Source organism: Hyperolius riggenbachi, chromosome 4 (assembly GCF_040937935.1).
Source record: "Hyperolius riggenbachi isolate aHypRig1 chromosome 4, aHypRig1.pri, whole genome shotgun sequence".
In the NCBI taxonomy this organism is placed as follows: Eukaryota; Metazoa; Chordata; class Amphibia; order Anura; family Hyperoliidae; genus Hyperolius; species Hyperolius riggenbachi.
The window spans coordinates 418,006,597-418,150,775 of NC_090649.1; the positions used below are offsets into that span (position 1 = coordinate 418,006,597).

The 144,179-nt window shown below is 45.2% G+C and overlaps 1 long non-coding RNA gene across 1 annotated transcript; it reads left to right on the forward strand.

Moving 5' to 3' along the window:
• Positions 1–32,292: 32,292 nt before the first annotated feature.
• Positions 32,293–79,091, forward strand: LOC137570904 (uncharacterized). Its single transcript, XR_011031228.1, has 3 exons — positions 32,293–33,110; positions 73,470–73,609; positions 78,995–79,091. It is a non-coding gene; the product is annotated as an uncharacterized lncRNA (long non-coding RNA).
• The last annotated feature ends 65,088 nt before the right edge of the window (positions 79,092–144,179 follow it).

Below are 144,179 nucleotides of genomic sequence, written 5' to 3' on the forward strand. Positions count from 1 at the left end.
TTCAGCCTTCTGTAGCTGAAAAAGTACCAAAAATTAGGTGGAAAAGTACTATCAAAATTATTCTTAGTATTTTCTTGCTTTTTGGCGGCTTAAAATGCATTTTTGCTATTATTTATTAGATTTATATAGCACCAACAAATTATGCAGCGATGTACAATAAATAAGATTACAGACAATGATAACAAGGGTTACAGACAACACAATAATATGCATTAGGATACACAATGCAAGATCATACACTGGAGTAGGTAGTCCTGAATAATACAAGTTCACATTATTCTACAGGTAGAGCGCACAATCATGTATGATACACAAGTAAAGAGAGAGGACCCTGCCAAAGACTTGCAATCTAGAGGGAGGGGGTGGTGAATGATAAAGTGTGAAAATATCACTTAGAGAAAACTTTGGAGAAAACTAAGGAGAAAACTTAGGAGTAAAAGTGCATTGAATAAAGGTCAATGGGCTTGATTCATTAAGCTGCACTGCTAAAGCTACTATGTTAATATATATATAGTAACTGTCGCAGTCGCGATACTTCAGTGGACCACCCGCATTTAAGGTAATGCACGTTAATATGTAAGCAACGCCGTAACTAAGGAAGGCACGCTCCTTACATAGCAATGCGCGCTGCTATGCAAGCTGTGCATAGCGGCCACCCCTTCTTTTTAACGAGTGCTCCCTCACATTAAGCTGCGCTGCTTTAGCAGTGCAGCTTAATGAATAAACCTCAATGACTACAAGACGAAGTAGGAAAAGGGAAAATACATTATGTGTGGAGTAGCTGTAGTTATAGTTAGTGATTACTATTTACATTTATGGGTTCTGGAGCGACTGGTGTTTGTGAAAGGAGTAATAGATTCCTCACAGTTGTTATACTCATTGCACTGGAATGAGAACAAAGCAACTCAAAACATGAAACAACCTTTTTTTTGTTACTCTTTCTTCTGTAGTTTCCTAAAAGGAAGGAGTTTATACTGAGTACTTATGTGTGGTAGGATGCGGTATTCCACAGACAGCAGTGTACTAGAGCACTAGATACAACAAAGTTATAATTCCATAACAGAAAAAGCCATTGTTTTGGAGTCACTAGGATCCCTTTCTCAGGTAGCAGGAAAAAAGGGTGCCGGCTGAGGGTGGACGAAAAGGGCGCCGCCATAGACTTTAATACAATTATCGTTAATACAGCGAAAAAAGCAGAAAAAAGGGCGCTGCGATAAATATCATTAAGAACAATAGTACATTAACCTCCCTGGCGTTCTATTAAGATCGCCAGGGAGGCTGCGGGAGGGTTTTTTTTTAACCTCCTTGCCGGTTATCCCGAACACAGTTCGGGGTAACCTGCGCAGGAGGATTTCTCAGGCCCCGCTGGGCCGATTTGCATAATTTTTTCCCCTACACGCAGCTAGCACTTTGCTAGCTGCGTGTAGTACGCGATCGCCGCCGCTCGCCGCTGATTCGCCGCTACCCGCCGCGCCGAGCCGCCCCCCCCCCGCCCCAGACCCCTGCGCAGCCTGGCCAATCAGTGCCAGGCAGCGCTAAGGGGCGGATCGGGATTTCCTCTGACGTCACGACGTCCATGACGTCGGTGACGTCATCCCGCCCGGTCGCCATGGCTACCGGGGAAGCCCTGCAGGAAATCCCGTTCTCAACGCGATTCCCTGCATACTCTGATCGCCAAAGGCGATCGGAGTGGGTGGGGGGATGCCGCCGCTCAGCGGCTATCATGTAGCGAGCCCTGGGCTCGCTACATGATTTAAAAAAAAAAATGAAAAAAAAGTGCAGCGCTGCCTCCTTGCCGGATTTTTTAGACCGGCAAGGAGGTTAATAAAAAAAAAAACTGTTTCATGCAGCCAACTGAAAGTTGGCTGCATGAAAGCCCACTAGAGGGCGCTCTGGAGGCGTTCTTCCGATCGCCTCCGGCGCCCAGAATAAACAAGGAAGGCCGCAATGAGCGGCCTTCCTTGTTTTGCTTACATCGTCGCCATAGCGACGAGCGGAGTGACGTCATGGACGTCAGCCGACGTCCTGACGTCAGCCGCCTCCGATCCAGCCCTTAGCGCTGGCTGGAACTTTTGTTCCGGCTGCGCAGGGTTTGGGCGGCTGGGGGGACCCTCTTTCGCCGCTGCTCGTGGCGGATCGGCAGCACATGCGGCTGGCAAAGTGCCGGCTGCGTGTGCTGCTTTTTAGTTTGTAAAAATCGGCCCAGCAGGGCCTGAGCGGCGACCTCCGGCGGTGATGGACGGATATATTCGCCCATACCGCTGAGGAGGTTAAAGTTTTTGAAGTATGTTATCATATTAGAAGCTTGCAGCGTTATAGTTTTTGTCATATTATTTTGTTTGTATGTGCAGATTTTACGTTATCAAAGATATTATCGTTTCTATGTGTAAAAGGGTGTTTCTGCAGAGGTAGTGGTTAGGGTTAGGCACTACCCGGGTGGCTGTTAGTTTTAGGCAGCACCGGGGTGGTGGTTATTGTTAGGCACCACTAGGCCACTAGGTGGGTGGTTAGGGTTAGGCACCACTGGGAGGGAATGGTTAGGCACCACCGGGGGGGGGGGGGGTGTTAGTGTTAGGCACCATGGGGGAGTGGTTAGGGTTAGGCGCCACCAAGGGAGTAGTTAGTTTTAGGCACCACCAGGGGAGGTCTCTGTGTAAGAGTAGGGTTGGGTTAAGCTGTATTGTTGAATTACATAACAGTGATTTTTAACATTAATATCATTTTGTTATTATTTCCCGTCTATTTTTACAACGGTATTTATCGCTAGCCAAGTTTTACAACAATGTTTATCGTTATCAGATTTCATTATCCACCGGCGCCATTTGGTTATCCAGCCAGGTGTAAGGCTTGGTGGTACAATTCTAGGAGTCAGTGTGTATGTCCCAGACTGTGGTTTCACTCTTCACCTTGCTATCCCTGCCTGACACACCACTAACTGACACCTACACTGTCCCTACCTGGCACACCACTAGCTGGCCCTAAATAGGACATAGGCGAGCAAGGCATACAAGCTGACGTAGAAGGCAGATATATCACCAGGAGCCACTACTGAGGCTAGTAACACAGTTCAGCAGTATTACATACACAGATCAGGTGAAGTAGTCCATGATGACAGTATGATAATCTTCATGCAAAACTATTCAACAGCAAGTGATTAGATCAGAGTTATGAAACAGTTCAAGCAGACTTGCATGCAGTATAGCAACAGGTGATAATTGATGCAAGTATAACACAGTTCATTTTAGTCTGCATGCAAAGTTATGCAACAGATAGCAGAAGTCACAGATTATATATGACAAGTTAAACGAGAGTGTATGCATACTGTTGGCTGACTGATAAGAAAGTAGACTTAATACTTATTGTCCAGTTCAAGTGGCATACAAGGAATATCCAGTAACAGCCCAAGATCGGTGCAGGTGGAAAGCAAGAGATGTCCAGTAATTTAGCAGAGGTCAGCCCAGGCAGCAAACAAGGGATGCCCAGTAACTTAGCAGAGGTCGGTCCAGGCGGCAAGCAAAGGGTTATCCAGAAATCAAGCAGAGGTTAAACACAACAGAGTAGTCAAATACAAGCCGAGGTCAAAGTCCAGAATATCAATAACGATCAGAGTGCACACCCAGCAACTAGCCAAAGCTATGCTTATCACAGGTGATGACTGGGAACACTCTGAGGGTTTAAATACAGACAACATCCAATCAGTGGCCGGCCACACTCCATCCAACCAATTACACTGCAATGCCCTGCCTAGGTGTCAGCTGCATGATCAGCTGACACAGCTCTGTCAGCTGACCGCTCTGTCAGCTGATCACTGATTACCTGTGCGGAGGGCGTACTGCGAACGCGCCCTTCGCCTATCAGGAAGTGCGGCCTGTGAGCCACTGGCAGCATCATCAGCGGGGAACAAGCACCGAGACCCGGAAGTGGCAGGCTCAGCCCGGGTCTCAGCGGAATCATGTACAGTACATTCCTTATACCGGGAAGTGATGGCGAGAGCGGTTTGAACGCGAACAATGCGAGTTCGCGTTGAATCCCAAAGTTTATGCAAGTTCAACCCGCCCCCTATACTACATCATTGGGCTAAACTTTGACCCTCTGCATCACAGTCAGTAGACACATGGCAGCCAATTCTGGACCACCCCTCCTTATAAAAGGAGCAGCGTCAGCCATTTTCTCACTCTCTGCTGCTGCTATTAGTGAGAGATTAGTGAGAGACAATAAAGACATAGGGAAAGAGATAGTTAGGAGGTCTGTTAGCTTGCTCCTTGCTGATATTTATTGCTGAAAAGCACTCCAAAACAGCTCTTTTGAGAGCTAATGTTCTTGTGATGTTTGTTTTGTGTGTGTGGCCCACTGGCACTGCATATACAGCCCTGTCTGTCACAGCTGGCCCTGCTAATTGCTATACTGTGCCAGGCCTAGTACATTCAGTGAGTGCATACCTTTTCACTGCACCTGTGTGACTGCTGCATATTGCATTATATTACCAGTCACTGCAAATCTTTTCACTGCATCTGTGTGACCACACGCTGTTTTATATACCAGTCAGTGTGCATACCTTTTCACTGCACCTGTGTGACTGCACATTGTTATACCAGCAGTCACTGCATACCTTTCACTACATCTGTGTGACTGCGCATTGTTATACTAGCAGTCACTGCATACCTTTCACTGCATCTGTGTGACAGCAGGCCGTTTTATATACCAGCAGTCACTGCATACCTTTTCACTGCACCTGTGTGACTGCACATTGTTATACTAGCAGTCTCTACATACAGTTCACTGCACCTGTGTGACTTCACATTGTTATACCAGCAGTCACTGCATACCTTTCCCTGCATCTGTGTGACAGCACGCCGTTTTATATACCAGCAGTCAGTGCATCTATTTTCACTGCTCCAGTGTGACTGCACATTGTTATACCAGCAGTCACTGCATACCTTTTCACTGCACCTGTGTGACGACTGCACATTGTTATACCAGCAGTCAGTGCATCCATTTTCACTGCACCTGTGTGACTGCACATTGTTATACCAGCAGTCACTGCATACCTTTTTACTGCACCTGTGTGACTGCACATTGTTATACCAGCTGTCTCTGCATACCTTCTGCACATTGTTTTATCAGCAGTCACTGCATACCTTTCATTGCACCTGTGTGACTGCACGTTGTATTATACCAGTAACTCACTGCATACCTTTCAATGCATCTGTGTGACTGCAAACTGTTTTATATACCAGTCAGTGCATACCTTTCACTGCATCTGTGACTGCACATTGTATTATACCAGCAGTCAGTGCATACCTTTTACTCCACCTTTGTGACTGCACATTGTATTAGTCAAGTCAGTGCATACCTTTCACTTCAACCCCCCCCCCAATATGGGCAAAACAACAGGCAGAGGCAGAGCCAGATGCAGGCCACCCCGACAGGTCTGTTCGAGGTCGTGCTGATGTGATTTCGTGCGGCTCTGGACCGAAGTACAGTGTTCAGAAGGCATGTGCCATCAACTTCCAAGATTGTCAGGACGTAGTTGACTATTTAACACAGAACACTTCATCTTCCTCAGCTTCCGCATGGAGTTGTGACATATCTTCCTCCTCCTGCTCTGATTCTGGCACCCCACTTAACACTCAATCGGCTGCCACCACCATGGTGCCCTCATCCCAGGGCTTAGCGGTTTGGAAAAAAATTTGTGTGTCTGCCTCAGATGAGAGTGATGCCATCTGTACTCTCTGCCACCGAAAATTGAGCCATGGAAAGACTAGGACCCACGTAGGGACAACTGCCTTATGAAGGCACATGATAAAAAAAGCACAAACTGCAATGGGATGACCACCTGAGGAAAAGCAGCACACAAAAGAAAAGACACACACCGCAGTGGAAGATACCAGGCTTCAATTATTTCTCAAAAAAGGCGATACCCAAACTGTACAGTGATGTTAAAAGGCAAGTGGTGTCATCTCTGACACACAGCGTTGGGTCAAGGGTCCATCTGACCATGGATGCCTGGTCTGCAAAAGCACGGTCAGGCCTGCCTGAAGACTAAGTCAGTCCCCACACACAGCATCTCTGCCTGCGCGGCGTGTGACTGCCTGCCCCAAGACTAAGTCGGTCCCCACACAGCATCTCTGCCTGCAGGCCACTTGACTGCCTTCTCCACCACCACCAACAGGGACCAGGACTCCAGGTGGATTCCTGAATTTTAACAAATGAACAAAAAGAATAATAATTTTTCTGGTGCATGTACATGCCTGCCTAATTTTTCTGGCTGCACTGCGGCTGCAACAACAAAACAAAAGGCATGTACATGTGTCAATTCCCCTTCGTGATCATTACTTTGCCGCGGTGAAGGGGCTTGCATATCACAATGAAGCAATAACCGGCTATATGAGTGTGTTGGGGGGCACACCTGACCCGAGGTAATAAGGTTGTTGCTTAATTGTGGACAGACCAAATTTGATCAGCTGGACAGTCACTATTGTTCTTGAATTGAGCTTCCTCAGCCCGACCATATGGGCTTGAAAACCACCATTGCCTGCACTCTCACCATGGTGCGAACCAGTCCAGTACAGCCATCACTACACAAACAGCTGTTTGCGGTGCGTTGCATAGTGTTGGGCGAACAGTGTTCGCCACTGTTCGGGTTCTGCAGAACATCACCCTGTTCGGGTGATGTTCGAGTTCGGCCGAACACCTGATGGTGTTCGGCCAAACCGTTCGGCCACATGGCCGAACTAAGAGCGCATGGCCGAACGTTCCCCGAACGTTCGGCTAGCACTGTGATTGGCCGAACGGGTCACGTGGTTCAGACCCGAACGCGCTCTGATTGGCCGAACTGTCACGTGGTTCGGGTAAATAAATACCCGAACCACGTCATATCTCCGCCATTTGTCTGTGGGTTTAGCTTTGGGTAGGCAGGCAGGGTAGTTCGCGCTCCAGCCACGCTAGCCAGGGTCCCCCCAGTCATTGTGTCGCTGCTGGGAATAGTAGTACACCGCTCGCTCAGCCACACTATATAGCATTGTGTTTACTGCCACTCTGAGTACCTCGCTCAGCCACACTATATAGCATTCTGTTTACTGCCACTCTGTGTCTGCTGGGAATAGTAGTACACCGCTCGCTCAGCCACACTATATAGCATTGTGTTTACTGCCACTCTGTGTACCTCGCTCAGCCACACTATATAGCATTCTGTTTACTGCCACTCTGTGTCTGCTGGGAATAGTAGTACACTGCTCGCTCAGCCACACTATATAGCATTCTGTTTACTGCCACTCTGTGTACCTCGCTCAGCCACACTATATAGCATTCTGTTTACTGCCACTCTGTGTCTGCTGGGAATAGTAGTACACCGCTCGCTCAGCCACACTATATAGCATTGTGTTTACTGCCACTCTGTGTATCTCGCTCAGCCACACTATATAGCATTCTGTTTACTGCCACTCTGTGTCTGCTGGGAATAGTAGTACACCGCTCGCTCAGCCACACTATATAGCATTGTGTTTACTGCCACTGTGTACCTCGCTCAGCCACACTATATAGCATTGTGTTTACTGCCACTCTGTGTCTGCTGGGAACAGTACTACACCGCTCGCTCAGCCACACTATATAGCATTCTGTTTACTGCCACTCTGTGTCTGCTGGGAATAGTAGTACATCGCTCGCTCAGCCACACTATATAGCATTGTGTTTACTGCCACTCTGTGTACCTCGCTCAGCCACACTATATAGCATTGTGTTTACTGCCACTCTGTGTCTGCTGGGACAGCGTGGCCTTCTCCTCCTGCGCCTCCTCCTGTTCCATCACGTCTGCTGCTGCTGGGTTAGCGTTGCCGGTCCCTGTTTATGGAACCTCTCATCTTTATTACATTTATGACTGCATGGCGGTAAAAAGCATGCTATCCGCACGCTTCTTGTCCTCATGCAAGGCCTGGGTTGTTGTGTCTCAAAGCGTGGCCTTCTCCTCCTGCGCCTCCTCCTGTTACATCACGTGTGCTGCTGCTGGGTTAGCGTTTCCGGTCCCTGTTTATGGAACCTCTTATCTTTATTACATTTATGACTGCATGGCGGTACAAAGCATGCTATCCGCACGCTTCTTGTCCTCATGCAAGGCCTGGGTTGTTGTGTCTCAAAAAGCATGGCCTTCTCCTCCTGCACCTCCTCCTGTTCCATCACGTGTGCTGCTGCTGGTGCTGGGTTAGCGTTACCGGTCCCTTTTCCTGGAACCTCTTCTCTGTATTACATTTATGACTGCATGGCGACAAAAAGCATGTTACCTGTGCAAAGAAACATGACATTTTCCACATTTAAAAGTTTTTCCTTCGAAACTTTACAATCAATTTTCTCAAAAACTATAAGCTCTTTTTCAAATATTTTTTTTCCTCTTGTACCCACTCCCAAGGTGCACATACCCTGAAAATTTGGGGTATGTAGCATGTAAGGAAGCTTTACAAAGCACGAAAGTTCGGGTCCCCATTGACTTCCATTATGTTCGGAGTTCGGCGCGAACACCCGAACATCGCGGCGATGTTCGGCGAACGTTCGCGAACCCGAACATCTAGGTGTTCGCCCAACACTAGCGTTGCACAGTGAGTTTGGTCTGTCAATGTGAAGCAGTACACTAATTACACTACCTGATTGATGTATACACACGCAAGATGTTTTAAAGCACTTTATGCCTCCAATTTAGCAATGCAATGTGATTTCTTACCTTAAAACCCTGCTCTGCGTCAAATTCGTAATTTTCCCCGGGACTTTTGGCGTGTATCCCACTCTGTTATGCCCCCCTCCAGGTGTTAGACCCCTTGAAACATCTTTTCCATCACTTTTGTGGCATAATTAGTGTTTGTAGTTTTGAAAGTTCGCCTGCCCATTGAAGTCTATTGCGGTTTGCATGGTTCGCGCAAACGCAAACTTTTGCGGAAGTTCGTGTTCGAGGCTCGCGAACCTAAAATCGGAGGTTTGAGCCATCTCTAATACCGGGCCCTTTTTTCACAGCGCCCTTTTTTTATGCACGCCTTTCTCAAGGCATGAAACCGACATACAGCCTGACAATAATGATACAATCAGAGCATTTACACCAGTGCAGAGACTGCATGTGACCAGAAAAGCCAATCAGATCCCACTACCAGTGAGGTTGTTAAAGAGACACTAAAACAAACAAAAAAATGATGATATAATGATTTGTATGTGTAGTACAGCTAAGGAAAAAAAGATAAGGAGCAGAGACATAAGTCTGATATTGTGTCCAGTACAGGAAGAGTTAAGAAACTCCAGTCTATGCAAAAGAGTCATTGAGCTCCATGACTTTCGCAGTCGCAGAGAGCTCTGTCTTCTGAAGCTCATCATCTCAAGTGCCTGGCACTGTATTGTTTTTTATTTTCTTCAGAGAGTAGTTCAAAAGTTCACTAGCCTGCTCTGTAAAATCTTTTAGAATGCCGAGTAGCAGTGGTGCTCAGCAGAGCTCGAATATTCGAGTAGCTCGAATATTCGAGCTCTTTTCCAGCTATTCGAGCTCGGTATTCGAGCTCCGAATAGCTGTAGCTATTCGAATGGGCTATTCGCGTACACTCGAATAGCCCATTCACTATTCGAGCTATTCGAGCAAACGGCGCTATTCGAGCTCGGTACCGAGCTCGAATAGCGTCATAGCCCAGATTGATGTCCTTAGAGCCAATCAGAGGGCTCCCAGGCCCTCTGACGGCAGCCAATCACAGAGGGGGACCCTGGCCAGCCCCTACCCTATAAATAGCGGCCGCCATGTTACGTTTCTCCGTCCTTGCCTGAGACTTGCATAGAGAGAGAGTTGCTCCTTTGTGCTTTGGCTTAGCAAGAGCTTTATTGTGGTCATTTACCTAGCGTTTTTGCTCACATACACCTCCTATACACACCTATATTGTTGTTAGTTAGTTAGACATTGTATTTTAGTTAGTAGCTTTTGTGTTACATAGAGACAGGCCAGCTGCTGCAGGCTTACAGCTTTAGGCCTCAGGGCCTTGCCTGTGTGGGCAGCTGTCCTCCTGTCCTCTGTTTATTTCTCTCTATTCTAAACCAGTATTTCTGCTGTCCTTTACTACTGATTGTATTAGTATTGTAGTTATATATATACTGTAACTGTACTAGGACACTCACTGTCACTGTTCATAGGCTACTAGCTGCTCCTGCGTGTGTGCACTCACTGTCTGTGTACACACTACACACACTCTATTTCCTTCTGATAACTGATTGATTATTGTAATTGAATATTGTAATTAGTTAGTTGTACTTACTGTTACTATTTACTGTACTAGGAGTCTAGGACACTCAGTCACTGTTCATAGGCTACTAGCTCCTGCGTGTGTGCACTCACTGTCTGTGTACACACTACACACACTCTATTTCCTTCTGATAACTGATTGATTATTGTAATTAGTTAGTTGTACTTACTGTTACTACTTACTGTACTAGGAGTCTAGGACACTCAGTCACTGTTCATAGGCTACTAGCTCCTGCGTGTGTGCACTCACTGTCTGTGTACACACACTACACACACTCTATTTCCTTCTGATAACTGATTGCTTATTGTAATTAGTTAGTTGTACTTACTGTTACTACTTACTCTTACTGTACTAGGAGTCTAGGACACTCAGTCACTGTTCATAGTCTACTAGCTCCTGCGTGTGTGCACTCACTGTCTGTGTACACACACTACACACACTCTATTTCCTTCTGATAACTGATTGCTTATTGTAATTAGTTAGTTGTACTTACTGTTACTACTTACTCTTACTGTACTAGGAGTCTCTAGGACACTCAGTCACTGTTCATAGGCTACTAGCTCCTGCGTGTGTGCACTCACTGTCTGTGTACACACACTACACACACTCTATTTCCTTCTGATAACTTATTGCTTATTGTAATTAGTTAGTTGTACTTGCTGTTACTACTTACTCTTACTGTACTAGGAGTCTCTAGGACACTCAGTCACTGTTCATAGGCTACTAGCTCCTGCGTGTGTGCACTCACTGTCTGTGTACACACACTACACACACTCTATTTCCTTCTGATAACTGATTGCTTATTGTAATTAGTTAGTTGTACTTACTGTTACTACTTACTCTTACTGTACTAGGAGTCTAGGACACTCAGTCACTGTTCATAGTCTACTAGCTCCTGCGTGTGTGCACTCACTGTCTGTGTACACACACTACACACACTCTATTTCCTTCTGATAACTGATTGCTTATTGTAATTAGTTAGTTGTACTTACTGTTACTACTTACTCTTACTGTACTAGGAGTCTAGGACACTCAGTCACTGTTCATAGTCTACTAGCTCCTGCGTGTGTGCACTCACTGTCTGTGTACACACACTACACACACTCTATTTCCTTCTGATAACTGATTGATTATTGTAATTAGTTAGTTGTACTTACTGTTACTACTTACTCTTACTGTACTAGGAGTCTAGGACACTCAGTCACTGTTCATAGTCTACTAGCTCCTGCGTGTGTGCACTCACTGTCTGTGTACACACACTACACACACTCTATTTCCTTCTGATAACTGATTGCTTATTGTAATTAGTTAGTTGTACACTTACTGTTACTACTTACTCTTACTGTACTATTAGTCTAGGACACTCAGTCACTGTTCATAGGCTACTAGCTCCTGCGTGTGTGCACTCACTGTCTGTGTACACACACTACACACACTCTATTTCCTTCTGATAACTGATTGCTTATTGTAATTAGTTAGTTGTACTTACTGTTACTACTTACTCTTACTGTACTAGGAGTCTAGGACACTCAGTCACTGTTCATAGGCTACTAGCTCCTGCGTGTGTGCACTCACTGTCTGTGTACACACACTACACACACTCTATTTCCTTCTGATAACTGATTGATTATTGTAATTAGTTAGTTGTACTTACTGTTACTACTTACTCTTACTGTACTAGGAGTCTAGGACACTCAGTCACTGTTCATAGTCTACTAGCTCCTGCGTGTGTGCACTCACTGTCTGTGTACACACACTACACACACTCTATTTCCTTCTGATAACTGATTGCTTATTGTAATTAGTTAGTTGTACTTACTGTTACTACTTACTCTTACTGTACTAGGAGTCTAGGACACTCAGTCACTGTTCATAGGCTACTAGCTCCTGCGTGTGTGCACTCACTGTCTGTGTACACACACTACACACACTCTATTTCCTTCTGATAACTGATTGATTATTGTAATTAGTTAGTTGTACTTACTGTTACTACTTACTCTTACTGTACTAGGAGTCTAGGACACTCAGTCACTGTTCATAGGCTACTAGCTCCTGCGTGTGTGCACTCACTGTCTGTGTACACACACTACACACACTCTATTTCCTTCTGATAACTGATTGATTATTGTAATTAGTTAGTTGTACTTACTGACTGTTACTACTTACTTACTTACTGTACTAGGGACACTCACTCAGTCACTGTTCATAGGCTAGCTCCTGCGCGTGTTTGCGCGTGCGTGCACTCACTGTCTGTAGTGTACACACACTAAATTTACTTGTGATTACTACTGATTATTGTAACTGCTAGTTGTACTTCCTGACTGTTACTACTTACTTACTTACTGTACTAGGGACACTCACTCAGTCACCTCACCCACCAACCCACTCCATTAAAGTACCCCACTTTTCACCCGCCCTTTTAAAAAACTTTTGTCTATACGCCCAAAACATCGAAGATGTCTGGAAGTGGCAGCCAGCGCGGTTTGGGCAAGGGGAAAGGCAGCAAGGGAATCAGGAGGAGAGGGAGCAGCATTGTGGCAGGCCGCGGCCACGCCACCATGCACAGTTCCGCAGCAGCAGCGTCAGTGGCTAACATTCCTCCCATAGCCACTGGCCGTGGACGCCTTGGGTGTCGCCCAGCAGGAGCATCTGCAACTCACGCTGCAGAGACACAGCAGCAGCAGCGTGTAGCACCTGCTCCGATTTTCCTCCAGCCGGGTCGGAAACGTCCCATTGAGGAAAAGCATGCAGACACTGTGGTGCAACTCATGACGGAGGATGAGCAGCCCGCCATCAGCTCTGCATCCGAGGCCTCCACCCTCACCACCACCCCTGTTCGCAGCAGCCGCCCAGCAGGGCCTGGGGAGGAGGCCAGTTCACCGTCAGTTGGCGACCTGTCATTCAGCAGTCTTTTGACCCCAGGCATCATGAGTCAATTGTCTGCTGTTGTTGGCGATTTTGAGGAGGAGATGCTGATGGGCACTTTGGGGGATGAGGGATTGGACAGCAAGACTGTGGCGACAGTCAAGCAGCCCATCCATGCATCAGGAGAGGAGTTTGGGGGGTCCTCATCCCAGCAGGACATGTTTCAGGAGGGGGAGGATGATGATGACCCGGTGACAGACAGAGACTGGGTGCCACCACCTCCAGGGGATGTCGTCCTCAGCAGCTCTGAGGAGGAGGAGGAGGATGCTCTTGTGGGCCTTGCAAGGAGGCGCATCATTGCAAGCATTGGCAGCAGCAGTAGGCAGGTCCCACAGCCTGCTGGTGTCTCAGGCTCAGCAGCAGCAGCAGCAGCATCTGCCAGTACCACCACCAGCCACACCCAAGCCCCCCAAGCCCCCCCCCAACCACCACAGGGAGACAGGCAGCAGCGCTTCCATGCCGTAGGGGGATGTTTCTGTCACCAATCTGGCGATATTTCACCATGCCCACTGTGTACAGCAAGTACGCCACTTGCAACCACTGTCAGCAGAAGTTGAGCAGAGGTGCAGACCCCTTAAAGTTCCGCACCAGCTCGCTCATCAACCACCTTGCTGCGAAACATTTCCACCAGCATGAGGAGTTCCAGAGGCTGAAGGCATCTGGTGCTTGCAGTGGCACCACACCCATCACTGCACAGCCTTCAGCAGCAGCAGCAACAGCAGCCACCCGCCCTCCTGCTCCTCCAGCAGCACCAGCAGGAGTGCGGAAACGCACTGCTCCTCCCCCCTCTGCAACTCCTGCCGCCGACACTGAGGCCTGTTCTGGCAGCCAGTCCTCAGTGGCCTCCTCCGCTGTGTCTGCTGATTCCCGTGCCAGCAAAAGGCCACGCCAGAGCCTTTTGAGCGAGTCCTTCCAGGGGGTGGTTAGGGCTCTGCCTCCCAGCAGCCGTCGCGTGCGGCAGCTGAACGGCTTGCTGGCACGGGCCATGTGCTCCCAACTCCTGCCGTACACGCTCGTGCAGGAGGGGAGCGACATTCGTGCGCTGCTTGCTTGCGCAGCCCCAGACTGGCAGCTCCCCAGCAGACACTTTTTCTCCCGCAAGGCCATTCCTGCACTGCACCGCTTTGTGATGGCCAATGTGGAGCGAGGGCTGGAGCACGCGGTTGGTGAAAGGGTCCACGTCACCATGGACTCCTGGAGCAGCCGCTTCGGGACAGGCCGCTACCTGTCCTTCACTGTCCACTGGGTCAGCTTGGTGGAAGGGGGTGAGGATGGGAGAGCAGCAGCGGGCACAGCAGCAGCAGCAACACAGTGGGTGGTGCCACCCCGCAGGGTCAGGGGAACTGCAGCAGGTTCCTCCGATCCTCTGCCATCCTCCGGCACACCTGGCCAAACCCCCCGCCTCAGCAGCAGCGTGAAGGCCCGCCACTGCCAAGCGCTGCTGCACTTGGTCAGCCTTGGGAAGACCAAGCTGACGGCAACCCATGTGTTGGCCAAACTCCAGGAGCAGGAGAGGATTTGGCTGACCCCCAGAGGCCTCAGAGTCGGAGAGGTGGTGGCCGACAATGGGGCCAATCTGGTTGCCGCAATAGACAGGGGAAACCTGACCCACATCCCCGGTCTTGCCCACGTGCTGAACCTGGTAGTGCAGAAGTTCTTGCGCACCTACCAGGGGATGGGCGAACTGCTGGAAACGGCAAGGAACGTTGTGCGTCACTTCCGGCGCTCGGCTGCAGCCTGTGCGAGCCTGGAAGACGTGCAAAAGGAGCTGGATCTGCCACGCCATCGGCTGATCCTTGACGTTCCAAATCGCTGGAACTCCACCCTGGCGATGTTGGAGCGTCTGGTTGAACAGAAGCACGCTGTCAACCAGTACCTTGCCCTGGCCACTGTTTCCGCCGCTCAGAGAAGGGACAAGACCAGCAACATCCCGTCCATCGTCCCCGATGATGACTGGAGGCACATGCAGCAGGTGTGCTTAGTGCTGGCTCCCTTTCTGCAGGCCACTAACATGGTGAGCAGGGACCATGCTATGGTCTGCGAGTGGGTGCCCCTGGTTTGTCTGCTGAACAGGGCCCTCGATGCTTTGCTGGAACAGGGAGCGGCAGCCTTGGACCAGCAGGAGCGGCAAGCAGCTGCACAGTCCACCTCTGAGGGGGAGGAGGACTTGGTGGAGGTCCCTGACCTTGCTGCTGATGAGGGGGAGCAGCACAGTGCAGCTGAGTTGGTGCGGGGGTGGAGAGAGGATGAGGCTGACGAGGCAGAGGAGGAGGATGAGGACAGCAGCACTGCCGTCGATGTGCCAGCAGACGTGGCCCGCCTCTTCCCAATGGCAGCGCACATGCTGACGTGCCTGCGCAGAGACCCCAGGGTGATCCAGATGAAGCAGAGGGAGGACATCTGGATCAGCATGATGTTGGACCCACGCCTCAAGGGGAAGTTGAGCCAGTTCCTGCCGCCTGCAGGAGGAGACCCAGCGCAACAAATAAGGAGCTTGCAGCAGGCCCTTGTTGAGCGCTTGGAGGAAGCCTTCCCCCAGCCTTCCACCCCCACTGTCCAGCAGCCAGCACAGAGGCAGCAGCAGGTGCCTGCATCCAGCAGCAAGCGCCCCACAGACCTGCTGTCTCTCAGCCACGAGCTCTACAGGACTGTAGAGGCTCCGGCAGCAGTGACTAGAGAGGAGGTGCATGCAGCAGCATCCTCCACCGGTCACAGCCAGCGCCTGACCCGCATGGTGGCTGACTATATGGGGTCCTACAGCGGGCTTGACAGCGATGCCCCTGTTGATCCCATGGAGTATTGGGTCAAGCGCCTGGAGATCTGGAGCGAGCTGGCGCAGTACGCCCTGGAAGTGCTGTCCTGCCCCCCCTTCCAGCGTGCTGTCCGAGCGCTGCTTCAGTGCAGCTGGTGGTGTGGTCACCGAGAAACGCTCACGTCTGTCTCACAAGTCTGTGGACAGACTGACGTTTCTCAAGATGAACCAGGCGTGGGTGGAAGGCGAGTTCCTGGCCCCTGTTGTCGGCGAGAGGGGGACATGAACTGGCTAAGAACCATCGTTAATGTGCCTTACCACCCTTTACCACCTCCTGGCTCCTGCTCACTAAGCCAGCCTGGTTCACTTTGACTATTACGTCGCCTGCAGCCACACATTTTACACCTACAGTGGGCTGCTGTGTACTGCCCTTCTGCTGTCTGTCTGTGTTTCCCACTGCCAGGGTACACAGATTTACCTTCTGCTGCCACTCTGCCACCAGCTATTACGTCAAACAATAGCTATATATCTGTGTAATTTGTTTTACAAACAAAACCAAAAAACCATAAAAAAAAAAAAAAAAAAGGTTTAATTTTTCTGAGGTGCCCGGGTTGAAAACTGTGTTGTCCCAGTTGTGTATTGGACACGATGTGGGCTGCACAACCGCTGTCTGTGACCTCCTGTTGTGTTCATTTACGGCCTGGTATCACCAGGGCTATTATGTCATGCTGCCTGCCTGCTGCCACACTCACACTACTCCTCCATTCCTCCTGCTGATGCTGCTGTCTGTCTGTGTTTCCCAATGCCAGGGTACACAGATTTACCTTCTGCTGCCACTCTGCCACCAGCTATTACGTCAAAAAATAGCTATATCTGTGTAATTGGTTGTAAAACCAAAACTACAAAACCATAAAAAAAAAAAAAGGTTTAATTTTTCTGAGGTGCCCGGGTTGAAAACTGTGTTGTCCCAGTTGTGTATTGGACACAATGTGGGCTACACGACCGCTGTCTGGGACCTCCTGCCTGCTGTGTTTATTTACAGCCCTGGTATCACCGCTAGGTACCAGGGCTATTATGTCACGCTGCCTGCCTGCTGCCACACTCACACTACTCCTCCATTCCTCCTGCTGATGCTGCTGTCTGTCTGTGTTTCCCAACGCCAGGGTACACAGATTTACCTTCTGCTGCCACTCTGCCACCAGCTATTACGTCAAAAAATAGCTATATCTGTGTAATTGGTTGTAAAACCAAAACTACAAAACCATAAAAAAAAAAAAAAGGTTTAATTTTTCTGAGGTGCCCGGGTTGAAAACTGTGTTGTCCCAGTTGTGTATTGGACACAATGTGGGCTACACGACCGCTGTCTGGGACCTCCTGCCTGCTGTGTTTATTTACAGCCCTGGTATCACCGCTAGGTACCAGGGCTATTATGTCACGCTGCCTGCCTGCTGCCACACTCACACTACTCCTCCATTCCTCCTGCTGATGCTGCTGTCTGTCTGTGTTTCCCAACGCCAGGGTACACAGATTTACCTTCTGCTGCCACTCTGCCACCAGCTATTACGTCAAAAAATAGCTATATCTGTGTAATTGGTTGTAAAACCAAAACTACAAAACCATAAAAAAAAAAAAGGTTTAATTTTTCTGAGGTGCCCGGGTTGAAAACTGTGTTGTCCCAGTTGTGTATTGGACACAATGTGGGCTACACGACCGCTGTCTGGGACCTCCTGTTGTGTTCATTTACGGCCTGGTATCACCGCTAGGTACCAGGGCTATTATGTCACGCTGCCTGCCTGCTGCCACACTCACACTACTCCTCCATTCTTCCTGCTGATGCTGCTGTCTGTCTGTGTTTCCCAACGCCAGGGTACACAGATTTACCTTCTGCTGCCACTCTGCCACCAGCTATTACGTCAAAAAATAGCTATATCTGTGTAATTGGTTGTAAAACCAAAACTACAAAACCATAAAAAAAAAAAAAAGGTTTAATTTTTCTAAGATGCCCGGGTTGAAAACTGTGTTGTCCCAGTTGTGTATTGGACACAATGTGGGCTACACGACCGCTGTCTGGGACCTCCTGCCTGCTGTGTTTATTTACAGCCCTGGTATCACCGCTAGGTACCAGGGCTATTATGTCACGCTGCCTGCCTGCTGCCACACTCACACTACTCCTCCATTCCTCCTGCTGATGCTGCTGTCTGTCTGTGTTTCCCAACGCCAGGGTACACAGATTTACCTTCTGCTGCCACTCTGCCACCAGCTATTACGTCAAAAAATAGCTATATCTGTGTAATTGGTTGTAAAACCAAAACTACAAAACCATAAAAAAAAAAAAAAGGTTTAATTTTTCTGAGGTGCCCGGGTTGAAAACTGTGTTGTCCCAGTTGTGTATTGGACACAATGTGGGCTACACGACCGCTGTCTGGGACCTCCTGCCTGCTGTGTTTATTTACAGCCCTGGTATCACCGCTAGGTACCAGGGCTATTATGTCACGCTGCCTGCCTGCTGCCACACTCACACTACTCCTCCATTCCTCCTGCTGATGCTGCTGTCTGTCTGTGTTTCCCAACGCCAGGGTACACAGATTTACCTTCTGCTGCCACTCTGCCACCAGCTATTACGTCAAAAAATAGCTATATCTGTGTAATTGGTTGTAAAACCCAAACTACAAAACCATAAAAAAAAAAAAGGTTTAATTTTTCTGAGGTGCCCGGGTTGAAAACTGTGTTGTCCCAGTTGTGTATTGGACACAATGTGGGCTACACGACTGCTGTCTGGGACCTCCTGCCTGCTGTGTTTATTTACAGCCCTGGTATCACCGCTAGGTACCAGGGCTATTATGTCACGCTGCCTGCCTGCTGCCACACTCACACTACTCCTCCATTCCTCCTGCTGATGCTGCTGTCTGTCTGTGTTTCCCACTGCCAGGGTACACAGAATTAGCTTCTGCTGCCACTCTGCCACCAGCTATTACGTCAAACAATAGCTGCTCACATTACTCCTCCATTCCTCCTGCTGCTGCTGCTGCTGTCTGTCTGTCTGTGTTTCCCAACGCCAGGGTACACAGATTTACCTTCTGCTGCCACTCTGCCACCAGCTATTACGTCAAAAAATAGCTATATCTGTCTGTGTAATTTGTTGTAAAAACAAAACTACAAAACCATAAAAAAAAAAAAAGGTTTAATTTTTCTGAGGTGCCCGGGTTGAAAACTGTGTTGTCCCAGTTGTGTATTGGACACAATGTGGGCTGCACGACCGCTGTCTGGGACCTCCTGCCGGCTGTGTTTATTTACAGCCCTGGTATCACCGCTAGGTACCAGGGCTATTATGTCACGCTGCCTGCCTCATTGACTGCCTGCTGCCACACACTCATCCTCCTCCTCCTGCTGCTGAATTTACCTCCTGCTGTCTGTGTGTTTCCACTGCCAGGGAGCACATACAATGGCGCTTCCAAGATGCGTGCGCCACCAGCTATTTGTTACGCTCAAAAATAGCTGCATTTCTTTAAAAAAAAAATTTGAAAAGAGAAATAAGTGAAGAAGAAGACGATATAGAAGAAGATGAAGAAGATGAAGAAGAAGAAGAAGAAGATGAAGAAGAAGAAGAAGAAGAAGAAGAAGGAGAAGAAGATGAAGATGAAGAAGAAGAAGATGAAGAAGAAGAAGATGAAGAAGATGAAGAAGATGAAGAAGATGAAGATGAAGAAGATGAAGAAGAAGAAGATGAAGAAGAAGAAGATGAAGAAGAAGAAGATGAAGATGATGAAGAAGAAGAAGATGAAGAAGAAGATGAAGATGATGAAGAAGAAGAAGATGAAGATGAAGAAGATGAAGAAGATGAAGAAGAAGAAGATGATGAAGAAGAAGAAGAAGATGAAGAAGAAGATGAAGAAGATGAAGAAGATGAAGAAGAAGAAGAAGATGAAGAAGATGAAGATGAAGAAGATGAAGAAGATAAAGAAGAAGAAGAAGATGAAGATGATGAAGAAGAAGAAGAAGATGAAGATGATGAAGAAGAAGAAGATGAAGAAGATGAAGAAGATGAAGATGAAGAAGATGAAGAAGATGAAGAAGAAGAAGATGATGAAGAAGAAGAAGAAGATGAAGAAGAAGATGAAGAAGATGAAGAAGATGAAGAAGAAGAGGAAGATGAAGAAGATGAAGATGAAGAAGATGAAGAAGAAGAAGAAGAAGATGAAGAAGATGAAGAAGATGAAGAAGAAGATGAAGAAGATGAAGAAGAAGATGAAGAAGAAGATGAAGAAGATGAAGAAGATGATGATGAAGAAGATGAAGAAGAAGAAGAAGAAGACAATATAAAAGAAGAAGAAGATATAGAAGAAGATATAGAAGAAGAAGATATAGAAGAAGAAGATATAGAAGAAGAAGAAGAAGAAGATATAGAAGATAAAGAAGAAGAAGAAGAAGTATATACAGTACTGAACAAATTTCTGGACACAACTTCTCTTTTCAACTTTTTTTTTTTAAAAGAACATCCCCACATAATCACTTGCTGTTGTTACTTGGAAAAAAAGAGGTTTCTTGCATCATTCACCCTCAAAACAAGTGTTGGAAGCTATTTAAGGCCATTTCGAATAGTCAGCTCGAATAATGAGCTCGAATACCGACTCGAATAGTGAGCTCGAATTCCGAGGTCGAATCGAATAGTAAAAATTATTCGACTCGAATATTCGACTGATCTCGAATAATTTACTATTCGAATTCGACCTAACTCGAATTTTGAAAAGGGGTATTTGAGCACCACTGCCGAGTAGTGTGTAAACTGCAAATATTTGAGAATGATGCAATGTTATAAAAAATAAAAATAAAAAAAAAACCTATATGACTGAAAATAAAAAGATGAGAATATTTACTTTGCTACTAATGTTCTAGTAATTATTCGTACTACACAACCAATGTATTATATCATATTTTTTTTTCTCGCTTCAGTGTCTCTTTAAAGAGGAACTGCAGTGAAAATTACATAATGAAAAATGCTTAATTTTTACAATAATTATTTATAAGTGATTTAGTCAATGTTTGTCCATTGTAAAAATGTTCCCCTCCGATTTACATTCTGACATTGATCACATGGCTACATCTTTACTGCTGGCAGGTGATGTATGTGGAAAGAGATGATGCATTTTTGGCAGTTGGAAACAGCTGTTATTTCCCACAATGCAACAAGGCTCTCACAGTCTGATGTCAGCACCCTGGTGCTGACATCACACTGTGGGAGGAGTTTCACCACAATATCATCCAATATCAGAGCCTCCTGATGATCCGTTTGAGAAAGGTTAAAGATTTTTCATGGGAAAGGGGGTATCAGCTACCGATTGGGATAAAGTTCAATCCGTGGTTACGGTTTCTCTTTAACCCTCCTGGCGGTCAATTGCTCTTTTTATCATGTAGCTAGCCTAGCGCTAGCTACATGATTCCCCCCTCCCTGTGGCCTCCCTCCCACCCCTCCGATCTCCGCCGGCGATCAAGCCCATCCGGAAATCCCCTTCAGGGCTTCCCCGTCGCCATGGCGACGAACAAAGTGACGTCATCGACAATGTGACGTCACAGGGAGTCCCGATCCACCCCATAGCGCAGCCTGATGGCGATTGGCCAGGCTGCGCAATTGGTATGCCGGGGGGGGGCCTGTAGCGTGGCAGGTAGCGGCGCATCGGCAGCGAGCGGCGGCGATCGACCCCAACACGCAGCAAGCAAAGTGCTTGCTGCGTGTTCTAAAAAAAAATAATGAAAATCGGCCAGGTAGGGCCAGAGAAATCCTCCGCGGCGGCTTACCCCAAGCTCAGCTCGGGGGTTACCGCCAAGAAGGTTAAAGGGGCACTACAGCGAAAAACTGTAAAATGTAAAATATGTGCAAACATATACAAATAAGAAGTACATTTTTCCAGAGTAAAATGAGCCATAAATTACTTTTCTCCTATGTTGCTGTCACTTACAGTAGGTTGTAGAAATGTAGACAGAAGTGACAGGTTTTGGACTAGTCCATCTCTTTTATAGGGGATCTTTTCGGAAACCAGGTAAGGTCCAATGAATCTAGGTCCCAATTTAGCAGATGGTTGGCGTAGAGAGATGTTCCGGGTGGAAACCCAAACCATATCCCCTGAAGAAAACTCGAATTCCGGCTCTTGACGAGCAGCGGCATGATGTTTTGTAGAGCCATGGCTTTTTTTTAAGTTTTCTTGAACTTTAGACCAGACAGACTGCATATGTGAAGCCCAGTCTTCTAATGCAGGATATGATGACTGAGGACCAGCCAAAGACGAGAACTTAGGTGATCTTCCGGTAACTACTTGAAAAGGTGAAATCCTGGTAGAAGAACTAGCAAGATTGTTGAATGCAAATTAAGCAAAAGGCAGGTACTGAATCCAATTCTCTTGACAATCTGAAACAAAACATCTGATGAACTGCTCAAGAGATTGGTTGGTCCTCTTTGTTTGTCCGTTAGTCTCGGGGTGAAAGCCAGATGAAAAAGACAAGGTTTACTCAACCGAGAACAGAATGCCCGCCAGAACCATGTTCTCAGGGATACCATGCAATCGGAAGACATGCTTTATGAAAAGATCAGCTAATTCCTTGGCAGAAGGTAATTTAGTCAAAGGTACGAAATGTGTCATCTTACTGAAGCGATCAACTATAACCCAGATAACAGTTTTCTCCTTAGAAGAAGGTAGATCCACCACGAAATCCATGGAAATATGAGACCAGGGAACCTGTGGGATAGGTAAAGGTCTGAGTCTACATCTAGGAGCTCTTCTAGACACTTTATTCCTGGCACAGACTTCACACGCTGCGACATAAGTACTGTAGTCCCTGCATAGAGTGGTCCACCAGACGTGATGCATCAAAAGTTCTAAGTTCTTTGTTTCTCCAGGATGACCTGCCATTTTAGTGTCATGGAACTGTCGAAAGCCTTGAAGACGAAGGTGAAGAGGAACAAGTAAGACTTCCGGTAGTTTCCCTGGCGGAATATCAGACTGGAAACTAGACAAAGAATCAGCAAGATCAACCATTTCCTGAGTGTCTGTAGAAGCGAGAACACAACTTCTGGTTAAAATAAAATCAGGAATGGTTGGTCGAGTAATCTTGGAATAAAAGCATCTAGATAAGGCGTCAGCCTTCACATTCTTACTTCCAGATTTATAAGTAATAGAGAAAAGTATAATGACCAATGTGCTTGTCTGGAGTTTAATCTCTTGCCTCCTTCAATATACTCTAGGTTTTTGTGGTCAGTAAAAACCATGACGGGATGTTCAGCCCCCTCCAGCCAATGCCTCCACTACTCAAAAGCCATCTTGACTGCCAACAATTCCTGATTACCTATATCGTATTTCCGCTCTGCGGATGAAAACTACCTGGAGAAGAAAACGCATTGGATGCAATCGCTCCGGATGACCTGAATATTGTGACAGTACTGCTCCAACAACCAACCTCAGAGGCATCACCCTCCACAAAGAAAGGTAAGGAGACGTCAGACTGGGTCAGAATGGGAGCAGAACAAAACGCTTTCTTAAAAGTTGCAAAAGCATCCTGAGTGGCGACCAGAGTAGAAAAGCCCCGGATGAATTTACGGTAATAGTTTGCAAAACCAAAGAATCGTTGCAGAGCTTTTAAACCCACAGGTTGAGGCCATTCTAACACCGCAGCAACCTTCTTCTCGTCCATAGAGAGACCGGAATCAGATATGATACATCCCAGAAAGGGCACTTTCTTCACTACGAACAAGCACTTCTCCAGTTTGGCATACAAGGAGTTTTCTCAAAACAAACTTCACATGTTCCCTGTGTTCAGGTAAGGAGTTAGAGAATATGAGAATGTCATCTAAATAGATCACTACGAACTTGCCCAACACATCTCTAAAGACGTCATTGACAAATCTTGGAACACTGCTGGAGCATTACAAAGGCCGAAAGGCATGACCAAGTACTCATAGTGACCGTCTTGTGTGTTGAACGCAGTTTTTCACTCATCTCCTTGTCTAATCCTAATAAGGTTATATGCCTCCCCTCAGATCTAATTTAGAAAAGATTTTGGCCGCTGACACCTGAGCACACAGGTCGTCAATAAAAGGTAGAGGGTATCTGTTCTTAACCGTTATTTTGTTAAGACCTCTGTAATCATTGCAAGGATGGAGTCCCCCATCCTTCCTCTCAACGAAGAAGAACCCCGCCCCAGCCGGAGAAGTGAAAGGACGTATGAAGCCCTTATTCAAATTTTCTTTAATGTACTTTCATGGCCAACTTCTCAGGCCCAGATCAATGGTATAAATGTCCCCGTGGCAGCATGGTTCCAGGCAGCATGGTTCCAGGCAATAAATCAACAGGACAATCATAGGGTCGTCTTCTAAGGGTCGTTTTCAAAGTGTGGAAATTAACCAGAATTTACCAGAATTCAACAGCAATTCAGCACAAATCAACTTTACACCAAGCTAACTTCCTCAATCTTTTAGCCTCACATGCATTCCTGATCACTATCCAAACCTTACACACATTTCTTCCTCTCTCCTACGTCCATGCATCTTCCACCGTTCTCTACACATCTACCTCTGTCCAAACCACTGCCAGCCTCCTCACCACACAACGTAATGTACCCCTTCCCCACTGTCTTTTCTCTGGTTTACCCACACTTCACCCACCATATTCCTACCAACCCTTTGCCACCCCTCCACCACTACCACATGCTATTCCTCCACCTGCTTCTCCAGCTGGTCCCAGTACTTTCTCCCTCCATCCTCAACCCACCCATCCCTAGACCCTCACTGGTCCCTAAACTCCCAGCCACCCCCCCTTCCAGCCCCTCCACACTCCTCTTGCATCCGCAGACCACACCATAATAATCTCATTCCCATCCATACAACGCCCAGGCACTCTCTCCCTCTGTTTTGTGGTCTATGGAATGCCAGATCTGTCCGCAACAAGCTCACATCCATCCATGAGCTCTTCCTCTCCAAATTCCTCACCTTCCTTGCCCTCACAGAGACATGGCTCACCCCCTCTGACTGTACCGCAGCCGCTGCTCTCTCCTATGGGGGACTGCATCTCAGTCACACCCCCAGACCTGACAACAGGTCTGGAGGAGGAGTGGGCCTGCTTCTTTCCGCATCCTGCACCTTCCGGGTCCTATTACCTCCCCCTTCCCTGCACTTCTCATCCTTTGAGGCCCATGTAATCCGCCTGTACCAACCTCTCCCAGCCATCATTGCGGTCCTATATCACCCCCCATTTGCTCCAACTTCACTCTTCCTGGACAACCTGGCCTCCTGGCTCCCCCACATCCTGTCATCTGACCTCCCCACCATCATACTCGGGGATTTCAACTTACCTATCAATGAGCCTATCTCCACTGCTGCCAACCAGCTACTCTCCCTCACCAAATCCCTTGGTCTCTCTCAGCACACAAATTCCGCCACCCACCGCGCTGGTCATACTCTTGACCTCATATTCTCAAAGTCCACCTCCCTCAGTAACCTGGACATCGCACCTTTCCCTATCTCTGACCATCACCTCCTCAACTTCACCATCTCCCCACCAACAACTTCTCTCCCCACCCCTCAGCCTGGTCGATGGCAGAGAGACCTACGTAATCTCAGCCCAAATGTCCTAGCAAGTCCCCTTCTCTCCCTCTCCTCCCACCTACCCACCCTAACATGCCCCAATGAAGCGGCTGCACAATATAACCTTGCCCTCTCATCTGCTTTAGATCAAGCTGCCCCCTCAATCTTCCGCCCTAACAAGCCCCCCAACCCTGGCACAACACCCACACACGTTAACCTCAGGAAAGAAACTCGAGCAGCCGAACGGAAATGGAAGAAATCACATCTCAATTCTGACTTCCTAGATTACAAGGCCAAACTGTTACTCTTCCACACTGCCCTCTCTGAGGCTAAACAAAGGTACTTTGCAGCACTGATTGGAACCCAAGCTTCCAACCCTCGACAGCTTTTTGCTACCTTCAATTCCCTCCTCAACCCCACTCCTCCCCCTCCCAGCCCCTCCCTCTCAGCCAACGACTTTGCCAACCACTTCACCACTAAAATTGCAACAATACGCAATGAAATTTCACTCCTCCATCCCTCCCTTCCCAATGCCTCTCAGGTTGTCCCCTTGTCTTCCTTCCCAGCTGCTCCCCTGTCTCATCCACCCCTCGCCTCTTTTGCTCCTGCCACCATTGATGAAATCAGCCTGCTGCTAGTGGCTCCCCCCCCCCCCCCCCACATCCTCTCCCTGTGATCCGGTACCTGCAAATACTCTTTGTCCCCACTTCCCTGACCTGGCCCCAGTCCTCACCTCCTTGTTCAATCTCTCCCTTTCCACAGGCATCTTCCCCAAAGCATTCAAACAGGCCACTGTACTTCCCCTGCTCAAAAAACCCTCACTCGACCCATCCCTACCCTCAAACTACCGCCCAATCTCCCTCCTTCACTATGCTTCTAAACTCCTCGAACGCCTAGTCCACCAACGCATTACCCAATACATCAACTTCAATACCCTACTTGACCCCCTACAGTCTGGATTCTGACCTGCACACTCAACTGAAACAGCCCTCGCCAAGGTGGTCAACGACCTCACCCTTGCCAGGGCCAAAGGCGGTTATTCCATCCTACTCCTCCTTGACCTCTCTGCAGCATTTGACACTGTTGACCACTCCCTCCTCCTCCAATCACTACAGTCCATGGGCATCCATGGTCTTGCCTTGGCCTGGATCTCCTCCTACCTATCCAATCGCTCCTTCATCACTTCCTTCAATGGCTCCTTCTCATCCCCTGCCCCTCTCGCAGTTGGGGTCCCCCAGGGCTCTGTTCTAGGCTCCCTTCTTTTCTCCATATACACTTCCTCAATTGGCAAGCTTATCTCCTCCCTGGGCTTCAATTACCACCTTTATGCAGATGACACTCAGATTTACCTCCATACCCCCGATCTCTCATCCACCACCATAAACAAGGTCTCCTCGTGTCTCTCAGCAATTTCCTCCTGGATGTCAGCTAGATTCCTAAAGCTTAACCTAGACAAAACTGAGCTCCTGATCTTTCCACCCCATGCTGCTGCACCCCTCCCAGATTTCCACCTCACAATCGACAACACAACTATTCTCCCTACCTCCCAGGCCCGCTGTCTGGGTGTCACCTTGGACTCTGACCTCTCCTTCATCCCACACATCCAAAACATCACCAGAGCCTGCAATTTCCACCTCCGTAATATCTCCAAGATCCGCCCCTTCTTAACCCCGGACACGACCAAACTGCTCATCCATGCCCTCATCATCTCCCGCCTTGATTACTGTAACTCCCTCCTTTCTGGCCTCCCCCTGAAACGCACTGCCCCCCTTCAATCAGTGATGAACTCGGCTGCAAGACTCATCCATTCTTCGCACCGCTCTGCATCCACATCTCCCCTTTGTGAATCCCTGCACTGGCTCCCTATCCATTTCAGGATAAGTTTCAAGATTCTATGCCTGGTGTATAAATCTGTGCACAAAACCTGCCCTACCTACATCTCGGAGCTTGTTCACAGGTATACACCAGGTCGCCCCCTCCGTTCCACCAACGACCTTCGCCTCACCACCCCATGCATTTCACACTCCCATGCCCACCTGCAGGATCTCTCAAGAGCTGCCCCTACCCTCTGGAGTGCCCTTCCACCACCCATCAGACTTGCTCCCTCTTTCAACACATTCACGCAAGCCCTCAAAACACACCTCTTTATGATGGCCTAGCCACCTCCTACCACACAGTAACTCTCTAAGGAATATTTAACAGCCCCACCTAGTGTTTCCACCCCTCCCTTTAGATTGTAAGCCTCTGACAGGGTCCTCCACTCCCTAGTGTAATCTACAGGATCATGTGCTCCTGTCCTAGGACAGCCTGTACTTGTATTACTGGGCCTACCTAACCAGCCCATATTGCATGATCATGTATTTTGTGCAATTTGCATGTATAACTTTGTTCTATGTGTATACAGGCTCGGACTGAGCCACCGAACCACCGATGGTCCCATTGGTGGGCCCCGACTGCCCCTCCTCCTGGGGGCCCCAGAGCTAAGAGGGAGGGGGCACAGCTTGGAAGAGGGGGAATTGGGCACAGAGCGGCGGGGAGGGGGGGAAGCCCCCCTCCCTCACCTAGGGGCCCCCCCTTCCGCGCACCCCCCTCCTCCAGAAGTGCAGCCAGCAGCGAGCGGAGAATAGCTACAGAGATGATGCTAGCTCCGCTCCGCTCCGAGTCCGCATGCTGCTGCTGCCCTGCTGCTCACTGTCTGCTGTAGTGACACTGTCCAATCATGCTCTCGCAGTACTTCCTGCGAGAGCGTGATCGGACAGCGTCACTACAGGAGACAGAGACCAGCAGGGCAGCAGCGGCATGCGGAGCGGAGCTAGCATCATCTGAAGCTCGGTAAGCTATTCTCCGCTCGCTGCTGGCTGCACTTCTGGAGGAGGGGGGTGCGCAGAAAGGGGGGGCCCTAGGTGAGGGAGGGGGGAGAGGCTTCCCCGCTGATCTGTGCCCGCTGATCTGTGCCCTCTGCCCCCCCTTCCAAGCTGGGGGGGGGGACTTGCATTGTGTGGGGGCATCTCTGCCACCAACCTGATTGCATTGTGTGGGGGTATCTCTGCCACCAACCTGATTGCATTGTGTGGGGGTATCTCTGCCACAAACCTGATTGCATTGTGTGGGGGTATATCTGCCACCAACCTGATTGCATTGTGTGGGGGTATCTGCAGCCAACCTGTTTGCATTTTGTGGGGGTATCTGCAGCCAACCTGTTTGCATTGTGTGGGGGTATCTGCAGCCAACCTAATTGCATTTTGTGGGGGTATCTGCAACCAACCTGATTGCATTGTGTGGGGGTATCTGCAGCCAACCTGATTGCATTTTGTGGGTGTATCTGCCACCAACCTGATTGCATTGTGTGGGGTTATCTGCAGCCAAACTGATTGCATTTTGTAGGGGTATCTGCCGTCAACCTGATTGCATTTTGAGGGGGTATCTGCCGTCAACCTGATTGCATTGTGTGGGGGTATCTGCAGCCAACCTGATTGCATTTTGTGGGGGTATCTGCAGCCAACCTGATTGCATTGTGTGGGGGTATCTGCCACTAACCTGATTGCATTGTGTGGGGGTATCTGCAGCCAACCTGATTGCATTTTGTGGGGGTATCTGCCGTCAACCTGATTGCATTTTGTGGGGGTATCTGCCACCAACCTGATTGCATTGTGTGGGGGTATCTGCAGCCAACCTGATTGCATTTTGTGGGGGTATCTGCTGCCATTTGACTACTTGATGAATTATCATGAGGCATGTAACTACTTGAATATTTTATCTAAAATGTATCTGGTCAGACCTAATCTCTGTGAATAACACTGCTACTTATTTTGTGTTTTGTATTTTTTTTTTTAAGTCTGCCCTGCCCTGACTCATCATGACCACGCCGATGTCCCAGTGCGTGGTGACACCCATTTAGTTCATATCCCTATTGGAGACTGTCCTCAGAATTGCTCACAATCTATTCTATACCATAAAGTCATGCAAAATTTCTAGAGTACATATGTATGTGAGCCCAAAATGGGGGGGGGGGAGGAGAGGAGAGGAGGGGGGAAGAGGAGGAGAGGGGGGTGGGCCCCAGGCTGAAACTTCCTTGGTGGGCCCTTGGTGTCCCAGTCCGACCCTGTGTGTATAACCCTATGTCTGTCATCCTTGTATCATTGTATATATTTATTGTCCAGCGCTGAGTAATATGTTGGACGCTTTATAAATACAATAAATAATAATAATAATAATAATAGGGTCTGTGAGGTGGCAGTTTGTCAGCAGACTGAGGAGAGAATACATCGGAAAATGCGCTGTATGCAGATGGTAACTCGGCAAGCTCCATCTTGGAACTATGCAAAGGTAAGTTCCTCAAACATGACTTTTTGCAATGAGGAGACCAAGAGGTAAGTTGGCCATTTACCCAATCAATTTGCGGGCCGTGTTTCTGCAACCAGAGATAACCCAAAACAAGAGAGCAAGAGGACATCTTGAGTACGTAAAACTGTATGGTTTCAAAATGCAATACTCCGACTTGACAAGTTACCTCCGGAGTAATGGTAACAGGTAGCTTATTATGAAGTGGAGAATCATCTATGGCAGTCACTATCAATTTTTTTTGCATAGGTAAGGTCGGAATACCCCACTTAATAGCTAACTAGGAATCAATAAAATTTCCAGCGGCACCAGAGTCAATAAATGCCAACGTGGAAAAAATCTGATCATTCCAGTGAATGTTTACAGGTAATAATAATTTCTTGACTTCCAGGGGTGAACAGTGATCGCCCAGGAGAGACCCCTCAACTACTCCTAGGCGTAAGCGTTTTCCACCTTCTTCTTAATAGGGAAACTTTGTGCAAAATGCCCCTTTTCTCCACAATACATACACAGACCTTCCTGACATCTTCTGAGTTTCTCAGAAGAAGACAATTTAGAGTGACCTACCTGCATAGGCTCTTCCATGCAACTGGAACCACCACTACCCCTCCTAGTAGAAGAGTTGACCGGAGGATGCGTTCTACTCTGATGGCGATGTCTAATTCGCAGACCTACTCGGATGGCGAGAGTGATAGCCTCCTCAAGAGTCATAGGCTCCGGATGACTAACTAAAGTATCATTAACTGCATCCAACAAACTGAATAAAAATTGGTCCAGCAAAGCTACAGTATCCCACTTGGTTGACACAGCCCACCTCCGAAACTCTGCAGCATACTCCTCAGTGGAGTGGCGGCCCTGACGAAGTTCCTTAAGTTTAAGAACCGCAGTGGCAGAGATGTCAGGATTGGCGTAAATGATAGCCATAGCATTAAAGAAATTATCCACTGAGGTTAAGGCTTCATGCTCAGGGGACAACCCGTATGCCCATGTCTGAGGGTCCCCCTGTAGCAGAGTTTTGATAAGAGAGATTCTTTGTGACTCTGTACCAGAGGATATAGGCCTGACTTCAAAATATGACATACAGTGATTCCTAAAATTACTGAAATCAGCCCTGTGTAACAAGTATAACGGCAGCTGCGGCGAGCAGCTGCCTCCGTGTATCCGCTTGTGTCCCCAGCGTCTGGGTCACCAGGGGCACCTACGCCACTGGGTTACCAGGGGCACCTCCGCCGCAGCTGCCCTCGTGCTCCTGCCCGTCTCCCCGGCGTCTAGGACGCCGAGGACGGGGCTTTCTCTCGCCCATAGGGTCGCTGTCTTGCGCGGGCATGCGCACAGACAGGACCATTATGCTAGGAGGAGAGGCGTCAGCTGACTTGCTGGTCGGCTGATGTCAGAGGGGACTCCCGGCGCCCCGGATTGGCTGATAGTAGGGGGCGTGCCAGTGAGGTCTCCTCTGCTTTTTAAGCCTCCAGGCTTCAGTGAGGAGCTGTCTGCTGTCGTGAATACACCCTGTGTTAGCACTCAGACCCTAGACTAGATCCCAGGTGTTGATACCAAGGACTTCACACCTAGACTAGGATATTATTGTATTGTGATTGATATTCTGTGTTTGACTCTGGCTATACTCTGACTCTGCTCTAAGCTTATCGATTCTGTACCTTTGCCTATCTGCCTACGTTGCTGAACCTCTGCCCGATTACCGACTACTTTACTGCTTTACGATTCTGCTCTGATCCTGTCCTCTCTGTTGCCAACCCTTGCCTGTTTGACCATTCTACTCACCAGTGGGCCCTCGCCACTGGTGAGGTGTTAGCTTCACCAGCTCCTCTGGTAAACTTATTTGCTAGTGACTAATTGTTCCTGCTCCTAGGCTGCAGTACAATCTGAATCGCGTGCTCCTCAGGTGATCAGTAGTTGTAATACTGTTTGTACCTCCTGCCCCTAGGCTGCAGTACAATCTGAATCGCCCGCTCCTCAGGAGGTTCTATCTCTTCAGTTGTAGTAGCTCCAGCTTGCTGGGGTTTGTACTTAATTATACGGTCAGTGTACCGATAGTACCTCACCAGCCCCTCTGGTGAGGTCCCGTCAAACCATTAAGTTATGGTTGCACCAAGCACTACACACTCAGATCCTTGTGCTGCTATACTGGTATTATTGGTGATTCTGCAGATCATACATAATCAGGTATAGCGTCTGCATTATTGGTGATTCTCCAGAACACCAAATAATCAGACATCTGATCTGCGACACCCAACGGTTACACCCTGGAACCTGAAAAGTTTTCTGGAAGTGGCCTTTTAGGTTCTACCAATGTGTGTCAGACTAGGGCAGGTTGTGGATTCTGATCCACGGATTGCCCAGCACGTGAGGACTTGAGTAACTGATTCAGTTGAGCCTGCGGAGTCGCAACCGTGTCATTCAACTGACTCACAGCAACCGCCAGAGTCTGCATCTGAAGTTGTAATTCTTCCATTTAGGAATATATATATTTTTTAATTGGTACGTTATAATGTAACGCTGAGTGGTGACGTATCACTAGCGGAACAGACAATAGACTGGAACTCACGATTAGACCAGAGCAATACAAAAAAAATAATAAAAATGCCTCCCTAGACCTAAGAACTGTGTTGTAAGTACTAACTACTTGCAAGCACAGGAAGAAGAAGAATAGTCAGAACAGGCGGAGATCAAACCAGGATTCAGATGAGTGAAAGTACAGAAGGAATAGGCACAAGCATAGTCTGGAACGAGCAAAAGGTCGGCAACGATAATCAGATAGGCAAAGGTACAGAAGGATGAGGCAGAAGCGTAGTCAGAATGAGCAAGAGGTCAGAACACAGTAATCAAATCACAATAAACACAATAATATATCAAGCTAACTAGTGAATGTATATATTGGCTATGAACCGATATATGACATTGCACAAAGTCTAACTAGGCCCGTAGCACACAGCAAGCTGTTAGCTATAACGGACACTGGCTGAATGAACAGCCAGGCAATTTATAGCAGGACCTGGATCACAGGCCAAGCCTCCAGAACAAACATCCAGTCAGCAACATCCCTGCAGCAAGTGTCAGCAAACAGCTGACAAACTTCAAACACGCCTCCTAAGCCTATAAAGGCAGCTCTGCTCTGCACGTGTCCAACTATGGGGGATGCCAGAATCAGCGTGTAGACTCACATCTACAGAGGAGCCGGGGGAGAAAGAAGAACAGGAAGCTTGCTGAAGCCAATCAGCACTGTCCAAGCACTTGCTGGAGACATCAGGTATGTTTGTTACATTAATAGTGCAAAAGTGTGTATGTAATACCCCCTCTCGAGATTGATACTTAACCCTGCCCCAGTGGCATAGCTAATAAGCTGTGGGCCCTGATGCAATTTTTACAATGGGGCCCCCCAATAGCACTCTATATATAACAATTGATACGGTGCACCAAAACCTGCTTATGACAACTACAGTGTCAGAGGTGCAAGAAGGGGATGAGGAACAGTTTGTTAATGATTACCACTATTCAAAGTATCTATAGAAGTGATTATTATAAGCACAGGACCAATAGAGAACTAATACTGCAGTTGAGGGAGGGCCCTTCGGGGCCCCTGTGGCCCAAGGGCCCCGATGCGGTCGCAACCTCTGCAACCCCTATTGCTAAGCCCCTGCCCTGCCCCCAGCACGAGTCTGATTCTCCCCACTTGTCTGTGGGGGGCGAGCTTCAGTGCAGTCATCCCTCTCTCTCCTCGCAGCGTGATTGGTCTCCACTCTCCACGCAGCAATACAGGGGTGAGGGTGCATTGTGCAATGGGCGACAAGCTGCTGTGACTTTGTAGCCACTATCTGCCACTGCATTATGTGGCCCCACTCCTGCACATGGCCCCGCCCCCCACGACTCTGTGGATGGCCAGCCATCTGCAAAAAGAAGAGGATAGAAGAAAAGGAACCTGCCAATGCCAGCAGCACCCACCTCCATGCAGTCCAGCAGGGGAGGAAAGAGCTTAAACTCCCTGCTGTCTTGCCTCCTAGCTACCTTTCTCACTGCTTGTCCCCCCTTCCTGCTTTCATCCTTCCCGCTGTCATCACCGCTAGTCTCCCCATTCCTGCTGTCGTCACTGCTAGTCTCCCCCTTCCCTCTGTCATCACCACTAGTCTCCCAATTCCTGCTGTCTTCACCGCTAGTCTCCCCATTCTCGTTGTTGTCTCTGCTAATCTCCCCCTTCCCGCTGTCGTCTCTGCTAAATAAACTCGATAAATAAAATACATTTGCTAAAATATAGGAAGGCACAGGGCTTGTTTTGTAAATATGCCATTCATTTCTCTTGAGCTTGGTTGAATGCTGCTTCCTGTTAACATAGAGAACTTTTTTGTTGTCCTAAAACTCACCATCGTTGAAAGATATAGCTCTGCAATACTCTACAAAGCTTGGCAAACAGCTAAGCTGGCAATTGCCATTTCTTTGTATGAAGACACTTTTACATTCACTGAATAACTGGTTAGTTAAACGGCACAGTAGTGAAGAAGTGAAATCATTACTTGAACAGATGGTATTTACATACCAACAGCTAGTTTATTATGACTGTCATTATGCCTCCGAACCTGGAAATGAATTTCCTTCATTTTAATCCTACTTATTGTGTGGGCAACACTGGGCACATCATCTACGCTTGTCCCTACAGGCCAACTATGTAAATGGAATTCAAGCATACGTGAAATAAACACAGCAAGAATAGCACAGCAATTCTGTGAACTTACGGTTAGCTATTTTGATTTTGTTAGACCTCATTACTGAGATATAAAGCAAGGATTTAAAACATATGGAGAATGCTTGTAAACACCATATTACAGTAAAGAAGGGTCAACAAACTAAAGAAGCGGGCCACACTGAAGGCTCTATGCTCCATTTCTGCATTTTACAGCAAATAATGAAACACACCCCTTTTTCTTAAAGCGGACTTGAACCCAGAACTTCCTCTCTGCTCTACAAGATATGCAACAGCATAATAATCTTTAAAGAAAAAAATTATTTGTTACGGCTGATACAAATCCTGCAGTAAATCTACAGTGTGTCTACGTCCTGCTTTCATGGAAGCAGACATAGTTAGCACTCTGCAACGGTGAAATGGAGGACAGCATGGTAAGTCTCTACAGGATCCAGAGGCTTCCCTCTATTTAGGTAAGTATTTGACTTTTGACCCAAGGTTCTTCTTGTGTACACTTTAAACAGGGATTCCCAAAATGTTTCGGTCAAGGGCCAAGTCAACGTACTTCAGACTGCTGGGGGGCCACAATATACATAAAATGATGTTGAAAAACATAGATGTTGAATCTAGGTATTGATTCCCCCCAATCATGCCCAGAGAACTCCCAGCAGCAGCCATTCAGTCATGTGGCACCTGAAGAACGTCTTTGTGCACCAGACAATGAAGCATACCCAGGTGACAACCTGCTTGGAAGCCAGCGAATTAATCCGCTGGCTTCTACAGTATGTGGATGGGTGGTGCCAGCACTGCTACTTTATATGCGGGTTGCCGATACTTAAAGCTGCAGTGGTCCATATCTATCAGTTATACATTTTGTCTTCGGGGGCCAGTGAAAAAACCTTGGGAGGATGCATTTGGCCCGCTGGCCGTAGTTTGGACCACTGATTTAAAGGATACCTGAACCATGGCAGAGTTACCTAAGGTGCGGGCCACACTTATTTGAATTGCATTCATTTTAGAAAACGCATGGAAAAACTCACATAATGATAGTCTATGGGCAGCACAAAAATGCATCGGAATGCATTTTTTAATGTGTTTTCAGATGCGTTTTAAAACGCTTAACAAGTTAATTCTTTCTGCATACTGTATGCAGAATGCATGCGCTCTGCATGTAATGTTTTCCTCTGGTGGAAAAAATGCATGCCTTTTGCATGCGTTTTTGATGCGTTTTTGTCCAAATAAGGTAAAAAGTAATTTGAAAATGATTTATTTTTACTTGTTAAGCATGAATATTCACAAACAAACACAAACGGAAACGCATGAAAAACTCACACTGAAAAACCCAAATGCAGAAAAAATGCCCATAGCTGATGGTTTTCCGCAAGGATAAGTGTGACCGTAGCATTGAGTGATGCTCACGCTTGATTCACATACCTCTGTATATTCTCCAATACTCTCCTAGTTACCAGTGCTGCTCGGATACCCCTTTTCAAAATCTGGATTGAATTCGAAACCGGATACCAGATATCCGGATCCGGATCGGATATCCGAGTTCAAAATTTTCTGATCCGAATCCGAATCGGATATCCGACCTCAGTATCCAGGGTATCCAGGCGGATTCAGATATCCGCATAGCAAAACCGGAAGTGGCCTTTAAATTGCTTCTAAAACGTTTTTAGGGTAAATGAGGCATGTAGCATCATGTTTTTTTTAAAGGGAATTGAGTAAGTGGGGACTTAAAATCCCCCCCTCCAAAACAAAATGGCTGTAAATCAGATTTGTACTTACCAGTGCCCTAGGCCTGCTGTCACCAAGCAACCCCCCCCCCCCCCAGCCCCCCCCCCCCCTGCCGCCACCACCACCACCAAAAAACATTCTGTCCAACTATCTGACTAGCGATCACTGGTTTGAATGGGCTCATTTCAGTTGTGCTGCTGTGCCCCTCATTGAACAAAGAATCAGTGGATGCTCTGTCCTCTCACGATGGAAATTTGCGCTCCTGCTCGATTGTGCACAGCAGCTGATAGTGTTCTGGGAATGCATACTTGAGAAATTACGGTGATGTATGATCGGTACTCGTCAAGAATGCATAACACTATACTGGCCTCGGTTGCTGTGCACATCTGGGCAGGAGCAGGAAATTACAGGGAGCGCAAGTGGCCAGAGCATGCACTGCTTCTTTATCCTCTGTGCGACTGGCTGCAGTCGGAGCCACAAACAGGTGGCAGGGCAGAGCAATGGAAAGAAGCCCATCCAAAACAGAGAACAGGTAAGTAGCAAACATCCTGTCAAGACCCACTTTGGATGTTTGGTTGTAATTAGAGTGGACCTGAACTCAGAACTTCCTCTCTGCTCTAAAAGATACGCAACAACATAACCTTTAAAGAAAAAACATTTCTTTGTTACAGCTGATACAAATCCTGCAATAAATAGACAGTGTTTCTAATTCCTACTTTCATGGAAGCAAATATATTAACATCTTGTGCTTTAAAATAAGCTTATATGCTGTGGCAGTCAGGTGACACAGGGAAGATATCAAATTTGTGATTAGACACAGATGTGGAAGAATTCGAAAGGCTCTCTAAATACATACATGGTGCATTTCTTTGTTTTCCTTCTGTCCTGTGCAAGAGTTCAGCTCCACTTTAAAGCATCTGAATGACATTTATTTATATTTGCTGAAAAATCTACGTATCTCTTTTGAATGCTGAATGTACATATGGTGGTGTGCTCTAACATATTGGTAGTATACAGGAACAAAGTCTGAAGAAGGTTTATTAGCAGAACGATTACTCTTTTTCTTTTAAGCCAATAAATGGTATCATCCTGATTCAAAACTCTCTGCTTTTGCTGATGGCTAAGATGGTACAATATTCTACTGCTACAGGAAAGCAGAAGGATGCCAAACCATAAACACCAGCATAGAGGTAGCAACAGCTCAGGTGACAGTGACAGTTTAGCAATGAAAGGGAAGCATACAGCATTTTTATTCCAGGCTGCAGCAGTTCTCATAGATGGTCAGAGCTGAAGGACAGAAAATGAGTCAGAAAAGAGTTAACTTAAGCAGAGACGAGACCACTGGCTAGTGTAATGATCCGCTCAGCTGGATGCACTGGCAGACAGCTGTTTGACCATTCCTCTAGTCTGTGGGCTGCAGGTCTCTGCAAGAGAGACCTGTCTTTCCATTACAAGTTTCTGGTCTGTTCTGCTGCTGAGGAATTTGCATACACTCGTTATGCAAATCCCCTACCTGCCTCCTTTGATGACTGGCAGTATAAAGAGCTATGTTTCCCAGAGTCCTTTGCTGGTCATAAGGGTTAGTCCTGTGGAACACTCTTGGAGTGTCAGCCTTGCTCATTGTTTGAAGATTAGTTTAGAGTAATTCCTGGAACTGCACTAGGCAGATTCCCTAGTGCAGTTAGGATTGCATATCTGTTTTGTTTGTCTGTTGTGATTATTCTGTCCCAGCGGTGGTCGACAGGAAGTCATTCTGATCTTTGTTCTTGGAGTATAGCTGGAGCAGCAGTTGCTACCAGCTATCTCCTCTAATCTGTCTTGCCTGGATCGCACTCGCCTTGCGCTAGTGCTGTGGATCCGTCTCTCTCACTTATTCCTGTTTTCGTGTATCTGTCTTGTCTGCTACGAACGCTTGCTGGAGGCTCGGTGAGGTAACCGTTAAGCAAGCGCTCGTGTCCTCTGTTTCATGTTTGTCTGTCGGTGGTTAGTTAGGCGTGCTTGTCTCTGTTGTGCTTAACACGCGGAGACCGCGCATAAACGCGTGCACTGTTGCAAATGAGTGCGGTGTTCGCGTTTAGCTAGCGTTTGTTATTTTCCTTATCTACTCATTGTATCATTTGCTGTGCCTTTGCTACTCTCGTGCTCTGCCTTGCTGTAGCCTTGTGTCACCTCGGGCAATCGCATCTCTCGCGATTGCGTTCCTACTTCATATCTGCTGTTGTGTATGCATCGTCGCGGGTTGGCGTCTAGTTTGGTGCACACACATACAATCTGTCCCTGTGCTCATTCTCTTTCGCAATCGCTTCTCTTGCGATTACGTTCTCACTTGGTTTCCTTTGTTGTGTGTCCGCCGTCGCAGGGTTGCGGCTAGATTGGTGGACATACATATATTCCTCATCTGTGCTTATTCGGTCTTGTGTCGCTGTTAGAAATCGCCATCTCTGGCGATTGCCTTCTCACTTTGTCTTCATGGTTGTGTGTTCATCGTCGCAGGGTGGTGACTAGTTTGGTGGACACACATACCCTCTGTCGCTTTGATCTCTCTCTTTTAGGGCTATCTTGCCCTGCGTTTCTTCCCTTCGTGCAATTCCTGTCTGGCGTGTGTGGCAGGGCAGAGGAGCTGTTCCTCTGCACTCCACAGCTCCACCTGTCGACAGGAATTTCCCTCTACAGGTGAATTGCAACTTTTGCTGGGTTCCCTCAAATTACACGCTTGTGGAGGATTTCCGCAGTGTCAGCACACGTCTTGTGCGCTGATCACGGAGAGAATTCCACAATCGTTACAGCTAGGAAGAAAAAAAAAGCAATAAATTAGGCCTAGATAAGAAAGTGTAATTTACAACTGCTGGGGTCAGTGTCACAGCTGTAAAAAAGAAGGCAAAGAAACTAGCAGAAATGTTTGTGAATGTCTGCATTAGAACTCAGCGGAACTTAGTTTTATCTGCTTTGTAATGTAAATCCCTGGTATTTCTCACATCCACTTGTACTGTATGTCGATCATATAGATAATTGGATCATCAGGTGACAGTTATGATTGATCCTGATTGTTATAACACATCAGGAAGTGAGAGGTGCAGGGATTGGGGAACTCTGGAATTCAGCTATTAGTGCAGAGCAGGGCGCTGGCTGGCTGCGCTGCAATAACAGAGGAGATGATTTACTTTGACATATGACCTCTTCTCTCTCCAAGTCCTGCCGCCCTTCTGATCTTATCTGCCTTTGTGGCCTTTGCAGAAATCCGGGCCTGCTGTCAATTAACATCAGGACTAGGTTCCAGACAACGATCGTGCAGCCCACATTATGTCCAAAGTCCAAGCACACAACTGGGACATGGCAGTTTTCAGCCCAGACACCTCCAAAAAATTACGCATCAATTGTGTTTTGGGTTAAATATAGGTGGTATCAGCAGAACAGCAGTGGCCTGTGGCACCCTGGTGGTGGAAGCAGCCAAGGCAACAGGAGCAGGGCAATGCAGCAGCAGCAGCAGGTGTAACATCTGCCAGGAGCATGCCGGACATGGCACTTGGTAGTGGCACTTGGCACTTTGCACTTTGCATTTGGCACTTTGCACTCGGCACTTTGCACTTTGCACTTGGCACTTTGCATTTGGCACTTGGCACGTGCAAAGTGCCAAGTGCAAAGTGCCAAATGCGAAGTGCAAAGTGCCAAATGCAAAGTGCCAAGTGCCAAATGCAAAGTTCCAAATGCAAAGTGCAAAGTGCCAAATGCAAAGTGCAAAGTGCCAAATGCAAAGTGCCAAGTGCAAAGTTCCAAATGCAAAGTGCAAAGTGCCAAGTGCAAAGTGCCAAATGCAAAGTGCACAGTGCCAAATGCAAAGTGCCAAGTGCCAAGTGCCACGTGCCAAGTACCACGTGCCGAGTGACAATCAGACAGCAGAGGAGAAGACACTAGTTCACACTTATTGTCACCCTGGCACTGCTCAGCAGCACAGCAGTTCTGTGGTAAGCTAACACAGTAGTACTACTACTCTAACAACTAACAAGCTCTGACTGCAGTACTACAGTACAAACTACACAATAACACAGTAATCCTATTCCCTAACCTAACCTACACTGTAGCTAAGGCTAGCAGGCCAGCTGCTGCCTGCTGGCCTGCTAGCCTTATTATACAGGGGGGCCTGGCCAGGGTTTCTTTCTGTGATTGGGTGCTAGGGCTTAGACTGGGAGCCCTCTGATTGACTCAATGAGGTCAGGTGGGGCTGGCTAGGGTTCCCTTCTGAGATTGGTTGCTAGGGCTTCTGCTGGGAGCCCTCTGATTGGCTCAATGATGTCATCTCCTTAGTTACAGTATTCGGATTCGGATATTTGCTGGATATCCGCAGATATCCGGGTATGCGACCAAATATCCGCGGTTTGCTATCCGGATTTGGGCCCAGACATCCAGAATCCGAATCCGGTCAGGTAGCTGAAAAAAGTTTAGATATCCAGGTTACCCGGATATGCGGAATCTGGATGAGCAGCACTACTAGTTACCCGCAGTCCCCAAAATCACTCCTTGAAAATGTGACTTTGTGCTAAAGTCAAATGTTCATACAGGAAGAGACAGGCTTGCTGCAATTTTACCTGCTATCATCTTGCATTATGGCTCAGATCATGAGTGCTTTAAAGTGATACTGAGCGGGTATTAAAAAAAACAACAGAATTGGTACTTAACTGGGGCTTCCTCCAGCCCCCTGTAGCCCACGAGGTCCCCTGTCATTCTCCTGGCTCCTCTCCTGGGCCCCCTGGAGGCTCCGCTAATTGACGACTTCCGCCTGAATCACCACTAGGGCCTCAATTCACTAAAGGGTGCTAAGTGTTAGCACGCCAGTGAAAAGGCACTTAGGATGCGAAAACGTCCGCTTCACACGCTAATATGCGCACAAGCTTTCACACGCGCAAAATTTAGCGGTGTGCGGTGCGCCCAAAACGTTGCACCGGTGCACGTGAAAGGTCACACTGTTTGCATGCAAAATAGCCTGAATAGCTATTCTGCATGCGAACCGTGCGACCTTTCGCGTGCACCGGTGCAATGTTTTGGGCACACAAGTGTGACGTTTCGGGGACACCGGATAGCGCGCACGATCAGTAACACCTTTGGCCTTACAAACTACTTAGCACCCTAGTTTGCACGGCTAAAGCCTTAAGACGTGCTAACTGAGTTAGCACCGGTTAGTGAATCGAGGCCTATGAGTCCCCATCGCGCATGTTACGCATCACCAATGCCAGCCAAGGTGACAGGGATTTGAGTCTTCTGCCAATGTCTGGGAGCACATAGTGCAGGAGGAGAGCCAGCTTTGGGGTTAAGGGTAATAGCAGTAAGAGGTAACAGAGGTAAATGTTAGTCCTCTGCAAATGTCCCAGAGTGCCTGGTGCAGGAGGAGAGCCACTGCCCACTCCGAGGTTAAAGAGACTCTGAAGCCTCCTAAAATGATACTTTTTTTAGGCAGTCTTCTTAAGCATTAATGGCTTAGCTGAAACACCGCTATCCTACGGCAAAACAAGGCTTTAATCACCCCCAAATACCGGGGCAAAGATGCACGACTTTCAAAGTCGCGGATTTTGCTGCCCGGGGGAGGAAAAGCTTCGGGCTGTAGCTCTGCCTCTACTGGAGTCAATCCCTGTGAATCTCTGCCTCCTCCCGCCCCTCTCAGTGAAAGAACACTGAGAGAGGCAGGAGGAGGTGGAGATCTGCGGGAGATTGACGGGAATGGAGGCAGAGCTGCAGCTCAAAGCTCTGCCTCCAACAGGCAGGAGCCCCACAATTTTCACCGGGGATTTTGGGGTGATTAAAGCCTCATTTTGCCACGAGATAGCAGCGTTTCAGCTAAGCCATTACTGATTAAGAAGACTGCCTAAAACAGTGGCATTTTAGGAGGCTTCAGACTCTCTTTAAGGGTCATCGCAGCAAGAAGGGACAGAGATGTGAGTTCTCTGCCAATGTCTGGGAGCGCCTGGTACAGGAGGAGAGCAAGCTCCGGGGTTAAGGGTCATAGCAGTGAGAGATAACAGGGATATTAGTCCTCTGCAAATGTCTGGGAGTGCCTGGTACAGGAGGAAAGCCCGTGGTTAAGGATCACAGCAGTGAGAGGTGACAGGGATGTGAATCCTCTGCCAATATCTGGGAGCACCTGGTGCAGGAGGAGAGCTAGCTCCGGGGTTAACTACTTCCCGACCGCATCACGCAGATGGGCTTGGCCACGGCGGCAGCCCCAGGACCGGCTTAAAGTCCTGGGGATGTGTTTTGCAGGAGATTGCGCACAGGCTGCACACGCATCTCCTGCTTAACCTTCCTGGCGGTAAAGCCGCGCAGGAGGTTTTCTCCGGCCCTGCTGGGCCGATTTTCTTAATTTTTTTTTTGCTGGACGCAGCTAGCACTTTTCTAGCTGCGCCAGCACACTGATCGCCGCCAGCCTGCGCCCGATCGGCGCTATCCGTTGCGGCACGCGGGGCCCCCCCCAGACCCCGTGAACTGCCTGGCCAATCAGTGCCAGGCAGCGCCGAGGGGTGGATCGGGACTCCCAATGACGTCACGACGTCGGTGACGTCGGTGACATCGGTGACGTCATCCCGCCCCGTCGCCATGGCGACGGGGGAAGCCCTCCAGGAAATCCCGTTCTTTGAACGGGATTTCCTGATCAGAGATTGCCGAAGGCGATCGAAGAGGGCGGGGGGATGCCGCTGGGCAGCGGCTATCATGTAGCAAGCCCTGGGCTCGCTACATGATTTAAAAAAAAAAAAAAACTGCCGCGCTGCCTCCTGGCGGAATTTTTTATACCGCCAGGAGGGTTAATGGGCGGAGCTCTGCCTTCAGTCTCTGAGCGGCGACTGCAGCTCAGGAGACTGTTAGATGGCGAAACTGCCGCCTAATTAGGGTGTTGTGAGAAAACGCGGAAAAGCCGTCGCAAGTGTTCAGAGTGAGGCGGCTGATTCCGCGTTTAGCATGGCATCTGGTGTGTTTAGGCACACGTCCACTAGCGGGGTGGAACGCGAGACACCGCCGCATGCTCAGCGGCGGAATCCGCGTCCGACGCGGCAGTCGGTACGCATAGGCCTATTACTGACACAGTGGCTGAGCGCGGGGAAACCGCCGCATGCTCGGTTGGCGGTGCGGCTGGCCCCGCGCTCGAACAGGCTGACGCAGTGCAAAGCATGTCTGGGGTGGCTGGGACTGATAGTCCACACAGGTTCAGAAGGACGCGCGCACGCGCTGAAAGGCAGAGCTTATATGACACTCAGAGGAGAGTCAGCTGACCATACCGGTCAGCTGACAAGTCCATCTGTTCTCATTGGTCCAGCACTTAGGGGAGGCGCTGGGAAGCGCTGGTGTATATATACGGGATGCTGGTCATTCCTCTGGTGTCTGGCGTTGCGATCACTACGTGGTAGCACTCAGCCCTTGTCAGTATCTGTGTTTATTAGACCAGTTTCCAAGGTGTTGATGGCCAAGGATCTCACACCTTAGTCTAGGAAGTCTGTTATTATCTGTATTATACTCTAGTTCAGTTTCCAAAGGTGTTGACGGCCAAGGAACTCACACCTTAGTTAGGCATTGTTGATTATTTGTTATGACCTTCTGCTTTCCTGACAATTCTTCTGATCTCTGATATTGTACCTTTGTCATTCTGATACTCTGTTGCCAAAACTCGGCTAGTCTCTGGATTCTGCATCTGCCTCCTGTCTCTGTACTTTATCTGTCCGTGTGTTAACGACCTGGCTTGTCTGACCTCGAGAACTATCTCCCCTGTTAGGAGATAGTTCACAGATCTGTCAGTGACACATCTCCATTGGTGTCACTCACGTTCTGTCCTTCCCATTCTCTGTCTGACTCCTCCCCTTGGAGAGTCCAGACTACGGAAGGAACCAGTTGCCGAGCAGTATTCCTATCTGCTCTTGCACCTGTTTTCCAGGTGCGGTCCTCAAAGTATTACTGTTGCACCAAGACACTCTTGTCTCTCCGGTGTCCAGAGGTTAGAAGATATATCTGATTATCGGTGATACTGCAGATCATCAATAATCGGGTATATTCTGCATTCTCGGTGATACTGCAGATCACCGGTAATCAGACCCTCTCTGTGTTACACCGATCGTTACAGGTGTACAGTGCTGCGATCTGCAGCAGCACTGTACTGGGGACACGGCTGTCCCCTCCCTAGGCACATAGGTGATCGGCTGTCATAGGCTGAAGCAAATTCTTGCAAGGAAGACTCATCTGTTGCAGCTAGAGGTGACTGATAGCACTAAAACTTTTTATCAAGCAAGTTGCTAGGGTGCATACTCACACTAACTTTTGATTGGCCAATTACGGGCCAGTTTTACCATTTATTTTACCACTTGCTGCATGAGAGCTTGCCTACACTATCTTTTCATAGTATTCAAAATCTGTTAACTTTCATACTACATGGAGGGGGTAAACTTGACCAACCAGTGACCAATTAAAAATGAATGTGTGTATCTACCATTGAGTGGGCTTTGATTTCTTTCATTCCATTTTTGCCAGATGCAACCACTGTAATCAAACCTTAGGGGAATTGATGCCACAAAAATAGCAGATTGATCAAATTCCAATCGATTTTGGTTTAAAACGGATCAAAACTATTGATCAAATCGGTTGATAAATTTTGCCAGTTCGATTGAGCAACTGCCATTCAGTAGGTGCTTTGGAAAATAAAGAAAATCCTAAGAATCCCCTATGAGAAGATGGACTAGTCCAAAATCTGTCCTATCTGTCAGATTTTTACTTCTTGCAACATGGGAAAAAGTAAATAAATACTGAATTTGGATCAAAAATACAATTTATAACCATGAATTTTACATTTTAACATTTTTTGTGATAGTGGTCTTTTTTTTTTTTAACAAATCTAATTTATTGATTTTCAAACAAAACAAGTACAAACAAGTACAAAATGTACTGTAAAGAAAGTAGTATAGCAAAGTCATCACTGGTACAGCTTATAAATGATCAGATAGAATAAGTCATCATGAAATAATAACATATTGATTATAAATCTTAACTACTTTACTCCCAGCGGTACGGATTTCTCTGTCCCTTTTTCTACCCTGTTACCACCAAGGGACGGAGAAATCCGGACCTGACGCCGATCTGGCCGCTCCCGCCACTGTCCGCGCTCCCACTCGCCCGTCCGCGCGCCCCCGCGCTCGTGTACGCCGCCACCCGCTCGCCGGGAGATAAATGAACGGGAAAAACCTTTCCTGTTCGTTGATCTCTGCCCCCCCGCAATGATCAGCTGCTTCTACGAGAAGCAGCGATCATTGTGAGAAAAAAACAGTGTCCCAGCCTCCTAACCCTTCCTGCAAGCGTACTTCCTGTACGCATGCAGGTCACATAAACATAAGTTACTGTGGCCATCTTGTGGCCAAATAGAAAAACTACACCCTAAAGCATTTTTCATATACAAATACATTACTTTTACACTAAAAATTAACTCATTACCTCCTACACTCCCCAATTTTTTCTTTTTTGTAATTAAAAAAAAATTACAATTAAAAAAAATACATGAATAGTTACCTTAGGGACTGAACTTTTTAAATATTTATGTCAAGAGGGTATAACACTGTTACTTTATAAACTATGGGCTTTTAATTAGGGATGGACACAAAACTGAAAAAAATGCACCTTTATTTCCAAATAAAATATTGGCACCAAACATTGTGATAGGAACATAATTTAAATGATTTTATAACCGGGACAAAAGGGCAAATATATTTCATGGGTTTCAATTACAGTGGCATGCATTATTTAAAAACTATAAAGGCAGAAAACTGAAAAATAATACATTTTTTCCCACATTTTTTCCTATTTTCCAATTAAAACATATTTAGAATAAATAATTCTTGGCATAATGTCCCACCTAAAGAAAGCCTGATTGGTGGCGAAAAGAGCAAGATTTAGTTCATTTCATTGTGATAAGTAATGATAAAGTTATAGACGAATGAATGGAAGGAGCGCTGAAAGGTGAAAATTGCTCTGGTGCTCAAGGGGTAAAACCCCTCAGTTGTGAAGTGGTTAAAACTTGTTCTGCAAGTTTACACAATATGTATACAACCAGCCTAAATAGGCAGGCAATAGGCAAATAACAGAAAGTTTAGTTAGGTACTGTGTATATCCATATCGATGATCTGGAAGGAGAAAAGAGCAAAAAGAGAGGAAGAAAAAGAAAGAAAGGAGCAAAATACGGAAGAGAAGAAAAGGGAAGACGAAAGAAGTCTCCAGTGCACGCCTCCTTGTGACAAAAAACACTTGAGGATAAAGTTGAAAAATCTCTTTATTAATTGCATAAGAAAGAATGTCTTTTTCGATTATTCCTCTGGACCGGATGGAAGAGCTTTTACATTGTTGTACCAAGGGGCCCAAATTTTGTCAAATCTCTGAGGGCAGTTATGACTCTTGTATGTTAGACAGTACAAAGGTAAAGCCTTCATAATTGTATATTTCCAATGATTAAAGTGACTCCGAGCTCATCTAAAAAATAAAAGTTGTACTCACCAGGGGCTTTCTCCAGCCCAGTGCTGGTCGGGAGGTCCCACGCCGGCGTCCTGGCTCCTCTCCTTCTCCCCGCTCCGGAATGGCTGACAGGCCGCAGCCCGGGCGACATTCTCCCGAGTGTTGGGCTGCTTCTTCCGCATATGACGCGGATTACGTCACACGCCGGCCGCCTCGCGTCATCACGGCGGCCGGCGTGAAAGTACTGCGCATGCGCGCTTTAATCACGCATGCGCAGTACTTTCACGCCGGCCACCGTGATGACGTGAGGCGGCCGGCGTGTGACGTAATCCGCGTCATATGCGGAAGAAGCAGCCCGACACTCGGGAGAGTGTCGCCCGGGCTGCGGCCTGTCAGCCATTCCGGAGCGGGGAGAAGGAGAGGAGCCAGGACGCCGGCGTGGGACCTCCCGACCAGCACTGGGCTGGAGAAAGCCCCTGGTGAGTACAACTTTTATTTTTTAGATGAGCTCGGAGTCCCTTTAAAAGAGGGCGGTTTATCAGTTTTCCAAGTGTGGAGAATTTCTTTGCGAGCAAAGAAACATACTATTCTAATTATGTATTGGGGATGCTTACCAGGTGGAGTGTCATCTAGCAAACCTAATAAGAGTGCCCTGGGAGAAAGTATCAGCTGTGTTTGAAGAATTTTGTTAATGAGGGTGATGATGTTGGACTAGAATCCATATACAAGTGGACATTCCCAGAACATATGATAGCAAGTACCAGGGTCTAGATTACATCTGGGACAATTAGGAGAATTTGAGTTGGATATTTGTAATAGTGGTCTTTAACTAGTATTTTGCATCCCTCCTTATGACAAGGATGTTTGATACATTTAGGCCAAGTTTATGGAATCACTTAGGCAACTACCCTTTTTTCAGTCTTGTTAAATTAGAACCAGTAGGGTAAACAAATGGATCAGAAGACCTGAAAAGCAAAAAAAAAAAAAAAGCTTGCAAAATATAACATATCCTAATGGAAATAAAAAGGAGGCAGGTTCACCTGAAATATCCTTAATGTCCACTAGAGGCTGCTGTTATCTCAGTATTCAAAATAAAACAATAATTGGACAGATAACTGGTGGGATACGTGCAAGAAAAATAAAACACTTAATTTAGCATTGATTGATAACATCCTTACCACTAACCACAAAGGCTCACTGCTGTCCCATTTCTAATCACAAATTCTGTTTAAATAGACTATCCGTCGATAAAACACGTCACATTAGTCATCAGTTCTGTGGTGTAGACAAAAGTCTCAGACAGGAAACAGATGCAACATTCTAGCAAATATTTCATTATAGAAGTAATTGTGATAAGCATAATAACAACAACAATTCAGACCAGTCGTTATATTATATATTGTCTTGTCTTATATTGATGAAATGAAGAGAATTGCAGATAATGAAGTCAGGTGATCTTAGGAATGCTATATCTCTTACTTGTAGTAGTGAAGGTTTCATACATAAGGAACATAAAAAATGGTGTGCGATACGTGCAATGAAAAAATAGAACTGTGCAGATTCAGCTTAAAGAGTACCCGAGGCGATATGTGACGTGATGAGATAAACGTATGTGAACAGTACAAAACATATTAATAACCAGGCTGTTTCACTTGTTTTATCGTGTTTCCCGAAAGAGTTAATTTCTAGGCATGAAGAAAATAGTTTCATATTTTTATTTTCAGTTATATAGCTTTTTTTTTTATAGCTACTCAAACTTAATATTTGCAGTTTGCTCTGTTTTCTAGTTTACAATACATAATGTGGTTTGCAGAGTTAATGACTCTTTGAACTTTGAGCATAAAAAACCTTATCTGTAGCTGTCTGTCACTGTTTCTTTGCTGTATAAGTGCTGCAGATAAAAAGCATTGTAGTCCATCCAAGTTGGGTCACAGGGCTCAGAGAAGCTCTTTTGCACAGATGTCAATGGACGTTTCGTAACTCTTCCTGTACTGGAAACCTTATACAGCATGACTTAAAGTGCTTTTTAACTTCTTAAAGTGCCCATACATGGTACAATTTTTTTCATCCAATCTTACCATTTATATGTAATATAAGGGAACTGCCTAAATTATCCTTTCAGTATATTCACTTAATTTACCCTTATACTACATAGAAATGGTAAGATTGGATGAAAAAAGTTGTACCATGTATGGGCACCAAGAGTTGTACTACTCATACAATTCATTATCTCATAAGTTTATTTTCACTTCAAATTCACTTTGCTTGCTCAATAGACATTTGTCACTATTTATATGAAATACATGTTTGTGCATTACATGAATGTAATTTAGTTTGACATTTGGAATTTTGTAAATTCTGAAATCTGATTTTTTAATCAAAATTCCAAAGTCTTCATGGGCAATTTGGATTTCCACAATATTTGTGCACTCGTCCCCAGTGATGGGCTTCCAGTGGCATTTTGGTGCCAGACATTGAAAAATCATGCCTGTTAATTTAGGTGCCCCATTAGCGATGATGCAACTCTCCTGATGGTGCTACCTGTATAATACGGGAGCTCAGTTAAATGTTGACTTTTCTTCAAAGGAGAATATAGCTATTGGACCATGGATATTGAAACAAGTGAAGAAGAAACTAAAAACACTAAATCAATCATTAGAAAGGGGAACAAAGAAGACTCAGTGATTATAGGGGTCTCCCTGTAGGAAAGGGCAAGACCAAAAGAGAAAGAAAAAATAAACAAACAAGTGTATTGGAAGGACACCAAGTACCATCAGGAACAGAGGTCCAAGAAATCTAAGGTGCACAGGAAATAGAGGTTGTGAACCTAACAGGAATAGAGCTACCAAAAGGTTGTGTGAGTATCCTCAAGAAGGGTCTCTACTTTTCACTAATACAGAGATTCAACTATTGCAGATTTAAAGTGGACCCCTTTAGGGGGATAAGAAGGCTGAATATAAAACATATTTTTTTTCCAAAAAGGAGTTCAATCAGAATAGGATGGGGGTAAAATATACAAAGAGAAGAAAAATACTGTTGGACCAATGGGATTTACACTGGATATGGAATGGAATATGGAAGATCTGGAAAATTTTAGGATCTTGGAAGAATTGTTGGAAGAAACCACTAACATAGAAATGACACCATTAGTAGAAGAGTAAAAGGAATGAGGATAAACCATCTACAATTCAACCATGTAAATCAGTGAAACCATTCTCAACACAACAAGGTTCAGCAATAGATATTTTCCAAATGAGAGAAATTTTAGGGAGCCTTAAGAACCCTGTTGAGAAAGGGAGCAGAGAGGAGATTAATCTCCCAAAAAATGGCAGTTCTACTACTAGTAGACTAACCAAGAAAACAGGTGTGGTACCATCTCCCGAAGGTGCACAGGTCCCGGACCAATCCACCGGGACGTCCGATAGTTTTGAGGATAGGTTCTGTAACCGAGAGGTTATCTAAATATCTGGATCATCTCTTGAGGCCACTGCCACTGCTCAAGCAGGTGCTATCCCACCTACAGGATACCCTGGACTAGTGTTGGGCGAACATCTAGATGTTCGGGTTCGGGCCGAACAGGCCGAACATGGCCGCGATGTTCGGGTGTTCGACCCGAACTCCGAACATAATGGAAGTCAATGGGGACCCGAACTTTTGTGGTTTGTAAAGCCTCCTTACATGCTACATACCCCAAATTTACAGGGTATGTGCACCTTGGGAGTGGGTACAAGAGGAAAAAAAATTTAGCAAAAAGAGCTTATAGTTTTTGAGAAAATCGATTTTAAAGTTTCAAAGGGAAAACTGTCTTTTAAATGCGGGAAATGTCTGTTTTCTTTGCACAGGTAACATGCTTTTTGTCGGCATGCAGTCATAAATGTAATACATATAAGAGGTTCCAGGAAAAGGGACCGGTAATGCTAACCCAGCAGCAGCACACGTGATGGAACAGGAGGAGGGTGGCGCAGGAGGAGAAGGCCACGCTTTGAGACACAACAACCCAGGCCTTGCATGAGGACAAGAAGCGTGCGGATAGCATGCTTTGTACCACCATGCAGTCATAAATGTAATAAAGATAAGTGGTTCAATAAACAGGGACCACGCGGCAACGCTAACCCAGCAGCAGCACACGTGATGGAACAGGAGGAGGCGCAGGAGGAGAAGGCCACGCTTTGTGAGACACAACAACCCAGGCCTTGCATGAGGACAAAAAGCGTGCGGATAGCATGCTTTGTACCGCCATGTAGTCATAAATGTAATAAAGATAAGAGGTTCCATAAACAGGGACCGGCAACGGTAACCCAGCAGCAGCAGCAGCAGCACACGTGATGGAACAGGAGGAGGCGCAGGAGGAGAAGGCCACGCTTTGTGAGACACAACAACCCAGGCCTTGCATGAGGACAAAAAGCGTGCGGATATAGCAGCAATGCTTTTTGCCGCCATGCAGTCATAAATGTAATACAGATGAGAGGTTCAATAAACAGGGACCGGAAACGCTAAACCATCCCAGATGTTCATCGGTCATGTTACTTGGTTGGGGTCCAGGAGTGTTGCGTAGTCGTTTCCAATCCAGGATTGATTCATTTTAATTTGAGTCAGACGGTCTGCATTTTCTGTGGAGAGGCGGATACGCCGATCTGTGATGATGCCTCCGGCAGCACTGAAACAGTGTTCCGACATAACGCTGGCTGCCGGGCAAGCCAGCACCTCTATTGCGTACATTGCCAGTTCGTGCCAGGTGTCTAGCTTCATGCCCGGTTTCAGGTCCAGCGGTGCCAGCCACAAATCCGTCTGTTCCTTTATTCCCCTCCAAATTTCCTCCCCTGTGTGCTGCTTATCCCCAAGGCAGATCAGCTTCAGCAACGCTTGCTGACGCATGCCAACAGCTGTGCTGCACTGCTTCCACGATCCTACTGCTGCTGGTGCTGGGTTAGCATTTCCGGATGAGGTACAGCTTTGAGATGCGTTGGAGGAGAAGGAGTCAGAGAGGTAGGTGCTGCTGTTGTTATCCAGCTGTTTGCGGCGTGGGCAACACCCGCGCCGTAGCAGGTGAGGAATCGCTGCCAGGCTCCACAAGGTTCACCCAGTGCGCGGTAAGGGAGATGTATCGACCCTGGCCGAACGCACTCGTCCAGGTGTCAGTGGTGAGGTGAACCTTGCAGGCAACGGCATTCTTCAAGCTTCGGGTTATTTAGCTGACCACGTGCTCATGCAACTCAGGCACTGCAGAGCGCGCAAAGTGGTAGCGGCTGGGAACCACGTAACGTGGGATGGCCACTGACATCATGCCCTTGAAGCTGTTTGTCTCCACCACTCGATATGGCAGCATTTCGCAGGCCAGAAGCTTGGCTATGCTGGCTGGCTGTTACTGCCACGGCCCGGGGGTCATTTGCTGGCAATTTCCTCTTGTGCTCAAACATCTCAGAGACAGACAACTCAACCGTAGCGCTGCACACCGAAGGGCTGTTGGTTGTTGTGTTTGATGAACACTGGGAGACCTCAAGAGCACTAGTCCGGAAAGTGACAGTGTCAGCATCGTCTGATGTTTGTGAATGTTGTGAACCACGCAATGGCTGGGCTACTGCTGCTGCTGAGGCGGGTCTGGTGGTGAGTCTGGTGAACCCAAGGGAGGCAGTGTTGCTGGTGGTACCCTGTCCTGCCGCGTTTGCCCACAGAGTGGGATGTTTGGATAGAATGTGGCGGCTCATGCTGGTGGTGGAGAGGTTGTTAATACTTTTCCCCCTGCTCAGGCGGGTCTTGCACACCTTGCAAATCGCCATGGTAACATCCTCAGTGCAGTCTTCAAAGAAAGCCCAGACTTTAACTGGCTGAGGACTCGGACCTCGTGCGTGATGTGCTGGTGCTGCTTAACCCACTGCTGGACGCTTGAGAGGTCATCCAAGTAATTATCTGGTCCTGTTCTTTTGGATCTGTGAGGGTTGTTGTCCTGGACAACATGGGCAGTATTGAGTGGGTTTTCTTGGGTGCTCCCCTGTGGCCTGTACGTGAACCGTCAGGGGAAACACCTCTTCCCTTGCCCCTCCCTCTTTCACCGGATTTCTTCCTCATTTCACTTATCCTTAAAGTACACGCTGACTGGCAGCAGTACAGTGGCAGTACAGAAATGCTATACAGTGGTGGGTGAGCGGTGTACCACTATTGTCAGCAGTGACACAGAGCACAATGCTATACAGTGGCGGGTGAGCGGTGTACTACTGTTCCCAGCAGACACAGAGTGGAAGTAAACACAATGCTATATAGTGTGGCTGAGCCGTGTACACAGAGTGGCATTAAACACAATGCTATATAGTCTGCTATATAGTCACCCCGAACAGGGTGATGTTCTGCAGAACCCAAACAGTGGCAAACACTGTTCGCCCAACACTACTGGGAGGGAACGCAGATTTTAGTACCTAAACACACGATACAACATGTTTTCCGGGGTCGGACTCTGAGGCACATACAGATGGTCCCGATCATCATCCTCATCATACAACTCTTCTCCTGAGTCTGACCCACCCACCACCTCTGCCACCCCAACATCCCCAGACACAGACCCCTCATCGTCCTCAACATTAACTTGGGATGCTGGCCTGAGCCAGACCTCCTCCTCCACATCAGGCCCCATCATCTCCTCAATGGCAGCCCTCATTAATCGCTCTGGCGACGGACTGATGGACACAACGTTCTCCTCCGGGGAGGGCTGCTGCTGACCACTGGCTGCTGGGGTGGATGTTATAGCTTGCGTGGGGCGTTGGCTGTTGCTGTTGTTGGGAGTGCTGCTCACAGCGGAGGTCTCTGGGGAACTCATGTTGAGCTCATATAGTGGTTGACGGTGAGTGGAGTATTACTGATCCCAGCAATATACACACTGACTGGCAGAGTACGCAATGCTATATAGTGTGGCTGAGCGGTGTACACAGAGTGGCAGTAAACACAATGCTATATAGTCTGGCTGAGCGAGCGGTGTACTACTGTTCCCAGCAGAATCAGAGTGGCAGTAAACAATGGTATATAGTCTGGCTGAGCGGTGTACACAGAGTGTCAGTAAACAATGGTATATAGTCTGGCTGAGCGAGCGGTGTACTACTGTTCCCAGCAGAATCAGAGTGGCAGTAAACAATGGTATATAGTCTGGCTGAGCGGTGTACACAGAGTGTCAGTAAACAATGGTATATAGTCTGGCTGAGCGGTGTACACACAATGCTATATAGTCTGCTATATAGTGTCAGTAAACAATGGTATATAGTCTGGCTGAGCGAGCGGTGTACTACTGTTCCCAGCAGAATCAGAGTGGCAGTAAACAATGGTATATAGTCTGGCTGAGCGGTGTACATAGAGTGTCAGTAAACAATGGTATATAGTCTGGCTGAGCGAGCGGTGTACTACTGTTCCCAGCAGAATCAGAGTGGCAGTAAACAATGGTATATAGTCTGGCTGAGCGGTGTACACAGAGTGTCAGTAAACAATGGTATATAGTCTGGCTGAGCGGTGTACACACAATGCTATATAGTCTGCTATATAGTGTCAGTAAACAATGGTATATAGTCTGGCTGAGCGAGCGGTGTACTACTGTTCCCAGCAGAATCAGAGTGGCAGTAAACAATGGTATATAGTCTGGCTGAGCGGTGTACACAGAGTGTCAGTAAACAATGGTATATAGTCTGGCTGAGCGAGCGGTGTACTACTGTTCCCAGCAGAATCAGAGTGGCAGTAAACAATGGTATATAGTCTGGCTGAGCGGTGTACACAGAGTGTCAGTAAACAATGGTATATAGTCTGGCTGAGCGGTGTACACACAATGCTATATAGTCTGCTATATAGTGTCAGTAAACAATGGTATATAGTCTGGCTGAGCGAGCGGTGTACTACTGTTCCCAGCAGAATCAGAGTGGCAGTAAACAATGGTATATAGTCTGGCTGAGCGGTGTACACAGAGTTTCAGTAAACAATGGTATATAGTCTGGCTGAGCGGTGTACACAGAGTGTCAGTAAACAATGGTATATAGTCTGGCTGAGCGGTGTACACAGAGTGGCAGTAAACACAATGCTATATAGTCTGGCTGAGCGAGCGGTGTACTACTGTTCCCAGCAGAATCAGAGTGGCAGTAAACAATGGTATATAGTCTGGCTGAGCGGTGTACACAGAGTGTCAGTAAACAATGGTATATAGTCTGGCTGAGCGGTGTACACAGAGTGTCAGTAAACAATGGTATATAGTCTGGCTGAGCGGTGTACACAGAGTGGCAGTAAACACAATGCTATATACTCTGGCTGAGCGAGCGGTGTACTACTGTTCCCAGCAGACACAGAACAGTAAACAGAATGCTATATAGTGTGGCTGAGCGAGCGGTGTACCACTATTCCCAGCAGACACAGAACAGTAAACAGAATGCTATATAGTGTGGCTGAGCGAGCGGTGTACCACTATTCCCAGCAGACACAGAACAGTAAACAGAATGCTATATAGTGTGGCTGAGCGAGCGGTGTACCACTATTCCAAACAGACACAGAACAGTGAACAGAATGCTATATAGTGTGGCTGAGCGAGCGGTGTACCACTATTCCCAGCAGACACAGAGTGGCAGTAAACAGAATGCTATATAGTGTGGCTGAGCGAGGTACACAGAGTGGCAGTAAACAGAATGCTATATAGTGTGGCTGAGCAAGCGGTGTACTACTATTCCCAGCAGACACAGAGTGGCAGTAAACAGAATGCTATATAGTGTGGCTGAGCGAGGTACACAGAGTGGCAGTAAACAGAATGCTATATAGTGTGGCTGAGCAAGCGGTGTACTACTGTTCCCAGCAGTGACACAATGACAGGGGGGACCCTGGCTAGCGTGGCTGGAGCGCGAACTACCCTGCCTGCCTACCCAAAGCTAAACCCACAGACAAATGGCGGAGATATGACGTGGTTCGGGTATTTATTTACCCGAACCACGTGACCGTTCGGCCAATCAGAGCGCGTTCGGGTCCGAACCACGTGACCCGTTCGGCCAATCACAGCGCTAGCCGAACGTTCGGGGAACGTTCGGCCATGCGCTCTTAGTTCGGCCATGTGGCCGAACGGTTTGGCCGAGCACCGTCAGGTGTTCGGCCGAACTCGAACATCACCCGAACAGGGTGATGTTCTGCAGAACCCGAACAGTGGCGAACACTGTTCGCCCAACACTACCCTGGACGTGCTTAATAGCATGGAAGGGGCTCCATGGGTGGAGGGAGATGCCCTGGTCACAATAGATGTTGTTAATCTATATAATAGGATCCCGCACACTTTGGGTGTACAAGCGGTGCCTACCTTCGCTGCCCATGAGAGGCACCAAGAGTGAGGAATTTATTGACTACATATGTGAATGCTTGGAGTTTGTGCTAACGCACAATACATTCATGTAAGATGGTAGGTGGTATTGGCAGCTGTCAGGCACCGTCATGGGGCGTCAGTCGCATGCACATATGCATATTTTTTTTTTTTCGTGGTGGGAGGAAAAGTATGTGTATGGGCCCAGCATCCCCCAGGGGTGATGCCTCAGGAGATGGTCCAGATTTGTTGATGATGTACTGGTGTATTAGTAGAGGACTCGTGCTGCCTTTGAGGAATTTTTAACTACTTGAGTGATGAAAAGGACAACAAGCAATTTACATATGAATATAGTGAAAGGAAGGAAGCCTATCTGTACCTAGAACTGGAGATAGAGAAGGATTATTTGATATCAAGGAGATATAAAAAAACAATTACTGGAAACACCTTGTTGCATCAGAGAAGTTACCATCCAGAGCACACTTTCCAATCCTTACCATACAGTCAATTTTTGAGGTTAAGGTGAAACAACTCAAAAATGGTTGACTTTAAGAAACAAGCAGAGGAATTAAAAACAAACCTTGTGAAGCGAGGATATGACAGAGAAAATATAAATGAAGCTTTAAGGAGAGCTGAACAGGCAGACAGAAAGGATCTGTTGAAAAAGAAAAAATAGAACGAAAGTTGGAAGTGACAGAGAAAAGAGAAAGGATATAACATTTGTTTTCGACTTCACCCCAATGGCTCAGAAATTTAAGAAAAGTATTCAAAAGAATTGGAACATGTAACGATCGCTGCTGCAGCAGGTGTTGCTGGAAGTAGTAGTGCTGCAGCTCAGGCAGTTCTGATCTCTTTCCATGCAAGCTGCATAGCTTTGTCTGCCTTCCCCTGCTGTCAGCTTGTGACTGATTATCATTCACCTGTGTGGGAATCTGCATGTCTGCTCCCATTGGATGACCTCAGTATAAAGATCTGCTTCCTGCAGGACTCCTCGGGTTTTCATAGCTTCAGTTTAAGCCTGTCTTGCTGTCGCTTCAGCCCCCGATCGTGTTTCTTGTTCTAAAAGATACTTTGCTGGTTTTGCATCATATATTGGTTCATTGCCCATATATATGCATACCAGCACGTTTATTATTTTCCTTGTATTCGTGTTACGTTGATACATCAGTGTCGCTGATGTATACGTACACGAACTGTTTATATCCTGTGTGCAGTTAGTCAGCTTTCCAGCACGTTTTGGTAGTTTGCGCGTATCGTGAGCACCCGTGCTGAGCTAGTATCCTGCTCCTGGTCCTGTTCGTGGATTGCGTTCATCTCTGCGAGGAGATAACGAATCCTTCTGAATCCTGTCCTGTTACCGTTTGTGGATTGCGTTCATCTCTGCGAAGAGATAACGAATCCTTCTGAATCCTGTTCTGTTACGGTTTGTGGATTGCGTTCATCTCTGCGAAGAGATAGCGAATCCTTCTGAGTCCTGTTCCCTGTATTACTCCAGTCCTAGTCAGCGTTCCTGCTTATGTCATATATCGGTTCATTGCCGATATATACATATGTTAGTCAGACGTTACAAATAGTTTCATTGATAGCTGTAATTGTAATACGCTAGGAAAACATACTTATTGTATATTTGTCTGTGTTACGTTCATCTATCTTGATCCTGCTATTTCCTGACTATCCTGTCCTGTCTTTGTGAGGCACGCCATCGCTGCAATCGCATTGGCTGCCTCATTCCAGTCTGTCTTGTTTTGGACGCTTGCTGTCGCTAAGTAGCCGCTAGCTAGCAAGCGTTCATTCTGTCTACCTGCCCATTATGAAAACCCCATTACCAATCCCCATTGTGGGGGGGATTCCCAGAAAGTATGACACTGTTAATTATGGTTCCTGTTCCTTTAAGAAATTTGAAGAACTTAGCTCTGAAACAGAAAATGAGTTTTTCTCTGAATGTGCCAGGTTCCTGGCCAATCCCGATCTCCAAGCGACTCCTGTTTCAACCTGGGCACTCCAACTAAGTTATATTTTGTTTAAAGGGGAATTATTCCAGTGGGCATTTGATGTTCTCAATCATTCCGATTTGAAAGAGAGACCGCTGGAATTTCTAGCGTTTGTGATCCATAACTGGTTGCGCATAGATCCATTGCCTTTTCCTCTTAATGAACTCCTGGCAGCAGGCCAATCAGCTTCTCCTTCAATTGCTTGCAAAAATGTTCAGCAAGCAGAAAGTGTTACTGATAATTTTCCTGCAGCCTTGAATAAATCACCAAAAACAGCAGGGTCTAAGGCAAAACACAAACGTTCTAAGAAACGTGTCCGATCTGCAGAGTCGTTATCCTTAGCGACTGAGACCTATAATGAGATTCTGCCATTAACAGATAATGAAATGCAATTGTCTTTCAGGGGAGTTAAATGGACTTATGAAACTACTAATGAACTTTCCTCCCTGGCTAGGGAAAATAAAGATTTTTGTTTAAAATAATTATCTGAGTATGATTATGAGGAGATATTACAGAGTATTGAACAAATCAACTTATTTGTGAAGCAAGGAAAGTTTGCATACACTACAGTTCAGCACTTGCTACAGGTATTGGAGATTCTTAGGAATAAGGAATCTGCCAATCACCTGCTAATTAACCCAATATATGTCCCTGCTACAATCATATCTGCAAACCATGATCTGCCTGTTAAGTATGCTTGGAATCCTCCATTTGAGAAAGGAGAGATGGAAGCTCTGGTCAATGAATGGAAGAATGATTCAAGTTCATTTTGTCAATTTTACAGTGCAAAAAGTGAATTAGTATTGAATGCATGCATTAAGTCTGCCTATAACCTAATAAAAACTGGTGTGTGTGGGTATGACTTTGTGGCTCCATTGATTGATGTGTGGGAACTGATTTTGGATGATTTTTATGTGACTCCGAATTCGCAAATTTGGCGTTCTGACCCGCCTGCTTCAGCACCTTTGGCTGATTCAGCAGGTGATTCGGAGCTCTTTTTGTGTGAAATTGAAGTTCCATCAATTCCACCCTGTACCATGGATAACTCAGTGTTACTTACCAGTAAAACAGAAGCCACTGATACATTCTTAACCTTGCCCTGCGCAAATTTCTCAGCAGAGAATCCAGAGGTCCTGCTGACTTCCGAGTCCAGCCTAGCCAGTACTCATGACTCTTTGTTCGGTGAAACAGACACCAGAAAAATCTTGCCTGCCTCTGCAAACACTTCTGCAGAAATTACCTGTGTTAATAAAGTTCAACTCCTGTCTGATCCAGCAGATGCCAATAGATGCACTACATCAGTTTCCGAGTCCCAGCAATCCTGTCTAGAAACCTCAGAACCCCAGCATCTGAATTTTCCAATTTTACAAATGAATGGTGATTCAGATGCGCAAACATTGTGTCTTGATCTTCCTGTTTCTACACCTCGCTCTAGTTTCGTGAATAGCTCAGAGCATCTGCTATGTGAACCTGAAATCGCAGAATTATTACCTTGTTCAGAAGATGTTCCAGTAAAATTGCCCTGTACCATGAATTGTGCAGTAGATCTCTCCAATGAAACTCAGGTCACAGAATCATTATGCTGTCCAGCAAGTGCTTCCATGGTTTTGCCCTGCAATATGGACTGTTCAGTGATCCTGTCCAGTGAAGCTGTGGTCGCAGAGTCTTATGCTTCACCCAGTACTTTGGATACTTCAAACCCTCTAGCAGAGGAGTCTGAGGCACTGCTTACCTCAGTTGGTGTTGCAGTAATATTCACTTGTCTAGCAGCTGTTTTGGAATTACAGTCTGCTCTAATAAAACTTGATGAATTTCTGCCCAGCAAAGCAGAAGCCATTGAAATATTGTCCTCGTCAGCAAGTGTGTTAGATACCTTGCCCTGTACACAGTCTGATTTAACCAATGTTGTTGAGTCCCTCTCCAGTGTTGTAACAGCCGAGGAACTCCAGCCCTGTCCTCTGAATGTTTCAGAAGTCTTGCCCTGTAACATGGATAATTCTGATTCTCTGGTCAAAATAATAGAAATCTCAGAATTTCAGTCCGGTCTGATGAGTGTTCCTGAAACCCAGCCCTGTATCCTGAAAGATTCTGGTTCTCTGGCCGCTGTGGCAGAGGTTCCAGAGTCCCCTTCCTGTCCAGGGAATTCCTCAGTTTTGCCTAGTCCAGTGGGGGCTGCTGCAATACTGACTTGTTCTGCAGCGCCTCATGAGCTCCAATCCAGTGTATTAGATGAGTCTCTGTCCAGTCCAGAGGTAGTTGTGGAGTCCCTATCTGGTTCAGTGCATACATCAGAAGATTTGTCCTGTCTTGTTAGTGCCCCTGAATCTGATTTGTTACTGACTTTGCTGGAATCAGCGACATCTAAGTCTGATCCTGCATTCTCGTGTAAAAGTCCAGTAGTTGCGAAGTCTAGTCATGATGATTTTTTTTTGGCCAGTCCTGGTTTTGGTCCTGTCTTGGCTGACCCTGAGGCTCACAGTTCCTTGACATGCCCAGAGGTTTCTCTTGTGCCAGTGTGCCCAGATGTTCTTTGTGTGCCAGAATGCCCAAGTGTGTCTAAGGTGTTAGCGTGCTTTGATGCTTCCTTAGTGGGAACATGTTCTGATGTTGCCAGTCTGCCTGCATGCCCAGAGATGGTTCTGGTCCCTGAAAGCCCTGTTCTTGATGTTTGTCCTTGTGGCCCTGACTCGGGAATTGCCCTAGGTTCCATAGGGGTTCTTGATAGTTCTCCATGTGAGCCTAAGGGGCGTTCTGACCTATGGGGATCTCTTTGGAGCTTCAAGGTGTTCTGGGAGGTCTCTGAGAAAACTTGTCCTGGTGCCTTGGACTGGCTCAACAGTGGGTTTTGTGTTGGTAAAGACAGTCCCGGTGGGCATTGCAAAGGCTTTGGTGTTTTTGAACGGTTCCTGGAAGGCGGTGGGTATCGCTCAGGGAGCTTCGGAGGGCTTTCTTCTGGAAATCATGGTTCTGATGGGTGTCACACTGGGGCTTGTAGTACTGATGGGCATGGTTCTGTAGGTTCTGGTTCTGATGGGTCCAGTCTTGTGGGGACTGATTCTGGAATTCGGTCTTGCCGGGCTGTCCCGGTCATCATGAATTATCAGTCAGACTGTTTTGTTGGGAATTTCAGTTTTGAAAAGCGTCTGGAATCCGCTTTTAAGGGCGGGGGTACTGTAATGATCGCTGCTGCAGCAGGTGTTGCTGGAAGTAGTAGTGCTGCAGCTCAGGCAGTTCTGATCTCTTTCCATGCAAGCTGCATAGCTTTGTCTGCCTTCCCCTGCTGTCAGCTTGTGACTGATTATCATTCACCTGTGTGGGAATCTGCATGTCTGCTCCCATTGGATGACCTCAGTATAAAGATCTGCTTCCTGCAGGACTCCTCGGGTTTTCATAGCTTCAGTTTAAGCCTGTCTTGCTGTCGCTTCAGCCCCCGATCGTGTTTCTTGTTCTAAAAGATACTTTGCTGGTTTTGCATCATATATTGGTTCATTGTCCATATATATGCATACCAGCACGTTTATTATTTTCCTTGTATTCGTGTTACGTTGATACATCAGTGTCGCTGATGTATACGTACACGAACTGTTTATATCCTGTGTGCAGTTAGTCAGCTTTCCAGCACGTTTTGGTAGTTTGCGCGTATCGTGAGCACCCGTGCTGAGCTAGTATCCTGCTCCTGGTGCTGTTCGTGGATTGCGTTCATCTCTGCGAGGAGATAACGAATCCTTCTGAATCCTGTCCTGTTACCGTTTGTGGATTGCGTTCATCTCTGCGAAGAGATAACGAATCCTTCTGAATCCTGTTCTGTTACGGTTTGTGGATTGCGTTCATCTCTGCGAAGAGATAGCGAATCCTTCTGAGTCCTGTTCCCTGTATTACTCCAGTCCTAGTCAGCGTTCCTGCTTATGTCATATATCGGTTCATTGCCGATATATACATATGTTAGTCAGACGTTACAAATAGTTTCATTGATAGCTGTAATTGTAATACGCTAGGAAAACATACTCATTGTATATTTGTCTGTGTTACGTTCATCTATCTTGATCCTGCTATTTCCTGACTATCCTGTCCTGTCTTTGTGAGGCACGCCATCGCTGCAATCGCATTGGCTGCCTCATTCCAGTCTGTCTTGTTTTGGACGCTTGCTGTCGCTAAGTAGCCGCTAGCTAGCAAGCGTTCATTCTGTCTACCTGCCCTGATCTCCTCAGTTCTGGTTTATGCGCTCAGCGCTACTTTGCGCTGAGACGTTATAACGAAAGCATTGTTTGTGGCTGTCAGATCTGCACCGGCTCTGTGCGCCACAATCTCCTATTGGAGTCAGTCCTCCCCTCCACTATACTAGGGATAGCCTGTTTCCTTGTGCTAGTGTGTGTACCTCCTCCACGCCAGCTCATGCGTTGCATGCTGACTGTGGAGAATACACCACCAAGCCTTACAGAACATCATTAGGAAAGACCCACTACTTAGAGGTAATGTGTGTGAAAAACCATTAGTAACTTTCAAAAGAGCACCTACTGTAGGTAGCATGATTACATCCAGTGAAGGAATATTAACTGGCTAGAGAGAGCTGAACCAAAGGGAAACTTTAAGTGTGGACACTGTAGTCTATGTCCGAAGATGAAACGTGGAAGATACATAAAGGTTAGCCAATAGAAAGTAGGGTGGATAGCCTAATTACTTGTCAGATAAAATGGGCCATGTATGTGATCTGGTGTCCATGCACCCGATTTTACATAGGCATGACAATTAGAGGAATTAAAACAAGAGTGCAAGAGCATGTAGCATCCCTGAAATCAGGGAAAGGCTCACCTAGATTGATTGAACATTTTAGAACTGCTCATGGAGCAAATCCCAGGTATATATTATTTATTTATTTTATTTTTAGTATTTATATAGCGCCGACATATTACGCAGCGCTGTACAGTATATATATATATATATATATATATATATATATATATATATATATATATATATATATATCTTGTCACTAACTGTCCCTCAAAGGAGCTCACAATCTAATCCCTACCATTGCCATATGTCTATATTATGTAGTGTAAGTACTGTAGTCTAGGGCCAATTTTAGTGGGAGCCAATTAACTTATCTGTATGTTTTTGGAATGTGGGAGGAAACCGGAGTGCCCGGAGGAAACACACGCAGACACGAAGAGAACATACAAACTCTTTGCAGATAGTGCCCTGGCTGGGATTCGAACCAGGGACCCAGCGCTGCAAGGCGAGAGAGCTAACCACTACGCCACCGTGCTGCCCATAAAGGATATATATCCTTTGCACGATTGGAACATATGCCCCCATGAACATTTGTTATTAAGGAAGGAAACAGAATGGATCTTTAAAACGGATGCTATGGGCCCCTTGGGTTTGAATGACTATGTAGACATGGTCTGTTTTCTAGACCCCTGAAATTATACTCGGACTTGGAGAGGGACTCTGGATAGTGTACAAATAGAGTATTAGAGAAGTGTAGTGAGCTATGATCTATGATATTTGGTAGCCTTAAAAAGAAATTAATGAAGAGAAATAAATGGAAAAAATTGAATGTTTACCAGTATAGTATGATAGCAATGTTTTTAGAGAAGGTTAGGACGGTCTATGCGATTTAAAAGTGTGTGTGTGGGTGGGACATGGCAGTGCTATTGCATTTAAAAGTATTAAAACATTTTCACAGAAGGTATGTATTTTTGATCCTACGATGAGCCTAATGTGTTACACCTAATCTATTTTGCTAGTGCCAATTGGAATAATTCCTATTCTGGTGTGAATACAATGCATTCTCCATCTTTACCACAAGAGGTCTGCGGTGTAGAATGGTCCCTGAGGGGATAACCCTGCACCTCTCCGTGATAACCTTTTTTAACATACTGTATATATAGATATATATAGATATATATATTTTTAGCCTAAGTGACTAAGCAGGCTTCCTGTGGCGTACGAGAGAAATCGGCGCAGGAGACTTGGGCGCAGGATACAGCTGGTATATGGCTGATCCTGCTCCTGCACAAGTTCCCGGCCGCTTAAATACTATTCCCCTTCCAGGCCGCCATGGATAGTGGGAACTGGGAAATGAAATATTTCGGCTTCCAGCAATTGCTGGAGGCCGAATTATAGTGTTTTAAGTAACTTTAGTAACTTTAGATCCGTCTTCTGACGGGGCCAAAGTGTTCGTTCCTGTGACCTGAATGTGGTTAAATCCACTTCTTTTATGGGGACAACTTGGATGGGTTAGTAACATGTTTTGTATTTGTATCGCCGTGTGTTTTTTGGTGCATGCATAGTTTTTGACAAGTCTACGCGTACTATATGCATGACGTAGGATGCAAGAGAATGGCAATTGGCCTCTTGCATTGAGCTACACCCATTCCAGGAAGTCCGCAGGGCAGCTTTGTGGGTGGCAATGTGGGACACAACACACCGGGAAACCCAGGATATAAATTAGTTGGCATTAGACCGCGCCTTTTGCCACATTACCTCTGAAGATGCACTACAGCGAAACTATTGTTAGGCGGACCCTCACTGCCACGCTGCCCCACAGCTGGTCACATCATCTGGTATGTCTCCTGCTTAAGATGATTACTTTGATGTGTGATGTGGAAAATAAACAGCATAATTTGAAATAAAGCAGTTTTATTGACATTAAGGAACAGTACCGGATATCATTCTTTACATTCCTTAAATGTTTGCTTTACAGTGGTTCTATAGCGGTCCTTATTAGCGGCTTTACAGCCGGTTTGATAAATTGCAGCTGCTCAGGTAAATTGTGACTTTACAGCTGGATTAATTAGGGGCTTTCACGGGCTTAGGAGAAAATACTGCTTTATATTCCCTGTAGGCACTGTAATTAGTGGCTTTAAAGCTGCTTAGGTAAATGGGGGCTTTATAGGGAAGGTTAATGTTAGGAGTAGGTGGTGGGAGGAAAATGTTAAAGAGAATCTGTACTCTCAAAATCTTACATTAAGAAGCACACCATTTCTATTCATTATGTTCTCCTGGGCCCCTCTTTGCTGTTTCCACAGCTTCCTGCCACGATCATGGCTTTAAATCGCCAGTTTTAGGCAATGTTTACAAACAAAAACATGGCCGGGAAGTGATGTTTGTATATATCTCATGTTACAGTATACTACACATTTTTATTACATTGAGGATCATCTGCACTCCAGCTTGGGATTATCACAGTTCTCAGCATTAAACAGGCAGCTCCCTTCCCCCTCAGAGAGCTCTGTTTGTGAGTAGTAAACAAAGCACACAGAGTCTGGAGGGAGCGTGCAGGGGGTGTGTTTAACTTCTCCCTATCACAGCAGAGGCAGCACATTCCTCCCTGGCTTGACAAAGAAAAGAAGATTAGATATATTACAAAGACAGTGCACCTAGAAAAGGCTGCAGTAATCCAGACCACATTAGAACAGGTACAGGAACTTATTGGATACAAGAAATTAGGCTGACATTTTTGTTACAGAGTCTCTTTAAGCATATATAGGGGGAAGGTTAGTGTTAGAAGTAGGTGGCTGAGGTTAGTGTTAGGCATGGGCAACACTACACTGGGGCTTGCTGAGGCACTGCTCCCCCAGGAATCACTATGCTCCCTTAACTACTCCCCCTGCTCAGTAGCATACAGTTAACTGTTTCCAGGCTCCAGCAGCATACAACGAAAAGGATAGGGTGAATAGGATAGGGTCTGCAAAAAACTCTGCATGTCAGCATGAATCTATGTAGGGGCTAAGTAAACCAAGAGTCTTATCTATTTGCCATAAATACCTCACAATCCTTGCAAGATCCCTTGTAAATAGTGTGTATTGGTGACACTTATATCTGTGAAAAAAAAAATCTCTACCTTTTCTGATTTTGTTCTAACATTGTCAGTCAACAGGAATAGAGTCTGAATAAGGCGTAAAAGCTGAAAACTTACTGTTTTTCTATTAAATTAGCCAATAAACTAGAGCTTGTATTTTACACAATGCTTATATACTAAGAAAAGGAGTTATACACAGTGTGTCTCTCCCTCCTGCCTCTTAAAGGGAACCTAAACTGAGAAGAATATGTATTTTTCCTTTTAAATAATAGCAGTAGCCTGACTCTCCTGCTGATCCTGTGTATCTAATACTTTTAGCCACAGTCCCTCAACAAGCATGCAGATCAGGTGCTCTGACTTAAGTCAGACTGGATTAGCAGCATGCTAGTTTCAGGTGTGTGATTCAGCCACTATTGCAGCCAAAATAATCATCAGGACTGCCAGGCAACGGGTATTGTTTAAAAGGAAATATCCATATCCCTCTCAGTTAAAGTTCTGTTTAACCCTCCCTACAGTCGCGGAGTGATGAGACACAGGCTGGGGGCTGGAATGATTTGTCTGTGATTTGTCCGCACAGGAACAGCTTGCTAGCAAGTAGGGATTAAAGCATGCCAGCAAACTAGCCAAGTACTACAGTAGACAACCTTTCTTCAATAATAGCACCATCATCTGGACAATCTGCTCTGCTCAAAACCTCTGAGTTCTGTTTGTGATGTTTACATTTGGTTACTATCATTGCTAAGCTAGTTAGCCTTTATTTTATCACCAGAGTTAGGCAAAACATATCTAAAGCTCACCATACAAACATTGATTTTGATCATCCAAATGGGGCCCACAAGCCAGCCATTGTGCACCCCCTTTGTGCACCCCAAACATGTAAACGTGGAGCCACCACTGGTAAGGTTAGGGTTAGGAGTAATCGGAGGGTGGTTAGTGTTATGCATATATAGGGGGAAGGTTAGTTTTAGGAGTAGGTGGGGTGAGGTTAGTGTTAGGCATAGATAGAGGAGGGTTCATGTAACAAATAGGTTACAGTGAGGGATAGTAGACTATAATTACCAATACAATCATGGATTGGCAGATAGCAAAAAATTGGTAAAATTACAGATATTCTATGGCATGTCCTGGTGTCCATTTTGCCAGCCACAAATTAGATTTGTCAACAGGGGTGTTCAAATGTGATGCTTTGTAACTCTCAAACAGTCTGACCCAAAATGGAATAAGTGCATGTTTTAGGAACTTTAAGAGCCCTTAACTTACTCCCAGTGGCATAACTAAGGAGCTTGGAACCCCAGTGTGAGTTTTAAATGGGCCCCCAAGCACTTTCTCTAGATGTGGAGCCCCAAAACCTACCAAGGACAGCTGCAGTGTCAGAGAGGTATATTGAGTAAGGAAAGAGTTTGTTAAGAATAATCACTATTCAATGCAGATATAGAGGTGTGTATTACCAGCATACAGTGGCGTCCCTACCATAGAGCGCAGGGGGGCGGGGCGCACCGGGTGACAGACACCCAGGGGGGTGTCGCCATGACCCCCCACAGCAGCACAGCAGGAGGGGGAAGCAGGGCTAGAAGGAGAGGCTGTGGAGGCAGCGGTGGGGAGGAGGGAAATATCCCCCCCTCCCTCACCTGGGACCTCTCCTTCTGCCTCTCTCTCCCCCTCCAGAAATTAGCGGCGACAAGTGCGGGGCGGCCGGAGGCGTATGGACAATTACTCACCTGATTTCCGCGTTCTAAGTGTGGAGCGCAGCGTTATGACGTTACAGGTCTCCGTCTTCAATGCCGCCCACTGTGCTTCCTGATTAGCGGAAGCACAGTGGGCGGCATTGGAGGCGGAGACCTGTAACGTCATGATGCTGCCAGCGCTTGCAACGCGGAAATCAGGTGAGTAATTCTCTGTACGCCTCCGGCCGCTCCGCACTTGTCGCCGCTATGCTGGAGAGGGGAGAGAGAGGCAGAAGGAGGGGTCCCAGGTGAGGGACCCCTCCACAGCCCCTCCATCTAGCCCTGCTTCCCACTCCTGGGGCACCTACATTGGGGGCAACTATACTAGCTTACTGGGGGCAACTATACTAGCTTACTGGGGGCAACTATACTAGCCATACTGGGGGCAACTATACTAGCTTACTGGGGGCAACTATACTAGCCATACTGGGGGCAACTATACTAGCTATACTGGGGGCAACTATACTAGCTTACTGGGGGCAACTATACTAGCTATACTGGGGACAACTATACTTACTGGGGGCAACTATACTAGCTATACTGGGGGCAACTAAACTATACTAGCTATACTGGGGGCAACTAAACTATACTAGCTATACTGGGGGCAACTATACTGGCTGGGGCAACTATACTGGCTGGGGCAACTAAACTAGCTATACTGGGGGCAGCTATCCTGGCTGGGGGCAACTATACTATCTATACTGGCTGGGGCAACTATACTGGGGGCAGCTATCCTGGCTGGGGGCAACTATACTAGCTATACTGGCTGGGGGCAACTATACTAACTGTACTGGCTGGGGGCAACTATACTAGCTATACTGTCTGGGGCAACTATACTAGCTATACTGGCTGGGGCTACCATACTAGCTATACTGGGGCAACTATACTAACTATACTGGGGCAACTATACTAACTATACTGGGGCAACTATACTAGATATGCTGTGGGCGACTGTAATAGCTATACTGTGGGCAACTGTACTAGCTATACTGTGGGCAACTGAACTAGCTATACTGGGGGCAACTATACTAGCTATACTGGGGCAACTATATTACCTACACTAAGGGCAACTATAATAGCTATATTGGGGGCAACTATACTAGCTATACTGGGGCAATGGCAGCGACATTCTCCAAGCACCCCTAAAGCACCCCCCAGCGTGAACTGACTTTCGGCGTCTAATAGACGCTGTGTCAGTTCACTGACAGCAGCAGCCCACAGCTGCGGCAGAGCAGGGCTACAGTGAAATGGCGTCTGAAGCCCTGCTCTGGAGACTTTGAGTCTGCAGTGCAGGGCTTCGGGCGCCATTTTCCCATAGCCCTGCTCTAAGCGCGGGAGTTTCAGTTGCTGGCTGGCTGCAGAGGATTGTGGGAGCTGCGCCGGACAGAGGCCGGGACAGGAGGTCTGCTGCTGCTTCAGGTGAGTAAATGTTTTTTTTTAATTTATATTAGCAGGTGTATCGACTGTTCTGGCCAGGTCTGCTACATGATTGAAGTGTTTTCTGGCCAGGTCGGCCACATGATTGCATGTATTTTCTGGTCAAATCTTTCACATGATTGCATGTATTTTCTGGTCAGGTCTGCCACATGATTGCACGTATTTTCTGGTCAAATCTTCCACATGTTTGCATTTATTTTCTGGTCAAATCTTCCACATAATTGCATGTAGTTTCTGGGCAAATCTTTCACATGCTTGCATGTATTTTCTGGCCACGTCTGCCACATGATTGCATGTATTTTCTGGTCAAATCTGCCGACATGATTGCATGTATTTTCTGGCCAGATCTGCTACATGATTGAAGTGTTTTCTGGCCAGGTTTGCTACGTGATTTATGCATTTTCTGGTCAGGTCTGCTACATGATTGAAGTGGTTTCTGGCCAGGTCTGCCATGATTGCATGTATTTTCTGGTCAAATCTTCCACATGATTGCATGTATTTTCTGGGCAAATCTGCCGCCATGATTGCATGTATTTTCTAGGCAAATCTACCGCCATGATTGCATTTATTTTCTGGGCAAATGTACTCACTTTACGTTTATTTTCTTGAGAAAACCTGCACAATTATGTGAATTTTCTGAGAAAAGGCTTACCAAAACTTGGGCCCACTGTCTTTGCATTGCACTTTTAAAGGGAACCCGAGGTGAGAATAATATTGAGGCTGCCATATTTATCTCCTTTTAAGCAATGCCAGTTGCCTGGCTGCCGTGCTGGTCCTCTGCCTCTAATTCTTTCAACCATAGATCCTGAACAAGCATGCAGCAGGTCAGGGGTTTCTGACAATATTGTCAGAACTGACGAGATTAGTTGCATGCTTGTTTCTGGTGTAATTCAGTTCACTACTGCAGCCAAATAGATCAGCAGCTCTCCCTATTGTTCAAAAGGAAATAAATATGGCAGCCTCCATATCACTCTCATCCTGTGTTCACTTTAAATTAGTTAGCTCCGCCCTCATCTAGGTTATAGCCACACCTATTTTTTTTTTGGGGGGGGGTGTCTTTTAATACCCAACACCGGGTGTCAAAAGCCCTAGGTACGCCACTGCCAGCATAGCAACAATTAAAAGCCTATTGCTATTCCACTGCTCTCTCCTGTGACCAGATTTTTCCTTGGCATGCAAAGATTAGCTTTAATCACTGGGCCTGAATGTGATGATGACATAAGGTCAGAGGTCATATGAAAATGTCAGCTGTATGTAATGTTTAAAAGATGAAGGTGTTATATTATCCGCTACTTCATCCATCTTCTCTAGCTCATGCTAAGTAATATTTCAGTGACAGCTTGTTTTAAGCAATGCATGGCCACCATTCATTGTTTGGGTAATGTTCTGTAAAGAACTGTATTTAATAGCACATTATGATATAGAGTTTCACTTAAATGAGCTATCAAATACAGCACAATACAGTGTTTTAGAGCAACCGAAATGCAAGAATAGCAGGAAGCCAAACAACATGCACAGCATTTCATCAGAGCAAAGTACAAATTCCATAAAGATAAAGAATGTACAGTTCTGGATATTAAAAGTGAAGTCTTTAAATAAGGCTGTGCACAGAAAAGATGCACAAAGCAACAGCACACTGTATGTCACTGACTAAGTGAATTTCCGATTAATGGTGCTTGTTGTCTAGTGAACTATCATTTGTGATTGGCTACCATGCAGTCGCAACCCCTATTGTTACGCCCCTGGTGTTGTGGCAGGAACAGGCAATACTGCCATGGGAGCTTGAAAATGCAACACCTGTGGTTCTCCCTGCATAAAGTTGGAGGCTTTGGGAGAAGCTCCCAAAAGTAAGTAATGCCTGTCACTCCCCTACAGCTGGAGAACAGACGGAAGGCAGCACCGGAAAAGCCACAAGGAAGCGTGCCTATACCCAGACCCCAGTGCCTCCTGGGGTACCACAGATCCACAAAACGATAAGGGTCGGCACCGCTTGAATGTAGTTAAAGCTTTTTATTTAACTTACGATGGCTGATGCAGTTGAAGAAGGGCTAAGTCCCGAAACAGCGGTCTGTCCTGCTGCCTATATGCACTTTAAATAAAGAGCTTTAACTACATTCAAGCGGTGCCGACCCTTATTGTTTTGTGACTCCCCTACAGCTCACACTATTTATTAACTTCCCTTAGGAGTAGCCAAATCTGAAAGGTACTTTAAAAATGGCCCCTTTGACACCCCCTTCATCACAGGGGGGGCCATGAGGCTTTGGGGGCCTCTTTGGTAGCCTCTCCTCCTCCTCAGATGCAGAACGCTCCCGCACAATGGGGGAGCTTGCGCAGCAGCACTTCTTCTGCGCCAACTGGCCCTGACTGTCCGAAGTTACCTGGACCAATAACAAAAGATCCAGGAGCCGGAGGACGGTGGTGAGGGAGCGAGGGAGTGATCGGTAGTGATGATTGTAATCTGCTAATTACGATTACGCCAAATTACGCATACATTTTCACAATTACGCCTATACTTTATTACAAATTCGTAATTCAATTGACTTGGTATAATAATTTGTAATTACGCATGACTTTACATGTAATTTACGAGTAATTTAGTGCTGATTTTGGCTGTGAATTTCAAAATCACCATACATGATATTGCTATCAAAAATGCTACATATGTTAAAGAGAACAGTAGATACAAGTCAAAAAAATAATTTTTAAAATGACCTTGTAGGTTTTGTGAAAATCAATTTGAAAAATGCTAAGAAAAATGTTTTTTAAACCCAGAAAAATTCCAGTTTTAAAACCATTTTTTTGTGTATTTAAAACCGATTTTCTCAAAAACTACAAATTATTTTTGTAACTCGTACCCACTATTCTTCTTAACATATGTAGCAATTTTGGTAGCAATAGCATGTATGGGGACTTTGCTATTCACCGCCAAATTCGGCACAAAATTATGCGTAAATTCATGCGTAATTATGAATAGTAACAACTATGAAATTAATTATGCTATTAATTTCACATTAGGATTATGATGTGTAATTACGCATGGGCGTAATTTCTGCTCATCACTAGTGACCTGGCTAAGGAAGCCCCAGGTATGTATGAATTTTTAATTGTATTTCATGGCAGATACGCTTGTTAATGTGGTGTTGCTGGTATGTGACTTATATCAGCCTTGAAATTTATGAAGTTTTGTTATGGCCTTGTCTGGTTGTTCAATGATAGTAGACTCATCTATTTTGTTGCTGCTGATGAGATACAGACAGTATCAGTCTTTCCTCATAATATAAATATAAAATACATTTAAATTTATCGTACAGATACATTCAATATTATTTTTATAATTTGTATTGTGTAACTACTATACTCTTATACAAGACCCCTGCACCACATTCTCAACGGAGAGTTGTTTTTTTTACATATACATATATATTTTACTCTTCATTGGCTAATCGGGAGTTGGCATGCTATCATTTTTGCAAGGGGACCCTCTTAAGTCTGGTTATGCCCCTGTATCAATATTATTTGAATCAGTGGTGTAGCTTAGGAGCTGTGGGCCCCGATGCAAGTTTACAATGGGGCCCCCCAAGCACTCTATACATAACAATTGATACAGTGCACCAATATCTACCAATGGCAACTACAGTGTCAGAGGTGCAAAAAGGGGATGGGGAGCTTTTTGTTAATGATCCCTACTATTCAAAGTATCCATAGAAGTGATTATTATGAGCACAGGACCAATAGAGAGCTAATACTGTAACTGAGGGAGAGCCCTTCGGGGCCCCTTTGGCCCAAGGGCCCCGATGTGGTGGCTACCTCTGCACCCCCTATTGCTACACCGCTGATTTGAATTTAAACCAATATAATGGCCTCTTAGACAGAGGAGGAGAGGGAGGCATAGTCAGAAAAGAGAAGTCTGGCAACATGGAACACAGGTTGCATCTATACACTACCTCTCTAGTGCACTCCACTGCCCATAATTTTTGCAATAAGAGGTGTGCCATGGTGGAATCCTTGTTAGAACCAAGGTGAGGGGGGCAGAAGGTGCTCGGCTGCATTACACATGCCTAAAAATAAGGAGGGGGTGACTGGGGGGTCTACTGCTCTCCTTTAACTTGTGAATTGATGTCAGCACAAAAATGAATCTGTACAGGTTTGATCTTTGAACATTGCTATCAAAAGAATAATGTTTTCACATCTGTTTTTTTTCTTTTTTTTTTTTTTTTATTTATTCTTTATTTTTCCCAAAAAGTAGTATTTTACATACATTCAGCAGTGGCAAATACAAAAGGAATTCTTTACATATCAACTTTCATGTAATTCTTCACAAAAATATCATATATCAAAATTATTAAAACCATTTTTCATTTTCCTCTAAGCCATTTCACTCCCCTGTCTTCGTACGTCCGAGGGTCCCTTCGATAGAAAACCTTATTACAACTAAATACTATCATTTTAACACATCTGTTTTTTTTCAACCTTCAGATGATCAAACCATTGTTTTTAATACCCTGGTAAAATGTACCAACCTGGAGAAATAATTTTATCTGGCACTATCACTCCCAGTTGTGGAAGTTCAAGATTGAATATGTTTGAACATCGTAATAGATTTTAGGTTCTGCCAGGTTAGTGTCTTGTTTGGGACTGGTTTCTGTTTATCCATCGCAACTAATATCAAGCGTATCTTTGTAGCTGCACTAGAAGGGAGGAAGTAAATATTTAAACTGTGGAAAAACCCTGCCTCCCCAAAACGTTCTCATTGGATAATCAAAATGAAGTCCTTAATCCGAGTACTGTTGTAAAATTCAGAGTGTGAAGCCAGGTCTAATAATGAGGCTCATAGGCAGGGCAAGTAAGTCAAGGCCGCATAGGCCATGGCCTTGGGCACCACAGGATCAAGGGCGGGTGCAGAGCCGGGACAAGGTCCTTCAGCACCCAAGGCTGAGACAGCAAAGTGCGCCCCTACATCCCTCCCACCCCAGCCATCACTCTGATTGCTATTAGACTAAGAGGCACCCCAGGGCCCCCAACCTCCCAAACACCTTAATCTCTAGTTATCTGGCTTGCAGTCACTGTCATGTATCCCTTTTTCTTATTTCTTTCTGCTTCAAACACGATAGGAAATGATAGCTGAGTGAGTTGTTCGCCCCCTCCTACATTGCGCCCTGAGGCTGGAGCCTCTCCAGCCTTTGCCTCGGCCCGGCCCTGCGGGTGGGCAGCAGGCTATACTGGGGTGTGGGGGAAGGGTCACCTGGCTATCTATACTGGAGGGAGGAGGTCATCAGGCTATATAAACGGAAGGGGGAAGGGTTATCTGGCTTCTTATACTAGAGGGAAGTTTGGAGGGGTCATCAGACTACCTATACTGGAGGGCAGGGGGGTCATCAGGCTAAACTAAACTGGAGAGGGAAAGGGTTATCTGGCTACCTATACTGGAGTTGGAGGGAAGGTCATCTGGCTACCTATACTGGAGGTGGGGGGAAAGGTCATCTGGCTACCTATACTGGAGGAGGGGGGAAGGGTCGCTTGGCTACTTATACTAGAGGGAGGGGAAGGGTCATTTGGCTACCTATATTGGAGGGAGGGGGAGAGGACATCTGGTTACCTATACTGGAAGGGGGCGGCTGCTGACAGCAGGGATGAGTAGAAACTACGCCAGTGCGAATTTACGCATCGTAGTTCGCATCTACGCATCGCAGTTCGTATGTGAAGTTTCATAACTACGCTTATGAATTTACGCGTAGCAAAGTACCGCTATGCGTAGCTTACGCCCACTATGCGTAGTTAACATGTGTATTGAGTAGTGAACTACGAATGCGTTACTCGCGTCTAATTTTCCGTGTGCGATTGTATGCTTACAAATGTACACATTGGAAAAGGGGATGTACGCATAGAAGAGTTCCCGGTATAAACATGTAAATAGGAATTAATGCGTAAAATTTTCTGCATATGGGCATAAGCATCCGCATACACCACGCTTCGCACTACGCATAATTGCAAATTTTAACGCATAGTCTACGAAATGCATACAAAGCGAATATTTGAGTTCGAAGCCGTAGTTTGGCGAAGCGTAATTGCGTAAAACTACGCGTAATTCCAACGTAGCGAAGTTGGCTGACTACGGCCATCCCTGGCTGACAGTGGCCTTGGGCGGTAAAGAGTACAAATCCGGCCCTGCTCATAGGGCCTCTATAGACCACAGCCTATATCAACTTTGTAGCTAGAGCTGGGGGACGGGAGAGTTAAAGGAATACTATCGATTCACATATTTTTTTCAATTGACACAGGAATTGTTTGGGAAGTGCTGCTAAGTACTGGTGTATACATTTTAGTAGCAAATTCTTTGTTTACTGTTAGCAAAATACTTTCAATCTTTACTGATGCCAAAACTGACGGCTGACTGAGCCATGAGGAGAGGGGAAATTCCCCTCACACTTGATCAGTTAACTCTATGTGTAGCTCTGTGTGTGACAGAGAGAGACAGGACACAGGAGCTGCAGCTGTTGGGAGCTCTGTTTCTGACTGACATGTCTGAAGAGAGCAGAGGAAATGTAACTAATTGTCACAGCTTTTCATACTGTTTTTGCTTTCAGAGTTTGATATGTTTGATATTTTCTTTCTGTAGTCTGATATGCAACACTGGCTGTGCATTGAAGCAGACGCCTCTTCTGCAATTGATTTGTCCCAATATAGCTACCTACCCTCAATAAATTAGTTTTTGCCTCTGATATTTAACATGAAAAGTAGGAAAATGTTTACACAGCTACAACTTAGACATTATTTGCACACTGTCATTTTAGAACACTTGGGTATCGATAGTATTCCTTTAAGCCTGGTACACACCATGCAATTTCCGTCAGATAGATGGGTCGAACAGAATATTTTCAGAAAGATCCGGTCTGATTTCTGATCATTTTTCTGATCGATTTGCAAGTGATCGGATCTGTCGGAAATTATCGGTCGACCCATCTATCTGATGGGGAATTGCATGGTTTGTACCAGGCTTTACAGTGGGTTGTTCTGTTGTTTGTTTTTGTTTTGCTTGTTCTACCTTGGGGGGGAGGGGGGTTGGGTGGCTAGCTGAGGGGGGGGGGGTGAGTGGTAAAGGAGGAGGAGAGAAAGGCAGAGCAGGAAATAATAGATAATACTAGCAAGATGACATGTAAATTGTTTCCCAACACCAAAAACAGGGCTGGGCCGAGGCAGAGGTGAGGAGGTGGTGGTGGAGGGGGGGGGGGGCATGCAGAGAAAGCTGCTCAATAGTTACGTTTTTTTGGATCCTACATTTTCTAGTGTATCCCTGATACATGGTTATTAGTAGGGATGGGACGACGAATCCGGCGAATCCACGAATCCCTCGAATATTAGGAAATATTCGAGATTCGTGGATTCGAATCCTGACGCCATTTTCCGCTCGCCGAATCCCGACGCTGTATCGCCGCGCATCCGCCGCTTCCCCCGCTCGCAAGTGTCCTCCTCCCGCTCCCCGCAGCCTCCTCCGCTCGCCCGCAGCATAAATAAGAAGCAGCAGCCTCTCACCTCCAGCGTGGAGCCCGGAGCAGCAGACCTCCTTCAGACTTCCTTATTCCCCCTAGTGACTGCCTCTTACTACGTCATCAGTAAGAGCCGGTCAGGCGGCCACTAGGGGGAACTAGGAAGTGAAGTCTGCTGCACTGCACTCCACGCTGGAGGTGAGAGGCTGCTTCTGCTTATTTATGCAGGGGGGCGAGAGGAGGAGGCTGCGGGGAGCGGGAGAAGGAGGATATGACCCAGCTACCTACTGCAGTGTAGGTAAGGTAGCCCACCCAGCCTGCTGACTACACTGATCCCCCCAGCCTGCTGACTACACTGATCCCCCCAGTCTGCTACCTACACTGATCCCCCAGCCTGTTACCTACACTGAGCCCCCCAGCCTGCTACCTACACTGATTCCCCCAGCCTGTTACCTACACTGAGCCCCCCAGCCTGCTACCAACACTGATCCCCCCAGCCTGTTACCTACACTGAGCCCCCCAGCCTGCTACCTACACTGAGCCCCCCAGCCTGCTACCTACACTGAGCCCCCCAGCCTGCTACCTACGCTGAGCTCCCCAGCCTGCTACCTACACTGAGCCCCCCAGCCTGCTACCTATACTGAGCCCCCAGCCTGAAGGCCCCTATACCCTGCTGCCTATACTGAAGGCCCCTATACCCTGCTACCTATACTGAAGCCCCCTATACCCTGCTGCCTATACTGAAGCCCCCTATATCCTGCTGCCTATACTGAAGGCCCCTATACCCTGCGGCCTATACTGAAGCCCCCTATACCCTGCGGCCTATACTGAAGGCCCCTATACCCTGCGGCCTATACTGAAGGCCCCTATACCCTGCTGCCTATACTGAAGGCCCCTATACCCTGCTGCCTATACTGAAGGCCACTATACCCTGCTGCCTATAATGAAGGCCACTATACCCTGCAACCTATACTGAATGCCCCTATACCTTGCAACCTATGGTGAAGGCCCCTATACCTTGCTAGCTATACTGAAGACACCTTTACCTAGCTACCTATATCCTGCTGCCTATACTGAAGGCCCCTATACCCTGCGGCCTATACTGAAGCCCCCTATACCCTGCAGCCTATACTGAAGGCCCCTATACCCTGCAGCCTATACTGAAGGCCCCTATACCCTGCTGCCTATGCTGAAGGCCCCTATACCCTGCTGCCTATACTAAAGGCCACTATACCCTGCTGCCTATAATGAAGGCCACTATACCCTGCAACCTATACTGAATGCCCCTATACCTTGCAACCTATGGTGAAGGCCCCTATACCTTGCTAGCTATACTGAAGACACCTTTACCTAGCTACCTATACTGCGGGCACCTATGCCTGGGTACCTATACTGCGGGCAACTATACCATGGATCGCACAATTCTTATGTGCAGGATTCGTTAGATTCGGGATTCGAAAGGTTCGAGATATTCGAGAACCTTTTTAGATTCGGATCCGGATTCGGATTCGAAGAAATTGTGGATTCGTCCCATCCCTAGTTATTACCATAGATCTCATGCCTATGTTTTTTTTTGTTTGTTTGTTTTATTTTTGTATTGTAATTCTACTCCTGACCAAAACCTTAAAGAGAGTCTGAAGCCTTCCAAAAATCCTCTTTTTATTTGACATTTATCTTCAGCAATATGAGAATAGCTAAAACACTGCATTCTCGCAGCAGGACGATGTAAGTAACCCCCCAAATCCCTGGGGCAAAATTCGGGGATCACTTCCTTGTAGAAGCAGAGCTTTGTGCAGTAGCTCTGCCTCTCCTCGCATCCATCCCCACTGATCGCCACCTCTCCCCGCCCCTCTCAGGCTTCTTTCACTGAGAGGGGCGGGGAGAGGTGGCGATCAGCGGATATTGACGCTAATGGAGGCAGAGATACAGCGTTAAGCTCTGCCTCCCTGGGCAGCAAAATCCACGACCTGGAAAGTCATGGAATTTTGCCCTGGTATTTGAGGTGTTTAATTACATTGTTCTGCCACGGGAATGCAGCGTTTTAGCTATGCTCATATTGCTGAAGATAAATGTCAAATAAAAAGAGGATTTTTGGAAGGCTTCAGATTCTCTTTAAAGGGGAACTGAAGAGAGAGGTATATGGAGGCTGTCATGTTTATTTCCTTTTAATCAATACCAGTTGCCTGGCAGCCCTGCTGGTCTATTTCTCTGCAGTAGTATCTGATTAAAACCAGAAACAAGCATGCAGCTAGTCTTGTCAGATCAGACTTATAAGTCTGAACCACTGAAACACCTGATCTGCTGCATGCTTGTTCAGGGGCTATGGCTAATAGTATTAGAGGCAGAGGATCAGCAGGGCTGCCAGGCAACCGGTATTGTCTAAAAGGAAATAAACATGACAGCCTCCATATACCTCTCTCTTCAGTTCCCCTTTAAGTAATAATTTAAAAATAGCTCATGAAATAAACATAAAAAGTTGCTAAGTACCTCATTCTGATAATTTCTATCCAATGGCAGGACTACTTATTGAACTCCTTCTGACCTCCGTGATACTCTTCCATCAAGGCTAGATACTGCATCCATTTTCATAGCCCCCAGAATAGAACAGAGCCTGCCAGTGGTCACGTCCATAAAAAAGAAATGTTCTAAGAGAAATATTTATGGAATTAAATATTTAAGAAATGTAACAATATTCGTGTGTGTTTTATTTTACATTCTCATTCAATCAGAAGATAAAGAACATCATTTAAAAGGAATACATTTCCTGGAGTTTGCCTTTAACTCTGCAAATCATAAAGAAGAACTGCACCAAGATACAGTAAAATGCATTACATTATTCAGGATACCCACTTTTACGTTAAATATACTGATTTTAGTATCAGAAACACTTCCTATGGCTATATATTGCTGTATATTGGTATGTAGTCCTGCCCTCTCACTGATAGTCTTTGCCAGATCGCCATCTGTGTTCATTGTGTGCCAGTTGTTTGTTCTTGTAGACTTCTGTAGCTTTTTTGTGGTATATGATTACAGAGAGGGAGAGAAGTATTTGATCCACTGCTGATTTTGCTTGTTTGCCCTCTGACCAAGAAATGACTGGTCTATAACTGTTGGTAGGTTTATTGTAGCTTTGAGAGACAGAATAACAACAACGGAATGCTCACAGCCCAGTGCCCCAAAGTCAGAGCTGTTGATAAATTACAGGTAGTCCTCGGTTAAAGAACGAGATAGGGACTGTAGGCTCGTTCTTAACCTGAATCCGTACTTAAGTCGAAGCAGGAATAGTCCCCGGTTAACGATCAGAATTGTTTGTTCTTAACTTGAATCCATTCTTAAGTTGGAGCGTATAGTGCCCAGTATAGCTAGTATAGTGCCCTGTATAGCTAGGTAGTGCCCTAGTATAGCTAGTATAGTACCCAGTATGGGTAGGTAGTGCCCCAGTATAGCGTGTATAGTGCCCAGTATAGCTAGTATAGTGCCCAGTATAGCTAGGTAGTTCCCCAGTATAGTGCCCAGTATGTGTAGGTAGTGCCCCAGTATAGCTAGTATAGTGCCCAGTATAGCTAGGTAGTTCCCCAGTATAGTGCCCAGTATGGGTAGGTAGTGCCCCAGTATAGTGCCCAGTATGGCTAGTATAGTGCCCAGTATGGCTAGGTAGTGCCCCAGTATAGCTAGTATAGTGCCCAGTATGGGTAGGTAGTGCCCCAGTATAGTGCCCAGTATGGCTAGTATAGTGCCCAGTATAGCTAGGTAGTGCCCCAGTATAGCTAATATAGTGCCCCAGTATAGCTAGTATAGTGCCCAGCATGGGTAGGTAGTGCCCCAGTATAGTGCCCCAGTATATAGCTGTATAGTGCCCAGTATAGCTAGGTAGTGCCCCAGTACAGCTAGTACAGTGGCCAGTATGGGTAGGTAGTGCCCCAGTAGTATAGTGCCCCAGTATTTAGCCAGTACAGTGCCCAGTATATAGCTAGTATAGTGCCCAGTATAGCTAGGTAGTGCCCCAGTATAGCTAGTATAGTGCCCCGTATGGATAGGTAGTGCCCAGTATAGCGTGTAGTGTGTGGGGAGGTGAGCAGATACATACCGCACACCTCCCGGGACCCGGCGTCACTCTCGGCTAACGATCTCCTTCAGGATAAGCGAGCCACGGCCAGGAAGGAGACCAAGATGTCTACTGTGCATGCACAACATGTACACAGCATCTGGGTCAGAGGGCACAGCGGAATGGAGATGTTTGCAGCCACCGAGTGTGATGCCAGGACCAGGGAGGTGTGCGGTATGTACCTGCTCACCTTCCCACATGCACAGGGCATCAAAATATTACTTTTTATTGCAATTAAATGCCCGAGTCACCGCGATCTGGCGGCGCTCGCTGGTGACATCATTGTGACGGCGCGGAGCTATGGGCACTGCGTTCGTATCGACGGGACGTTCGTAAAGCGGGTGTTCGTAAAGCGGGGACCACCTGTATACTAATTCATAGACCACTTATTGGCAGGAATTCAAGATCCTGTACAGAGCGGTTTGCTGCAGTAGTGCATGATGGGCGACTGTCTGGATGTAGTGATGCAGTGTCACATGTTCTCTGGGTTATTGATAGAGGATAGAGGAAAAGGCAGCATGTTACTTTAGCTTCAGTCAAAAGTAGGGATGGTCGCAAATGACAATTTCCAATACTGTGAAAATTTCAAATTCAGCCACTGACGATTTCCGATGTTCCGTTTTCCTGATTTCCGATTTCCAAGAAGTCTTGTTATTTTTTGCCTTCTCTGGCCACAAACTTCCCACTTGACTCAGAAGCAGTGGTGCTCGGATACCCCCAATCACGAATTGGAGTGATCACGCCTGATGCGTCACGTCACGTCTGTTTATACAGGAAGTAGCATCAGACACTAGATAGAGGAACATTTATGGTGGAATGCAGTAAGGTATGTGTTCCTGCCCGCCGCCTGCACAGACACTGATTGATGCTGGAGGGGAGCGCAGAGCAGGCATGCTCAAATTACGAATTCGGATGAAATCCGAATAGGTGTTATTCGGATTTCATCCAGTTATTTGCAGCAGCTGTGCAGGTGGCCGAGGGGGGGGTTAATCTTACCCATCAGACTTCTTCTTTGCTTATCCCTCAGCGCCTCCCCCGCTGCGTTCCAATCTGGCATCACGTGATTACATACACTTCCTCCTTCCGGGTTGAAGGAGGAAGTGTATAGTCATGTGACGCTGGATTGGAACGCAGCGTGGGAGGTGGTGAGGGACGATTGAAGAAGACGTCTGATGGGTAAGATTAACTCCCCCTTGGCCACCCGCACAGCTGCTGCAATTAACTGGATGAAATCCGAATAACACCTATTCGGATTTCATCCGAATTCATGATTTGAGCATGCCTGGCGCAGAGTGGAGAGCCCGAGGTGAGGGGGGGACCGTCCCCTCTCCCTGCTGGTGTGTGGCCATGGCTTTTCTCTCATACTGCGACCCTTCCAGCCCCCCAAAATGGCCCTGAGCGGGCCCCCAGGGGGGGGGGCCCTATGGGCCCGCAGCCCTTATTGTTATGCCCCTGTTCGGGATTAATAACCCGATAAATAGCACAACCCCCTTACATGCAGATGCTGTATGTTAAATACAGCGGGAACAAGAGGGAATTTTTATTTCAAAAATATCTTATAGTTTTTGAGAAAATCAATTTTAAAGTTTTAAAGGAAAAAGTATACATTTAAATTTGATAAATACATTGACTGTCGTATACCACATTTAAATGTATACTTTTTTCCTTTGAAACTTTAAAATCGATTTTTTTTTTCAAAAACTGTAAGGTCTTTTTGAAAAACTTTTTTTTTTCATCTTGTTCCCACTGTTCTTTTTAATATATCTGGCAAATTTGGTGTTTCTAGCATGTAATGGAGCTTTGCTATTAACCGCTAAAGTCGTCGGGTTTTTAATCACAAATACCGACTAGTGATTTAAAACCTGTTACTCATGATCACGAGATTGTGTTGAGCACCACTAATCAGAAGTATTGGAGCAGAGAATACAGAATTTTACAACAGTAATTGGAATACCATGGAAATTTTAGGCCAGTCATAAGACTCAGGAATACTTGATAGTATCAGAGTCTTGTGCTTGGGCAAAAATTACCACGGTAATCCAATTTTCGCTGAAAAACTTTGCATTCTCTCATCCAATGCTTCCGAGTTCTGTGATCGAGTAAAAATTACCAAGTTGTGGTAAAATCATATTTCCGCAAAAATCCAATTTCTGAGTTACAATTGGAAATGCATATATTTTAATTCTGCGGAATCCGAAATGGCATCCCTAGTATCAAGTACTAGCCAAATAATTTCAATTTCTTAGACCAGTAATTATTTTAATTATTTAAAAAAGCATATACGATAAAAAATACAATAAAATAAATAAAACGCAGCTCAGATAATGTCTCGCCTATGTAAGTGAGTGGCTTCAGGCATCACACGATTACATTAAATGAAATGATGTCATCTCCCACCCGCTGCCTTGAACTGTGCTCACATAGGTCCTGTGCACTATGATATACTGTACGATTAGAATGATGAAGAAGGTTCCAGAACTTTATTAATAGACACTGAAAGCGTGTGGTTTCTAAGTAACTGGATTGACAGATTTCTAATTACATTGGTGTCTAGCTGCAGAGCATATTACCACCATCCATTTCTCTGTGAATGTAGCTGTCAAATCCAGCTGGCATGTTTCCATCATTGTGATGGTTTTGTTGTTGCATTTATGTATTTTGCAGTTAATCAGAACCCTAGGACTACATTAACGTGTTATTGTTGCCTTGATTGCTGAGATTTACAAACTGCCTCATAATTTTTCTCTGTCTATCTATCTATCTATCTATTTCTCTATTTCTGAGAGGAAAATCCAGTTCAGAATTCAGAAGCTAGCTAATCCAACTTAGAAATAAGCAAACAAATACAGTGACTTTGTGGTTATACAATAATACAATACAATAACATTTATATAGCGCTTTTCTCCCATAGGACTCAAAGCGCTTAGGCTCTCTCAGATTCAGTAATTAGTAGGATGAAGTATTCACACAACAAAAGTTATATTTCTGCAAATGCCAAACTGAACAGGTGGGTTTTCAGTCTGGATTTAAACACGTCCAGGGATTGAGCTGTCCTGATCTGTTGAGGTAAGGAGTTCCAAAACGTAGGGGCAGCATGACAGAAGGCTCTGGGACCAAAAGTTTCCAAGTGGACTCTGGGTATGACTAGATTATTAGAACCTGTTGATCTGAGAATGCGGGGATTGCTACGCAGCTGCAACATATCTTTCATGTATCCAGGGCCTAAATTATTCAGGGATTTAAATGTCAGTAGGCCGATCTTGAATAGGACCCTCCATTCTATAGGTAGCCAGTGAAGGGAGTGCAGGACTGGCGTTATGTGGCAGTGACGGGGTTGGTTGGTAAGCAGTCTGGCAGCAGTATTCTGTATCAGCTGTAGTCGGTACAAGTCCTTTTTTGGAAGGCCAGTGTAGAGAGCATTGCAGTAGTCCAGTCGGGATGTGATGAAGGCGTGGACTAAGGTTGGCAGATCTTCTGGGGGAATGAGGTGCTTGATTTTTGCAATGTTCTTCAGGTGAAAATAGGATGATTTCACCACAGCAGAGATTTGAGTTCTGAAGTTTAAATCCCAATCAATTAGAACTCCCAGGCTACGCACATGATCAGAGCTGCGCAGATCCGTGCCTCCTATTCCCAGTGGTGAAGACTGCAAGTTAAGTTGTTTTGTTATCATGCTCTGCCCTCCTATCAGAAGGACTTCAGTTTTGTCTGCATTTAGTTTCAGCCAGTTGTCATTCATCCATTGCTGTAGTTCACTGATTAGAAGGATATGTGTAAGCCAGGGCAGTTTCTACGCTAAATCGCACCGAGGGTGAGGGTGTAAAAATTGCTATCTCCCCGTGTGACCTGACTGCCACATCGTATAAGCTAATTTGAAAGCACTGGATGTTAAAGAGACTCTGAAGCAAATAAAGTTTACCATTTGTACCTTGTAATTCGCTTCAGAAGTCTCAGCAGAGGTAAACCGCTGAATCCCCATCCCAAAACGAGGGGTTTAGACCACCCAAATACCGGGGCAAGCATCCACGACCATCTTGGTCGTGGATTGGGCTGCCTTGAGAGGCAGAGCTTTGAGCTGCAGCTCTGCATCCCCTGACGTCAATCGCCGTGTGGATCTCCACCTCTCCCCGCCCCTCTCTGTGAAGGAAGAGTGAGAGGGGCGGGGAGAGGCGGCGATCAGCAGCGATTGACATCAGTAGAGGCAGAGCTAAAGCAGTAAGCTCTGCCTCTTTCAGGAAGCACTGCCCGGATTGCCCCCCCCCCCGGGGATTTGGGGGGTCTAAAGCTCTCGTTTTGCGGCGGGGACGCGGCGGTTTACCTCTGCTGAGACTTCTGAAGTGAAACTCAAGGTAAAAATGGCAAATTGTATTCGCTTCAGAGTCTCTTTAACAATATGTCTGTTTCCATGAAAGCAGGTAGTAGAAACACTGCAGATTCATTGCAGGATTTGTATCAGCTGTAACAAATAAATATTTTTCTCTAAAGGTTATTATGATGGTGCATATCTTTTACAGCAGAGAAGGCATTCTAAGTTCAGGTCCGCTTTAAATGATCTTTGGGTTACTGCCCTGAAGGGTGGCTTTACATCACAGAAAGAGATACTAACAGCAGAAACAAAATGTATACATTGGTGCAAATCTAGGCAATAAATGCTATCCTGATTCTAAGCTTCTTGCTTTTACGGATGACCAACACAGTACAATGCTTTACTGCTAAAACTATTCTGGATAAAAGCATCAGAAGTTTAGAACCCAGTGGTGTAGCAATGGGGGTGCAAGCAACGGGGCCCTTGGGCTGTAGGGGCCCTGAGGGGCCATTCGCTCTCTATTGGTGCTATGTTGGTAATAATCACTTCCATAGGTGCTTTGAACAGTAGTAATCATTACCAGACTGTTACCCATCCCTTCCTTGCGCCGCTCATACTGTGGTTGTCTATGGCAGGTTTTGTCGCTGCATCAATTGTTATGTATAGAGGGCTTGGAGGGGCCCAATGCAAAATTTGCACTGGGGCCCATAGCGCCTTAGGTATGCCACTGTTAGAACCAGTAGGACATTCAGGCAATTAACATTGTTTAAAAGGAAATACAATGGCAGCCACCATTTCATTCTCATTACAGGATCACAGTGTACCTCTATAATTGTCATCTCTTCTCAATTTCTCTCTTAAAAAAAAGAAAAGAAAGGAGCCCTCATGTCACAGGGTGTATCCAGGGCCGAATTTTTACTCTTCACCACCCAAGGCCACTGTCACCAACCGCCCCCCTTCAGCATAGGTAGCGAGATGACCCCCCCCCCCCAGTATAGGTAGCCAGATGACTCCCTTAACCCCCCCCTCCTTCCTTTCCAGTATAATAAGCTAGCTCGCCTTCACATCTCAGCAGCCATCAGTGTCACTTATTTTTCCGCTCATCTCCAGTGCAGAAGCTTCTTCTTCTTTTCCGTCTCCAATGCTGCCCAAGTCCATATCCACCGGCCACAATGCAAATGTGCACAGAGAGCAAGGTGGCTGCTGCACAAGCGGCTATCAACAGCTTGATCTCCCTGCATGGCAGCATTTGCAAGCTTGTAAATGCTGCACCAGTTTAGCCTATTTGCTTTGGTGCCCTTGCTCCTGTGGTGCCCTAGGCCTTAATCCGGCCCTGGGTGTATCCCCAGACAGGTCTCAACTTAGACATATCTTATGTTGACAGGCTGCACAATTTTGCAGTGTTCCACTCTTAAGCGAAGTACCCACGGCCACATGGATCAGGGATCTCCACCGATGAACAATCATTCCCTGATTTAGCCAGAACCACGGAGCCCTAATCTCAACATCTTTAAATGTGTCTGGGATTACAAGAAGATAAAAACATACAAAAAAGAGAGCGCTCTAAGTAACAATATTATGTAATGTAATCAGCCCTGCCAAAGACAGGTCTCACCTGGTTGCACAAAAAAGAAAAGGGAGGACCTATCTGAGCCATACATAAATAATATCTCGAGGACACTCCAGATCCAGATATGTCAAATTTCAAACTTTATTTAGCAAACAAGCAAGATAATTAAAAACAATTAAAATAGAGTCTCCTGGTATATGTCGATTATTATCAACACTATCCACCTTTGGATCACAATACAATAAATCCTCCCTTTTCTTTTTTGTGCTATGATGTTTGATTGAAGACCTAGGGGCATGATACCAATATGGGAATACATCTCATGTGGTTCACACTTGTGTTACTAGGTCTCACCTGGTTAGGAATGGTCAGGTGAGACCTGTTTTTGGCATGGCTGATTTCATACAAAATATTGTTACTTAGAGAGCTCTCTTTTTTTGCATGTTTTTATCTGCATTTAGTGGACTCTGAGAGCTGCCTATAGAGGGATTGCCAGATCGCACCAACAGGTAATTGTCCTCATTCTCATTTTTATCGTGGAATAACATGAAGAGACAGAAGGGTGTGAGGAAGCCTACATCCACAGAAGATCGGTGGTTAATTCTCCATGATGTTTGGAACAACCTATCAGCCGAGTTCCTTCAAAGGCTGTGTGCAGGTGCGCTAAGAAGAAATGATGCTGTTTCAAACGCGAAGGGTGATCACACCAAATATTGATTTGATTAGATTTCTCTTTTGTTCATTCACTGCATTTTGTTGATTAATGAAAATAAATTGTCACCTCCATTATTGAAAGCATTGTTTGTTTACAGCACTTTTTCACACTACTGTGTTTAACTATATATATATATATATATATATATATATATATATATATATATATATATATATATATATATATATATATATATATACATATATACACAGTGGCTTGCAAAAGTATTCAGCCCCCTTCAAGTTTTCCACATTTTGTCACATTACTGCCACAAACATGAATCAATGTTATTGGAATTCCATGTGACAGACCAATACAAAGAGGTGTACACGTGAGAAGTGGAATGAAAATCATACTTTATTCATAACATGTTTTCAAAATAAATACCGTATATTCCGGCGTATAAGGCGACCCGGCGTATAAGACGACCCCCCAACTTTTCCTGTTAAAATAAAGAATTTGGCATATGCTCGCCGTATAAGACTACCCCTTTTCACAACATGCCTCCTCCATCCTCCTGGCCCACCCCTGTATACACCTTTGGATATTACTGCGTGCCGCAGTCATCCAGGGGAGGGAAAAGAGATCAGGGTGTGATTTTTTTTTTAAGAGCGGGGTGTCAGTCTTGTGGCAGGCAGAGCTTACCGGGTGCAGCAGCCTTGGCAGAAAGGTCCGCTCGTGTCCTCGGTCCTTCTATGTCCTCCACTGTCCCCCGCATCATTTATGTCCACGTCCCCTGTGTTTGAAAATTCAAAGCTGCAATATAATAGCATCATGCGAGCAGCCGCTGGTGACGTGCATAGGAAGAGGAAGACACTGAATTGTGGAGCGCACGTCACCAGTCAGGTAACCCGGAATCAGGAAGCTGCCGTATTATCCATGCGAGCGGCTGCTCGCAAGATGCTATTATATTGCAACTTTGAATTTTCAAACACAGGGGACGTGGACATAAATGATGCGGGGGGCAGTGGAGGACATAGAAGGACCGAGGATACGAGCGGACCTTTCTGCCAAGGCTGCTGCACCCGGTAAGCTCTTACTGCCACAATACTAACACCCTGCACCTGACACACGGCGTATAAGACGACCCCCCACTTTGCAGAAGATTTTCAGGGTTCAAAAAGTCGTCTTATACGCCGGAATATACAGTAACTGCAAAGTGGGGTGTGCATATATATATATATATATATATATATATATACATATATATATATATATATACATATATATATATATATATATATATATATATATATATATATATATATATATATATATATATATATATATTCAGCCCCACTGAGTCAATACTGTGTAGAACCACCTTTTGCTGCAATTACAGCTGCCAGTCTTTTAGGGTATGTCTCTACCAGCTTTGCACATCTAGAGACTGAAATCCTTGCCCATTCTTCTTTGCAAAACAACTCCAGCTCAGTCAGATTAGATGGACAGCACTTGTGAACAGCAGTTTTCAGATCTTGCCACAGATTCTCGATTGGATTTAGATCTGGACTTTGACTGGGCCATTCTAACACATGGATATGTTTTGTTTTAAACCATTCCATTGTTGCCCTGGCTTTATGTTTAGGGTCGTTGTCCTGCTGGAAGGTCAACCTCCACACCAGTCTCAAGACTTTTGCAGACTCCAAGTGGATTTCTTCCAAGATTGCCCTGTAATTGGCTCCATCCATCTTCCCATCAACTCTGACCAGCTTCCCTGTCCCTGCTGAAGAGAAGCACCCCCAGAGCATGATGCTGCCACCGCCATATTTGGCAGTGGGCATGGTGTGTTCAGAGTGATGTACAGTGTTAGTTTTCTGCCACACATAGCGTTTTGCATTTTGGCCAAAAAGTTCCACTTTGGTCTCATCTGACCAGAGCATCTTTTTCCACATGTTTGCTGTGTCCCCCACATAGCTTGTGGCAAACTGCAAACAGGACTTCTTATGCTTTTCTGTTAACAATGGCTTTCTTCTTGCCACTCTTCCATAAATGCCAACTTTGTGCAGTGGCAGAGAGTGTCTCCCCCCCCCCCCCAGTATAGATAGCTAGGGTGGCTACCACCTGTTCAGTATAGGTTGGCAGAGGTCCCCCCCATCCTCTATGCAAAATGTGCAGCTGAGCCCATAGATCACTAAACTCCCTGGGATCTGGCCCCATGCTGCAAGTCTTCATCCTGTTCTCCGGGGGATACTGCATCTCTATGCTGAGATCACCCTCTGTCGCCATGTAACAGATGGGGATCTCCGCATAGTGATGGGTTCCAGGCGGACGCAGAGAAGTCAGATTAGATCGCAGAGAGGTTGGTGCTCCTAAGAGCTCCGCTGCACACTGTGCACCCGGCCCTCCTTGTGGTCTCCATGAGTGTAGCTTGGAGTTACAGAGAAAAACACTCGGGAATACCGCCAATGGGGTTCAATAGTGGAAATATTTTTTGTTAATATATGATCACTTATGACTACAAAATACAATCCTCTAATAATCCCTAAATGTCTCTGCGTCCCATGTCCCTGTGTGTGTCCCATTTGCGCTCTGCGCATGTGCAGACATGCAGAGACACTGAGGGAGAGTGACACACGCAAGGGATGATGGGCAAAGGGGAGGACGGGGCGGCGGGTGGGCGGGTGCGGCGCGCACACACACGGTGGACATGCGCGGCATGCGCGCGTGTAGTAGGCGTGCACGATGGGTGCGCGCACAGCGGAAATGTGCGTGCGCGGTGGGCGCATGTGCAGTGACAGACCTAGCCCATTTTTAAATGGGCTAAGGTCACTAGTACACAATAAACTACAAATCTGTGCCCTTTGAGTCCAGCCAATTCAAGTTGGCAGTCGCTTATATTTGGAAGCATATGATGTCACCCAAACCCAACTTGTAATTAAAGAAAAATCTGTTGGTGGTTTATTTATTTTATTTTTTTTTTGTTACATCCTCATTGACCTTCTTGTACGCGTTCATGAAATAGAGGTGTGAGGAAAAATGGGTGTGGGGTGAAGTCTAAACAATAAAACAGTCGTGAATTGGGCACCAAATGATAATTAAAAATATTTATGGCGGTAATGGCAATTGTAAAACAATTGGTAAATGTTACCTATATTTTACCACAGCTAAACCTACGCTACTCTCATACAGAACCCTCCCCCCCCCCGACACCTAACCTTAAAAGCCCCTTCCTGATGCCAAACCTCAAAATGCTTCTTCCTGATGCCTAGCCTTAAAACCCCCCTTTATAACACCTCACCTTAAAGCACCTCTTCCTGATGCCTAACCCTAAAACCCCTCTTCCTGGCACCTAACCCTAAACCCCCCCTTTTTGATGTCTAACCCTAAAACCCTCTTCCTGATGCCTAACCTTAACCCTCCTTCCTGATGCCTATCCTTAAAACCCCCTCTCTGATGCTTAATAATAACTGCCCCACCACGTCCCTACCACTGCCACAAGTAACGTAAACACAAAAAAAATAATATATTTCAAAAACAATACATTTCAAAACTCCAAAACGATACATTTCAAAACAATTTTCAAAAATGAAATATTTTGGTTGGATGAGCCCGGCGTCCAAAATTTATCAGGTGCCCAAATGTTCTGCTTCTTTCTTGTACAATCCAGGATGCTGATGGTGCTGATGCTAGGGCAAAGACCACGTTTATACTCTCACTCAAAGCACATTTTTTTCTATGGTGTTTGCGTATGAACAGAAGTCTAAAAATGTGTTCAGGTCAAAAAGCATATGGGTCATGAAAACAGAGAGGCTTTCTTATGACTTTCTATGAGAAAAATAACCTCATGTATAAATGTCTGTACCAAGGAAATTCAGGAAAATATCACCAGGGATGGTCGTAGGCAGCTAACTTTGCTACGCTGGAAATTTTTTACGCAAATACGCTTCGCAATCTACGGCTCCGAAATCAGCCACTTCGCTACGTTAGCAAACCATAGACTACGCATTAAAATACGCAAGCTTCACGTATTGCGTAGCGTAGTTGATGCGACCGCTTATGCTCTTATGCGGAAAAATTTCCGCAATAATCTGCTAACTATGCGCATACACAAACTAATTTAAGCATACATTCCAACATCCAATGCGGAATTGTATGCGTATAAAGGGCAATAAAATTTCTGCGCATGCGCAATGACCCATATAAATGCAGTTACCACACGCGTAGTTGACTTCGCAATACATACGTCAACTACGCGTAGCGGGCGAAGCTACGCATATCGGGACTACACGGAAGTGTAGTTCTTAAACTTCGCCTACGACCTACGATGCGTAGTTGCGTACTACGATGCGTAGATTCACGCTGGCGTAGTTTACGAGCAACCCTGAATATCATTGAAAGAAAACAGCCTTTTAGAGGAGGCTAAGATGCAATGCTTAATAAAGCTTAAGCTTTAAGCTTAAGCTGCAAGAACAATGACAGGAAAGAGTGTACAGTTTGCAGTTTTTCAGAATGATTGACCTTTAACAAAGATATAGCTATTTGTAGATTAACATTTCATCAATTGATTAAATTACCATAAATTGAACATAATTAATCACATCATCATAATTTCTGATTCCTTTTCTGTGATATGATGTAAGCAGACACATGCAGTATCTGCTGAGTCTCTATGCTGGTCACTGGAAGTTTCAAAAACATTGATGATGAAGATGATTAACTTAAAGAAGGACAGAAATATATGGAGTGCAGGAGAGAGACAGACATAGAGGCTACATAGTGCTGCTGAACAGTTTTTGCCTGCAGTATAGAAATGATCCAGGTTTCTGCCTACATTGTACATGAAGGAGCGTGTGAACAAATTGATCTTGAATTTGAGAAGGAACTTAAAGAGGAACCTTGATGCAAAACTGAACTTCATCCCAATCAGTAGCCAATACGCCTTTCCCCACCAAGAAATCTTTACCTTGTCTCAATTAGATAATTTAGGAACATCTGTGTAGCTGATATTGTGGTGAAACTCCTCCCACAGTTTGATGTCCGGTCCATGGCCCTTACAGTTCCATGTCTGTGAACCTCATGGCATTGTGGAAGATAATAGCTTCCAACTTAGTTTCCAACCGTCAAGCAAGCATCACCTCCCTCTGTATATACACGGAGCCCTAATCTCAACATCTTTAAATGTGTCTGGGATTACAAGAAGATAAAAACATACAAAAAAGAGAGTGCTCTAAGTAACAATATTATGTAATTAAATCAGCACTGCCAAAGACAGGTCTCACCTGGTTAGGAATGGTCAGGTGAGACCTGTCTTAGGCAGGGCTGATTTCATACATAATATTGTTACTTAGAGAGCTCTCTTTTTGCATGTTTTTATCTGCATTTAGTGGACTCTGAGAGCTGCCTATAGAGGGATTGCCAGATCGCACCAACAGGTAATTGTCCTCATTCTCATTTTTATCGTGGATTTACTTGAAGAGACAGAAGGGTGTGAGGAAGCCTACATCCACAGAAGATCGATGGTTAATTCTCCATGATGTTTGGAACAACCTATCAGCCGAGTTCCTTCAAAGGCTGTGTGCAGGTGCGCTAAGAAGAAATGATGCTGTTTCGAATGCGAAGGGTGATCACACCAAATATTGATTTGATTAGATTTCTCTTTTGTTCATTCACTGCATTTTGTTGATTGATGAAAATAAATTGTCACTTTCATTATGGAAAGCATTGTTTGTTTACAGCACTTTTTCACACTACTGTGTTTAACTCTCTCTCTGCTCTCTCTCTCTCTCTCTCTCTCTCTCTCTCTCTCTCTCTCTCTCTATATATATATATATATATATATATATACATATATATATACATATATATATATATACTAAAACAGTGGCTTGCAAAAGTATTCAGCCCCCTTGAAGTTTTCCACATTTTGTCACATTACTGCCACAAACATGAATCAACGTTATTGGAATTCCATGTGACAGGCCAATACAAAGAGGTGTACACGTGAGAAGTGGAATGAAAATCATACTTTATTCATAACATGTTTTAAAAATAAATAACTTCAAAGTGGGGTGTGCATAATTATTCAGCCCCTGAGTCAATACTGTGTAGAACCACCTTTTGCTGCAATTACAGCTGTCAGTCTTTTAGGGTACATCTTTACCAGCTTTGCACATCTAGAGACTGAAATCCTTGCCCATTCTTCTTTATATGGCACTTTTTCACGCTACTGTGTTTAACTATATATATATATATATATATATATATATATATATATATATATATATATATATATATATATATATATACAGTGGCTTGCAAAAGTATTCGGCCCCCTTGAAGTTCTCCACATTTTGTCATATTACTGCCACAAACATGAATCACTTTTATTGGAATCCCACGTGAAAGACCAATACAAAGTGCTGTACACGTGGTCTGAGTGCAGTCAGTTGCCCATAGACATTGCCTGATGAGTGCTAATGACTAAATAGAGTGCACCTGTGTGTAATCTAATGTCAGTACAAATACAGCTGCTCTGTGACAGCCCCAGAGGTTGTCTAAGAGAATATTGGGAGCAACAACACTATGACGTCCAAAGAACACATCAGACAGGTCAGGGATAAAGTTATTGAGACATTTAAAGCAGGCTTAGGCTACACAAAGATTTCCAAAGCCTTGAACATCCCAAGGAGCACTGTTCAAGTGATCATTCAGAAATTGAAGGAGTATGGCACAACTGTAAACCTACCAAGACAAGGCCATCCACCTAAACTCACAGGCCAAACAAGGAGAGCACTGATCAGAAATGCAGTCAAGAGGCCCATGGTGACTTTGGACGAGCTGCAGAGATCTACAGCTCAGGTGGGGGAATTCGTCCATAGGACAAGTATTAGTCGTGCACTACCTGTATCTTTTGGAACTCTCTAGCTACCTAGAATGGGGGGAGCACTTTCTGGCAACCTAAACTGAGAGTCACTGCCTTGCTAGGGGGGGATACTCTTGGCCTACCTATTCTTTGGGGATCTCTCAGGCTATCTATGCTGGGTAAGGGAGGGGGCACAATCTGGCTACCATAATGGGGGTGTGAGAAAACGCGGAAAAGCCGCCGCCATTACTCAAGGTGAGGCGGCTGATTCCGCGTTCAACATGGCAATTGGCACGCAGTCGGAGCGCGGAGAAACCGCCGCATGCTCTGACAACAGGGCGGCGGATTCCGCGTCCAAAGCGGCAAGTTGCACGCATAGGCCTGCGCCTCTCAGTAATGCGGAATGCAGAGAAAACGCCGCACGCACGGACAGCGGTGTGGCGGATTCCGCATCCAACACAGCAGAAACATTACAACACATGACTGGTGTGGCTGGGACTGATAGTCCACACTGGTTTAGGAGGACGCGTGCGCGCGCAGAGAGGCAGGGCCTTTATGGCAGTCAGAAGGGGGTCAGCTGACCAAGCCAGTCAGCTGACAATTTCAGCAACCTTCATTGGTCCAGCACTTAGGGGAGGCGCTGGAGAGCGCTAGTGTATATATACTGGGTGCTGGTCATTCATCTGGTGTCTGGCGTTGCGATCACTACGTGGTAGCACTCAGACCTTGTCAGTATCTGTGTTTATTAGACAGTGTCGTAGGTGTTGATGATCACGGAGCTCACACCTTAGCCTAGGAATTCTGTACCATCTGTATTATTTGTATTATCTAGTTTAGTTCCTGGAGTGTGAGAATCTTGGAGCTCACACTCAAGTCTAGGCATTGTTGATTATCTGTTATGACTTTCTGCATTCCTGACCATTCTCCTGATCTCTGATTTTGTACCTTTGCCTTTCTGATTCTCTGTTGCCAATTCTCGGCTTGTCCCTGGAGTCTGAACTTGCCTACTGTCTCTGTACTTTATCTGTCCGTGTGTTAACGACCTGGCTTGTCCGACCTCGAGAACTATCTCTCCTGTTAGGAGATAGTTCACAGATCTGTCAGTGACACTTCTCTATTGGTGTCACTCACGTTCTGTCCTTCCCACTGTCTCAGCCTAGCTCCGCCCCTTGGGGAGCATCAGGCCTGTGGAAGGAAGCTGATCCATAACAGTAACTCCTACTGTCTAGCACCCATCCCACGGGTGCTTCCCTCAAAGTATTACTGTTGCACCAAACACTCTCATCTCTCAGGTGTCCAGAGGTTAGAAGATATATCTGATTATCGGTGATACTGTAGATCATCAATAATCGGGTATATTCTGCATTCTCGGTGATACTGCAGATCACCGGTAATCAGACCCTCTCTGTGTTACACCGATCGTTACAGGGGGTCACACTCTGGCTACATATACTTGGGTCACTCTCTGGCAAACTAAACTAGGAAGATAGACTCTGGCTACATACACTTGGCATTGTACCACTTTTAGAAGCTAAAATCTGGGAAGAATCATACCGTTAAGTAGGTTAAGCATAGTTGCTGACTTGCTAGGAGTGTTGCGATAATTCCCATCTCTCTATATTTGTGCATCTTCCAGTAATCTTGCATGTGTGTTATGACTTCATCGTCACATGTCCCAAATAAAACCGTGCTACATGCTGCCATGTAGCACTGTTATATTTATGCTGTGTCAGGTGTTATCCTCCTGCTGGTATCCACGACCTGCATGTTGACACCCTGAGACTCCTGATGCATGTCTGATGACATGCATGTCATGTCATCAGAAGTCTCAAGGTGGCTGCACAGATCACACATCTCCTGGGAGGAAAAGGAGACCACATGCTGAGTGGACTAGGTAAATATAACAGTGCTCCCGCTGCTAACTCTGCATGGGGGGGGGGGGAGAAGTGGAAAAGATGGGGAGAACAAATTGTCCAGCCATAATGCGGGGAGGCTTGGCGCCAGGAAACTAATTTAACCCAAGTGTAAATTCGGTGTCAATAATATTATTTTTTTTTCTTCTTAACATTGATATACAGTAGTAAGTCTCTGGGGTTTTCTCTGGGGCCCTGTCTTGAATCACTGACATGCCTAGTTCATCGCTGGACGTGTTCTTCTAAGATGCTAGAGGTCTTCTTTTGTATTTCTTTAGCTATCTCGTCCTGTTGATTGCCTGTTGTTAGAAATCTTCGATGTTGATTGAAGAGGCGCTGCCAGCAGCATCCATCCTTTTCAAGCTCCAGAGCTCAGCTGATATAAATATACAAGTGGAGAGCAGTGTATGGCACTCAATGCTTGCACTGTATTAAAATATATAAAGTAATCTCACTCTTGTTCTGCAATCTCTCTGGTGAACAGCTGCTTGAGATGTGCTCCGAACTCTAGAAAATGTAAAACAGACATGTTCAGTATGTAGAAGAAGAAGGATTTAGACACTATCTTCTGTCCTTGCTTTTATACACTTGAAGCCAATAGTATGGCATTACAAATGTATAAGAGAAAACACAGCAGCTGGGTGTTACTGCTGTGAGATAAGTGCAGAGAATGCTCAGGCCATGACAATGGCCATTTTCCATCCTCAGACACTTGCTCACTTGGGATCTGGGGTCCAGAGCTGTTTTTGACCTGCATACCTCTTAACTTTCTGAGATACGAAAAAGGGACACCTTTAGATGCGCCCCTAACACACCTTCAGCTCTGCTTCCAACATACCCATAGTCACTCATATATCATAAATAATTCAAAAGAGTAAAATACATTAAAGTTTAAAGTTTAGAGTCACATAGGCACATTTTAGTAGGGAAATGCATGTGTGGTCAGATATGAATGTTTTAGTAGCAGGTTGGTAGATTCTTGGCAGACTGGTAGTGATATTCAGAATCAGTTTTTGATTGGCGGTAGTTTGAATTGTTGGCAGGTACTTGTAACTTCAACCAGCCTTCCCCTAAGGATTTTTCCTCTGGGTAAACTCTGCCTTGAGGGACCAGTGTGCACCAGTTTTGTAATTTTTCAGACACCCAAATCTACTTCCACACCCCTCATCTCTCCTTCAAACCCCCACATCTACCACATTTCCAGATCCTGCCACTTCCATCTCAAAAACAATGTCAAAATGTTGCCCCTACCTATCCCCTAAAACCGACAAACTCCTGGCTCATGCTTTTGTCATCTCCCCTCTGGACTGCTGCAATGCCATCCTTTCTGGACTTCCTGAGACCAAAATCCAATCCCTGCAATCCATTATAAACGCAGCTTTCAGGCTCATTCACTCCTCCTATTGCTCTACTTCTCTTCACTGGCTTCCTGCCCCCTCAGAATGAAATTTAAACTGCTGTGCAATACCTCCCCTTCGTACATCATGGATCTTGTTCAAGGGGACCCCTAAGGGGTTGGAGAGGTTTGGGAGGGGGACCCCACACTGTTTGTTTTCCTAAAATGTATTAAATGTATACGGAAGTCAGATATAGTGTGTGTTAAAGTATACCGCAGCAAAATATCATTTTATGAAGTTTAAAAAAACATTTTTCCTTTCAATTTTTCAATGAATTTTCTCAAAAACTACAAGGTCTTTTTGAAAAATGTAAGGAAAAAAATATGTGTATACGAGGCACAGCTCTCACTGCATCCACAGAACTGCTAAAAGCAGAAACAAACCAAATATGCAAAAGGATCGATCATAACAAAGTACAGCATTTGGTGCTCAAACTGTGTTAAAATACATTTTATTAATCAGCCAATGTAACAAGACACAGTGTAGAGGATATACTCAGACCTCCTAAAAACAGGAATTGAGGGGACCATTTGTCCCCCAACAAAGCCTACCTAGATGGATTGGTGCCAGCCACTGCAAACACCAAGCTAACATGCATACTTGCTAGGCCAGCATTAGTCTAAACTGGTACTCCAGCATTTGGATCCCAGATTCTCCACCATATCATGGACTACGTGGGCTGGTATAGCTCAGGGTCTGGCCTAAATATACCAGTCTGCATGGGTGATAAGGGGTTAAAGAGGCTTGGGAGGGGGACCAACACAATGTTTGGTTTCTTAAAATGTATAACATGTATATACAATACTCGGATACTCGGAGCTAGTATATATTAACTAGTTAACCACTGGGGTTTTATTCCTCTTATGGACCAAATGAACCAATTGGACCAGTTATTTTGGGTAAGTCACTCTGTTGTTCTAGTATAGGCTTAGGGTTATGTTTTGAAGACTTTCCTATGATAAATGAATGCAGCAGCCCTGTGTGGACTTCTATCCTGAAGTATCAACCTAAACTATTATTATAGAACTGCTTTATTTCTTTTCTTTTTAGGATAGTCACAATATATTATATGAACACCTGATGGTGCTCTAAGATGACATAATAAAAATATGAGCAATAAATAGTTTCATATGCTGCCACTTGGTGATGCTAAACGAGTAAAACATTGCAAAGTCAGTGCAGACTGTAATCTTGGAAGCAGATGAAAAATTGAGCTACGGTCAATACTGATAAATCTTGACCTTTATGTTGTGAGGTATTCAAAGTACAATACAGATGATCTAAAGCCTCATCTATGAGAGCATAATGCACCGTTTATCCCATTGTTCACAGTCAATTCCTGACAGCAAACACTTAAGAAACTGATTCTTTATCCATATACTGTGTGTATATATATATATATATATATATATATATATATATATATATATATATGTATATATATATATGTATAAGCCAAGGGATGAGCAGCACAAACCGAATTTTATGCAATACTATGCAAAGCATGCACGCAGCACTGGAGAACCCCAATCTCCATAAGAAATATATAAATACAGAGGGTGCTGCAGCACACAACAGGAAAACAGTGACAGGGGCTCTTGGTTACGCTTTAACGCGTTTAAGCTCACCAACTGCGCCAAAGTGTCCCCGATCTGGTGAGTCCTACTCTAACCAGGCAAAAATGCTAGTTTTTATCAGCGTTCTAGTGGGAACCATGCCAAAAGCCCAGGGGTCAGCTAAATGGGAGAAATGAAATTAAAAACACCTCACCTTCTACTAGCTACTAACTGAACTATGAGCACGCTCATTTATGTGCTTAACTGTGCTAGAGATGGGTGTGGTTATGCACGCTCATAGGGGAAAATAACATAAGCCAAGGGATGAGCAGCACAAACCAAATTTTATGCAATACTATGCAAAGCATGCACGCAGCACTGGAGAACCCCAATCTCCATAAGAAATATATAAATACAGAGGGTGCTGCAGCACACAACAGGAAAACAGTGACAGGGGCTCTTGGTTACGCTTTAACGCGTTTAAGCTCACCAACTGCGCCAAAGTGTCCCCGATCTGGTGAGTCCTACTCTAACCAGGCAAAAATGCTAGTTTTTATCAGCGTTCTAGTGGGAACCATGCCAAAAGCCCAGGGGTCAGCTAAATGGGAGAAATGAAATTAAAAACACCTCACCTTCTACTAGCTACTAACTGAACTATGAGCACGCTCATTTATGTGCTTAACTGTGCTAGAGATGGGTGTGGTTATGCACGCTCATAGGGGAAAATAACATAAGCCAAGGGATGAGCAGCACAAACCGAATTTTATGCAATACTATGCAAAGCATGCACGCAGCACTGGAGAACCCCAATCTCCATAAGAAATATATAAAAAAAATTTTATATATATGTATATATATATATATATCTATATATATATATAGCGGAGCCAGGTGAGTAATCTGGGTGCAGGAGTAGCCGAGTGCCAGCTGCGGAAGCTGATTTGACAGCTGCTCAGGTAAAATGCAGCTTTGCAGCAGCTAGTGTAGATTCTGGCTTTACAACTGCTGCCAATTTTGTTTAGAAATTAACTTTTTCGCTTACAGTTTTCGTATTTTCACACCAAATTTTCCAATTTTCCAATACTCCTCAGAAGGCATTTTTTTTTGTTATTTATGCAAACTTTGTGCATTACACAATCATAATTTCCTGGAAAATTTAGAAATTATGTGCCAGGGCTCTTTCACATTAGGGCAGACTTTGTGCGTTAACGCAAACGGCAGCCATTTGCGTTAACCAAGGTAAGATGAAAGTCCATAGACTTTCATTTTACCTTTCACACTCGACGCTGCGTTTCGATGCGTTGCGGTTCCGACGCACCCGGGCGCAGTTTTTCCTCCAACGCACCCGCGTGCAGGAGAACTGCTCCTGTTCGCGTTGTCTGATGTGAAAGAGCCCTTAGAATTACAACTTTCAACTATTGTAAAATTCTGATGCAGAAATATGAATTCTGCAGAATATGTGTGCTGGTTCCTATTGAAGTCAGGTAGCTGAAAAGGAACAATGTTAGGTTAAAAGAAAGAGGAAATCTTGTGTATAAAATAAACATACTTTTAAAACTATTACAAGCCAGTCCAAAAACATATACACAGCATGACTTTTATATAAAAAATGCACCTGTCAAGTGCTTCCATAATGCCCTATAGTATATTAAGTCCAGCCACAAGCACACATTTGATAAAGATGCCTGTTTAAAAGGGTATAGGAATAGCGGTAGTAGAATATTGGTACAGATTTCAATATTCAAATACTTCATTCAAATAGTAAAATATCAGCAACGTTAACCCCCACTGGTGGGTGTCTAACCTTAACTCACCTTCCCCCCCGGAGCCTCCCCGCACAGCTCCGGTTTTCACTATGGGGACGTTATGACGTCATGCGCAAACCCGATCCTCCCCATAGAGAGACCGGAGCTGTGCAAAGAGGCTGTGCGATCGCTGTATCCAGGCTGGGTAATGTATAAACGGGGGGATCGGGTGGAATCCCAGGCGATCGGACACCTTTACTAGCTAGCCTAGTGCTAGCGAAAGCTTTTACTGCCGTGAGAGCAAATTAATTAATTTTGGGGGACTCCTGAGGACAGATAGCAGTATGCCCGACTCAGTGTCGAGCATACCGCTAAGGAGGTTAAAGGACCTCTGTTGCAAAAATCTTCAAATTTAAAATATATGCAAATATATACAATTAAGAAGTACGTTTCTTCCAGAGTAAAATGAGCCCTACATTTATTTCAACCCAGCTACAAAAAGACACAGACAGAGTGTATGCAGCCTGACAGCTGTTTCACTAGCGCTGCTGGCTACCTCAGAGGTCAATCATAGACCATATTGGTCTCTGAGGAAGTGAGTAGCACTTGCGAAACGGCTGTTAGGGTGCATACCCTTTGTATCTTTTTGTGCCTGGGATGAAAGATATTGGTGCTATGGTGAGCAACTCACCCGGTGCCCAGAAACATTTGTCCTTCTGCTGAACAAAGACAGATGAGTGATTGCAAATGAGCAGGCAGCTGTAGGTCGCTGGGGATCTATGAACTGATGCAACAGGTTATTTCCTTTGTAATGGAAGAAAAATCTAGATATTTACAAAACTCTTTTCTTTGTATTAAAGGATTGCATAATTACTTTGAAATTATGCTCTGTTTAATACATGCAAAAAGCTGTGTGCATGAATCAAAATTGCCAGACTTTTCAATAGGACAACAATATATATATATATATATATATATATATATATATATATATATATATATATATATATATATATATACATACATATATATATATATATATATATATATATATATATATATACCTCATATATATATATATATATATATATATATATATATATTATTTTTTTTATTTTTTTTGTATGTTTGTGGTGGGATCAGTCTGTTTCATACATCACCTGATGTAAAAATGTCTTAGTGGCTGGCTATGTACTGCTTAATGATGTTAACACTGATACATTTGGATGACCATGCTGCCCTGTGGCAGACACTTGTAGAAAAACAAGCTAATGGGATTTTTTGTTATTTTTTTATTTGTAAAAAGAAAAAAGCAACCATGCAGCAATATTCCTGTGTGCATTATGAGGTTAAGGTCATGTTTACAGCATTGCCGCTGCAGCAATGTCATCCATCAAGCCTCCTTGATGAAAAGGGTGGAAATGAAAGCACTCTGGGTCATCAGTCAAAGATTATCTTAAGTAATGGATCAATATCAATCACTCGGATGTACATGGTAATTCAAAGAGGAAGTCGCAGAAGGTGTTTATGTCTCCACTAGCTTTCAAGTGAGATTTCAATGCTTCTGCTTTCCGATTTACATGTAGCTTATTTTTAAAGGCAAATTTAAAGTGAAAGTAAACTGATAACATAAACCATTGTATGTATAATTCTAATCCTAAATAGGACATTCCTGGGTAGATTCCCATAGTCTTATTTCACTTTAAAAAGTTGAAAAGAAATAGACTTTCAAATCCTGAGTAGCTGTAACAAATATGGTGGAGGCAGCTGCGGCGAATCACGCCGCCACCGCAGCTGCCTCTATCTCCCTGCCTAGCTGTGCTCCCGTGCCTCAGATGTCTAGCACGCCGAGGACGGCTCTTTCAACCGCACATGAGGTTGCATTGACGCGTGCGCGCGCGCACCGTCACGACCTTTATGCGGCGAGGAGGCGTATCAGCTGACCTGCGGGTCGGCTGACGCCATACTATGCGCCCTTCGCCGCTGATTGGCCAGGCGCAGGAGGGCGTGCCTTGTAGTCTCTCCGGGCTCTTAAGCCCGGAGGAATCACTCGCAACTTGTCTGCTGTTGCGATCACTTCGTGTTAGCGCTCAGACCTTAGATAGATCCGGTGTGCTTTGATCCGGGAGGAAACTGGGGATTTCACACAGTGTTAGGATTTGTTTGATTACTATTATTATATTGATACTGTTTATTAGTCAGAGATTGCTCAGTCTGTGCCAGAAATAAACCATCCAGACAGGCTCCGGTAGGCACGCTCTAGTCATTGCCGGTGCCTGAGCAACCATGGACCCATTTGTCCATGGATTTTGTCGGTGAACTTCCTAGGTCTGAGGGTAAAACTGTTATCTGGGTGATAGTCGAGAGGTTCAGCAAAATGGCTCATTCTATTCCGCTGGACGGACTCCCCTCAGCCTAAGAACTGGCAGATCTCTTCATCCAACACATTTTTCGGTTGCAAGGGATACCAGAAAATGTGGTGTCAGATAGGGGAGTCCAATTCGTGTCCAAATTTTGGAGAGCTGTTTGTCATCATCTGGGAATGAAACTGTCATTTTCATCCGGCTATCACCCACAGACCAATGGACAAACCGAAAGAGTCAATTAATCACTAGAACAATTCCTTAGGTGCTATGTAACCGATGCTCAGTTGGAATGGGCAAAATTCTTGCTGTATGCAGAATTCGCACATAACAATATTAAAAGTACCTCATCTGGCTTTTCTCCCTTTCAGGTGGTTTCGGGGAGATCCCCTAAGTTCTCCCCGTTACCAGTGGTGTCCTCTCCTCTTCCTGCGATGGAAGATTGGCAGGAATCCCTTAGGGAGATCTGGGCTATGGTTAAAAGAAATCTAGAGAAGGCCTTTTTCACCCAGAGGAAGCAGGCTGATAAAAGACGGTCAGTGGAATGGGAATTTGTACCCGGAGACATGGTTTGGGTTTCAACCCGGCATTTGGCCCTGAAATAACCTTCAGCTAAGATGTGTCCCAGATTTATAGGCCCATACCCCGTGTCCAAAAAAATTAATAATGTCACGTATGTCATTTTACTGCCATATGAAAGGTGTAAAGTCTTTTCACGTGTCTTTATTGAAGCAAGTTGTACATGTGGATTCCTCTACCACCCCCCCCCCCCTGTGGTGATTGATGGTGAACCTGAGTATGAAATTGAGCGAATTTTGGATTCTCGCTGGGTGCGCAACTCGGTTCAATAATTAGTTCATTGGAAGGGGTATGGGCCTGAGGAGAGGTCTTGGGTGCCAGATCATCGCATGCACGCTGAAGAGTTGAAAGGGGAGTTTCATGATTTGCACCCGGAGAAGCCATGCAGGACGTGTCCGGAGTCCAAGCTTAAAGGGGGGGGGGGACGGGTGGGGTTGGGTACTGTAACAAATATGGTGGAGGCAGCTGCCTCTATCTCCCTGCCTAGCTGCGCTCCCGTGCCTCGGATGTCTAGCACGGCGAGGACGGTTCTTTCCTCCGCACATGAGGTCGCATTGACGCATGCGCGCGCGCACCATCATAACCTTTATGCGGCGAGGAGGCGTATCAGCTGACCTGCGGGTCGGCTGACGCCATACTATGCGCCCTTCGCCGCTGATTGGCCAGGCGCAGGAGGGTGTGCCTTGGAGTCTCTCCGGGCTCTTAAGCCCGGAGGAATCACTCGCAACTTGTCTGCTGTTGCGATCACTTCGTGTTAGCGCTCAGATCTTAGATAGATCCGGTGTGCTTTGATCCGGGAGGATACCGGGGATTTCACACAGTGTTAGGATTTCTTTGATTACTATTATTATATTGATACTGTTTATTATCTGTGTATGACTCTGGCTCGTTCTGACTATTCTAACTCTCAGTGATTCTGTACTTCTGCCCATCTGATCTTGCTGCCGACTCTGCCTGTTAAAACCTTCTTGCCTTTGCCTTCTGATTTTGTACCATATCTGTCTGTCTGTTGCCAACTTGATTAGTCCGACCACTCTACTCTCACCAGAGGGCCCTTGTCTCTGGTGAGAGGCTCTGTACTGTTAGTGCCCTCCAGCTCCTCTGGTGAGGTACAGATATTCCTATCTGAACTACTGTTGCACCAAGCACTACCCTTGCTAACACATTAGCTGCTGGTATACTTGTTTTATTGGTGATTCTGCAGATCACCATATAATCAGGTATATATCTGCATTATAGGTGATACTGCAGATCACCTAATAATCAGAACTCTGTTACTTGCTGACACATATCGTTACAGTAGCTCAGGTGAATTATGTTATAGAACAAAAGATATGTACCCCAGAGTGTTCCTGTCTAATTTGTGATGGTGTTTGGGTAACACTGTGCTTTGATATTTTAAATATCAAAGGATGCAGGCAGTGGTGTAGCTAGAACCGTATTATGGGGCTTAACCTGTTGCCGACCGCGTCACGCCAATGGGCGTGGCCGCGGCGGCAGCCCCAGGACCGCCTATCGCCAATTGGCGTAAATTCCTGGGGCTTACATTTTCAGGCGATCGCGCATACGCTGCGCGCGCATCTCCTGCTTGGGGGGCGGAGCTCCGCCCCGCCTTCAGTCTCCGAGTGGCTATTGGTGACTGTTAGACGGCGATCACGCCGTCTATTTATATGGTGCAGCACTGCGATCAGCAGCAGCGCTGCACTGGGGTCAGCCGTGTGACACGGCTGTCCCCCTGGGGGACAAGAGAGCGATCGGCTCTCATAGGGTGAAGCCTATGAGAGCTGATCGCCGTGATTGGCTGGCTGGCTGGCTGGAGGGAGGGAAGGAGGGAGGGAGGGATTTTAAAGGAACAGGTTTTTGTTTTTTTTGAAACACAAACAAAAATATTTATTTAAAAAAAAATAAACATGGGGGGAGCGATCAGACGCCACCAACAGAGAGCTCTGTTGGTGGGGAGAAAGGGGGGGGGGGATCACTTGTGTGCTATGGTGTGCGGCCCTGCAGCTTGGCCTTAAAGCTGCAGTGGCCTTTTTTTACTAAAAATGGTCTGGTCACTAGGGGGTTTAGCCCTGCAGTCCTCAAGAGGTTAATAGCAAAACTTTAATGGGGCCGTGAGATGTAGGCACTCTTAAAGGAATCATCAAGCTAAAAATAAAAAATCAGCTTTACTCACCTGGGGCTTTCACCATCCCCTTACAGCCAACTGTCCCATGCTGACCTCTCTGCTCCCCGCCGCCATCCCGGGCTCCCTGCACAGTGCAGAGGACGACCTCGTGGTGCGTGAATTGCCGCTGTCAACCATGGTCACGTTGTCCGTGGCGCAGATTAGCTTCCTGCTTTTTTCTGGTGTTTGATCCCTATCTACTAATGCCAGAATGATCAGCAGGACAGCCAGACAGCCAGACAACTGATATTGTTGAAAAGTAAATACATATAGCAGCCTCAACATACCACTTGCTTCAGGATCCCTCTAAGTCATATGATGTTATAGCAACAAATTAAAAAAATAACTTCGCTGAGATGCCAGTACTCTCCAACCACTCTCACAGCTTTTCTTTTTGCTCCAAATAGGAATATCTGCATTAGCTAATTTATATTATGGGCTGGGGCCCAAAACGTAGACAACACAGTACGATTTTACTAAAAGTGACTGGTTTTAACAATCAGCTGGCATTCATAGATTATTACCTGGTCTGGCCGAAACTGTTATCTGTGAATATACTAGTCACCTGGGAGTGCACAGGTGATTCGAGTCGTGGCACGTCACTTTCTTTGATTTTTTTCCCCCATTGGTGCATACCATACACAGATCTGTGAAATTCTTAACAGTAACCAAGGTATCTATTAGTTTTAAGTATGTTCTTTCATGTGAAAATGTGGGGTCCAAAGGCAATATATAATAAAAATGTGCTTATAATCAGGGTGCACGGTTCACAAGGTTAAAGCCATTAAAGCAAAACTGTAATGTTGTACTCACTATCAATAAAAAACATATCACCTGCTTCTCCTCTTCTCCATGTAATCATTTATGTATATATCGCCACTCCCTGCCGCCGCTATAACGGGATTTCTCATATTAATTGCACTTCTGTGCTTCTCTGAATATGTCCGCGATCAGCAACTGTTTCCGAGGCATTGCGCGCCCATTGTTGCTGAAATCGTGCACGAGAGGACTCCATCACTGACCATGTTTCTCCTCTCCTGCATACTAAACTTTCATCCTGCTTGTTCACATGGCGCCTGTGACACTAATCAGAAGTGCCTGTTGCAGTGTACATTGCCCTGCCTCGCTGTCATGTCCTGTGCATTCAGGATTAGACAGCCCCTCTCCTGCTCATTCTGATGAAAAAAAGCATCATTCGCGCTGTGCTGAATGAACGAGCACGGAGGGGCCGCTTTGGGGCGGAGAAAGGGCGGAGACATAAAGCAGAGGCAAAGAATAGAGGGCACATAGGCAGAGGAGCACAGGCTCTTCCTGTGATCTCAGCATCGACTTGCAAGTCGATGAATTTAACGGCAGGAATCCGGGACAGGGAGAACAAGAATAAATATACTGTAAATACACCGAGCAGAGGTATGTAAGATTTAAAAGGATATACCCAGATTAGCAACTTGTTGCCCAAAACCATTCTTCAGTTCCGCTTTAAGCCAATAATAGTCAGCTTGGATTGTTATGCACCATTTTAGTTTCAAAAGGTTTAATTGACAAATAACGTCATTTTACAAACTTAAAAAGGGCATAATCACCCCAATGGGGGAAATGAAATATAGCTTACATGTCAAACATAACAATTAAATGAACAGCAGTTACATAATATTGACACAAAGATCTGAAAATTAAGCTTCATTGTCAGCCAAAGATAGCAAATAGAAACCAATGAAGACCCTTCATTGGTTTCTATTTTCTATCTTTGGCTGACAATGAAGCTTAATAATCGATCTGTTGCTCCATTTTGGCCCATGTATGGAGTGTTGCTATATTTATAGACTGACCCCTGATACAGTGGCGGACACAGCCAGCAGTGGGCCCCTGTGCAAAATTGTAATTGTGGGCCCCCTACGACCTGCTTTGCACGCCGCGGCAAAGTATGGGCGTGGCTACAACAGTGGACAGAGCCGCGGCAAAAAAATGGGCGTGGCAATGACCGGATGAGGGCGGAGCTAACTGTAACTTACAGCGAACCCGGGCTGAGGGTTTATTTCCTTTTAAACAATACTAGTTGCCTGGCGGCCCTGCTGATCTATTTGACTGCAGTAATAAACTGAATTACACCAGCAACAAGCATGCAGCTAATCTTCTCAGTTCTGACAATATTGTCAGGAACCCCTGACCTGCTGCATGCTTGTTCAGGGTCTATGGTTGAAAGAATAAGAGGCAGAGGATCAGCACGGCAGCCAGGCAACTGGTATTGCTTAAAAGGAGAGAAATATGGCAGCCTCAATATTATTCTCACCTCAGGTTCCCTTGAAAAGTGCAACACAAAGACAGTGGGCCAAAGTTTTGGTGACCCTTTCCCCAGAAAATTCACATAATTGTGCAGGTTTTCTCAAGAAAATACACATCATGTCGGCAGATATGCCTAGAAAATACGTGCAATCATGTCGGCAGATATGCCCAGAAAATACGTGCAATCAAGTCGACATATATGCCCAGAAAATACGTGCAATCATGTAGGCAGATATGCCCAGAAAATACGTGCAATCATGTCGGCAGATATGCCCAGAAAATACGTGCAATCATGTCGGCAGATATGCCCAGAAAATACGTGCAATCAAGTCGGCAGATATGCCCAGAAAATACGTGCAATCAAGTCGGCAGATATGCCCAGAAAATACGTGCAATCAAGTCGGCAGATATGCCCAGAAAATACGTGCAATCAAGTCGGCAGATATGCCCAGAAAATACGTGCAATCAAGTCGGCAGATATGCCCAGAAAATACGTGCAATCAAGTCGGCAGATATGCCCAGAAAATACGTGCAATCAAGTCGGCAGTTATGCCCAGAAAATACGTGCAAACAAGTCGGCAGATATGCCCAGAAAATACGTGCAATCAAGTCGGCAGATATGCCCAGAAAATACGTGCAAACAAGTCGGCAGATGTACCCAGAAAATACATGCAAACAAGTCGGCAGATATGCCCAGAAAATACGTGCAATCATGTCGGCAGATATGCCCAGAAAATACATGCAATCATGTCGGCAGATTTGCGCAGAAAATACATGCAATCATGTGGCAGACCTGCCCAGAAGATACACCTGCTAATATAAATAAAAAAACAAAAACATTTACTCACCTGCAGCAGCAGACCTCCTGTCCCAGCCTCCATCCGGCGCGCAGCTCCCATGGGTGGTTGGGTGGATAGGTAGCCTGGTGGGTGGGTGAGTGGGTGGGTGGGTTGGTAGCCTGGTGGGTGGGTGGGTTGGTAGCCTGGTGGGTAGGTAGCCTGGTGGGTGGATGGGTAACTAGCCCGGTATGTAGGTAGGTAGGTAGCCTGGTGGGTTGGTAACTAGCCCGGTAGGTAGCCGGGTGGGTGGTTAGGTAGGTAGCCTGGTGGGTGGGTAGGTAGCCTGGTGGGTGGGTAGGTAGGTAGCCTGGTGGGTGGGTTGGTAACTAGCCCGGTAGGTAGCCGGGTGGGTGGTTAGGTAGGTAGCCTGGTGGGTGGGTAGGTAGCCTGGTGGGTGGGTTGGTAACTAGCCCGGTAGGTAGCCGGGTGGGTGGTTAGGTAGGTAGCCGGGTGGGTGGTTAGGTAGGTAGCCGGGTGGGTGGGTAGGTAGGTAGCCTGGTGGGTGGGTAGCCGGGTGGGTGGGTAGGTAGCCTGGTGGGTGGGTTGGTAACTAGCCCGATAGGTAGCCGGGTGGGTGGTTAGGTAGGTAGCCGGGTGGGTAGGTAGGTAGGAAGCCTGGTGGGTGGGTAGCCTGGTTTAGGTAGGTAGCCGGGTGGGTGGGTAGGTAGCCTGGTGGGTGGGTTGGTAACTAGCCCGGTAGGTAGCCAGGTGGGTGGTTAGGTAGGTAGCCGGGTGGGTAGGTAGGTAGCCGGGTGGGTAGGTAGGTAGGTAGCTGGGTGGGTAGGTAGGTAGGAAGCCTGGTGGGTGGGTAGGTAGCCGGGTGGGTTTGTAGGAAGCCTGGTGGGTGGGTGGGTAGGTAGCCGGGTGGGTAGGTGGTTAGGTAGCCGGGTGGGTAGGTGGGTAGGTAGCCGGGTGGGTAGGTAGCCGGGTGGGTAGGTGGGTAGGTAGCCGGGTGGGTGGTTAGGTAGTCGGGTGCGTGGTTAGATAGGAAGCCTGGTGGGTGGGTAGGTAGCCGGGTGGGTAGGTAGGTAGGAAGCCTGGTGGGTGGGTAGGTAGCCGGGTGGGTAGGTAGGAAGCCTGGTGGGTGGGTGGGTAGGTAGCCGGGTGGGTAGGTGGTTAGGTAGCCGGGTGGGTAGGTAGGTAGGTAGCCGGGTGGGTAGGTAGCCGGGTGGGTAGGTGGGTAGGTAGCCGGGTGGGTGGTTAGGTAGTCGGGTGGGTGGTTAGGTAGGAAGCCTGGTGGGTGGGTAGGTAGCCGGGTGGGTAGGTAGGTAGGAAGCCTGGTGGGTGGTTAGGTAGTCGGGTGGGTAGGTAGGAAGCCTGGTGGGTGGGTAGGTGGTTAGGTAGCCGGGTGGGTAGCTATCCGGGTGGGGGGCCCGACTCCTATCCTCCCTCCCTCCCTTCCTCACCTCGGGGGGCCCCCTCCCAATATGCGCAGCGGGAGAGCGAGCGGCAAATGCAGGAAGTCTTCAGGGCTCTCCAGGCAGACGCTAGAGGCCCAGCCGCTTAGTCTCCAATATGTCTCCAACTGGAGACATATCGGAGACCAAGCGGCTGAGCCCTCTAGCGGATGCCTGGAGAGCCCTGAAGACTTCCTGCATTTGCCGCTCGCTCGCTCGCTCTCCCGCCGCGCATATCGGGAGGGGGGCCCCCCGAGGTTAGGGAGGGAGAGAGGATAGGAGTCGGGGCCCCCCGGGGGGAGAAAATTATTAAAAAAAAAAAATACTTAATGGGCCCCTGAAGAAAACGGAACTTCAGGGGCCCTCGTGCGGCGGCACGGCCTGCACGGCCGTATGTCCGCCACTGCCCTGATAGTTATGGGCCACTCACAAAATATCTTGATTTACTCCAGCAGTATTATTATTCTGAAAATACTGGAGAAGTTGATTCTCTATTTCTATGCCTGTTGCATTGTCTGTCAACAATCTCTCTGTCAATCTCCAAGGGCGACAGGAACATATTGTGTTATTTTAGGAGCCACTCTTTAAACTCTCTACATCTGCCGAATTGATGCCTCACCCTTAGCCCTGAAAGTAGCCCTATAGGCCCGTTCACACTACAAGAGCTGTTTAAACGCTAGTGATTTTAAAAACTCTTGCTAATGCAATGCTATGGAGGATTTTTACAAAATCCCATCGCACCAGTGAGAACACTCACATAGGATAACATTAGCAAGAGCTTTAAAAAACAGGTGGTTAGAAAAGTTCTTGTAGTGTGAACAAGCCCTTAGCCCTAAAAATTCCTCCAATAGCAGTAAAAACATATGGCTCCTAACTTACCCTCTCTAGGATAGACTATCCCTTTTTTGGAGCCAGTATCTCTTTTCCATTATTCCTCTTCAACTGTCCTTCTTTTAGTATTTAAAGGGAACCAGAGACGAACAATCTCTAAAAAATGAAAAAAAATGTTATACATACCTGGGGCTTCCTCCAGCCCCATTAGCCTGGATCACTCCCACGCCGCCGTCCTCCGCTGCCTCTATCGCCGGTACCGGGGTCCCATCACTTCCACCGGATGCGACCAGTCTTCCGCATGCACAGGGGCTCCCTCCGGCTCTGTACGCATGCACCTGCGCAGCATGGAGGGAGCGCACTGCGCTTGCGTCGACTGGCTCGACTGGCCGAAATGACGGGACCCGGTACCGGCGGACAGAGGCAGCGGAGAAAGGCGGCGTGGGAGCGATACAGGCTGATAGGGCTGGAGGAAGCCCCAGGTATGTATAACATCTTTTTTCTTTTGTCTCTGGTTCTCTTTAAGTGTAAATCTAGACAATTAAATATGCTGTTTAGCCACCTACAGTATCAAAACTGTTTTGCCTGATTGAGATCAGCTTAAGGGCTCAAACCCACTAGAAGCTTTTTCTAAGCGCTATTGATTTGAAAAAGCTCTTGCTAATGCAATGCTATGGGGGATTTTTTTTTAAAATCACATCACTCAAGTGGGATCACACCCATAGCATTCCATTAGCAAGAGCTTTTCAAATCACAGTGAGTGGGTTCCAGGCCTTATAAGGATATGTTTATCACAGAGTGTTGGTGGATGTTACGATGTATTACCAATCTCGTTCTGCTGTTTATTCAATCAGACAGCAACTATTATCTGTTAATATATTTTCAAATGTGTGTTTTCTTTGTAGAGTGCATTCAATATTTAACTGTAAAAGAGAAAATCCTACCAGCAGTCAATATAGTGAAATTGCACATCACTTTTTTCAAACTTTTTCTTTTTCCCTTATTGACCCCAATCATTCAGTACAATCAATGTATAATGTGTCTATACACATAGGCATTATTTTCTAAATACGAAACTTAACAATTGATTTTACACATAACAGACTACAAAACCGATAAGCAATTTTCTTTAAACACACTTGAACAACTCGATATTCGTTTAACAGAAAATGACTCAAAAGCAAACAGTTTCATGAGGAGGATTAAAAAAGTTGATATTCTGGCACAGGCACAGAGAGATCTTATAAACTAGATTTATACTAAACATCTTTCAAGTGCTTCAGTTGTGATGTATAAAATATAAGCTATTCTTATTGATTTATGTATTCACTATTTATTTACTATTCTAAATTAAGTAATTTGTGTTGAAAATGTGGAAAGAAAATAAATATGCAGGGATGGTCATAGTCAGCCAACTTCGCCACGCTGGAACTACGCATAGTTTTACACAATTACGCTTCGCCAAACTACGGCTTCAAATTCAAATATTCGTTTCGCATTCATTTTGTAGACTACGAGTTAAAATACGCAATTACGCGTAGTGCGAAGCATAGTGCATGCGGATCCTTATGCAGGTATGCAGAAAATGTTACGCATTATTTCATCTCTAAATGCTTATACCAGGAACTCTTCTATGTGTACATTTCCCTTTCCAATGCGTAAATTTGTAAGCATACAATCGCACGTGGAAAATTAGCCGCGAGTAACGCATTCATAGTTCACTAAGCAATACACATGTTAACTACACATAGTGGGCGTAAGCTACGCGTAGCGGTTCTTCGCTACATGTAAATTCGTAAGCGTGGTTTTAAAGCTTCACCTACGAACTACGATGCGTAGATGCGAACTACGATGCGTAAATTCGCACTGGCATAGTTTCTGCTCATCCCTGTAAATATGATAGAGCATTTCTCCCAGAAATAGTGTTAAAGGAAAATAAACTTACTCATGAGACACTCTTCGTTCAGTTGCCAAAACCTTAGAAATCTTTATTCACTCAGCTGAGGACCCTTTTATATACTAGCATTTATTAAAGGGGAAACAGGCTAGCTGCAGCCCGGCTAGTCACAAAAGGGTAGAGACTTCCTTCCTCGGTAAATCTTTATACCCCAGTTAACATGCTAATATATTCCTCCCTCCAAACAGTCTGTAATCCCATAAGTCCAATGAGCAATGTCCAGTTCGCCTTTGCAGGTGGGGTCACTTGACTCCTCTTTGTCCTGAAAATCAGCCTTTCAAGGAAGTCCCCTGTAACAATATTCTTGCTTTCGTTTTCCTTCAAAGACAAACCCACTTTCGTTTCTCTGAAATGATCTCATAGCCAAGTGGATATTTTTCCAGGATGAAATATCCAGTTTAAACTGCTTCTGCTCAAGGAATTCTTCGTGCTTGGTACAAAATGACACTGGGGGGAGGTTTGGAGGTTGTTCTGGAATTTCACTGTGAAAGACATAGGAGACTGCACAGTATATGGTTCAAAAACATATATATAACATATATTCAATGGTATCGTGATAACTCCTTGGTTAACAATAATCCTATTACTTAAAGTGTCACTCTAACACAATAATCTAATCTTGTGCATGTGGACTATATAGTCACATAGGTTACACAGGATATACATGATATACAGGGTATACATAAAGATTAACAGATTTAATTATAAAATTCTTTCCACAATAGCCTGTCACTTCAAAAGATTTATGCTAATATTGTACATAGTAGAGAGTAATGCCAACTCATGTAAACCAAGCTGCATCATTCTATTGTGTAAAAAAACCTGAAAGGGTGTGTGTTGTCCTTGCTGCATCCCTTCCTTAATTTTAGTGGTCAACACTCCCAGGTCAACACTTACGTTTGCATGCTAGTTTTTTTGGTCATTTTAAGCAAAGGTTAGAGTTGTGCATGGTCCACGCAGCACCCCTTCCTCTATTTTAATGGCTAGTTGCTAGGGTCCCTTCTGACGGAATGACCTCATCATGGTGGAAAGGTCTAGTACAAAATCCTTTTCATGCAAATTATTTTGGAAGCAGACACTCTCCTTTAGGTGTTTAGCACCTGTCTCAATTGTATCAAACGCAAATGTATCTTTAAAGTGTACCCAAGGCAACGTGTGACATGATGAGATAAACACGTGTATGTACAGTGCAAAACATATTAATAACTAGAGATGTCATGAACATAGAATTTTCCATTCACGAACAGCGAACGCGAACTTCTGCAAATGTTCGCGAACATGTGAATCGCCATAGACTTCAATGGGCAGGAATATTTTAAAACCTACAAAGACTGTTTCTGGCTACAAAAGTGATGGAAAAGTTGTTTCAAGGGGTCTGATACCTGGACTGTGGCATGCCGGAGTGGGATCCATGCCAAAAGTGCCACCAAAAATCACAGAGTTAACGCAAAGTCGGGTTTTAATCCCTGAAGGGCAGAAATCACATTACATTCCTACAAATAATGCACTGGCGTGGTACTGTGCATGCGACTTAAAGTAGCAACAATAGCAGGAGTGTGGCACAGCTCTGGGTGTCAGTGGGCTGTGGATTGTCACACACAGAGAAATGCAATAGTACTATCAGAATATAGTGAAATAATAATGCACTGGGGTGGTAGTGTGCCTGCAACTTAATATAGCAACAGCAGTAGTGTGCACACAGCTCTGGGTGTCAGTGGGCTGTGGAGTGTCACAAAAAAAACCCACAGGAGACTGATGTACTAGCCCTCAGAAGGGCTGTTTGTGGTGCTTTCACAGCAAGTGAGGAACAAGAACACAGGCCTAGCTAATGCTTTTCATACCTATATGCAGCATGTCCGACCCTGCTCTCACTAACAGTCAGTAGCCAGCAGAGAATGAATCAAATATGGCCACTGCAACTGCTTTTAATAGGTAGGTGAAGGGTCCAGGAGGGGGTGCTAGCTGATTGGCTGCCATGTGTCTGCTGACTGTGAGGTAAGGGATCAAAGTTTGGCTCCATGATGATGTATAGGTGGTGGGTTGAACACGCAGTTAGCAGTACGCCAAGAATGCGAAAAGCGGAAATTAGCCGGGAACTGTCCCCCGGCAAACTGCCATCTCTATTAATAACCAGGCTGTTTAACTTGTTGTATTTTGCTGCCTGAAAGAGTTAATTTTTAGGCATGGAAGTGACAGCTTCTGTCTTGTTGGTACCTTGTCAGGAATATAGTAAACCTCACTGATAAGATTACAGATTACAGCCAAAAACGTTTTCCTGGCAGAATACAACTTCTGATAGCAGAAGGAGATTAAAAAAGGGTCAATAGTTCATGTATTTTAACTCTGGGACACTTAATAGACTGCCACTGAGGAGAGGCAACAAAATATTCAATCTACTTTGTAAATGATTAAATATAAAATAAAACCATGGTATATCTAAAAAAGTAATTTTTAGGAGTAGGAAGATAAATACAATTGTATCGCATCAGTTTATTTTCACCTCAGGTTCACTTTAAGAGGCTTTGCAGCTCTATAGAGTCAGTCAGAAGCCTGAGTGTCCCTGTGTCACCCTCCTGTACTTGTGTCCGTGGTTTTGTGCTACTGTGCATGTATAGCATGTGGGGACGGGAGGAGGACGGGCCAGGAAGTCGGGCGGGCGCATGTGCGGCAGACGGGTGCATGCACATTAACCTGCGGTGGTGTCAGCAGTGTCACAGAGACATAGAGAAGTTTTTAAACAGGCTTAGGTCAACTAATATATATATATATATATATATATATATATATATATATATATATATATATATATATAGAGAGAGAGAGAGAGAGAGAGAGAGAGAGAGAGAGAGAGAGAGAGATATATAGATATATATATATACTATTTATTGGGTGCCTTCGACTTCTTCATGCATTGTTACCTCTCCGGCTGGCTTTTTGTGAGGAGCAGCTACCTAAACCTGTACAAAGGCCGTGGGAGGACAGTACTTCCCCTCATAATAATTGAGTAGTCGCTTTCAAGCAATCTCAGCTTGTAAGTATATTTCCACTTTCGTTTTTTGAATACTTCTATTTGTTACAACATACTACACCAGATTGAGCTCCCCCGTTTCTTTGTGTTTCCTACTTTTCTCTTCAAACTTTCATGTTACCTCTTCTGATCAGTTTACTAGATTATTACCTATGCTCTGCTATAATACAGTATATAATTTATGAAGTAGTGCTAGTGCCTTTTCTTGTTCCCCAACAATACCGTGACTTATAACTTTGTAGTTTTCTGTATTATTATTGTTTCCCTTCTATTTATGATATGAGCACATTTTCTAGTGTTTTTTTTTACTTTTTTAATTATGCTTTGTTTTTGTTTGTTTGTTTGTGTTTTTTTTCTTTATTTTAATGAAATTACAAATTCATGTATCATAATTCAAGTAAAGCAGCTTTTGTGCTATCTTTAAAATAAATTCAAATGATAGCTTTTTACACTGCAAAAGAAAATTACTATGCCAGCGTTCTTTTAAATATTCTAGAACAGATAAGATCTTCATTTTTGACTTCAACAGTACATCAATACAGTACATTGAGGTAAAGAAACTGTTTCATACAACACAGTTGAAGAGATTGACTAAGAAGATAGTACCTTAGTAAAGGTTTTTGTTACTTATGCATCTACTCAACATTGTAGAGATTGTGTTTTCTTCTCTAAATTAATTAAGAGCATAGGAGTGGGTGTTACATTATGGATGTTTATTTTTTTCTGTAGTATGTAATTGCATGTTTGAAAATAAATGACTGGATCTGTTCATGCACGCACGTGGGATTATGCAAATGTTTTATTATGGGGAAATCTTGCCAGACTGTAATTGATACTATAAAGGACTATAAACTACAATCTGCCATTAAAAGGTCTGCCTGATTACTTCTATTGTGTTTTATGTCGGCAAACATGAAACAAAAACAAATCAGAGTCTCTTTCTGACTTACCGCGACAGCCACTGTAACACATAATTGGCCAACCAATTATATGTTACAGTGACCTATAACTCAACCAGGTAAACATTGTAAATAGATAATATGCTAATCCATCTGAATCAAACCACTCATACCATCAAAGCTATCAAACAAACACATGCAGATGGCTAATGTTGGGGAGCCCCCTCAGGGAGTTTTCAGCTGCTGGGATCAAACTTAGATCATCATCTCAAATCCCTAATGGTGTCCAGCTCAGCTCAGCTTATGACACAGTCACCACTAAATCCGATACATGGAGGCAGCACACTCTCGCTACGTGCTCAACACATCAGGAATGCAGGATACAAGTGATTTAAAACTCAAATAGTTGCCTGTGTGCCGTACCCTCTGAGAAAGTCACGTGGAAGAGGAAAAGCTAGCAAGTCGGGAAGCAGAGGAGTCAGCGGACCTACCCCGAACAGCAGTATCATGGTGACTGGATAGTTAGGAGGCGGTCTCCTGTTATCCTCCCAAACTTGCACTATACTTGTAAGCCTGTCACGGACATACATGGTAATTGTGTGAGTTCTAAATCAAATGTTTTCTATTGGGAATTAAAGTTACCAAGACGGTATCACACTATTTTTTATATGCTGGATGATGGTCAGCTGACGGATGAGGAGGACAACAGAGCCAACGGTAGACCAGGCGGGCTGGGATTCAAACAAAAGCAAGCACAAATGATCATTTTGTGTGATCATTAAAGTCGGTGAATGTGTTTTTACAAGACGTATGGGGGCAGTGTGTAAACAAAGAATGTAGATCAGATTGAGCCAATTATACTGTGAATGACTGCTGTTTGAAGGATTGTTTGAGCAACAAGTTAAAGTGGTCTGAAACTCTGACATAACGTTCAATAAAAATGTGTTTTTCTACTTTGTAGTATTCATACAGTCATTATATTCGCTTTTGTGCATAAGTAATATTGTCTATCTACAAATTACAAGTTTCCAAAGTGTAGTCTATCTTGCCCTGAAAGCTGCCATTGCATTTTATTTTAACTGTTTTTTATTATATATTAAAAACTTCTAAACTTCTAAAAGTTCTAAAGATTTTTTTACTTACAGACACATGTATCAACATTGGAATGTAAACAAAGATACTGTTATCTCCAGTCTGGATGTGGACTGAAGCTGAATAGCAGGACAAAGTGCTTTGGTTAACCATTCCAGTGATGTTTTACTAAAAAAAAAATTCTGGTATAGTAGTTTTAAAGCTGTGAGGAATCTTTTAAAGCAAAGTAGAAATGCTGTCTTTCAGACCACTTTTAATTAGCAGCAGGAGTTTTTTTGTTTGAACTACATATTTGCAGGACTTTGATAACAGGAACCGGGAGCTAAATGATTAAACTTGTATGGTCAGTAAATGTGCAAAGCTAAAGGTGAGCAAAGAACAATCTGTTTTTTTTTCATTCCTTTCATTTTAATTGAAAAAAGTTCAGTTCCAATGCTATATTTTTAATTTATAGTAGTCAACATAATTGCTTTGCGATTTTGCCTTGTTCCATCTTGGGTAAGTTGGTCTTTAAAATGATCAAGTAGCACCGCTGTTAGCCCTGCCAAGTAATTTATTAAGCCATACACTGTATCATAAAATTTCAGCCTGAAGAGGATGTTCTGAAAGATCTGGGCTATATTCATAATTTTAACATAAGCAAAAATGAAAGTGGTTTTCACTGGTATTAAACACATATTTTACCCTTAATTACTTAAATGACACTCTTAATGAAACCATGTAAAAGCTATTAGCTTGTTCGACATAATTTCAATCAACTTATATCAGACATGATTAGTTTTGATGCTCCGGGGTACGAAAATTAATATTTCAAACATTTCTTTTCTGTTACAGGAAAAGAAAATAGGAAATATCCATGCAGAAGGTACAAGTTCATTTGAATCAGAACTAGAATGATTGCGTCTCTTTTAATAACTGATACCTTTTACTATAAATATATTCATGTATTATAATGTAGTCCACTAAGAGTAGTGTACTTACATTTCCTAAAAACAGCTTTAGGCAAAAATATTATTTTACTTTTCGTTTCAAGGGTTTTTATTGAGTGAAATAATAAGTACAAACATATGAACATCACAATATCCCCACACGTGGGGTAGGCTTACAGTACAGGATAGTTGTTCTTAAACATAGCTTAACAAGATAGGTACATTATAAATGAGTTAACAGGTGTCAACTCCTAAGTAGAGGAAAAGAAACACAAACATCGACCTATCAAGTGCTAAAGGAGAAGATGGTATCTTCATGGGGGTGGGAGAGGAACGGGGGAGGAAAATGATAGGAAGAAATATAGGGAAGAGGGAATATGGAGGAGGGTATAGGCCGTACCATGAGTGGGGTACCACAGCATGCCAATGGTAACAGCCCAGGAAAAAGAAGGGAAAGGGGAGGACCAAGGGGGAAGGGAGGAAGGGGAAGTGTGGTGAGAGTTTAGCTATCAAACGAAGGTGTCCTCTATAATAGAAATTTGTAATCAACACAGTTTCTGCATGATCTAAATTCACGTTTTCCTAACTCAAAATAGCTGTATACACACCACGCCAGGAGGTTAAAAGGAGTGGAGAGTATATCTAAGGCCCAAATTGTCCTGATGCTGGATCCAAGGATCCCAAATATTGAAAAAACCTTCTAATCTGTCGAAAACTTTTGCCCTTATGTGTTCTGACAACATTGTTTTATTAAGTGCTGAAAAGACTTCTTCAGAGGATAAAGAGGGCTGTCTCCAGCATGATGCTAAATGTCGTTTAGCTTGAGCTAATATGTACTGTATCAATTTATGGGCTGGATGTAGTAATGATTGGGGCCTATTTCCTAAAAGTATGATAGATATTTCCATGGGGATCTGCTTATTTAACATCAGACATACCGTGTTCCAAATTGTTTTCCAGTAACGTTGTGCCACTGGACAGCTCCACCAAATGTGTTTCAAATCTCCCCTGATGTTACATTTTCAAAAACATAGTTCAGATGCTGCTGGATAAAACTGGTGCATTTTTGTAGGAGTGAAGTATATTCTATGAAATAATCTTAATGAGGTCTCTATAGACGAGTAAAATAATGAGCCTCTCGTAAGGATTGATAGACAATGGGCCCATCGAGTATCTGACATAGCTATATTGTTTTCATTTTCCCAGTCATCCTGGACTTTTAGTCTGGGCGAGGTATTTGTTTGGGAAATCGTTACATATAGGTGAGCAATTAATCCTTTGTCAGTAGCCTGGTTTTTACATTTGACCTCAAATGGGGAATATACTAGAACTTCCTCGTCTTGGTCCAAGGATTTCAGAAAGTTAATTATTTGTACTAGTCTGCCCCACTCTTCCTGCTGTACTTTATGATTAATGGCAAACTCTTTTGGTGTGGAAATTTTGAAGTGGGATAGGAATTTTCCCAAAGTGAGGAATTCCCTTTTACACCACCAGTTGAAGTTAGTGGGCTGTTGGCCTAAGGGAAAATCAGGATTATGAAAAATGTTTGTCATACAAGAAGTTGCGGATTGAAGTGAGTGGAGATATCTCAATCTGGACCATATAGCTAGTGAGTGTCCTGCGGTGGGGGTTTTCTTTCTAATTTTGTTAGGATGAATGGTCTTGGCCCACATAAGACCTGGGAGAGACAAGGGGCTCAGGAGTCTAGACTCGAGTTCCACCCAAAGTGGAGGATTGTGTTTAATGTTAGCTGCTGCAAGTTGTGTGATCTGGGCTGCATGATAATAGTTTATAAGGATAGGGGCGTTAAGGCCTCCCATGTCTCTGGGTCTTGCCAGGGTGTTATATTTAATACGGGCTTTCCTTTTACGCCAAATGAATTGTTGTATCTGTTTCTGGAGTCGGCCCAACTCTCCTTTCTTAATAGGAATTGGGAGTACTCTGAATAAATACAGGATCCTTGGAAGAAGGGTCATTCTTACCGACGTGACCCTGCCCAGCATAGAGATTGGGTAAGTGTTCCATATTTCCAAATCAGCAGCAAGTTTCCTAAGCATAGCGGGATAGTTATATTCATAGAGTTTGTTTGGGTCGATTGTAAGGTTTATTCCCAAGTATTTTACAAATTTAGGTTGGAACTGTAATCCAAAGTATTGGGCCATTCTTCGACCCGCATCAGGATCAGTTTGTGATAACATTAATTCCGACTTGTCCAAGTTTAAACGGAAGCCTGAGAGCCCAGAGAAGTCCTCAATTGTCTCTAGTAAAGCTGGTATAGAGGTCCGGGGTGATGAAAGAGTCAGCAGGATGTCGTCCGCAAAGAGTGAAAGTTTATATTCTGAGGTGCCAATTTTAACGCCTCTGATCTCGGGAGATCTGCGTATCTTTTCTGCCAGTGGCTCAATCATCAGGGCAAAGATTGCCGGTGATAAAGGGCAACCCTGCCTTGTCCCTCTTTGAATTGGGAACGACATCCTGTTGCTCGCTGGAAGTTTTAAAGTTGCTGAGGGGGTGGAATATAGTGCTGTGATGGCATTTAAAAAATTGCCACTAAATCCATATTTTTTAAGAACCAAGTGCATGTAAGGCCATTTTATGAGATCAAAGGCCTTCTCCATATCAAGGGCCAAAGTGGCCAACGGTGAAGAAGACCCTTTAGTGAAGTGCTGGATATCCACAATTTTACGGATGTTATCCGATGCTTGCCTTGTTGGGATGAAACCCACTTGGTCTCTATGGATTAGGGCAGGAAGGAGTCTGTTAACCACCTTAGCGGTATGGACGAGCTCAGCTCGTCCATTACCGCCAGAGGGTGCCGCTCAGGCCCTGCTGGGCCAATTTTGATCAAATAAAGAGCAGCACACGCAGCCGGCACTTTGCCAGCCGCGTGTGCTGCCCGATCGCCGCCGCTCTGCGGCGATCCGCCGCGAGCAGCGGCGAAAGAGGGTCCCCCCAGCCGCCTGAGCCCTGCGCAGCCGGAACAAATAGTTCCGGCCAGCGCTAAGGGCTGGATCGGAGGCGGCAGACGTCAGGACGTCGGCTGACGTCCATGACGTCACTCCGCTCGTCGCCATGGCGACGAAGTAAACAAAACACGGAAGGCCGCTCATTGCGGCCTTCCGTGTTACTTTTGGCCGCCGGAGGCGATCAGAAGAACGCCTCCGGAGCGCCATCTAGTGGGCTTTCATGCAGCCAACTTTCAGTTGGCTGCATGAAATAGTTTTTTTTTTATTTAAAAAAACCCTCATGCAGCTGCCCTGGCGATCTTAATAGAACGCCAGGGTGGTTAAGTCTATTAGCTAGGATGGCCGTAAACAATTTATAATCCACCCCTAGGAGGGAGATCGGGCGATAGTTTTTCGTTAGGAGGGGATCCCTTTGTGGTTTGGGTATTACCACTATCGCGGAAGCTAAGAATTCAGGTGGGGGGGATTGTCCTTTTAATAATGAGTTAAAAAATTTAAGTAAGTGTGGGGTCAAAGTTTCTTCAAATTGTTTGTAGTACAGGGCTGTGAGGCCATCTGGCCCTGGGGATTTGGCATTTTTGGTTTTTTTGACAGCCTCACGTAATTCTTCCCTTGTAATATTATTTTACTTTTCAACTGTCAATATCGACTGTATTATAACAGCGGGAAAATTACAAAATTGAGCAAAGTGTATCATGCTTGCAAACAGTCATCCAGTGTCATTTGCACACTGGGTCTTACAGGGTTGTTCCTGATCCTGAACTAGCGTCTTGGGCATGGGCAGCATGTTTCTTTACTTTAGTTTAAGTAGGGTTTAGCCGAAATTTTTGAAATTTCGCGTTACTATAATTACGCATGCGAAATTTGCTATTACGGCGCGAAATTATGGTGGCGTAATTGCCATTAAAATCGTAATTGATAATAACGTAAGCGTAATTTTCAACGCGTAATTTCACATTTCGTTCATAACGTAATTTCACGTACAACTATACCGTAATGTCACGTTAAACCATAACGTAATTTCGCATTTCTTCATAATTCCGCATTACCCTAACACAAACGCACCTGCGGAAAACGCTATGTTATATGTGAAGCTAGCCTGAAGGTAACAATGCTACAATAAATACAAACCCTCTGTAAAACCTGTGAGCCTTTTAGATGGTAAAGACATTCACAAAAACAGTTTAAAAAATGATATACAATGTGTTTGATTCATTACCTTAATCAGCATTTCTTTCATGCCTGGAGGGATTCTGGGAGGCATCTCTCAGTCACTTCTCGGCACTTCTGTCAGTCTCCTGTCCTCGCTGGTGCTGTAGCACGTGCAGGCAGCCTCTTCCCCTATGAGATTGCTCAACTTCCTGTTGTTTTTGTTCGCATTAGCCAATCAGAAGCGAATCAGCGGTAGTCAGACGAACGCTAACAAATTAATGTAAAAACTAAGCATGCGCAGTTCAAGGGTGTATTGAAAAGAATGTTTCTACGCATAGAGCAAGCTTTTTCGCAATAATTACACTGTGATCAATGAGAGTAATATGAACTATCGCGAAATTACGTTACGTAACTACGCTTACAAACGTTTGCATGCAAGGCAAACGTAATTTCGCGATACCCACCGTAACGCGAAAACTACGCGAAAATTAACGCTTACAGTAATATGAACTATCGCGAAATTACATTATGTAACTACGCTTACAAACGGTTGCATGCAAGGCAAACGTAATTTTGCGATACCCACTGTAATGCGAAAGCTACACGAAAATTACGCTTGCGCGGAATTTCGCGAAATTCTTCTTCAGTACGATTATGTACTTACGACCATAATCGTACTTACACTAATAACGCGAAATTTTGCGAAATCGTAATTAAGTCATTACACTCATCTCTAAGTTTAAGTAAACCACATTAAAATTTGCAATTTCCATGCAATACATTTTAACAATATTTAGTCAAAAAAATAAAATGTTAACACTTCAATAGCACTTTTCTCCTGTCAAATGCAAAACACCTAAAGAGAACCCGAGGTGGGTTTTAAGAATGCTATCAGGGCACACAGGCTGATTCTGAATACCATCACCAGCCTCTGTGTCTGTACTGTGCCCCCCCCCAGCCCCCCCCTGCACTCTAGCAAGCTGTTTATCTTTGTACTGCCTGTCACCACAGCTCCCCCGCCTCCTCTATATTGCCGCTCCCCGCCCACATCCCTTCCCTCCAATCAGCTTACGGAGGCGGGTAGGGAAGGGATGCTGATGGGGAGCGGTGATATAGAGGAGGTGGGGGAGCGGCAGTGACAGGCAGCACAAAGGTAAACAGTCTGCTAGCAAAAAGGTGCATGTCGCTAGTAGTGTTGGGCGAACAGTGTTCGCCACTGTTCGGGTTCTGCAGAACATCACCCTGTTCAGGTGATGTTCGAGTTCGGCTGAACACCTGATGGTGTTCGGCCAAACCGTTCGGCTGCATGGCCGAACTAAGAGCGCATGGCCGAACGTTCCCCGAACGTTCGGCTAGCGCTGTGATTGGCCGAACGGATCACGTGGTTCGGACCCGAACGCGATGTGATTGGCCGAACTGTCACGTGGTTCGGGTAAATAAATACCCGAATCACGGCATATTTCCGCCATTTGTCTGTGGGTTTAGCTTTGGGTAGGCAGGCAGGGTAGTTCGCGCTCCAGCCACACTAGCCAGGGTCCCCCCAGTCATTGTGTCGCTGCTGGGAATAGTAGTACACCGCTCGCTCAGCATTCTGTTTACTGCCACTCTGTGTACCTCGCTCAGCCACACTATATAGCATTCTGTTTACTGTTCTGTGTCTGCTGGGAATAGTAGTACACCGCTCGCTCAGCCACACTATATAGCATTCTGTTTACTGCCACTCTGTGTCTTCTGGGAATAGTGGTACACCGCTCACCCGCCACTGTATAGCATTGTGCTCTGTGTCGCTGCTGGGAATAGTGGTACACCGCTCACCCGCCACTGTATAGCATTGTGCTCTGCGTCGCTGCTGGGAATAGTGGTACACCGCTCACCCGCCACTGTATAGCATTGTGCTCTGTGTCACTGCTGGGAATAGTGGTACACCGCTCAACCACACTATATAGCATTCTGTTTACTGTCCTGTGTCTGCTGGGAATAGTAGTACACCGCTCGCTCAGCCACACTATATAGCATTCTGTTTACTGCCACTCTGTGTACCTCGCTCAGCCACACTATATAGCATTCTGTTTACTGCCACTCTGTGTCTTCTGGGAATAGTAGTACACCGCTCACCCGCCACTGTATAGCATTGTGCTCTGTGTCGCTGCTGGGAATAGTGGTACACCGCTCACCCGCCACTGTATAGCATTGTGCTGTGTGTCGCTGCTGGGAATAGTGGTACACCGCTCAGCCACACTATATAGCATTCTGTTTACTGTTCTGTGTCTGCTGGGAATAGTAGTACACCGCTCGCTCAGCCACACTATATAGCATTCTGTTTACTGCCACTCTGTGTACCTCGCTCAGCCACACTATATAGCATTCTGTTTACTGTTCTGTGTCTGCTGGGAATAGTAGTACACCGCTCGCTCAGCCACACTATATAGCATTCTGTTTACTGCCACTCTGTGTACCTCGCTCAGCCACACTATATAGCATTCTGTTTACTGTTCTGTGTCTGCTGGGAATAGTAGTACACCGCTCGCTCAGCCACACTATATAGCATTCTGTTTACTGCCACTCTGTGTACCTCGCTCAGCCATACTATATAGCATTCTGTTTACTGCCACTCTGTGCCTGCTGGGAATAGTAGTACACCGCTCACCCGCCACTGTATAGCATTGTGCTCTGTGTCGCTGCTGGGAATAGTGGTACACCGCTCACCTGCCACTGTATAGCATTGTGCTCTGTGTCGCTGCTGGGAATAGTGGTACACCGCTCACCCGCCACTGTATAGCATTGTGCTCTGTGTCGCTGCTGGGAATAGTGGTACACCGCTCACCCGCCACTGTATAGCATTGTGCTCTGTGTCGCTGCTGGGAATAGTGGTACTGTATAGCATTTCTGTACTGCCACTGTACTGCTGCCAGTCAGCGTGTACTGTAAGGATAAGTGAAATGAGGAAGAAATCCGGTGAAAGAGGGAGGGGCAAGGGAAGAGGTGTTTCCCCTGACGGTTCACGTACAGGCCACAGGGGAGCACCCAAGAAAACCCACTCAATACCGCCCATGTTGTCCAGGACAACAACCCTCACAAATCCAAAAGAACAGGACCAGATAATTACTTGAAAGACCTCTCAAGCGTCCAGCAGTGGGTTAAGCAGCACCAGCACATCACGCACGAGGTCCGAGTCCTCAGCCAGTTACAAGGAGCCAGTGGGCACAAAGCTGACACACCTGGCAGCGACACCACGCACACAACTGCCAGATAACCAGTCCGATGAATTACCTAAGGACACAATGGGGTATTCGCAGTAGCTATTCCCAGCCCAACAAACTTCCACCTTTCAAAGGTCAATGGAGGAACAGCCAGAAATGTTGTGCCCGGATTCACAACCATTAACTGTGGGAAATGCACCGCGCACTGAAATACAAGGCGAGTCCGAGGAGGACTCGGAAACCCAAATCCCAGAGCAAGTTGGGCAGGAGGGGTTGCAATTGCAGGAGGTCGGCCGACAAGATCTGGAAGACGACGTTGGAGTGAGCTGCGCAGAGGTTGTTCTGGGGAGCTCTACTCCACGGCGGCGGCCTCCCACAATGACATATGACGAGTTTGAGGAGATGGAAGAGGAGGGTATGGACAATGTGGACAGAGACCCAGATTTTGTTTGTGAACGAGAACATCGCCGTCGTAGCAGCAGCACAGATGAGTCTGTTGAAGAACCCACTGCTGCACGAGTTCGCCTTGTGCCACAAGGTAGGCGGCGCGCAATTTCAGGCACCACAAGCGTGGAAGTTCAAGTAAGAGGCAAAAGAGGAGCAAACAGAAATCGCCAGCAAGGCAGGTGCTCCAAAGTCTGGGCTTTCTTTGAAGACTGCACTGAGGATGTTACCATGGCGATTTGCAAGGTGTGCAAGACCCGCCTGAGCAGGGGGAAAAGTATTAACAACCTCTCCACCACCAGCATGAGCCGCCACATGCTATCCAAACATCCCACTCTGTGGGCAAACGTGGCAGGACAGGGTACCAGCAACACTGCCTCCCTTGGGTTCACCAGACTCACCACCAGACCCGCCTCAGCAGCAGCAGTAGCCCAGCCATTGCGTGGTTCACAACATTCACAAACATCAGACGACGCTGACACTGTCACTTTCCGGAGTAGTGCTCTTGAGTTCTCCCAGTGTTCATCAAACACAACAACCAACAGCCCTTCCGTGTGCAGCGCTACGGTTCAGTTGTCTGTGTCGGAGATGTTTGAGCGCAAGAGGAAATTGCCAGCAAATGACCCCTGGGCCGTGGCAGTAACAGCCAGCATAGCCAAGCTTCTGGCCTGCGAAATGCTGCCATATCGAGTGGTGGAGACAAACAGCTTCAAGGGCATGATGTCAGTGGCCATCCCACGTTACGTGGTTCCCAGCCGCTACCACTTTGCGCGCTCTGCAGTGCCTGAGTTGCATGAGCACGTGGTCAGCAAAATAACCCGAAGCTTGAAGAATGCCGTTGCCTGCAAGGTTCACCTCACCACTGACACCTGGACGAGTGCGTTCGGCCAGGGTCGATACATCTCCCTTACCGCGCACTGGGTGAACCTTGTGGAGCCTGGCAGCGATTCCTCACCTGCTACGGTGCGGGTGTTGCCCACGCCGCAAACAGCTGCACCGCCGTCCCTCCCACTGGATAACAACAGCAGCACCTACCTCTCTGACTCCTTCTCCTCCAACGCATCTCAAAGCTGTACCTCATCCGGAAACGCTAACCCAGCAGCAGTAGGATCATGGAAGCAGTGCAGCACAGCTGTTGGCATGCGTCAGCAAGCGTTGCTGAAGCTGATCTGCCTTGGGGATAAGCCGCACACAGGGGAGGAAATTTGGAAGGGAATAAAGGAACAGACGGATTTGTGGCTGGCACCGCTGGACCTGAAACCGGGCATGGTTGTGTGTGATAATGGGAGTAATCTCATTTGCGCTTTAAGGTTGGCTAAGCTGACACACATCCCTTGCCTGGCGCACGTGATGAACCTAGTAGTTCAGCGGTTCCTGAGGACATACCCAGGTGTGGCCGATCTTCTGTTGAAGGTGCGTCGAGTGGCCAAACATTGTAGAAATTCCAGTACTGCTTCGGGGGCACTCGCCAAGATGCAGGAGCGCTTCAATCTCCCCCACCATCGCTTGCTGTGTGATGTCCCTACGCGCTGGAATTCTACGCTGCACATGCTAGCCCGCTTTTGTGAGCAGAAGAGTGCAGTGGTCCAGTACATGACGGCGCAGTACCGAGGCGCATCCGGACAGCTGCCAAGCTTCTGTGGATCCGATTGGGCCAACATGTTGGACCTCTGCCAAGTCCTCCAAAATTTTGAGCAATCCACGTTGCTTGTGAGCAGTGACAACTCTTCAGTCAGCATTACCATACCACTGCTGTGTTTACTGAAGAGGTCAATGTTGAAAATCAAGGAAACAGCTGTCATGATGCAACTGGGGGAATCTGAAGGAGAAAACGATCAGCGTGATGGTACCAACATCAGGCCATCCGCCTCAGGGAACGCTGGCCCCAGCAGCTATGACGAAGAAGAGGAGGAGGAACAGCTGGAGTTGGAGCAGGAATTTCATGCCACCACTGACGAGGGCCAGAGCGGTGCACGTTGGACTTCCACAATTCAGCGCGAATGGTCAGCAGAAGCAGACCAGGAGGAAGGTGACGACTATGATGCATCACAACAACTATCACAACACTCACAAGAGGATGATGAGGATTCTGGTAGGACTCTGGCACACATGGCTCAATTCATGCTAGACTGCATTGAACGTGACTCACGCATTGTGCGCATTCTGGACAACACCAATTACTGGGTTTATACCCTTCTGGATCCACGGTACAAACACAATGTTCCAAAACTGCTTGAAGAAAGAGTCAGACAGGTCAAAATGGAAGAATACCAGCAGGCCCTTGTGGAGACTTTAGAGAGGAGATTGACATCCTCCCCCTCCTCTAGCCAGTTGTACGCCGACAGACTGACTTCCGCAAACCCAGGACGACCAGGAGGGCAGCAAACAACGCAAGCCGCAGCTAGTGCCCAAAAGGGAATGGTATCGGCAGTGTCCTTGGAGTGGGAAAATTTTCTGACACCCATGCAGCAGCAGCCCACTGAACAGCAAGCGTGCAGATCCACCTCCAACACCGATCGCCTGGAGAAGAAGGTCAAGGACTACATGTCAGATGACGTAGCTGTGTCGAACAATCCATCTGCACCCTTCAACTATTGGGTATCGAAGCTAGACACCTGGCACGAACTGGCAATGTACGCAATAGAGGTGCTGGCTTGCCCGGCAGCCAGCGTTATGTCGGAACGCTGTTTCAGTGCTGCCGGAGGCATCGTCACAGATCGGCGTATCCGCCTCTCCACAGAAAATGCAGACCGTCTGACTCAAATTAAAATGAATCAATCCTGGATTGGAAATGACTACGCAACACTCCAGGACCCCAACCAAGTAACATGACCAATGAACATCTGGGATGGTGTAGCGTTTCCGGTCCCTGTTTATTGAACCTCTCATCTGTATTACATTTATGACTGCATGGCGGCAAAAAGCATTGCTGCTATATCCGCACGCTTTTTGTCCTCATGCAAGGCCTGGGTTGTTGTGTCTCAAAAAGCATGGCCTTCTCCTCCTGCTCCTCCTCCTTTTCCATCACGTCTGCTGCTGCTGCGTTAGCGTTGCCGCGTGGTCCCTGTTTATTGAACCACTTATCTTTATTACATTTATGACTGCATGGCGGTACAAAGCATGCTATCCGCACGCTTCTTGTCCTCATGCAAGGCCTGGGTTGTTGTGTCTCACAAAGCGTGGCCTTCTCCTCCTGCGCCTCCTCCTGTTCCATCACGTCTGCTGCTGCTGGGTTAGCGTTGCCGCGTGGTCCCTGTTTATTGAATCACTTATCTTTATTACATTTATGACTGCATGGCGGTACAAAGCATGCTATCCGCACGCTTCTTGTCCTCATGCAAGGCCTGGGTTGTTGTGTCTCACAAAGCGTGGCCTTCTCCTCCTGCGCCTCCTCCTGTTCCATCACGTGTGCTGCTGCTGGTGCTGGGTTAGCGTTACCGGTCCCTTTTCCTGGAACCTCTTCTCTGTATTACATTTATGACTGCATGGCGAAAAAAAGCATGTTACCTGTGCAAAGAAACATGACATTTTCCACATTTAAAAGACAGTTTTTCCTTTGAAACTTTACAATCAATTTTCTCAAAAACTATAAGCTCTTATTCAAATATTTTTTTTCCTCTTGTACCCACTCCCAAGGTGCACATACCCTGCTTATTTGGGGTATGTAGCATGTAAGGAAGCTTTACAAAGCACGAAAGTTCGGGTCCCCATTGACTTCCATTATGTTCGGAGTTCGGCGCGAACACCCGAACATCGCGGCGATGTTCGGCGAACGTTCGTGAACCCGAACATCTAGGTGTTCACCCAACACTAGTCGCTAGCACAGCATTTTTTTTCTGGGGGACAGCAGAGCACGGGGGAGGGGGAGGGTCTGGGGGGCACAGTACAGACACAGAGGCTGGTGATAGTATGCAGAACCAGCCTCTGTGTCCTAAAAGCATTCTTAAAACCCATCTCGGGTTCTCTTTAAAGCAAATCTGAAGCAAAAATAAATTAATGAGATAATGAATTGTGTGTGTAATACAGATTAACAAATAGAACATTAGTAGTAAAGAAAAAAATTCTCAGGATTTCCAGTGTAGGAAAGGGTTAAAACATTTGAGTTTTCTATGCAAAGGAACTTTTACTGCAGGAAAGTTCAAAAGTTATTAGCATTGCACTGTTTTACAGCTTCAAATATAGAGTGTGGTTTCTAAACTGCAAATATGAAAGAATGATGCAATGTTATAAACACAGCTAGACACATGAAAAATTTAAATATCAGACTCTTTTATGTGTTAATTATGTTCTATTAGTTATCCATACTACACATACAATTCATTAACCGGTTCAGCACCGCAGTGCCGAAAATCTCATGCATCCGAGCAACATTCACCTCCCATTCATTCGCCAATAACTTGATTGCTACTTATCACAATGAATTGATCTATATCTTGTTTTTTCCGCCACCAATTAGGCTTTCTTTGGGTAGTACATTTTGCTAAGAATTATTTTTTTCTAAATCCATTTTAACAGGAAGATTAAGAAAGAAATGAAAAATTTTTATTATTTCTCAGTTTTTGGCCATTATAGTTTGAAATTAATATATGCTACCATAATTAAAACTCATGTATTTTATTTGCCCATCTGTCCCGGTTATTACACTATTTAAATGATGTCCCTATAACAATTTATGGCGCCGATATTTTATTTAGAAATAAAGGTGCATTTTTTCAATTTGTGTCCATCACTTCTTTTTTTTCAACAATAAAACTTTTATTGGAAAACTTCTTGTACATACAGCGTATTTCAGTAAGCAATAGTGTTCATTTCCGATTTTGGTATCAGTCATTGATCAACTACAGAATGAAGCCAAATCTGTGAGTAATAATCATGTCATTATCATAACAGCAATTACAATGGTGCGTATAGATCAGCCAAAAGTATCTAACAGTTCCCGGTTCCGGTGGCCTATAATGCTCACAAAAGTCATCAGGGGGAGAAAGAATAGTTAACAACATAATCAATCTGTTATAAGACGTTCCTGCAAACCTCTTACAAAAATCTGTCTACCCAAGGTGACCATATCTTGTCAAACCGATCCTCCTCGTCATATAGAGAAGCTGTTATCTTCTCTATCCAATAGTATTCATTGATTTTGTGCATAAGGGCGGTTTTTGACAGGGAAGGGGATTTCCACTCTTTCGCTATAATAGCCTTGGTGGCGTTACAAAGGTGTACTAACAATTTATTGTTATGTTTAGAGAGAAGAGGATCAGAGTGACCAAACAGGGCCACCCATGGGTCAGGGGTAACCTCTGTGTTCAAGACTGTGGAAGCCAGTTGAAAGCACAATTTCCAGAAGTCCTGCACTATTCCGCAGAGCCACCAACAGTGTACATGGTCTGCCTGCTGTGCGCAACCTCTAAAACAGACATCTGTGGGGGAAAGACCCCTTTTAAAGAGAAGTGCAGGGGATCTGTACCAGTCATACAGAATTTTGTACCCTCTTTCCCTAACCAGACTATTCCTAGATGATTTGGCTATATCTAGACAGATAATTTCCCAGTCGTCCAAGGACCACACCTTCTGAAGTCTCTCCTGCCACTTAACCATGGCAGGGGAGATTTCTTCCAGATGCCGATACCAAATTTCATGGTAGAATAGTGATATCATACCGGGAGTATGCTTATAAGAGTGGAACTCTCTAGAGATAGGAGGTGTTGAGGTCTCGAGGCCCTCCACTGCGCAACCCTGCACAAAGTGCCTAACTTGAAGATATCTAAAAAAGTCTTGTGCCTGTAACTTAAATTTAGCCTGGGTTTCCTCCCAGGGGGCTATAATACCTCCAGGAGCTATATCCTTAAGTGTAAAGGGTCCCGACTTCAGCCAGTTTACCCGTGGTTGGGTTTCCAGTCCCGGTGGGAAGTCCCGATTTAAAAAGATAGATTCGTCTAGAGATCGCTTATAGAGGAGCCCGAGACTAGATTGTTGTCTTTTCCAGATAGATAGGGATTCTAGGATTACAGCTATAGGTCCTGATTTATTCAAAAAGGGGCGCTTAGTCCAAAGTAACGATGACAGAGGGAAAGGATGGATTATAGCTGCCTCCAGATCTACCCATCTAATTGTGCCCCTAGGGGCTGACCATTGTGCAAGTTGGGCTAGCCTAGAGGCATAGAAGTATTTAAGTAACATAGGTGCTCCCAGGCCTCCCTGACTTTTTCCTCTGGCTAAATATTGATAGCTTATTCTAGGGGCTTTGCCTGCCCATAAGAATTTCAGAAAGTGCGACTGTAATTTTTTAATATCTAAAAGCGAAATCCTGGTAGGAAGAGCTCGGAAGAGATAGAGGATCTTCGGTAGGGCTGTCATCTTGAGGGCGTTTATACGACCAGTCAGTGAAATATTATATTGGTTCCACTCATTCAGTAAGGAGTGAAGTTTGGAAATGATGGGAGTATAGTTGGCTGTATAGAGTTGCGTAATAGAGGGCGTCAGGACAACCCCTAGGTATTTCAGACCTTTATTTTGGATCTTAAATTTAAAAGAGGTGGCCAAAGCTTCTTGTTGCAAAAGTGTCAGCCCAAATGTCATTGCTTCCGACTTAGTGCGATTAATTTTAAAGCCAGATACAGAGCAAAACTCATCTATAAGCTGAAATAAAGCTGGCAAGGAGGTGTGAGGACTGGAGAGGGTGAACACTGTATCATCTGCAAACAAGGCGATTTTAAATTCCTCCTCTCCAATCCTCACTCCCCTGACATTAGTGTCGCTTCTGACCAATAGAGCCAAAGGTTCAATGCACAGGGCAAAAAGAAGGGGAGAGAGAGGGCACCCCTGTCTAGTACCATTCATGATCGGGAAAGGTTTGGATCGCAACCCCATATTACAAACCGATGCAGTTGGATGTGTATACAAACTTCGTACACCGTTAAGAAATTCCCCAACTATCCCAAATTTCTGTAAAACCAGGCATAGATATCTCCAATCAACCCTATCAAAGGCCTTCTCTGCATCCAATGATAGAAGCAGAGAAGGCCCTCTAGTATGATTCATAACCTCTATTGTGCTCACCATTCTTCTGATGTTATCAGTAGTTTGTCGCCCCATTACAAATCCCGTTTGGTCTGGGTGGATGACCTTTGGTAGTAAGCTATTTAACCTATCGGCCAATATTTTTGAGAATATTTTAATATCCGAATTTATTAGAGAAATTGGGCGATAATTTGTGATTTCAGCACAGTCTCTTCCTGGTTTGGGGATAACTACCACTGACGCCTGGAGAAACTCTGGCAATAAATCCTCCTCTCCTAACAGCAGTTTATTGAAGAGAGGGGTTAGCACTGGCACTAATTGTGATTTGAATGTTTTATAAAAAAAGAGCTGTGTAGCCATCTGGTCCAGAAGCTTTACCATTCTTCAATGATGAGATGGTAAGCTCAAGCTCTTTGGGAGAAATGGGAGCATTTAGTTTAGATATATCCTCTTGGGAAAAGGAGGGTATTTGGATTTTATCTAAATATTGGAGGATGGAGCGAGCTGTCATCCTAGATTTATCTGTCGTAGTGCCATCATATAAGCTTGTATAGTACTGCGAAAAAAGATCTATTATATGGGAGGGGTCATAGGACTTCTTCCCTTGCTGGTCTCTGATAGGGTGTATTCTGTTCTGGGCCAATCTCTGAGATAGTTTGCGCGCTAACAAGGTGTCAGGCTTATTAGCTTTATCATAAAACTTTTGGTTTGTAAGTCTTAAAGAGCGTTCTGCCCTCTTATACAGAATAGCGTGAAGTTCTTGCCTTAATGACAGAAGTTGGTCCAGGACATCCTGTCCCCCAGAGTCAGCATGTAGTTTTTCTAGGTCCTTAATTTGGGTTTGGATTTTTTTTTTCTCTGGGAGGAAATTTTGATTAGTGTACCTCTAACTGTGGCCTTCAAGGCTGCCCAATGTATATTCCTGGAAGTGTCATTTGGGGAATTATGTGAGAGATATCGCCTGAGGGATTCAATCACAGACCTCTGCCTGCACTTCATGTTCTTTTAATAAAGATTCGTTTAGCCTCCACTGAAAATGTGTAGGGGGGCTCTGTATGGATATGAGGGCACTGACTGAGGCATGGTAAGACCAAGATATTTCTGACATGTCTATTGTGTTAGATCTTTCTAAAAGAGTTGCATCCATAAAAATAAAATCGATTCTGGAGTACGTGCCATGTGGGTGCGAATAAAAGGAGTGCCCTCTCTCTCCCGGGTGTGAAGCCTGCCAAGCATCCCAGACATTAACCTCTTGCAAAAAAGATATAAGGGCTTTACTGGGGGGTCTACGCAAAGACAAATTTTTGGGTGGCGTGTCCAAGGTTGTATTGAAATCTCCAACTAAAAGGAGTTTGCCTTCTCTATGCAATGCGACCTTGGAGGCAAGAGTATTTAAGAAACGTTTCAACCCTTCAGAGGGAGCATATATGCTTACAATAGTATACACACACCTAGATATTGAGGCTATGACTATGAGGAACCTACCCTCAGGGTCTCTGATTACTTTGGACACATTCAGAGTGACATTTTTCTTAAAGAGCACAGCCACCCCACATTTTTTAGATGGGGCTGAGGCATAGTAAGCGTGGGGATAGGCTTTATGCCAATATTTTGGTTCAGATCCTTTTTTGAAATGGGTCTCCTGAAGGCAGAGTATGTCTGCGTTCTGACTTTTATAAAAATTGCTCACCATTCTTCTTTTTTGGGGTGCATTCAGGCCTTTAACATTGTGAGTAACAATTTTAAGATCAGTAGGAACCGCATTGGTAAAAGGGATCGAGGAGGGGCCTGTTGTTGAGAACTGACTCATATTAAATGTAAGGTAGCCGTGCTCTCGCATATTAATGACACCACAGGGTTAGATATTAATAAAATCACCATAGGGATAATGACAGTGCAGACTGAATACCAGTTAAGTAGCACATTTTGATGTTTGTACGCTTGTACTGCGACTATAACCTGTAGCCAAGTAAACATAACATAAAGAAACGTAAAAGAATAACATAAAAGCAATAACTCTGCCATGGGGAACTTGGCGAGGTAGGGAGCCATATCTTTGACTTCCCTAATAAACTTTGAGTTAGCTGCGTGAATGGTATGTGCAGCTTCCGTGGGGGTCGGTATGCCTCAGATGCCAAGTCCGAGTGACGCAGGCCTTAGGTCCGACTTAGGCCCTGTTGTAGTAATACGCAGGGCAGACAGACTATTGTCTCTCTTCGTTGGCAGGCCAAAATAGAGAAATACAAGTAGAGACGATAACACAGTCATAGTTCAATATTCAGTGTTAGCGAGACGGTCATGCTGATTCACATTTCGTACAGATTTCCTGGATCTCACCTTTGTCCAAACGACCCAAGGAGAGGCCACCCGGCCTTGGGGAGTGGTTGCAGGTGATGTCTGACTCTCAGGGGACTCGATACCAAGCTTGTCCAGCGTGTCCTGGATCATATGCGGACCTTGAACCACAAGCTGTCGACCGTTATGTAGCACGATGAGCTTTAACGGGAATCCCCATCTGTACTTGATCTTGTTGCGCACTAATAAAGAAGTTAGGGGCTTCATATCTTTTCTTCTTTTCAAGGTGATCTGGGAGAGATCAGGGAAAAAGGTGATATGGTCGTCTCCAAAAGTGAGGTCAGGCGAGTTGCGTGAGTGGTATAATAATGCTTCACGAGTGCTGTAATAATGGAACCGCAGTATTATATCACGCGGAGGCTCATCATCTCGCGGCTCAGCTCTAAGAGCTCTGTGAGCTCGGTCCATGCGTAATTCAGCGGGTGGGAGATCGGGCAGCAAGGAGGCAAAGAGGGATTCAAGGTAAGGAGTTAGTTCAACAATCGACTCCGGGACCCCTCTTACCCTGAGATTATTCCTCCTGTCCCTGTTCTCCTGGTCTTCCTGACCATCTTTAAGGGCCTGTACATCTGTGCGTATCTCAGCTAGGTCTTGTTCTGTCTGCGTGCAGAAGGCCTTGACCTCATCCACCTCCTCCTCTAGCTCGTGTAGTCTCTCACCAAGCGCTGAAATCTCCCCTCTGATTTCTTTGACCACGCTTGTGTTGGATGTCTTCACCAGTTTTTCGATATCTTGATAGAGCTGCTTCAAGTCTGCTTTGGTCGCCGTGCCTGGGGCGGGGGAGGCCTTGTTCTGAGGCTGTGCTGTATCACCAAGCGGGCGGGCGCCATCTTGGGAGTTCCCCACCTTGTTCTTCCGAGTGAACATATCTGGGATTCCAGGGTCAGTATTGGCTCCATTCTTCTTAGGGCCCATCTCGAAGATACACTGGAGCTTCTCAGCTTCCCTTTAGTGAGAGAGAGGAGGTTTCCGTGAGGCAAGGGTGCTCGGTAAGGCCTGGGTAGTCGGAGCTAGTCCTACATGCGTCCTCTCAGCAGCGCGTCCAGGCTCCGCCCTGTGTCCATCACTTCTTATAAGCTTATAATTTAAAATAATATAATAACATACTCTCTTGACATGCATATTTAAAAAGTTCAGACCCTTGGGTAACTTTTTATGTTGTTTTTGTTTTTGTTTTATCGTATTTTTTTTTTCTTAATAAAAAATGTATGTGAGTAATTTTTGGTGTGGGAGGGAAACAGCCAATTTTAAATGTAAAATAAGATCATTGTTTATTGAAAAATGTATGTGGGCGCAGTTTACTATTTGACCGAACGATCTCGCATCCAGGAACTAAAAGAGCACAGAGAAGTTTCCTGGGGGCAGAAATACCGCGCTCTCTGAATAGAAAGCGTTGGTATTTCTGCAGGGAAGTTAGATCGGTGAATGGGAATTATATTCCCATTCACTGATCGAGGGGCTAGCGGCGGGCGGCGAGAGCGCGTGCGGGAGCGCGCCCGATTGCGCGCACCACGCGGCGGCGGCAGCAGAGCCTATCTGGACGAACTTAGTCATCCAGATAGGCCGAACTGGTTATCTCATAAGTTTATTTTCACTTCAGTGTCATTTTAAGAGTTGCAGTAGGGTATTGTACCGTGTTAGCCATCAGTAAAGGCAAGAAGTTTTAAATAAGGATGATACCATTTATTTGCTAACTAAAAAAAATAAGAATAAGCAAGCGTTCAGCTATATAGCCTTCGTCGGGCTTAAATCCTGTTTGCTTGCAGGCTGATGGTACAGACAGCTATATACATGCAACATCAAAAGAGGATACATAGATTTTTTTCAAGCATAAATACATGTCATTAAGATGCCTTAAGTGAAACAGAACATCTAAATAGGGTGGCAGGTTGTTAGCTGAGATAAGAATCCTTGTTTACACCATGCTCACAGACCTGGGAGTTGAACTGTCACAGAGGTATCGTAAATTCTGAGTTTACAAGTTTAGCTATATGCGCTGAGAAAGAGTTTAAATATCATCAGCCTCATACCAATATAAAAAGTTTTTGCCCTTATTCAAGCCTTTGTCCACCACTTTGAACCAATTTATACATTTTGTTTCTGCTATTAATCGATGATTTGACATTTTGAAGCCACCCTTCAGGACAGTGACACGAAGATCATACATGCTGAGTCCGTTGCAATGAAAGTGTGTAGCAACTGGGAGTTCAGATTTGGTATCATTAATAGTGTGCCTGTGTCCATTCATACGTTTGCACAGAGTTTGTCCAGTTTCTCCGACGTACATAACATTGGGGCATTTAGCACACATGATCAGATATACCAGACTGGTGGATCCACAGGAAAATGTGCCTTGTACTCTGTACTCCTGTTGTGAACCTGGTATCATTAACCTGTCAGTGGAGTAAATGTGTCTGCAGGTCCCACACCTTTTTGTCAGCAGGGTGATGCCAATAAATGGTATCATCCGGATTGAAAACCTCTTGCTTTTAAGAGGTGCAACCAACTAAGGGTGCATTGTGTAGGCCTTCCTGCAGCATTAGGGAGTTGTGACCAAGGACTCCTTACTGAATAGGTACTGGCTTTAGCCAGGATTTGAAGCCTTAAATGGAGTGTCCATACTTTTTGGTATTTTTTTCAATTGCTGTGTAAAAAAAGCACTGAAAAGTTGTTATAAACAGAAGATGAAAGCTCCTAGGACAAAACTTGGGAGAAAAGGTAAATTGAATAAGGAGAAACAAAAAGCTACCAAAAAAATGTCCAACCTAACCTGTAATATTTTGGTGTAATGGTTACACAGCTGTGTGTTTCAGATGTCCATTACCAGTGTTGCTTGCAAATTTTTGCCACAGTCATTTTCGCATAGCAAAATGCTATTTTCAACTTCAAAAATATATTTGCAGAAATACATTGTATTTTATAAATAAGAGCAAATTACCTTTTAAAGCTAAAAATAGCTCAAAATTAGAAAAATCACACCTTTTAAAGCAAACAATAGCTAAAAACCTGAGAAATCATAAACATATTACAAACTGATTTTCAAAGGTATTTTGGCTCAAAAGACAAATCGTACATTATTTTTGGGAAAATTCATGCAGTTTACACAGTGTTAGACCAAGCACTCCAGTGGAGATAGGAGTGTGCTAGAGCTGTGTCTAAGCCCAGCCTTACTGACACGTGATTTTATTACGCGTTTCAATAAAGAGCTATTTCTTCAAGAGTGTTGCTGCTTATCTTGGTTTCTCAAACCAAGGAGAAAATTTAGGAGAAAACATGAATTGAATAAATGTCTCTTTGGACAGCAGATCTGGTAGAAATTGGCTTCTCAAGGAGTACTAAAAAATAAGGGACAAACAAAATACAAAATGGAAAAAAAATGAAGATCCATCAAAAATTGCTAACATTACAGAAAACTTTACAAGAGTTAAAAAGTTTATACATTTTCAACTCTTAACACAACTACTATTTACTGTTATTATTAAAAAAGGATGTTTTTAAATATAGATGGTATAAATTGTCATAAATTATATTTATTTATTTTGAAGCCCTGATTGAACCACTATGGAGTGGATCAGTAATTAAAATAATTTATCTTCTCAAGACTCCTTGAAGCTCTATTTACAGTGACTACAAATTATTAAAGTTAATAATATCAGTATTACTGTTTTCCTCTTATGATTAAGCATATACACTTTTTTTTATCTTTTAATCATTTTAAAGTGAAACAGATGTATCATCAAGTGTTTGCAGATAATTTGAAACATCAATAAAAATAAAAGAAAATATGATTATTATGATTATACAACATGGTTTTGTTCTCACAAAAGCAAATATAAATTTTATCTTTAGAATGTTTTTATTACAATATTTTTACTTTAAAAATAAATACATTGTTTGGCATATTAATTTACCTTTCTGGTTAAATCTTTAGATTGTATTAAGTATATTTTTTGAGAAAATTATTAAACTTAGGTATGCTTAGTTTTAACACAGATTACCTTAGTGGTTTTTATAAAGGAAATTTTTAATCAATGGAATAAATAAAGGAAACATTTAACACTACCTATGATCAATGATTAGAATACTACACAGTGACAGGTTGATCAATCTGTGATTTGATCTTTGTGCACTGGTAAAAATATATTAACATACTTGAAATTGTAATAAAATAGTGACGTAAAGGTATGTTTCATTGTTGTGCATTTCTCTGTTCAGTAAATTGAGCTTAAAGGGAACCCGAGGTGAGAGTGATATGGAGGCTGCCATATTTATTTCCTTGTAAACAATGCCAGTTGTCTGGCAGTTCTGTAGATCGTCTGGCATATGTAGGGTCTGAGTCAAAACCCTGGAACAAACATATGGCTAATCCAGTAAAACCTAAATCAGCTGAGTCAGAGTACCTGATCTGCTGCAAGCTTGTGGTACGGTCTATGGCTAAAAGTATTAAAGGCAGATGATCAGGAGGACAGCCAGTGAACTGGTATTGCTTAGAAGGAAATCAATATGGCAACCTCCATATCACTCTCACTACAGGTACCTTTTAATGCATACCTTGCTGTACTCAAGAACCAGTTTTGTGTATGCTTTCAAAGAGAGACCAAGTTCACATTTCAAATAATTTGGCTTTGTCTCCACATTTTTAAAGTGAAATTAATAAGCAAAATAAATAAAAAAATAAAAATAGTAATACAAATCTGTTGAAAGACAATAAATGGAAAGAAACCTTTCAAATAAGATTAGTGTATTGAATCATAACATTAAATATCAACATTTGAGCGCATTTAATGGCAAACAGGAAACCTGAATGGTGTTGGGTCTATATCAAAATGGACAGACTCATTGAAAAAAGTAATTCTTTTTCCATCATCTACACAGAACACTTCTGCACATTGATCTTAGTGATGCATGCTTTGTGCAAATAGATTGTGGCAAGCAAGCATATTCAAAACTTCAGGCCCACTTTCACATGACAATTGCGATTTTTATTTTAATGGTTCTAGAAATCTCATTCCATACATAACTCAAGTCACCTCTATCACACTTGCACACATTTCAAAGTTTGATTAAAAACATACTGATTACTTTAAAACAAGGCCTTATATACAGGAAATGTGCATTTAACTTTTCATTTTGCTCAAATGATTAACAGGCATGCATATTTTTCAGTGTTGTATATTAGGTGTGTGTGTGTGTGTGCGTGCGTGCGTGCGTGCGTGCGTGCGTAAATATATTTCTCTGTGGCCTATAAATATTAGGCAGTCTAATATGGAATAGTAATAATGTACTTAATACAGCTCACAATGTTTTTATATACAGGTCATGCTTATGAGAATATCATATATAGGGCTTAAAGAGGCATTATGGCAAAAATTTCTAACATTTAAAGTATGTGCAAACATATACAAATAAGAAATACATTGTCCAGAGCCATACATTCCTTTTCTCCTATGTTGCTGTCACTTACAGTAGGTAGTAGAAAGCCGACAGAAGTGACAGGTTTTGGACTAGTCCATCTCTTCATAGGGGTTTCTCAGGGATTTATTTATTTTCAAAACCACTTAGTGAATGGCAGTTGATCTGTCCAACTGCCAAAAAAACATGTAGCAAGCAGGGAGGCTGGCCAGCATCATTGTTTAAATCCTTTTTAGGGAATATCTTTATAAAGAATAAACGCCTTGCTGAGAATCCCCTATGAAGAGATGAACTGGTCCGAAACCTGTCACTTCTGTCAGATTTCTACTACCTTTTGTAAGTGACCACAACATAGGAGAAAAGTAATTTATCGCTCATTTTACTCTGAAAAAAAACGTACTTCTTATTTGTCTATGTTTGCACATATTTTAAATTTTACAATTTTTCGCCATAGTGCCCCTTTAAGATAAAACTTTCCTGGGTGCAATGAAAATCTCTTTGCACGGCTGCTTGCGCTTTAAATTATTCCATAATAAATATTTATCAAAGTTAAGTTAGTTTAATGCATCAGGCTGTCATATCTCACCACTTTGTCCTCTATAGGTTATTGCCACAGGAGAGTCTTAGTTGCTGCTACCGTGTTTCCCCTAAAGTAGGACATCCCCTGAGAATAAGCCCTAGCAGGAATTCCTAGCATGCTTGAAATATAAGACAGTCCCTGAATGTAAGCCCTAGCAGCAGCCCGCATGACCCCAGCAAGTCACGCTCAATACAAAGCCTGGATACTGGAGAGCTGCAGTATAATGTAAGTTCTACAGTGCGGTATATGTGTCAGGCAATTTGTGTTTTTGTTGGAGCCATCCCTCCTGATCTGTCATGATAAGCATCAGCAGCACTTCACTTCTTTCCCTTTTCCCAGGACACACAGCTTATCCTATCATAGCTCTGGGGAGCCTGACAGAGAGTTCTCTGCCTGCAAGAAATAGACTCTTACCCACATGAGCAGCAGAATCAATTTATTATGAGAACCAATATCTGCAAACCACAAGCTCTGTGCATGCTGCTTGTGTTTCAGCATGGCATGCAGTATATCATTTTGCATAGGAAAACTACCAGTGTTTCCCCGAAAAATAAGACATCCTCTGAAAATAAGCCCTAGCACATCTTTTGGAGCAAACTTAATATAAGACAGTGTCTTATTTTCAGGGAAACAGTACGTGTTGCAGCTATTAAGATGCTAAATCGGAGCTACTAATATTAACTAATTGAACTAAGTACAACTACGGCACAGTAATGAAGAAGAAAATTGTTATTTTCATTAGTTGTAACTATTACCTGCTACTAGTGATGAGCAGAAATTACGCCTATGCATAATTACCCATCATAATCATAATGTTCGCGTTCGAGGTTCACAAACCAAAAATCGGAGGTTTGAGCCATCTCTACAAGTAAGTAAAATGGGTGGGTCATTAGGGGCAGGAAGGGCCACCTAGGAATGCATTGGGTGCCAGGTAGTGGGCTAAAACACTGACCAAATCTTCTATAGAGGAATACTTTCTCCTATTCACTAGTTAATGATCTAATATGTTTGCAGTCTTTGTATTCAATAGAAAGTTAATTGATACTGGTCCACTACTGTAATTCTGCAAGAAAAATTAATTGAGGTTACAGTTTGTAGTTTGGAATTAAATGCCATTAGTTCACGTAGTGAAGCAACCCTATTCTCTATGTCAATTAAGAGAAAACTATTTATAGTGATAGTTTGATCAATCTTAATGAGATTTCTACTTGACTGGAATATGGTCTATATTGTAGCAGTGAGTTACATACCATCTGCTTAAAGAGATTCTGTATTTAAAGAAACATCCCCTGGGGGGTACTTACCTTGGGAGGGGGAAGCCTCAGGGTCCCAATGAGGCTTCGCCATCCCTGTAGCTGTAGGCAATTCAGCGTTGGCTCCCCCGAAGCCTCCTGCAATCCTCCCCTGACACGGCTACATTTATCTACCTCTCCGGGATCCAGCGCAGGCACAGTAGTTCGGTCGAGCCCAATCGTATCCGCTCTACTGCACAGGCGCAAAAGGACTCGCGCCTGCGTAGTAGAGTGGATCAATCAGGCTCAGCTATTTCCAACTTAACCCGAAGGAAGAGCAGCTAGTGCGCCTGCGCAGGATTGCAATAGGTAAATATTTACCTTTCCGCATTATGGGGGACCCAGGCAGGCTAACGGAGGGACGGCGGAGGAACGGGGAAGCTTCGTTAGGATTCAGAGGCTTCCCCCTCCTGAGGTAGGATATCCCCCAGAGGGATTTTTTTAATTACAGATCCTCTTTAAGGTATGGGAAGTAGATAATGACCCCTTTTACCCAAAGCTGGTGCTTTCAGTGCACAGTGCTGGCTGTGTAGCACCTTACTTGGGTGTCGCTATTAGTGCGAGCTCCGCGCACGTATAATTTGGGACCCCAAATTACTTCACATTCCGAGTTGCTATGACTTGGCAGAGAAAAAGTATTTTATGCCACCGGAAAGTTCAGCGGCAGCAGGGTGAACCGTCATTCCATTCACCCTACGCCCAACTCCCCGGTAGCAAATACATACATTCATTTTTTACCCTACCCATTTACTAGTGGTGAATCAATAAAAAAAAAAAAAACGAAACGAAACTGTCATACTGTAATTAA